This window comes from Saccostrea echinata, unplaced genomic scaffold, assembly GCF_033153115.1.
Source record: "Saccostrea echinata isolate AGI-Se365-2 ecotype Australia unplaced genomic scaffold, CSIRO_AGI_Sech_v1 ptg000046l, whole genome shotgun sequence".
In the NCBI taxonomy this organism is placed as follows: Eukaryota; Metazoa; Mollusca; class Bivalvia; order Ostreida; family Ostreidae; genus Saccostrea; species Saccostrea echinata.
The window spans coordinates 5,534,260-5,678,438 of NW_026889795.1; the positions used below are offsets into that span (position 1 = coordinate 5,534,260).

General features: G+C 34.1%; 10 protein-coding genes across 11 annotated transcripts in view; 6 read left to right on the forward strand and 4 right to left on the reverse strand.

The window, feature by feature from the left end:
* Positions 1-6,312: 6,312 nt before the first annotated feature.
* Positions 6,313-32,087, reverse strand: LOC133202191 (adenylosuccinate lyase-like). The gene is given in 14 exon segments (XM_061337967.1): positions 6,313-6,469; positions 10,820-10,996; positions 11,519-11,608; positions 11,965-12,055; positions 12,647-12,794; positions 12,946-13,015; positions 16,869-16,943; positions 16,946-16,961; positions 18,407-18,453; positions 19,462-19,633; positions 22,520-22,599; positions 23,558-23,602; positions 26,268-26,471; positions 31,918-32,087. Coding segments are annotated over 14 exon segments (1,431 nt in total). The 5' UTR covers positions 32,041-32,087; the 3' UTR covers positions 6,313-6,376.
* A 6,177-nt stretch (positions 32,088-38,264) lies between these two features.
* On the forward strand, positions 38,265-39,305 carry LOC133201968 (uncharacterized). Its single transcript, XM_061337755.1, has one exon. The coding sequence runs from the start codon at positions 38,265-38,267 to the stop codon at positions 39,303-39,305; it is 1,041 nt and encodes a 346-aa protein (XP_061193739.1).
* Positions 39,306-39,359: 54 nt separating this feature from the next.
* LOC133201969 (uncharacterized) lies at positions 39,360-39,677 on the forward strand. The gene has a single exon (XM_061337756.1). It carries the CDS (start codon positions 39,360-39,362, stop codon positions 39,675-39,677), a length of 318 nt encoding a protein of 105 aa, XP_061193740.1.
* Positions 39,678-44,331: 4,654 nt separating this feature from the next.
* Positions 44,332-71,707, forward strand: LOC133202182 (aladin-like). The gene is made up of 16 exons (XM_061337958.1): positions 44,332-44,414; positions 47,132-47,254; positions 48,314-48,438; positions 48,909-48,964; positions 49,406-49,497; positions 50,802-50,848; positions 51,312-51,470; positions 51,701-51,784; positions 53,284-53,404; positions 54,160-54,284; positions 59,371-59,431; positions 59,728-59,915; positions 60,463-60,530; positions 61,158-61,233; positions 65,143-65,227; positions 71,307-71,707. Exons 1-16 carry the CDS (start codon positions 44,412-44,414, stop codon positions 71,442-71,444), a joined length of 1,551 nt encoding a protein of 516 aa, XP_061193942.1. The 5' UTR covers positions 44,332-44,411; the 3' UTR covers positions 71,445-71,707.
* A 4,502-nt stretch (positions 71,708-76,209) lies between these two features.
* On the reverse strand, positions 76,210-80,059 carry LOC133201908 (pyridoxal phosphate phosphatase PHOSPHO2-like). Its single transcript, XM_061337700.1, has 2 exons — positions 79,956-80,059; positions 76,210-77,796 (listed from the first exon to the last, which is right to left on the reverse strand). The coding sequence occupies exon 2, from the start codon at positions 77,794-77,796 to the stop codon at positions 77,053-77,055; it is 744 nt and encodes a 247-aa protein (XP_061193684.1). The 5' UTR covers positions 79,956-80,059; the 3' UTR covers positions 76,210-77,052.
* Positions 80,060-80,084: 25 nt separating this feature from the next.
* LOC133201907 (cilia- and flagella- associated protein 210-like) lies at positions 80,085-87,441 on the forward strand. Its single transcript, XM_061337699.1, has 9 exons — positions 80,085-80,228; positions 81,473-81,726; positions 82,108-82,281; positions 83,415-83,620; positions 84,151-84,361; positions 84,847-84,932; positions 85,650-85,842; positions 86,175-86,339; positions 86,895-87,441. The coding sequence occupies exons 1-9, from the start codon at positions 80,180-80,182 to the stop codon at positions 87,249-87,251; spliced, it is 1,695 nt and encodes a 564-aa protein (XP_061193683.1). The 5' UTR covers positions 80,085-80,179; the 3' UTR covers positions 87,252-87,441.
* A 2,444-nt stretch (positions 87,442-89,885) lies between these two features.
* LOC133202190 (post-GPI attachment to proteins factor 3-like) lies at positions 89,886-99,437 on the reverse strand. Its single transcript, XM_061337966.1, has 8 exons — positions 99,376-99,437; positions 98,214-98,640; positions 97,387-97,536; positions 96,923-96,985; positions 95,968-96,029; positions 94,801-94,937; positions 94,277-94,481; positions 89,886-92,095 (listed from the first exon to the last, which is right to left on the reverse strand). The coding sequence occupies exons 2-8, from the start codon at positions 98,529-98,531 to the stop codon at positions 92,035-92,037; spliced, it is 996 nt and encodes a 331-aa protein (XP_061193950.1). The 5' UTR covers positions 98,532-98,640; positions 99,376-99,437; the 3' UTR covers positions 89,886-92,034.
* A 637-nt stretch (positions 99,438-100,074) lies between these two features.
* On the forward strand, positions 100,075-105,273 carry LOC133202187 (E3 ubiquitin-protein ligase TRIM56-like). The gene is made up of 2 exons (XM_061337963.1): positions 100,075-100,303; positions 102,562-105,273. Exon 2 carries the CDS (start codon positions 102,569-102,571, stop codon positions 103,895-103,897), a length of 1,329 nt encoding a protein of 442 aa, XP_061193947.1. The 5' UTR covers positions 100,075-100,303; positions 102,562-102,568; the 3' UTR covers positions 103,898-105,273.
* A 6,885-nt stretch (positions 105,274-112,158) lies between these two features.
* LOC133202110 (uncharacterized) lies at positions 112,159-117,448 on the forward strand. The gene is made up of 5 exons (XM_061337889.1): positions 112,159-112,234; positions 113,313-113,460; positions 116,274-116,498; positions 116,601-116,820; positions 117,200-117,448. Exons 1-5 carry the CDS (start codon positions 112,183-112,185, stop codon positions 117,431-117,433), a joined length of 879 nt encoding a protein of 292 aa, XP_061193873.1. The 5' UTR covers positions 112,159-112,182; the 3' UTR covers positions 117,434-117,448.
* Positions 117,449-128,396: 10,948 nt separating this feature from the next.
* The window catches only part of LOC133202262 (uncharacterized), a 65,352-nt gene continuing 49,569 nt past the window's right edge, over positions 128,397-144,179 (reverse strand). Inside the window, exons 2-3 of one of the 2 annotated variants that reach the window (XM_061338059.1) lie at positions 129,545-129,607; positions 128,397-128,761 (exon numbers count right to left, since the gene is read on the reverse strand). In XM_061338059.1, the coding sequence (XP_061194043.1) occupies positions 128,495-128,761; positions 129,545-129,607 (330 nt within the window). In that variant the 3' untranslated portion in view covers positions 128,397-128,494. The remainder of the gene's footprint in view (positions 128,762-129,544; positions 129,608-144,179) is intronic. The other variant, XM_061338061.1, reaches the window with a different exon arrangement.

Genomic DNA, 144,179 nt, shown 5'->3' on the forward strand with positions numbered 1-144,179 from the left:
TTATAGGCGAGGATATACGGTAATTATAGCCATAAATTTTCAAAAGTAGGTCACTTTGACCTACTTTTCAGTCAACCTACTCTGAGGACCCAAGATGCATCAACTGACAAATTTTGACGATTCTAAGCCAAATAGTACCCTAAAATATTAAATACAGCCATAAAATTTCAAAAGTAGTTCACGGTGACCTACTTTTCAGTTGTCCTACTAGAAGGACACAAGATGCATCAACTGACAAAGGTTTATGATTCTAAGCCAATAAGTACCCAAATATGCAATTAAAGCCATAAATTTTTAAAAGTAGGTCACGGTGACCTGCTTTTCAGTTGCTGTACTCCGAATACCCAAGTTGCATCAACTGACAAAGATTGATGACTCTAAGCCAATTAGTACCTAAAATATTTAATTAAAGCCATAAATTTTCAAAAGTAGGTCACAGTGACCTACTTTTCAGTTGACCTTTTTTGAGGACCAAAGATGCATCAACTTAAAAAGTTTTGTAATTATAGGCCTTAAAATGTCCAAATTATGCCTCTAAAATGCTCTGAAATCGAATGCCTGCAAAGTTCAAAAAGTTGGTCACTGTGACCTACTTTTTCATAAATATGTTTTATGGCCCCAAGATGCATCATCTTACAAGACTTAATGATTCTAATTCTCTCGGTATTCGAATTAATGACCTTATTTGTTTTGAAAAAGATTAGTCATTAAGTTCAAAAAGTAGGTCAAGGTGACCTACTTTTAGTTGACCTACTTTGAGGACCCAAGATACATTAACTGACAAAGTTTGATGATCATAGGCCTTAAATTGTTCAAAATATGCCTCTAAATCATTTTGAAAAAGAAAGGCCGCAAAATTTAAAAAGTAGGTCACCGTGACCTACTTTTTAGTCAACATGATATGAGGTCCTTAGATGCATCAACTGACAAGATTTGATGATTCTAGTCTTTATAGTAAGGAAAATATCAACATTTTAATAAAATGTAATTTTTGGTCAACTTTAAAGTGACCTTGAGACCACGCCCTTTGCCCCAGGGTAAATTCCCGTATAAATTTTAATCAACAACATATCCTCATCCTTTTGTGTAAGTTTGGTGATAATCTGCCAAGTGGATTTTTTAGCAACCAGTACTTTTGTTTCTATTTTCCTAATTATCTCCCTTTGTTTAAGGGTCACAACCCTAGTTTTAGTACAACCCTAGTTTTAGGATAAAAGAGAGCCCTTGGGCCAAGGATACCCTGTGACAAATTCGACAATAATTGGCCAAGGGGTTCTTGAGTTATGGCCCATATTCTAAAAAGTTTACACACAAATGCCCATAGCATTAGCTCTTTGAGCCTTTGGCTCAGAAGAGCTAAAAATTGGAATTCGCTTCTCTCAATGTTTCTCGCTTATTACTTGATTATTGTATATTACAAATTTTCCAGGTAGCCTAACACATGTATACTAGTATTTAGCTCTACTGGATGAAAACACGAAAAGATTATATGTTATGATGGCAAGCTGTCTGTTGTCTACCCAACCTGTCTTTTTGTTTGTCTGTTAGTTTATCATTGATTATTTGTTTGTATATATAAATAAGCAATTTTTCTAATTCTACTAATTTGAAAAAAAAATTCTGCAAAGAGCATAAAATGTAAAAATCTTTCAAATGCAAGCTCACCTAACAGTTTTTTGTTGACCTCAATTAAACTTTTTAAAAAGATAAGAACCATTAAAAGAAATATGAAATCTAAATTTAGTGTTTCCATATCATTTTCTCTCCCAGTACAATAGAGATACAGTCCCACAAGGGACTTGTAGCTTAAACTTGATGTGTTAACGCAAGGCTGATTTTATGGTGATACAAGTTGTATACAACTAGTCATGTACAACTCTTGTAATAGGTCATTTACCTGTATACTGTGAAATCACTTCTTTTCGTGGGGGTTTAATTTTCGTTGTTTCCGAGGTATGAAGAGACCCACGAATTCATGTCCACCACGAAATGTAAAATGTCATATGTACATAACTACTCAACATCTTCATCCACGAAATCAAATCCCTACGAACCCATAGTTTCTCCTCAGACCACGAACATTTGACCCCACGAAAATATGTGACTTTACAGTACATGATAAAACAAATTAATAGCCATTCTCTGTAACCACTTAAACTTTTGTGGCACGCATAGTCACAGATTTTTTTCAAATTTGGCTAGAATTTACCACCTCATAAACTACTCCAAAAATATTGTTAGATCATATGAATGTTGAGTAGTTACCATGGAAACGGTGTCTAAAGTTGATTTTTTCTGAAAAAATGCAATTTTTGGGAATGCTATTCAATGAAATGCGGCTACTTCAATTCATGTTACTCACAGAAATAAAAAGTATGACATCTGATTTTAAAAGTCATTTAAAAACATTGTTGGTATTCAGTCTATAAATATGAGAAATCTATGATTAAAATAGCAGACATTCATTTAAAAATTGAATTATCTCCCTTTGATAATTGTGAGCTCTTAGTGTGAGAGATAAAAAAATCATTGGACAAAACTGACTGGAAGTTGTTTACATTGTCAACATATATCCTGGATTTCAAGTAAAATCAAGTGTTTTTTCTGTTTATTTAATGTGCAGACAAATTTTAACCTCTTTGTTTATTTCCTGGATGCAAAAGAGTAATTTTTGTGTGGGAACAATGGGGAAATGTACAAGTCTTAGACCACATGGTACAAGAAATCACCTCTATGCACATTCATGATATTGAAGCCTAAGCCTCAAGGTCTTAGGAGTTTCAAAATGGGATAAAAAGATAAACTTAAAATATCAGAATTATATTGAATTGGTTGTAAGAAGAGGTACAGTGTCTCAGTCAGAGCACATGATATATTACAATAAATAACAGCCAGGAAAGCCAGTGTTTCTTTTTAAAAACGAATGTGGAAAAAAAAAACTGAATTATAATGTTAGAAAAGTAGGCTTTTGATTTTACCTAAATAATTAAAGTCTAGCTACATTTACATGATCGTACAAAACTGGAAGTTGAAAGTCAGATAAAAAATAGGCTTGGCAACTACAAAGTACAGGTGTATCAAGTTTATATTGAATGATGTGATGTAAGTTGATAATGTTGCTGAAGCAAGAATTTTCTTTAAGGGAAAGGTCTTTACCCAATAAAAAAAATTGTTAAGGCAAATAATAAAAATGTTTTGTTTGATTCCTATCGACCAGTCAAAATTATACTTTTTTGGGGGGGAGGGGGGGTGCATAGAAATACAAATTGTCTGAATCATATTTAAAGTTATCGGTTTATCATATCTCTAGACTAAGATACATTTAGATTGAACCTTATAGCAGTAAAATTAATATTAAATCAGTCTAGCTGTATTTTATTAACAATGAAAACATAAATAAATTTCTGACACCCCCCCCCCTTTCTACCAAAAGAAAAAATCTAAAATTAAACAAAAAATAAATCTATACCTAGGACATAGGGGTGGGAAGGGGTTAATCACTTATGAATGAATCACTTCCTTAAATATTTACAAATAACGCTTCTTAACGTTTTACAAAGCACATGGTTCCTGGAATAATTCCTGGTCATTGGTTACTTTATTATATTCATTTTTTTTAAAAAAAAAAATGAAAACTGTAGGAAGAAGGCAGTGACTGATTATTTATTTTAAACATTTTCAAGGACTAAACTTTAGAAATTATGTTTATATTACACACCATAAGGTGTACGATTCCATCAAGCTTACCAACCATTTCAAATTTAGCAACCAACATAAATTCAAGAAAGCACAAAAACAGATTATCCGAACAGGTCCAGCAGATTTTTTCAACAGATAATTATTGATTAAATTTTGAGAAATAGCAGATCTATTATGAGTAAACCAATGCATATTTGGGTTGAAATATTTATCATCAATGTCTCTAAATTTTCAAGTTTTTAAGAATAATATTGCAAAGTAAAATGGATTTAGGCTTTTTCTGTCAACTTCTCTGAAAAAAGTCACAGGAAAACATAATTTGACTGTCACTGGCAAAGTGCGGGCTGTTGAATAGAGTCACAAATGTACATTTTAGAACAAGGACTTAGTCTACAAAAACAACAAAAGTTTTTTTACATGCATGTAGCACAATTCTCTACATACAAGTCACTCAATATGGTAAGTGTATAGGCTTTCAATATTTTGACTTGGCTACATTTTTATCAATAAATGACCTTAAAAAAACATTCTCATAGCATTTTCACATTATGCATCAAGCTAAAGATGAGAATGTAATTTATTTACCATGCAGTTTCAGTAAAATAAATTGTATATAAAACAGGATACGCTTTCACAATATCCAAGTATAAATGCTTTATTAACAAGCTAATTCAGGGAATCTGTGTCCCCTGCTTAAAGAAAAAAGAAGAGCATGTACGGATCTAGAGGGGTGGTGGTCGGAGGGGGGTGGGGGGACGGGACACTTTAAGAGGAGCGACGGACCATAGGGAGTTATGATATAAAATTTCATTGCAAAAGATTAAAAACTTTTTGAGATATCACTCGGAAATGAAAGTTTTACACACAAACAGAATGTATAAATTTTTGACATTGACCTTTTGACCTCGAAATCAATAGGGGTCTTTTTTAGTTCATAGGAAGTTGTGCTTTAAAATTTCGATGCAAAAGCTTGAAGGCTTCTCGAGATATCGCACAGAAATAAAGTGTTTAAACAGAATTTATGTATTCATGACCTTGACCTTAAAATCAATGGGAGTCTTCCCTATGCCACAGGGATTTTTTATGCAAAATTTCATTGCAAAGGCTCAAAGGCTTCTCGAGACATCGGGCCGAAACAAAAGTGTTACAGACAGACAGACTGATAGACGGTCAGACAGACCCAAATCAATATCCCCTACTTTCAGTGAAAGCAGGGGACAAAAAGGCAATTTTCATGTACCATTGTGACCTTGAACTTTGACCTTCTGTCCATATTTACCAATTCATGTGATGCCACATGTAGTTATTGTCCACCAGAAATGTAATTTTGTTTCTTCATGCTGTTTAAAACAAAAGTATTAGTTAGGACACAGAAAAAAAATGTGCTTAGTTTCCTTAAATTTCCATCTAAATCGAGCTATTTTGACCTTGACCTTTGACCTTTTGTCATGAAAATTGATTTTTCTTTTTGTTTTTGCTATTGTGTACCACATAACTAAATTTGGTTTTAATCCATTTTAAAATACTCAGGTATTTATATGGAAACTGTAGGTAACTATTGCCCTTGTCTGGAATTCTTTAAAAAAAACTTAAGTTTGTAACCATGGTAACATGAAAACAAAATATGAATACCAAGTGTTTCTCTGCAGTTTATATTAGAACTATATATGGATTTTCAAACCAATGTATTTATTATTTCCCAAATGTCCATAAAAATTTTATACCAGGCTTTTCAAAAGAGCCTAAAATCTACAATTTTTTCCCAGAAAAATCCTGCCTAAAAACGGGCGATATTTTTTCTATTAGGTAAAGTTACCCAAATACTAGAAAATATCTAAAGAACTACAAAAATTATGTATTTTGGCAAAAGATGAAGTCATGTAAATATCTTGTTGTATTAAAGACTTTTAATTTGTCAAAAATGGTCATTTTTCATCAAAATTTAGCATTTTTAGGCCATGAAAAATTTATGTTGGTTGCCATGGTAACCATTGACCATAGCAACCATTTTATTATGAATTTTAGTTTCATACATCAATATAGGAATGTGTGCCAAGTTTCATAAAAATCTAAGACATAGCATGCCACACTCCCTATATAAGAGTTTAGATGCTTACAGAGAATGGCTATGAACATTCTACTCTTTTGTTATGCAAACAAGTAAAAGATTATGTACTAAGTTGAACATACATGTATTTATGTTGTTCATCTATAACCACTATAAAACAGGCATCTCATTTGTACCCTGTTCAGTTAGTATCTTGCAGCACTGTGACTTAGTATAGCAAACTGGACTCCTTGACAATGTAAAATATGCACAAAATCTTCGTTTATTTGAAAGAAGTAAGTATACCATGATATTCAAATTCAATTTTCTCATATAAACTTGCCAAAATAAATTTATTTTCAGAATATCAGTGTATTCACCAATTTTTACAATGCAGTTTCTTTTTTTCACTTTATTTCCTAATTGAGAAAAACAGGTAATACAGGGTAGAAAAATTTCTGGCACCATATTTTTGCCAATCAATAAGCATCAACAAATGTCCCACTTTTCACATCCTCTTTTGATGAAGAATTGACACGTACTCCTTGTCCCATCTTAATTTTCCCTTTGAGCTGGAGTGGTTCCCCTTGATAGCACTCTTCAGTGTCCACTTTATTTAACAGTAACAAATCAGACATTGAGTTCCACTTTTCCACCTGCCTTAAGTTTCTCTGTGTATTTCTTCAAGCTTGGGTCTACCTCCATCTCTATGAATTTAGTTACCTACAAAATAGAATTAAAATGGATTGCCTGTGCACAAATCAATATTATAAAACATTTGAACAGCATAGGGTATTGGTATTTAATATGTATACATTTGTCCCTGAGAAAATTTTCTTATCTACTAAATGTACCAAATAATTTCTCAAGATAGCTTTCATACTATTACTGTAACAAATATACTTTTACTACTTTCAATGGAGATAAGTTAACAAAATATTTGATTTTATTATACAAATATGTATACCAGAGTGACTTTTTAAACCAGAACTCAAATTTAAAGAAGTTTCAAAAACCTTTTCTAGCTACAATACCTACACAATACCAAAAACCAAACCAAAACATTTTCAATTGCCATGATTTTCTATTTAACCAACCATGAAATTGATCTGTATGCCATTTTCATGTATGCTCATGTGTAGAAATATACACGGAGTACATGTAACTCGGGTTAAAGTGACATCATAGTGAGGCTACAGAGAAGTTTATTTAAGAAATGAATTTAATTTTTGAAGATTCATGAGGACATGAACTACGATGCTTCACATCGGCATATTTCATGAAGCGAGTCAGCGCTTCATGATAAATATACCGCGTGAAGCGTTGTAGTTCATGTACCTCATGAATTTTCAAAAATTAAATTCATTTCTTATATTTACATTATTTTTCTGATGATTTGCCTCAAATGATGCCATTCAACTGTCATTTTTAAAGCAAAACAGTTTGCACTACATAGTTTTTACGTCAAGTAAGGTATTATGACGTAACAATGGAGATATTCATGCCAACTGACGGTAGTTCATGAGAAAATGGAACTGTATTCTATTTTGTAAAGAATTATAGGGGAAATTTATTGGAAATGTAAATATTAAAATATAACAACAAAGGGCAACAAGAAATTCAAACATTGAGTATATTTTTGGTGCTTTTAAACATGTAAATTGTAAATACATGTATAAGGAATGTTTATACTTTTAATGTGAGTTATTGGTGTGTAAATCACAAAAGACTTGCACGTAGGCGTATTTTTCATGAAGTTTTAGTGCACTTCTGTTCATGAAATACACCTATGTACTAGGTCTGTGTGATTTACACACCAATTACTCGCACAAAACTTGAAACTATTCCTTTATTGAATTGTGTGAAGATGAAATTTAAGCAATCAGCAATTTAGAATTACTCTCGTACAGGTACTTTCTTTTTATCTTTTTCTAAACAATCAGCTACATGGAAAAATTCAAGCCCTCTCCATGGATAAAACTTCAAAGCTTTTAATGATTCTGATGTTTTCCAAAAAACTTCACAATAAAGTAAACAATTCCTTCCCTACATGTAAAATAAGCTATACAGTAAAAACACACTTATAGTGAACACGCTTAAAATGAACTGACATTTACCCACGACTTTAAAATATAATGTAAACTTAACGGATATAATGAAAATATTTCTATAACGAACCAAAATTTCCGTCCCTGGCACTTCCTAATAAGCAATGTGTTTGAGAGGCAGATCAAGCAATTTTTTTCAGAGTGAAAAATGCATTTCATTAATAAACAGAATATTTTTGACAGATGTTTAAATTATAGTAAGATGCTTAATACTAATGTAAATCTTTCTTGAAATTTAAACTAATAAAATCTTTATTCTATCTAAAGCAGCAGCATATTCCAGAAACTACAAGATATGTAGAAAACAGTTTATCACTTAAATTTTCAATTTTAACTAGGGTATGCCCTTGTGATATTGAAATTTGTTTATGAATCCATGCAGTACAATTATATGCATTTATCATGTGACTGTCAAATAACGTGACCAAGCCAAATTCATTATAGCATAAGGTATACTATGTTATTTCAATAAATATTAAAGTTAGTGTAAACATACTTTTTTCCACAGAGTCATAATTCCGCGGAATCCCAATTTCTGTTCAATCAGCGAGTAGAAAATTAAGTGGATTTCTTGGATTGTCATTGTATGTCGTTAGTGAACTTTAAGTATGCTGTGACAAATTTCTGCATACATAGTGGAAATTAATCTTACACGGAAAAAGTATGTCTACAGTATATTATTATATGTGATAATATAATAGCTTTACAAACATAGGTAATCAGAGATTACAGAGCTCACCTCAACGAATGTTGTCTTTAAGTAAGGCAAAGTCCAACACTAAACTAATAATCTAGGAGTGTGCATCCCTAGATGCAACATTTATGCAATTTTGGTCTGATAGGGCTTGCAGTTACTTGGGAATGGACTTATCTGAAAACTTAAAATTGTCACTCATTCAGAAAATGTAAGTCAAATCCAGCATCCAAAGCAAGTTTTGAGATTATTCGTCCCTTGATGCATCATCCATGCAAGTTTGGTTCAGATAGGCCTTATAGTTACTTGGAAATGAGATCTGCTCCAAAAACTTTAATCTGGTCACTCATCCGGAAAATGTAGGTCAGATCCAGCATCCGAAGCAAGTCCAGTAGTGTGAATCCTTAGATGTATCATCCATGCAAGTTTGGTCAATATAGGGTTTATAGTTACTTGGATATGACATCTGCTTCAAAAACTTTAACCTGGTCACTCATCCGGAAAATATAGGTCAGATCCAGCATCCGAAGCAAGTCCAGTCGTGTGCATCCTTAGATGTATCATCCATGCAAGTTCAGTCAATATAGGGCTTATAATTACTTGGAAATGAGATCTGCTCCAAAAACTTTACATGTAACCTGGTACTCATCCGGAAAATGTAGGTCAGATCCAGCATCCGAAGCAAGTCCAGTAGTGTACATCCTTATATGTATCATCCATGCAAGTTTGGTCAATATAGGGTTTATAGATACTTGGAAATGACATCTGCTCCAAAAACTTTAACCTGGTCACTCATCCGGAAAATATAGGTCAGATTCAGCATCTGAAGCAAGTCCAGTAGTGTGCATCCTTAAATGTATCATCCATGCAAGTTTGGTCAATATAGGGCTTTTAGTTACTTGGAAATGAGATCTGCTCCAAAAACCTTAACCTGTTCACTCATCCGGAAAATGTAGGTCAGATCCAGCATCCGAAGCAAGTCCAGTAGTGTGAATCCTTAGATGTATCATCCATGCAAGTTTGGTCAATATAGGGCTTATAGTTACTTGGAAATGAGATCTACTCCAAAAACCTTAACCTAGTCACTCATCCGGAAAATGTAGGTCAGATCCAGCATCCGAAGCAAGTCCAGTAGTGTGCATCCTTAGATGTATCATCCATGCAAGTTTGGTCAATATAGGGTTTATAAATACTTGGAAATGACATCTGCTTCAAAAACTTTAACCTGGTCACTCATCCGGAAAATATAGGTCAGATTCAGCATCTGAAGCAAGTCCAGTAGTGTGCATCCTTAAATGTATCATCCATGCAAGTTTGGTCAATATAGGGCTTTTAGTTACATGGAAATGAGATCTGCTCCAAAAACCTTAACCTGTTCACTCATCCGGAAAATGTAGGTCAGATCCAGCATCCGAAGCAAGTCCAGTAGTGTGCATCCTTAGATGTATCATCCATGCAAGTTTGGTCAATATAGGGCTTATAGTTACTTGGAAATGAGATCTACTCCAAAAACCTTAACCTAGTCACTCATCCGGAAAATGTAGGTCAGATCCAGCATCCGAAGCAAGTTCAGTAGTGTGCATCCTTAGATGTATCATCTGTGCAAGTTTGGTCAATATAGGGCTTATAGTTACTTGGAAATGAGACCTGCTCCAAAAACTTTAACCTGCTCCAAAAACTTTAACCTGCTCCAAAAACATTAACCTGGTCATTCTTTAGCTGAAATTGCAGCATCTGAAACCTTGACTGGTACAATGAAACACACTAGAAGCATCCTCCATGCATCTCTAATATAGGCCACAGAAGTACTTGAAAAGAAAACTGCTCCAAAAACCTTAACCTGGGATGCCGACACCAACGCCGACACCGACGGTATTACATAAGCTCCCCCAACTTCGTTGAGGTGAGCTTAACATAAATTCAGTATGTTTCATGAGGGCGTATTTCTTAGTATAGTACAACATGCTTATAGCAGAGTGCCAGGGAAGAACAATTTTGATTTTTTAATAAATATATTAATTCATTATATCTAATAAGTTCATAATATGATTAAAACCCTAGGGATTGAAAATCACTTTGCTGTAAGCAGGAACTTATGATAAGCATGGCTGCTATACCCATGTTTTACTGAACATATAGATATTGGTCATGTACATGTATCTGCTGTTTAATGTAACGGAGTCATAAAACGGTGCCAATCCAAGAAAGATTGATTTGTTGTCCTGGTATAACCAGAACCAGTCTTAGATTCCCCAGCGTCTCAAAACCAACCTGAGTTGGAGCTCGTCCTGTGAAGGTTTTCGGATCCAGAAGAGAATCCAGTTCTCCATGGATTGGCTTAAAATAGTCGGATTTCCTGATGCGTTCCATGAGGTCATTGTCACCACCTTCTTGTTTTACAACACGCCCCGCCTCCTGAGACAAAACACGGATCTGTTCATGACATTCCTGAAAAGGAACAGACATTTGAAGTGTTTTATCATTCTCCTGGTTAATTTGATACTGTAACAATTAGATATAGCCCAGAGTAATGGGGTTTCTAATTGCGTAAGTTGTAACACTTTAGGACGGCTCTAGTAGTATATATTTCATGCACTAATTTTTTCTTCAATTTGCACATAGATTCTACAATGTCCTGCAATGGTACCGTACAAAATTCATAAGTAAATTTCTAATATTGGCTGATTTCAACTGTTCATAAAAATGATAGCATTCTGTAAAATGCTGTCAAACACTAAAATATAAAACATTATGCTACAGTTTCTGCAGCTATAATAAAACAAGAGGCTCATGGGCTCACCTGAGTCAATATGGCCCTGCTGTTTTTCATCAGCAGATTTTTCTATTATATCATGTATATATTCCTATGTAAAACTTTGATTGCCCAATGTGGCCCCACCCTTCCCCTTGGGGCCATGATTTAAACAAACTTGAATCTTCACCACCTCAGGTGAGCTAAAAAATGTCTACCTGTCTGTTTCCTCCTGCTTTGACCATTGCCATGATGATGTTCTCTGTAGCCATGAAAGGTAACTCCTGATTGACTCTTCTTTCAATGACCTTAAGTAATAACAGTTTGTTAGTTAACTGAGTTAACAAGGAAAATAAATACATTGCAATTAAAATAGTGCAGAAACAATTATAAAAAAAATCCTGTATTAGTGGCTCCAAATCCATCAAATAATTTATTAACACTATAGTTTTACAAATTATTTAATAAAAAATATTCTATGTATATATTATTATCCCCTCTTATAATCTGTGGAATACCATGTACTTGGTTGCATTTAACTTCAGTTATAATTCTACTTTGTTATATTCTATAGAATACAGGGTATTGTGTTATGTTTACCTCTGGAAATATTTCTATTCCCTCTGTTATTTTCTATAGAATGTTGTTTACCATGTCATTTTACCTTTGGATACACTACTATCCCCTCTGCAATATTCTGTAGCGTGCTAAGAATTATGTCCGCTGTCAAAAATGCCTCTGGCAAACTGATCCGTCTTAAAAAAAATATAAATTATTATATTTTACATGGATATTTCTTCATGACAGTGTATATGTATATGTTCATTATAAACATTAACACTGGCGTGTAACTGTATCAAATGGTGACAAATCTGATGGACTTAAACTCAAATATGAACAGTGATATTTGTTTATAAGCTGACCTTCAACTACATTGTACTTTGTTAAATAGTTACTCCCTTAACAGCTCAAATTTTCTATCCAAGGTACATTGTAAAAGTCATGGAAATGCACCATACAGAGAAACTTTAATTCCTGCCTCAGATGTTCAAACAAACTACAGAATTTTTGTAAAACATACTGCTTTGCTTTGAAATGCATCACTGAATTGCCTATACCTGTTATCACAAAAACTACAAATTATTTGTAAAACATACGGCTCTGTTTTGAAATGTACCACTGAATTGCCTATACCTGTTATCACAAAAACTACAAATTATTTGTAAAACATACGGCTCTGTTTTGAAATGTACCACTGAACTGCCTGTACCTGTTGGCACATAAACTACAAATTATTTGTAAAACATACGGCTCTGTTTTGAAATGTACCACTGAATTGCCTGTACCTGTTGGCACTATCGTCCAGTGTCCGTTCCATCCACTGCACGGATGCCGTCATCAGAGGGTCCTGTACAAGACAGATTAGGTGACGCGCTAAAGCACAACAACGCTCACTTCTCATTGGATTACGCTTGTATGGCATGGCACTAGAGCCTGTAGAATAACAAAGAGAGTGCTGCGAAAAACATATCTGACCTTTACGTCATGATCAAAGACTTATCCTTGACCTTTAACCTACTGCACACCTAGTCAATTTTATAGACCTCTTTTTATTTATTTTTTTATTTAAGGAAGAATTATTTACCAATTTGATCTTTTTCAAATGGTTCCTCTAACTCCTTGAAGTTAGCCAAGAGTCTGATGTCTGTACAAATCTACAAAAGCCATATTTTTATTTTTTGTCTCTTATTGCTGTGCCTTTCTTCATACATTACCAATTTTTATAAACTAGTTTGATTTAATCAAAAAATTCAACTTTGTAAGAATTTAAAATATGTAAAGTATACTTTGAGATTGAAGCATAATTGTTATCTTAGATTCAGTCCCAAAAGTTTCCTTTTTTTCCTCAAGGACAAGGTATGGTAATGGCCGAATCTGGCCCCTTATTTGATGTAAAAATCAGAACACATTTAAATTGTGATTGCTTGTAGTTAACAACTTAAAATGATGCTTGTTTAAAAGCCAGCATTAATTTTGATTCAAAGTTTACACAGAGGCCACAAGGGGGTGCAAATGTAGGACATTATCCCAAATTTCCTCAATTCTGGTGAAATTTCATCAAATTTAAGATACCTTTCACTAAGTCAGGAAACATAGCGCACAAGCTATGCATCTGATACTAGTGTATGAAATATATAAAGATATGGAAGATAGGCAAGCTTGTGCTCTATGTTTTCTGAAACAAAATGTGCTGTAAAATCTATGAAAATTTGCATAAAAATGAGAAAATTCAGAAATTGACATATTTTCTGACCTTCCTGTGACCTCTATGTATCCCATAACTTAGAACCAATACTCATTTTGTGTCCGGGGTGATATCAGGTTTTTATTGATAAACTGTTGCATCATTCTAAAAGACACCCCAAACCAGGGGCCAAACATAAGTAATCAGAGATTACAGAGCTCACCTCAACAAATGTTGTCTTTAAAGGCCAAGGTTTTCAACCGGTCGGTTTTCCTCAGGTAAGTTTGGTGTGGGGTGGAGCTTAATCGAAGCGGGTGAGAAGCCCTGAGGGAACGACGCTGGCTTGTGTATACCTACCTATATGCACAGGATGTTACCTGTATTACCTGTACACGTTTTCCTACGACATGGTAAAACAATGTTATTGTTTTTTGTTGTGTGGGTCAATCGAAATGTTGACCGTCAAATTTACTAAATAAGGCATGCGAAATATTTTAGTTGCGAACAGAATCTTACTTAAATTCTTTCTTTTGAAATTAAAAAATTTTTTAAAAATAATTTGACCATTTTAATTATACTGTGTGTTTGTTAATTAATATTAAATATTATAATGAATATAGGGCCAAAATCTGTCGTTGTAAGCTGGCGACACAAAGGGAAGTAATTCAAATTGCACTTCATGCATGCAAAACGAAAACAGAAAGTGGGTCATAAATAAGTCTCTCAGTAAAAATAAAACTTAGAAACGCTGTTTGGAGGCTACATTTTGTAGAAATATAATAAACGAAATAAATATTTTTGAAGATAATTCCTACGTGATTTTTCCAGGATGCATGATCTGTATAAAAATGGCCAGGGCTTCAGACTGGGGGTGGTTTCCTGATGACGAGCTATTACCCGGTGAAACGGGAATGGAATCACCTGCTTCGTACACTTTTTTTCCCTTCGGGATTCATAATTTCAAATATTATATACAAAGCAAGACGTTATAATCCGAATAATTTCTCTTCTAAAACTGATTATTATACCATAACTTCGTCACCTTGTCTGGAAGAAAAGCGACATGTCTACTAGCACAATTGTCTTATATAAAATTTCGCTTGAGCAATATTGCAATGTTGTCATACTTGTTTTAAAAAAATAATTTTATTTACTTCCATGATACTTCAAACGCGGGTCGGTATATGTTGTTAAGGTAGAATAAATGTACGTCAGTTAAACTATGTTTTGACAAATTATAGTTATCGATTGTAATCGTGAAATGAAATCCCCCCTTTATAAATTTTAATATATAAGCATATTTTTTCTTATCATTTTTTTTAATTATTTGACAGAATTATTACATTTATGGTATATTCTTATGAATTAAATAAAAAAAATGTTTTCATTGCTTCTTTATCACGTTATCATTTGCGGTAAGCATCAAAAGCCTGAATGTAAATTCGATGGTCGGTACGATCTCCAGACAAGGTACACAAGATATACACAATGGCAGAAAACTAAATGTCAATCAAATCCAAGTATCCAATCCCAGGCTTAATTTCAGATGATTGACAGGGGTTCAAAGACCAGGTAAATTTGAAGGAGGTGCTTATTTCCTCCCCCTTTAAGTAAGGCAAAGTCCCACACTAAACTAATAATCTAGTAGTGTGCATCCCTAGATGCAGCATTTATGCAATTTTGGTCCAATAGGCCTTGCAGTTACTTGGAATGGACTTATCTAAAAACTTTAAACTAGTCACTCATCCAGAAAATATAAGTCAAATCCAGCATCTGAAGCAAGTTTGAAAGTGTTCATCCCTTGATGCATCATCCATGCAAGTTTGGTTCAGATAGGCCTTATAGTTTCCTGGGAATTGACCTGCTCCAAAAAGTTTAATCTGGTCACTCATCCGGAAAATGTAGGTCAGATCCATCATCTGAAGCAAGTTCAGTAGTGTGCATCCTCATCGATGTATTATCCAGTGTGATCAATATTGGGCTTACAGTTACTTGGAAATGAGATCTGTTCCAAATACTTTAACCTGGTCACTCATCCAGAAAATGTAGGTCAGATCCAGCATCCGAAGCAATAAGAGTGCAACGATAAACCATTTGACAGTATATTGCGGTATATTTTTCCAAAGTTCAATTCACGATACGCTAAACTGATATCACGGTTCGGTTCAATAGGTCCAGAATTTTCTGAATCGTCCGTTTTGTTTCCTTATTTACAATTTCAAAATGGTTTCCGTGCAAAACATGAGTTCGACGATAACGCACTCAAACTCATCTCCTGCATTTCACAGACCTCATATTTAACAGAGTGAAGGGCTTTATCTCATTCCTAACGTAATTAAGTTATAGATGTTAGGAGAAGTGATAAACTCTTTAGATCTGAAAGTATTCTATGGTAGCACATGATATTTCATCACACGTGTATTTCGATGAAAATTCGCTGTTTTCTTGACTAGAAACTTGTTGACTAGAATGTGTTAACACGAAAAATATGACAACTGTTTTTTTACGAAAAAAAAAAGGAATAAGAGAATGAATGTCTTCCTTTCTCATTCCAATTTAAAAGGTATATTATGAGGAAAATTTCTCTTTTATAAAATAATACATTTTGCAAGTCATATCTGAACTTTGAATCCAAACTACTGTAGTTCAATTTAAATGTTTTCATTGGTTTAGAATATCATCACAACTCAGAAGATTTACCTATCAATCCAAATCAAGTTAACAAAATTGATATTTTAATTATTATCAAAAAATATAAACATTTGATATAACCATGTCAAGTTTTAAGAAATATGATGACAAACTTCTTATCCTTGTCATGTATCGTGATACGTATGTATCGTGAACTGAATACCGTGATACGTATCATATCGTGAGGTTGGTGTATCGTTGCACCCTTAAGAAGCAAGCCTGGTAGTGTGCATCCTTAGGTGTATCATCCATGCAAGTTTGGTCAATATAGGGCTTATAGTTACTTGGAAATGAGACTTGCTCCAAAAACATTAACCTGGTCATTCTTTAGCTGAAATTGCAGCATCTGAAACCTTGAATGGTACAATAAAACACACTAGAAGCATCCTCCATGCATCTCTGATTAATATAGGGCATAGAAGTACTTGAAAAGAAATCTGCTCTAAAAACTTTAACCTTGGAAGCCGCACTGATGCCGAGGGTATTACATAAGCTCCCCCAACTTTGTTGAGGTGAGCTAAAAAGGGGTCTTAGCCTATCTTGTCCTTTTTAAATAATATAATTAGCACCATAAAGGATCAGATGAAAATGACAACCCTCTGACAGTAAATATTAGCAACAGAGAGAATCACCTTGTGTATAGAGGCCCCTAGACTGGCCAGTACATTGAGACTATCGATGTCCACTTTACGGGAGTACGTCTGTCCACGCACACCATATACGTCCTACACAGATAACGAAAATAAAAGTTCGATAAAAGTTAGACATTTCTTGAGTTATTCAGCTATGTCAGATATAATAAAACATAATATTAAATAAATATATTTGTCATTTCAAGACCCATTACATCAAAAATATATATTCAAGTAAATTAAAAAATGCTGCATTTAAGCAAAAAAGAAAATTAAGAGAAATGAAGATTTAGTTCAAATTACACTAATTGTGGTTTGTCATCATTTGTATCAATCTTAAGCTTTGTGTATGTTTTCTATTCTTAACAGTGCTTTTTAAAATAGAATATTTAGAATTAGCAATTTACATTGTAACAGGATCTGTTTTTAAAAATGCAATTTATACCAAATATAACAAGTTTTTTTTAATCTCTCTGTCAGTACATATCTATTTTTATACACATAACCTATCTGAAAGATACTTACATTTTTTTTTCATTATTATTAGATAAAATTGTAAATATATTAAGGTAGTACAAAACACCCATTAAATCTATTTTAACTAATTTCTTAAAAATTACATGAGAAAAAAGAATACTATCCCTATATTGTCAATATCAATGATCTAAGAGAAATAATAGGCTGGGACATGTTTTCGTCATATTTTCTTAAAGAATTAGAGACATCCTATATAATGGTCACTTGGGAGCTTACATTTTAGAATGTGTTTAATATGCTGTCTTAATATGATATAACAGTCTGGTATTAAATGCAGTGTACCTGCTGATCCATAAATAGTAGAGGGCTGATATATGGACACATATATAAGGAGTCTCCACTCTTTATGTTCAGTAAATGTCAACATCATATTAAGAGGTCAAAGGTCAAATAATGTGATGTCATGAATCTTTCACTTTTTTGCCATTGAAATTTTTTTCTAATTGCCAAAATATCTTGAAACCATCGGTTCAATTTTCCTTATTTTGACACATTTTAATTTGTGATCCATTTCAATCAATTTGTTGATTTTTTGTAAAAATTGAATTATACATTTTCTCTTAAGAGAACATGTGTAGCATATTTACATGTGAATTTTCAATTCAGGGGCTAGGTATGTCCTAGTTTTACATCATATTTTGCTCAATTTTACCAGTATCAAATGACAATATATTTTACTGAATTTTAGTGACAAAAAGTTTGCCTTTTTAAAAAGCATCACACAAGTTTGCAATAGATTAATTGATAATTTTTAAATAAGGCACATTCTTAAGTCGAATGTCTGATTTCACAATCTTCTTACAGGGGTCTGATAGACCATATCTCAAACTATATGGGCAAAAAATTTCTTTCACATTACATATAAATAGAAATTTTGTATCCTAGAACAAAATATCAAAGTTTCAAAAAAATTGAATTTGAGGAAAATTTTGGCCTATCTATTGTGTACTACCATAAGTTCATAAGAAACAGAAATTGAACTATTTAGAAAGTCATCTTACTGTTTAAATCCTGCCATCTCTGTGACCAACTTGTCCAGCTTTTCAACCTTACAGAAATTAAACAAATACATAATGATAAAATATAAGGAAATAAATACATGTACACAACATACCTCAGAAACATGTGATTGTAAATACCGTTAAACTTCGATATCAAATACACTGATATCTCGAATACCATGGATATGTTGAAGTGATTTTGAGGGCCCAACCCTTTATTCTTTAAGTATTTTACCCTGGATATCTCAAATACTCGGATATCTGAAAGTTTTTCCACCAGTCGAATAGAGTTCAAGATGACAAGGTTTGACTGTATGTGAATGTAAATATACTGAATATATCATCCTGAGTATGTTACAGATTGAAGCAAACAGCGAAATAAATAATTCACAAGCAAAATCATTATGTACATATTTTAAGTTTTTGAATCAAAACGACTTGAACCGGGGGGGGGGGGGGGGGGGGGGGGGGGGGGATGAACTACTGATGGAACAAAGTTTGAAAGTCCAAGTATTTATATGTACATGTATTTTTAAATAGACAGCAAAAAAAGTAATACTGGTTCTGTAAGAGAAACTACTGGATTTTTTAATACTCGCAAAAGAAATGAGCACAGAGTAAGATTTTCTACCCTTTTAATAATACCCTTTAGTTGTTTCAAAATTCTTTGTTACTTACCCTGTTTTTAACAATCTTATGATAATGCCATTCAATTCAATTTTAACAGGATACTAATTAACAAAGTCAGTCACTCTGAACACAGTCTACAGAGTCAGACCACCATTTACACAAGTCATGTCATTGCTATCAAATGTGCAGTCTACTCAAGTCATAACATCAAGTCCTTCCAAATGACTTAATTTCCACAGCCTACTTAGACATTCCACATATCTACAGAAAGGTTGGTAAATCTGGCTTGATGAATTTGTGATAGACATATTATGAACTTGTGATAGACAGACTGTTGCTCACAGAGAGGTTGTCCGATTGTCATATTTAAAGCATCCTAAAAACAAGGTAAAGCTCTTTTCAATGTCAATCAAATCAGAACAAACCTTCTCTTCATCTCCTTCAAACAATGTGAGAAAGCTGGCCTGTGTTCCTGTTGTGCCCTTAACTCCCCGGAACCTGATGTTATCACGGGCATTCTCCAAATTTCCGAGGTCCATCAGCAGGTCTTGTATCCAGAGGCAGGCCCTCTTACCAACAGTAGAAAGTTGAGCTGGTCTAGAATATCACAAAAACATATGAAGTTATGGTATTTATAAGTGTCAATGTCTGGAACACAGGCTGAGTTGTCACTCACAATCTAGAAAGGTGCTTGTTTGCAATTAAGAGAAATATATTCCTAAAATTTTATATTTCCAACCCCTCCCACCCCTAAACAATATTCCCCCAAACAAGAGGCCCAGGGGCCACATCACTCACCTGAGCACTCTGGCTAGGAAAAAGCAGAAATCAGTTCAGTCTTGAAAAGTTTTGATATAAAAGTGGTTGGGGGGGGGGGGGGTTGATTTGAACTAACTTGAATCTATACTTCATAGGGATGCTTTTGAATTAATATGACAAATAATGGCTTTGCTGTTCTTAAGAAAACAATTTTTATTGATATATCATTTGTATTCCTTTGTATAACTATGATCCCCTGTTATGGCCCCTCTCTTTACCGGGGGGGGGGGGGGGGGGGGGGGGGGGGGGGGTCATGTCATGATTTGAACAAAATTTGAATCTACATGACCCGAGGATGCTTCCATTTAAATATGACTAATTATGGCTTTGCTGTTCTTCAGAAGAAGATTTTTAAAGATTTTTTCCTATGTATTCCTATGTAAAATTTTAATAGCCCATTGTGGCCCCACCCTACGCCAGGCCTAGGGGGTCATGATTTGAACAAACTTGAATCTTCACTACCTGAGGATGCTTCCATATAAATATGACCAATCATGGCTTTGTTATTCTTGAGAAGAAGATTTTTAAAGATTTTTCCTACATATTCCTATGTAAAACTTTGATTGCCCATTGTGGCCCCACCCTACCCCTGGGGGTCATGATTTGAACAAACTTGAATCTATACTACCTGAGGATGCTTCCATATGACCAATCATGGCTTTGCTGCTCTTGAGAAGAAGATTTTTAAAGATTTTTTCCTATATATCTATACTTATAAATTTTGCAAATAAACTCCGAAACGGATGCACCAGAGTTTTTACTTACTCCTCTAAGAATACACTAGATACAATATGATGTCCGTAAACTATATTTAGATTTCACTCGCATTGTAAGTATCATACATTAAATTAAAAGTCTACTTTTATTTTCTATAAACAGCCATGAAATTGCAAAAGCGTGAGTACGGTGGCGTTTCCGGTTGGCGGATCTAAGTTTCTGGCAATTTTCAATGAAACTGACAACAATCAAACGCTTATTTATTTCATATAACGTCATCGCTGAATTATTCAATCAAAACTTGATTTAAATGACATAAAAAAGAAATAAGTTGTGATAACCGATTAAAAAGGGAAATGTGCAAATTATTTTTGTCATTCACCGATCTTAATATTGATGGAAGCTTCTAGAACATCATATAGCATCGAGCCCAATGTTAAAAAGAAAAACGAGACATTATAGCTGCAGGAACATAAAAAAAGCTTATGTGTGAATGGTCATTGAAATAATGGTAAATCATTGATAACACTATAAGTTGTGAATATATTTATATATCGAAAGACTATATATTTAGTAGGTTTTCCTAATAAATTTATCGGTGAAATGTGTATATATTCCTCACTGAGAGCATTGTGGCAACGAACCCGAAGTACAATTTCTACTTCGTAATGAAATTGCTTAAAATTAATGAATAAGATATTGCTCAAGTACAATTAAAGCTGTAAAATTTTGTGCTTTAATCAATACATTTCAGTTCTTTTTTCTGAATACAGTCTTTTGTATCAAATACTCGGCCTATTCATAGAGCGTTAAAAGCTAATTTTTACACAGGTACTTGCGTCTTGGTTTATATATATGTATATACCTTATTTGTATGTAAAAAAGGTAAAGTACATTTTTTACATATCAATAAGGTACATACATATTTATAAATCAAGACCCAAGTACCTGTGAATTATTAACTCCCCCCCCCCCCCCCCCAAAAAAAAAACAAAAACAAAAACAAAACAATCAATTTATCAGTAAAATGTTCACTGCTTTTATCCTTGAAGGAAATGAAATAAGAGCATCTGAAGTACAATATCCATAACATAGTATAACAGGTTTCACAATAAACATCAATTAATGAAATTGTTATTTTTTCAAGTTTTTACAAAAGGGGGTGGGGGGTTGGAGACGCACATGCGGGATTTTGAACAAAGTATTTCTTCCTGCTATAAGCCTGTAGGCTGTCAGTAGAAACTACAATATATTTTCTGTCAGTAGTGGCATAAATTCAATTACCTGCGCTTGCGTGGGTTTTCATCTAGTTCCTATGTAAAACTTTGATCACCCATTGTGGCCCCATCCTACCTCCGGGGGTCATGATTTGAAGAAAATTGGATCTACACTACCTGAGGATGCTTCCATATAAGTTTCATATTTTCAAGCACTGTAGTTCTTGAGAAGATTTTTAAATGATGCCAATAATTTTTCACGAATTCATAATTATCTCCCCTTGGAAGAAGGCGTGGCCCTTCACTTGAACAAACTTGAATCCCCTTTACCCAAGGATACTTTGTGGCAAGTTTGGTTGAAATTGGCGCCCAGTGGTTCTTGAGAAAAAGATGAAAATTTGAAAAGTTTACGACAACGACGACGACAGACAACGGACAAATTTCTATCAGAAAAGCTCACTTGAGCCTTTGGCTCAGGTGAGCTAAAAATCATTCAGCTCTTCAATCCAGTGAATACAATGTTAAATTCACATCACAATTTGGTTTTTAGAGACAAATGTAGTTTCTGAAAATGTATTTACTGTAAATGTACTTACTGTAAACATGTATTTACTGTAAATGTATTTACTGTAAAAATGTATTTACTGTAAATGTACTTCATACTGTAAAAATGTATTTACTGTAAATGTACATCATACTGTAAAAATTTATTTACTGTAAATGTACTTACTGTAAATGTGTGTAAGACAAACAAGGCAGATTCTTTTGCTTATTGGCAAAATCTGCTAATCTCTTTATCACACCAGCAAGCTACAACAGAACTGCTAATTAGCAAGATACAATAAATAATTTAAATGTCAAAGTCTGCTGATTGCTTTATCACACAAGCATGACAAGCAAGGTACAACAGACATATTAGATTTCAATTATCTCGGCCACTTGGAAGCTTCAACAAATATCTCAGATTTCAAAGTTTTTAATTCTCCTCATCACCAAATGTCTACTCATACAAACTTCAACATGTTCAACAATCTAAAGATAATCTTATATTGTCAAACTGATCAGGGAGGCAAGTCAAAATTCTGGAAGAAGACGTCAATATTTGTCAACAGCTGGATCATACAGGCAAGCTTGTCAAAAATTACAATATGCAATCTTAAATATATTTGTGTTAAGGAAAAGAAAATAATGTGTTGAAATATTGGCACATTTTATAAGTACATATTCATAACCTTGTCAGTAATTGATCATCATGATCACTAAGCAGATGCCATTTGAAAAATGACACTAAAATGTGCATTTCATATCTTCTATTGTCCACCACTATCAGTAGTAAATACTAATTTTTATTGCTTATAGGGCTGTCACAGTTCCAAAATTTTTCAGGTCGGGTCGGTTCTGTAAATTTTCAGTTCGGTGTCGGGTTTTTCGGTTCGGTTATTTACATCTATTTTAAACCTTAATTTCATGAATTTAACTTGAAAAATCTTTATTTGTTACATTAAATTTACATTGAAAACAAGTCTTAACCATGCGAACCTCTAGACATCGGTGTGTAGAACTACTTGGCCTACTATTAGCCACAACCTGACCATTCCTGCTCGTTTTGATAATTATCTAATATGAACCAAACAACTTGGACCTCGGTTCTCAGTTATTTCGGGTACTCGTGACAGCCCTAATTGCTTACAATGTGTATGACCCCAAATTACTTTAATATACTTTATATAATGATAATGTAACTATCAAGCATTTTTCCTGTACAAACCTTTGGAAGTAGGATATCAAATCCATCTCTCATAACAATCAAATCCTACAATAGATAGAAACAGATACTAAACAAAAATCATCTTAATGTGACAGATAAAGATTAGGCTCTGGATCTCGTGCAGCAGGCAATATAATTAATCCCTGGGGATTTCCCCTGCAGTTTTTAGAAGTTTATACATGTGTAGTAGGAAAAGATCTCTCTTCACCAATTCAGTCTTACATAAAGAGTGGAAATTATCCCTCTACCCTAGCTTCTAACTAAGTTACATACAAAATCAAACTTGGTATCAAAGAAGGCCTAATAGATAAAAACAACACACCGATCTCAATTCAATTGGTTAATCATTAAAAATGTTATAAGGAGGAAAAAACCAGAAAATTAGTGGACAGAATCACAGAGTGATTACCATAGGGCATCAGAAAATTCTAGTGGGACCCTAAGAATATATTTAGATCATTGTGACAGTGTGCTTCCTCTATAACATTTTCAAATTCTAATGTTTAATTTTACCAAGATACATCTATTTTGAAACAAGAGAGTTCTAGTTTTTTTTTATCGAAAATCATCATAGCTGGCTAAAATTTCTGATTCACAACTCTTCTCACAAATCCTTGGCCTATCAGGCTATCAAAAGTTGGGAATTTTTTCTTGAGTTGTGACTGGAGTTTATTGATATCATTCAACTAATCTGTAAATGACAATATCAATGTTCAGAATAAATCTTTTATTTTTACTTTCTTTAATTCCCTCTGACCCAGTTTTTAATAAACCAGAAGTCTCTGATGAGACTGTAGCTCTACTGGTTGTATTTATAAAGGAAGATAAAAGTAGCTCTTGGACTTGAAACTTTGCAACAGCAATAAATAGAATAATGATCCTTGATTTAGTCTCTTTTGTGGCAAGATTTATTATTATATCAGACTAAAACTGTAGGAGGAGTAGCCTTTTGAAACAATTTTACAGAAATTTTGATTTAAGTAACCATGGCAACATCATTCAACAAAATCAAAAAACAATAACACCAATTATGTATCTCTGTAGTCTACTTGTATGCCACATTATACTGAAATCAGACAAAAACTGTAGGAGGAGTAGCGTTTTGAAAGTATTTCAAGAAAATTTCTATTTTTAGTAACCATGGCAACACTGTTCATTGAAATCCGAAACTGGTACAGAGAATTGTGTATCTTAGTGTAGTTTACTTGTGTGCTAAGTAATACTAAAATCAGACCAAAACTGCAGGGGTAGCATTTTTGAAGGTATTTCAAGGAAATTTCTATTTTTAGTAACCATGGCAACAATGTTCATCGAAATCAGAAATCAATAAAAAGAATTATGTATCTTAGTGTAGTCTACTTGTGTGCCAAGTTATACTGAAATCAGACCAAAACTGTAAGAGGAGTAGCATTTTGAAAGTATTTCACAGAAATTTCTATTTTTAGTAACCATGGCAACACCGTTCATCGAAATCAAAAACTGATAAACAGAATTATGTATCTTATTATAGTCTACTTGTGTGCCAAGTTATATTGAAATCAGATAAAAACTGTAGGAGGAGTAGCATTTTTAAAAAATATTTCACAGAAATTTCTATTTTTAGTAACCATGGCAACATCGTTCATCGAAATCAAAAACCGATATACAGAATTATGCATCTTAGTATAGTCTACTTGTGTGCCAAGTTTTATTGAAATCAGATCAAAACTGTAGGAGGAGTAGCATTTTGAAAGTATTTCACAGAAATTTCTATTTTTAGTAACCATGGCAACACCGTTCATCGAAATCAAAAACCGATACACAGAATTATGTATCTTAGTGTAGTCTACTTGTGTGCCAAGTTATATTGAAATCAGACCAACACTGTAGGAGGAGTAGCATTTTGAAAAATTGTTTACAGACGGACGGACAGACAGACAGACAGACGGACAGACGACGGACACCTTACTATCGCATAAGCTCTTCTGGTCTCTGACCAGTAGAGCTAAAAAAAAAAATTCCTGTAAACCATTTAATAAAAAAATGTTTGCCTAACTCCTTATTAATTAAACTTTACATACTTTTTTTACAAAGCTCTTTATTTCTGTTTAATGACACAAGCTGTGCATAGGTGGTAAGATTCAAGATCATGTGACATAAAAAATCTCAACTTAAGATTGCACGATAGGCCAAGCGTTTGTGAGGAGAGTGGCCGATAAGAAATTCTTTGCTAGCCAAGTAGTTAGTCACTCAGTAAGTCGCTAAGTGGTTAGTCACTTAGTAAATAGTCACTTAGTAATTAGTCACTTAGTAGTTAATTTAGAAATGAATTTCATTTTTGAGAATTTATGAGGACATGAACTACAGCGTTTCATGCCAGCATATTTCATGAAGCATGTATGTGCTTCATGATAGATATGCCAGCATGAAGCATTGTAATTCATGTACCTCATGAATTCTCAAAAACTAAATTCATATCTTATATCTACATTATTTGTCTGACGACATGCCAAAAATTTATACCGTTCAACAATCATATTTGAAACAAAACAGTTTGCACTTATACAGTTTTGACATCAAGTGCGGAATTAATACCTCAGGGGAGATATTCTTGCTCATCCATGGTAGTTCATGAAAAAATGAACCATCTTCCAATTTGCAAAGAATCTTACAGAAAAATATTTGGAAATCGTAATGTAAATATTCACTTATGATTGAAATATGTCCTTACAGTGTTATCTCCTACATAAGCTGACGTTGCTCCTAGATGTATAATGGACGCAGCCTTAGGACAGCAAGCTCCGAATGTGTGTACGTGGGCCATGACGTCATGTCGGAATTTCTTCTCTTCCGTGGCCGCCAGCTCAAAGTCAATGTTTGTTACGTTATTCTCCATTTCTTTTATTTGTTCTTCTGTGATATCCAACCCTAGATCCTAGAATTAAATACAGTAAAACCTGTCATAGCAGGGAATCATGACTACTAGCTGTAATGTATTCTCCCAATGAAAACACTGGACGTGAAAATTAACATTTAATTACACACATAAATAATGTCAAAAAGCTGGCAATTCATAACTTACATGTACCTTAGTTATGAAATTAAAAGAATATACTTCTCATCAGTTGCCAGATTTAATCAAAGTTAATAAACTAAAAAAAATTGACACAATAAATTCTATTATTCAGATACATCTGATCATATATCGGATGATCTTGCTTTAAGTTTGCCATTCAGATTAATAAGGCACCAATGTACACCTTAAAGCCATTTGTCAGTAGACTGCTTTTGCAAACGTCTTTACCCCAGTATACAGTTTTTAGTAATGTACTAAACGGTTTTTGTTGGTAATTTGAGCTTTTCATTAGTACTCGTGTTGGCAATACCATTGCTAATTATCTGTCATTATAAAGTAAATTTGATACCTTTAAGATATGAATAATTTTGTATTGCTATGTAATTTTTTTTGTCAGCATGTATCATACATAAGTGACAATCCGAGTATATATCGGTATTTTTGAGGTCTTTTGGGTAATCACTATGATCATGCTAAAGCATTTACATCATGTACATAGAAAAAATAAAATTAGGAACATGAGCCGGAAGCGTAATAATTTATATTATTCAACACATTTTCCAGCTTCAAAATAATATTTAATTATAATAATATTTAATTATAGATAGTTTTTTGATATGAAGTGTTTTCCCTCCGAGTTGTTCCCCTTGGTTGCCATCTTAGTCAAACTGGTGAATTTTCCTCTTCAAGCAACCAATTTTACATGTGTATAGCAGAAATAATCTTTACAATATTAAAATTCTGAATTAAAGGAAGCTTTAACAAACATAAATTTGTATGAAAAATAGTGCAGGGATCGACATTAACGGTTGTCCGATTGCCCGGGACAAGTAAATTCTCAGTTCAGGCAAGTGAAATTGTTGACGTACTTGTCCAATCGGGCAAATGAATTTATCTCATACAAATATACATATTTATTTAGTTTACCGTAATTTATAAATAAAACAATAAATTGAACACTTGATTTCCGCCACAGACCTGACTGACAATGTTTTTGCATTCGGAATTCCTTGGTAGCGTTTCTGGATTATACCACTCATTTAAAAATCGGGTTCATTATTTTCTTTTGTAGTAAATACGCTCTATGTCTAAAAAAATTTTGTTAACTTCTTACTAGGAAATTAAATTATTTATTCAAGCATAGGATATAAGTGCAGTGTAACACGATGTATCCTGATCAAGATAAGATGTATGTTTTGTAGCAACTATCTTCCTTAAGCGTTGCTTCACAGTTATCTCTGAAAGCACAATCACAAAAGATTCCTACCGAAAATAATTTTTATCAAGATGTGTTTGTGAAACACTATGCACCCGGCGGCAACAAAGTTCGAAAAAGCTATTTTTAGCATATAGGTCACAGTCAAGGTCACAAGGTCATTGACCTTGGTGTCATTTGAAAGAACTTAATGAGTGGAGTATGTATACCAAATATGAAGTCTCTCTCTCTCTCATGGTTCAAAAGTTATGGTGAAGGTTAAAGTTGACAACAGACAGACAAACAGACAAACAGACAGACAGGACAAAAACAATATGCGCCCCCGATCTATCGATCCGGGCGCATAAAAATATGAATTTTATGAAAAGGAAACGGAGGGTTATTGTTGCATGGCAGTGTGTGTAAGCAGGTTAAATTTACAAGCACAGTGGTATTCATTTATGTACAAATGCAGCATGCATCGACATTTTTCAGGTAGCTCAACTTGCCAAATTGACAGTAGTGTATTTGGTCACATTTTTTTTTCTTATCATAACGTTTACAGTAATTAATAATTTTCATTTTAAGTTCTTTCCTAAATTTGGGCAACCAAGTTTTGCATTCGGACAAGTCAAAGTTTGAGATCACTTGCCCGAAGGGCAAGTTAATCTGAAAGTTAATGTATATCCCTGTAGTGTTATCTACACCTGAATGTCCAGTATGACAATTTTAAACTGGCTGATTAATGAATGAATCTGGGCAAGCTGACCTCCAATATGGCGGCCAATGGGAAATAACTCTTGCTAAAATAGTGTCTATCGAAATCTATCTATACTTTATATTATTCAACACATTTTCCAGCTTCGAAGTTATATTAAATTATCAGGGCCGTCACTCCCCTCAAATTTGGACCGAATATCGGACCCATTCCCATGCAATGGCACAAAGTGCTAGATTTTCCCAATTTCATACTTAAAAATTTCCCAAACACGTGTTTTCTTGTACATATGACCTAATTTTCCAAACATATCCTTTATTTGATCCATTTAGCAGTCATGCATGATTAATGTTAATCTACAACAGCCCTGTCATGATTGTTTATTTCTAATTTGAATTTCCTCTGTCATGGAATAGAGATCTATAGATAGCTCATGCATATGTAGATTCGGTTGGGGAACTTATTTTCATTATTTAACAAGTGTAACCATTATGAGTTATTTCATGAAAGAAAAATAAATAAATATATTTTAAAGTGCATTATAGTTTCATTTGCATGTGTTAAATAACCAGAAAAAAGAAAAAAAATGTATGCAATTGTATATTACATGTGATTTTACGGCCAAATTGCCATTAGTATTGAAATAAATGGGTGTAAAATGTAGGCGGGAATCGATTGAGAGTTAGCGTGTGTAGTTCTTCGACAAAAATGTCGAGGATTTTTCCCAATTTAGAGGGACCTGGTCCCTGTACCAAAAAGTGCTGAGACAACCCTGAATTTATTGCAGAATTCCTACCATGATAATTTCTTAAGATTTTCTTATTAGCAATCTTTACATTACACTTGTGATTGATACATCACTCATCATATTTCAAACACTCTTGATTGCTCCATATTTGTGTGAATTCAGCTCACTAGTTTCGAAAACTTTTAATTTGTTCTCATAGACGAATTTCACATATGCAAGAGTTATCTTCTGTTGTCGGCGTCATGCTCATTTTTCTCTCTATAACCTTTGTAACTTACCTGTAAATATTTTCAACCTTTAAACGCTATCGGACAATTTTGATCTGATCCTGTACAGATGGTTTTCCTATGACAAATTTTTCCTCGGAGTTATTCCCCTTGGACGCCATCTTGTAGGTCAAAGTAGTAAATTTTCCAATTTGAGCAACCAATTTTAAAAACGCTTGCCAAAAATATATGGTAAAAAATATTTACAATATTGAAATTATGAATTAAAGGAAGCTTGAACAAATGTATATTCATAAGAAAAACAGTGTTATCTTCACCTCAGTGCCCAGTATAACAAATTGAACTTGGTTGAATAATGAAGGGATCTGGGGATGTTGACCTACAATATGGCAGCCATGGGAAATAACTCTTGTTTAAATCATCTTGATGGAAAACCATCTATTGTCATAGTCTGGGGCAACATAAAAAACATAACAAACATATTCATATAGATTTCATTTGTAAGACATTGCCCCATAAAGTTGGTAATGGTATTGAGGGAAAACAGTGTCTTACGCCAGGTGACCCCAGATTGACCCCGCAAAGGGAAATAACTTTTGTAAATGTGAAAGTCGTCTATTCTCATGCATTTCTTACCGAGATCGTTGCTAGGGAAAAAGATTCTCTTTAGTGAAATCTTAAGGTCAATATGTTCTAAAAGCGTATATGAAAAACACTTAAAATTTCTCATAAGACATTTTTATTCTATAATCATACGCAAAGACTTATGATAGCAATGCCCAAGCAAGGGGGAGATAATTTTCCAAATTTCTTCAGCCTCGTTTTGATTCCGTATCAGAAAAGAGCTTGAAAAGTACGGCTTCATAAACTACTTTCCCTCGTGTTTTCAAACGTTTTGATGACCTTTCTATGAAGTTTGAGATGCCCCCTAGAATTACCAACCCTGAATGTTTGAAGTATGGCGCAATTAGACGTTTTAAAGATAGATTGAAATATTAAAATATCTCTAATTTTCATATACGGACGAGTAATTTGTCAAAACATGCATTAATAGCTTCCTCAGGTATTCCACTACAAATGCATATCACATGCAGGCAAGTATTCAACCGTTCTTGCTCGCCACACGAATTTTCCAAGGCATACTGTAGCTAAAATCGGCTCATTCATATCCAATATGGCAGTCAACACGTGTGTAGAAAAAAATGTAAACAATTCAAATTGAATGTCTGACGTCTGTTTACTTCATCTCGAACAATGTACAATTTTAAATTCATGTTTTTAAACTGTGTCCTTAAACAACTGAAGTATTTTATCAATTAAAGCTCGTATCAAAAGCTATTTCGTGTGCGAAGGCGAAAATAGGGTGCATCTCAAAGTTAACAAGAATAAATTTCAAGATTGACTTACTTTGATGAAGAAAACAATGAAAGTCAAATAAAAACATAATCTATAATCATAATTTAACTTTTATTGATAAGTTCATTACTGGAAATGACAATACGTCATATGCATAATGACACATAATCCACTGTATATTAATAAGGAAATCAAAGGAAGACAACTCTTGCATTTTACATCTCGTGTCAATATATTCTTCTGTGTTTCAACAACGGCACAAGAATATTGTGAAATTTAAGATAAAATTCAATAACTGATACCTAGGAGTGAAACGGTTCACCGCGGTATCGATGCACCGCGGTATTTTTTCTCGGTTTGATACACGGTGCAAAATCTCCAATTTTCGGTTCGGTTCATTTTTCGGTCGGGATCGTTATTCAGTCGGGTTTGGCATAAGGTATAACACGTTACTCAGAATAAATAAGTATAGAAAACGTAAATTTTTTATGACTGATAGCTTGTAAAATAATTTTTGACAGTCAAATAATTTTAATCAATTTCTTCAAGTCAATTTGCAAATAAAATTCGTAAAATATGTGACTAGATTTAGAAAAAGAAAACATAAAACAACGTAGAATTTGTTTCCTTCTATCAAAATGTATCGTATCGAAAATAACCGAACCGAGACAAAATTATACAATACGTATCGAACCGTGAAGGAGGTGTATCGTTTCACCCCTACTGATACCTAGGTTATATTCTAAAAATATTTTGATCTTGCATTCCTGTATTATCTGCTTTTTATTGGCCAATGTACACTTTCTAATCATTTTCCTCAGAAAGATAGATAACTCTGTATGAATTCTGCATTTTTTAAACATTCATACAAGACTTAATTTTCACCCGATTTGAGAAATGATTGCTGATATGGAATCAGTGGGTCATACTTTACGCAACAAACATAAAAAACTGACAATTATTTGACTCCTTAAAAATTATTGGGCATTGCTACTTATGAATGTTGGTTAAAAGGACTAGTTACAGGTGTGTGACTATGAGAATGACTTGACAGTACAAACCTTTTCTGACTTTGCAAGGTAGGTCCATAGCCGGCGCCATGTTGTGAATTTGTTCATTTCACTAAAGTTAAAGGCCATCTCTGGACTAGCATATCGCGAGACAAGAGGAGAGCGATATTTCATAAACTCCTGTGACACAACCTTCGCTGTTTTCCCCTCCTCTCCCGCCATGATTTGTAAAATGAAAGTAGAATTCTACAAACATGGTCCTAAACAAGTGGAATCTTTATTTCCGGAAATAAAAATGTATTTTATGAAAAAAAAAAATAATAATCACCACCATAGGCGTCGGAAGCAAATTGAAAGGGGGGGGGGTAAATGAAAGAGAAAAAAATTCAAACCTGAAAAAAAAACTTGACAAGCCAAAAAAAAAAGAAAAGAAGAAAATTAAAAATTGTCCAATTCCGAAAATCCTATTTCGTGGGTGGGGGTGGGGTTGTGGTGGGGGGATAGGATCGAACATGTAAGGAAAACGTCTGGCACGTCAAATATCAAAATCGTGAAAAAAAAAAAACTGGAAAACGTCAGATATTTAGGACTATACAGTACATGGTCGCATGCCGATCCCTCCCCCCCCCCCCCCCAAAAAAAAACGCACTTATGATAGATCATGAAAATACAAATAAATAGCTAGAGGAAGTCAGGCTCAGGTCTCTCTAAGATGTTACGAACACTTACAAATGGGTGTAAATTTTAAGTGATCAAGTGGTTCAATCAAGTGGTGGACCCCCCCCCCCCCCCGTTTTTTTTTTACATAAATTATTTCTCGAATCCGCCCATGCTTCGTCAACAAAAATTACAGCGCATCACATCCTGTGTGCTTGTACCATTGAGGCAGTTAACATAGGTTTATTAATTTAAATTATAATTAAATAAGATATCGACACCATCAGTCGAAGTTTCTCACCGTTTATGACGTTTATAGTGGTTTAGCGATGACGATGAATTGACATGGGCAGTATTATCAAAGCGAAATATAGCCAAATTAAAATGTTGGGGGGGGGGGGACATAACACAACCGGGCAGAAGTTCAAGACAATAGAAAAAGTCTTTCGATGTTATTATTGAGGGGTGCAGAGCCCAAAATTTTTTATATATATATATGCTTTCTATTGCAAAATTATTGGAGAGGGGACATCCCCAACCCCCTGTTTCCTACTAGCCCGAGAAAATGATTTATTCTGATAATAATTTACATGCTATACAGCAGTGAGCAACCATATTCAGCACCTCTCAGCGTATGAGGCGCCGTTATGGTATACATGTATTTATTGCCATTAATTTAGTGATATAAGTATTCGAATAGATGATATCATCTATTTCATGCAGTAGATGCATGATATTATCTATATTTATTTCGAATAGGTAATTATATCACTTATATTCGAATAGGTGATATCAATTACTCGAATAGGTGATATCGCCTTTTCGAATTGGTGATATCACCTATTTTAATAAGTGATATCACGTATTCGAATTGGTGATATCAATTATTCGTTTTGAATTGGTGATATCACTTGTTCGAATGAGTGATATCACCTTTTTGCGTTTTGCGTTTCCCAAAACATTAAATAATCAATGATCTCTTTTTCAAGATAATATGGCTTCAACGTAAAGTAAAGAATGAAATTTTAAAAGACTTTCGAAGAACAATATTTTCTTACCATTGATTCAAAAAATGATAAAATTGATTTCATTACTTTTAAAAAAGATTATAAAAGATTCTCTGGATTTGTTGAACTTAATATGAGCCACATCCTCTTACACTACTATTTCGGCATTCATCAAATAAACCGAAGATTCGCTGTAAAATCTCCTTTTTGGCACAAATAGGGGCGGGGCACTGTTCGTATGATATATCATAAATATGTACACAAAAAAGATCCATAGAGCAACTTATTTTACATATTAAAAACTACCTATACAGAGTAAATGTATGCAGTACATGTATAATCTTGGGAGCAATTGTTATTTCACACAAAATATGAACAGGTGATGTCACATATTCTAATAGGTGATATCACCAACTGAATAGGTGATATCACTTAATGGAAGTAAACCCTCACATCAGGGACATCAGAGAATTTTTCTTGTTATTTTTACACAGAAGAGGATTTCGTGAACGTGTCGGACGATTTTATCTAAGACTTGTGAAGCGTGTACGTATGAATGCAGTAACAGCCATCGATGCTTTAACTGAACACATGGCTCAAAAGAAGGGAATTCATCTTGAAAGCATGCAGGGCCATGCAGGGTTATGATGGATGCTCCAAATAGCAGGCATCCAAGAGAGGTCGGGAAGAGATGGGTATCCATTTGCGAAGTATTTTGTCCATGCCGTTCCTATGGTGTCAGCGAGCGATGAGTAATTCTGAAAAGAGAAGTTGTTTGAAGGGCTCGTTGGCTGCGATTTAAATTAATCGTTGAAGTTCTTTTTCCGGTCAAATTAAAAGTCTCTCAATACACTTCACCAAATAGGGAATTGTGGTCTTGATCAGGCTTGTTAAAATTGTTCTTATTTTGTACGGAAAGATATTGAAAATCTCTCAGGAAGAATCAGGTTCCAGAATCCAAACTACGAGATGCTAACAGACAGTAAGTTATTTTTTGTTATATTCCTTGATCATATTATTTTTCATCTGAATTCCACTTCACCAAATCTATTTAGTCGTTGTTTTGAGATTTTACTTGATCCCGTGTTATCTCAGAGAAGGTGGTGAAAGAATCAAAATACAACGAGAATTGTCACTCGATCCCTGGTGATTCAGAGTATAGAAATATAAATATGCTGAAACACTGGAAAATGACAGATTCAAAAGAACGCTTGCTAAGATTTTTATCATATATATATATATATATATATATATATATATATATATATATATATATATATATATATATATATATATGCCATTTACTACTTACAGTTCCAGACTGGAACTTCCAGTAGCTGTTGCTCTTGAGAGCGATCATTTTCAGCGCTAGGAATATTGAAACTTGGTGTCGAAGAGTACTAACGGCAGACAGATTGTGTAGTCTTGCTATGCTACACATTCACAAATGGTATTGTTGGTCATCTTTGTGCTGAGAAAGTTTTGAAAAAATGGAGCATGTCAGGAAAAGAGAAAAAAAAAGATCTTGCTTTTCAGGAATAAGCGTACGTGTATGCAGAATGCTTCCTGTCCTAACGCATCCATGAGACCTTGAATTTAGACCCAAGAGTGGGGATAAGGTAGTATATTACATGGCGAGAGTGACTGGTCAACAGGGGATGCTTACTTCTCCTAGGCACCTGATCCCACCTCCGGAATTTCCAGGGGTCCGTGTTTTATTCCCTATTCACATATTTGTATTGTTTGTAGTTTTTTTTTTAGATCGATCACTGATCGTTATCGTCACTTTAATTTCATGTAGTCGTTCATCGAAAATTCAATATACAGTTATACGTCTTTACTCTAGGACATTTAGCAAGCAAAATGTATGCATGCATTATGACAAAAAAGCAATGAACCCTTTGCCAAACATTGAAAGTTGTGTCCCCAGGGTGGGGCTAAATTGAACATTAATTTATTGAAAACGCATACATGTATTGATATATTAATTTATTTTTTTTTCACTTTTTAGGATCTAAGAGGCAATCTTCACGTAATGTGATAAAAGAGTCCTATACTAAACTGTAAAATCCGCCGCATTGGTTTAACTTGGTCATAGTTTGTGAAACTGACCGTTAATGCTTTGGTCCATAGGACTCTTGTTTTGATAGTTATGATCAGTAGACTGTTTTAAGCAAACTTTCCATTTTCATATTTAAATTAGCTTAAACATATTTTATTGAATACCAGTAAATTCAACAAGGAGTTGTGAAACAGACAAAGCCTACATATCCGTACCCTCTCCTTGTATAACAAGTCAGGACAAAAAGTGATATAGCTGTACATGATAAATAAAGAATACTAATACATGTAATCAACAATAAAGATTCACAATCAAGCTTCACTCAGTTAAGTATAATAGGAAAAAAGAGATCTTCATGTTGAACACCTTAATTATTTACTTAGGGTCCATTTTTCATTTTGGCTGTTTGACAGTAATGATTATAAATTAAATAGGACATACATATATAGACAAATGACTTTGTTACTTAAAGGTGTAGGTAGACAATTCTTATCAATAAAAAATCGTAATATTGCATGATAGTCACGTTAATATTTTGTAGATAAACATACTTTACATAAACTGATAAATATTACATCATATCACAGGGGATTATCAACGCTTGTATACAGAGGTGTGAATGCTTAATTCGACCGAGGTAAATTTCTCATAATTGAATTTATCAACCATATACTTCTTAGTTTACTTTTTTGAGAAAGCAAAGCTGAAAAAAAACTAAATAACACGAACAACGAAACCCGAAAAAAAAATGTGTACATTATGTTAGTTTATGAGCAACATGTTTCAGTTTAGCTTTTCTTACAACAACGTTATATTTATTTATAATTGTAGCATTTTCTTTGTGAAAGCCAAAAAAGATTATAACCGCTTTCTTCTCCGATAAACTAAGGAGTCATATGACTTGCTGAGCGTTTCCTAAATCAATTACAATTATGTATTATATGTAAAATGCAGAGGAATCGTTTTCTTGCAAGAACTGGAACTTTCGTTGTCATGAAGAAGATAAAGTACGTAGTGCTAGCGTAGAAAAAATACTTTGAAATGAAAAATAAGTTATAATAAGATAATTATATATACTGTAGCTACCAGATATACCAGATTCCAAATTTCAAAAAAAAAAAAAAATCCTTAAAAGATACATTGCAGGATCCAGTAAATGTTCTGAGTTACCTCTTATTGATCTGTACTTTTTTACAAATATATTGCCAGTATCTGTTGTAAAGAAGAAATTTTTAAACGTATTGTGCTACAGTATGTTCAAGTGAAGGTGTAAGTCAAATGTAAATTAAAAAAAAATAAAAAACTCAAAAAAACAAACAAACAAAAAACAACAACAACATTAACAAGGAAAAAAACAACAAAAAACAAAACAAAACAAACAACAAAAAAAAAAAAACAAAAAAAATTCTATTAAATTCAAAATCGCAAAGTTTTTTTCCCATAGTCCTAACATCAAAATGTTTGACTTTCACCACGTTGCACAACCATTCCTCATGACAAATTAAAGGCGGATTTTTTTGACATCATTAAAAAAACTGTAGCTTTAATAAAAATGGAAATGGGAACTCGGAAATTTACATATCTTGTGATTGGTCATTTGCAAAATTACTGTTACAAATAAATAAATTCTGATTCTACACACGTGTACAAGTACTCAAGTTGATATTAAAAAGATGCCCGAGTTGTCAGACAATATCTTTATAGTCTTTGGAGACCAAGTCTTCCAATAAGTTGTTGGAATTAATTACGCATCGACATTTATTGTGCTCCTCTATTATCAGACCTGTTTTTATATTCTTATGAAGCAGAATTTATTAAAAAAAATTCCACACTAGGAGAGGAAGACCTTGTTGTGGCCTTAATTCAATTCGACATTTTGTTTTATCAATTAACAAAGGTTATTTCTATTCCTTTGTCGACTCGATATATCCCAGTAAACCAGAAGTGATCGTCACCACAGAGTCTGCCACGTCTGTTTCATATCTGGATGTTTAACAGACTATATAACATGACTAACTAACAACGAAACTAAAATATTATATGTCTATGACAAACAGGATTACTTCAACTTATCCTCGTCAACTTCCCCAAATTTAAGTAGTAATATTCAAATATCAATGCATATGGTGTTTTTTGTCTCCAAACTCATTCGGTACCAAGAGCATGTTCTGAGTACGATAATTTTTTTAATCCAAGACCGCCTACTGGCAAATAAGTTGATGTTAAAGGACGTTCAACGATCCCGTTTAAAGTCAGCATTTTGCAATTAATACAATGGTCGTCATTAATGACCTTCTTTGCAAATACTGTCAATGGGTCGTATTTTGACTGACATGTTTATTACGACACTGTTTGGCCATTGTTTTTAAACTCTTTTTCAGATACATTAATACAACAGTTTAATGGTTCTCCAGACAAATAATCCAGACATGGTAAGGTGCGATCTGTGTGAGGCTGCATTGGTACAGTTGCACTGTGATACTTGTCTTGTCAACCTATGCAAGGCCTGTGTGGGAGAACATTTTTCTAATAATTTGTCAATACCTCACAAAATTGTTGACTTCAAGGACAAAAAATCCACTCTTATTTTCCCTCTTTGTAGCCATCACGCGGAACGCCATTGTGAATCCTTTTGTAGAGATTGTATTACCCCGCTTTGTTTGGAGTGTATCATGTTTAATAACTTACACAAAGAACATCAACTCGTTTTAATTGGAGATATAGTCAGTTTGAAGAAACAAGTCATTCAAAAGGACTTCGAAGAGCTGGAAGGAAACATTCTCCCTTCCTACATTAATATTTCAACATATGTTCAAAAGAAATACGCGCAGATATCCACTGCTATAATTAACCATGCAGAAAAATGGCACGATGAAATTGAAAGGCTTGTCAATGAACTTAGAGCTGAACTTGATGAAATGAAAACGGAACACTTAGATGCTCTAAGGAAGCATTCACATGAAATCCAAAAAGAAATCAAAAATATTCAAGATGCAATACATACGTGTGAAAACTTGATCACCTCTAATGATGTCTCCCTGGCTTTAAATTACACATCAGTCAATGAGAAATACAGAAATCTCCCTTCAACAGTTAATGCTCCCTTCCCGACTTTTATACCAATGGAAATTGAAACGCACAAATTAAGAGAGTTGTTTGGATGTATAAGCAAAGTTCTCATCAATTCAGATGATGACGATGACAGTGACGATGACAGTATGACGACAACACTAAATCCAACAGAAGAAGATTCGTCTACTTCAGATAAACAACTGCTAAATGAACCCGAAACTGTCACTACCTTAGACACGGGGTATGAGAGCCTTAATAACGTGGCCTGTCTTAGTGACGAACAAATCTGGACAACCGGAAATGATAGCTCGCTAAAGCTCATCAGCGTCAGCCAAGGCTCAACACTCAAATCAGTCAAAAGTAAGTCAGGAAACACGCCAGAAGATATAGCTGTGACAAAAGATGGAGATCTGGTTTATACAGACTATAAAGATAAAACTGTAAATATTGTGACCAGTGATGAGATAGAGGAAGTGATCAGATTCCAGAATTGGAAACCTCGCAGTGTTTGCAGCGCCAGCTCTGGAGACCTTCTGGTTATCTTGGACAGTGATGATTACAAACAGTCAAAGGTTGTTGCTTATTCTGGCTCCACAAAGAAATACACCATTCAATATGATGAAACGGGTAAACCGCTGTAATCACCTGGGTGTTACACGAAGTACATAGGTGAAAACCGAAATCTGGATATCTGTATGGCAGATAGTGGAGCTGGAGCTGTAGTGGTGGTCAATCAGTTTGGAAAGCTGAGATTCAGATATACAGGGAATGCTTCTGAATTAAAGTACCAACAACTTTATCCCCGGGAAATCACCACAGACAGTCAGAGCCATATTCTTACAGCTGATATCAAGAATCAGTGTGTCCATATCATAGACTGGAATGGTCTGTGTCTCCGCTACATAGAGTGTGGACTGATTAAACCTTGGGGACTGTGTACAGATAAGAATGACAATTTATTTATTGCTGAACATGAAAATGGAGATGTGAAAAAAATCAGATATCAGCAATAAAATATATTACAAGTGTTATATGATTGAATAATTCCAAGCTTTCTGATTGACTGAGAAATCATACTAAGTTATTTTCACCTGCATTTAAGAGACCTTCCACTGGCAGATGAATATATATAACATTTTTTCCTACACTGGACGTTAAACTTTAAAATTTACAACTATACTACATGTATAATACAATCACTGCTGTTTTTAGGACAAAATGATGGTAACCGTTTAGCTACCTGGAGAGTACAATATTCCCCCAGCCTGAATTAAGTGCTCTGTGAATATACATGTATTGTACTTCGACTTCTTCGAGGGTGGCTAAATCATCATATTGACTAAAAAAAGAAGCAATAATTTTTTCATTGTATGATTCAATGATTAAATGATACCAACTCGTTAAGCAAACGATGCCACATTTACTGCATTAAATCCTAGCCAAACGCAGCGAGAGAAGCGGGGTAAAAATAAACATGACCAGTTGTATTCATATAGAAAACAATAAATGTCAAACATTTTCAAATTGATTTAAATTTACGTTCAGAAAAAAGGATCCCACTACCACCTCCGATTTTACGTGCCTGAAGAATGTTTTTTAGGAGAAATAACAACTAAATAAATTATATCAATTTGGAAGTTCTCAATCTATTTTTCTGTAGTTCAATGTAGAAAAAAGATATTCTTGTGCACACCTGGAAGGTCAAGTGCAGGTGAACATAGTGTAGTATTTTTTTTTATACATTAAATCTCAGCCAATCAGAAAGCTAGGAATTATTAAATTAGATAGTAGAATTAGTTATGAAATATTCATCTGCACCCGGCCTTCCAAGTGAACCTAATGAATATTTTTTTTCTACATTAGACTAAAAATAGATCGAGAACTATTGGTTATAAAAAGTTATTTCACCTGTACCCGACTTCAAGGTGAATATACATTTTTTTTTTACATCGCAACAAAACTAGATCACGAAATTCCAAATTAATGCATTTTCCCTAGAGGTTGAATAGCTATGCTGTCCAGATAGCTGTTGCACACCAGCTTTTCACTCATGCAACATAAGTTCGGAGCTCAAAGGAGATGGGCGAATATAGCGTGCAGAAAGCCTATAGCTTCAAAAATATAAAAATCATGTTCAGTTTGTGAATTTAATATTTAGAGTAAAGTTCTCATTATTGAAATTTATGAAATTGTGATAAACAAAACATTTCTGAGGAAAATTTATCGGAAAAATTTATTCTTTTATTAAAAAAAATAATGTGGTATTCGTGGGGTTCGAACCCTAGCAATAAAAATCCTGAGTATCATTTTCTTTCGAGACTATCACGCTAACCACTAGACTACACAAGTCCTGACGAACAGTGGCATTTAAATCATGTTTGTGATATGACCCTTGACTTAATGGACTTCAAGTATTTCTCGAAAAGATGCGAATGTTATGTCATAAAAGTATATTTTTAAGGTATAGTGGGTCATTGCTCCATATTTTGGGTAACTAAAAAATGTATAATTATTTTTATGTAAACTTTGAGAATTAACTTTCAAAAAGGTGGAGCGAAGACCCACTCATATCGAAAGATAGTGTTATAGTATGCGAAAATGACTCTTTTTGCCCGCTTTAGTGTATGTCTAACATTTCACAGGCAAATAATTTCAATCTTTGAGGGATTTTTGCAAATTGTAGAGATTTTACATAAAGTATATTTTAATGTTAGACGAAATATCAAGGAAAATTTTGATATAATTGAAATTTAATTTTTCATCTTCATGTTTGTCACACTATAGGCTTATCGCTCGTCATGTTCACCCATCTCCTTTAGCAGAGTTTAGTGTAGAAGGTTATGCTTATTCTTATAATTTGGCTAGGACTTCAACGAATGTAAGCAGTCAAAATAGATTGTATGGTTTTTAACAAGTATGAAACATTTTATTATTGAATCGTTTTACAAAATAATAATAATTATTGCACAAAACTAGATACATGTACTAATAAATTTTGGCAATAAATTGCAAGATGATATTCATCAGATTTATTTGTCTGCATGCAATTTACATAATAAACTCAGTGCACCTGTAGACAATACATGTATAGATATTTAGAGGACATGCAGTGCATTGTTTGCTGAAAGTACAAAGAAATATGTTGACTGTGTAATGCACAATTTCCAATGATTCTTTATTAGTATTAAAATCTGAAATTAATTCTATGCTGCTACAAAAGTAAACTTTAAGTACCAGTCTGGTGTTTCTAGGGGTCCCTGTTTTCACAACCGCATTTTATGGATTTATTTTTACAGCAGCATATGATATTGTTGGATTTGTTTAAACGCAACATATACATGTACATACTATCTGATTCACTTTGTACAGGATACTACAAAAATCAACATTTTTATCACACACCAATCCTGTTTCCTAACACTATTCAGTGGCGGACCAGAAGTTCCTGTGGGGGGGGGGGGGGGGGGGTTGAGGCCCTCAGAGCTGAAGGGGGAGGGCATGGGAGGGGGTGTCCCCCTCCCATAGGTGGGGGTTCGGGGGGTCTCCCCCGAGAAATTTTCTTTAAAAATGGCTCCAAATGGTGCATTTTCCAGCATTTTAAATTGAATTAGTTAGTTTTGTCCACTTTTTTCTAGTTGTTTTTTCAAGACCTACCTACCCAAATTTTCGAGAATTTGAACAAAAAATTAAAATTTGGGATTAATTTTAACTTGTAAACATGAAAAAGAAGACTTTTCTAGAAAAAAAAAACAATTAAATGCAAAATCTGATAAAATTAGAAATATCGTTATTTGACATTATAATAGTATCCAATTCTTCATTTTAAAATGCATGTCCAATGTGTCGCATGTGAAGCTCTAACTACCAAAATACAACTGCATGATGTGCAATTTCCCAACACTTAGAAAATTTGGATTCTGTGTGGAAACTTTAATTACTCTTTTCAACTACTTGACTATACTGTTCATATAATTTGCAGTATATAAACAAATAATGATATTTCATTGCTTATTCATTTGGGGAGGTGGGGGGGGGGGTTAATTATATGCACTATTTAATTCTTTTTTTTACCCACTTGCATGTACATGTACCAGCCTAATGTTTGAAAAAAAAGTCTTTGGGAAATTGTTGGAATAATTGCTTATTCATTGGGGGGGGGGGGTAATTATATGCACTCTTTAATTCTATTATTTTTTACCCCCTTACCAGCCCAATGTTTTAAGAAAAAAAAAAGTCTTGAAAAAGAATTTTAAAAAAAGTGGCCAATTCTTGTTTTCACAGGACCTCTACTTTATACATATCTGTTTTACCTTAATTCATAATACAAAGTTGTAACCGTTAGTTGGTTTTTTTTAAAACATCATTCAACAGTAATTTAAAAAAAATTGCAGATCTTTTGCTTTTTAAAATTGCATTGAAACTTCCATCTACAAAAGGAACACTTTCAATGTGCTCTTTGGTACAGGTCACAACGTAAACCACTAGTAAACCGTTATTACTCGAAGGGTCTACTTTCCCAGTAGTAAAAGCAACCTGATTATGTCATGAAAATATTGTATTAATTGATTTTTTTTTCTAAATAATAATAATAATCACAGTTTATTCACGTAGTTCAAGAAACACTGATAAAGTAACATTCAATTAAATTCTTGAAAGTATATTAAGCAATTATACCAAAACCGTAATAACTATGTGCAGTTTTGGTTGTTAGTATATGACCTTGTGTGATCTCTGTACTGTTGATCACCTGTGTATTGTGTGCACTCAAGCGGAAAGGGATTTCTCGTGGTGGCTGTATATTTCACCTCTTCGTGTATAACAATGGGCCTGGATAGAGTCTCATTTATGAAATATATTGTTAAAATGACACTTGTAAAAAAAAAAAATTTGATTGGGCGGGGGGGTTTTCCCGACCCCCCCCCCAAACCCCCCTGAATCCGCCACTGCTATTTTCCACTCCTCATCACATCGTTTAACAAAAATATCAACTTCCATAAGCTGACAAGTCCTACAATATTGCTTATAGCCTTTTTAACATCTTAAAAAAATGAAACGTCGCAGTTTCGAACATTTCTTTTAATTTCTTGCGGATTTTTTTTTTAGTGGGGGGGGGGGTTCTGATTTTTACACTGGGAAGCGGAAGATTTTTCCTTTGACTATCGTCGATAGATTTTTAATTTCCCTTTTATCACGATTATACAGTAACATCTACTTACCATCATTAGGAGTTATGATACTGAGAACACGTGATTCGTAAATTATAGAGATATATATTATCTACATATGTAGCTAACCTTATTTTAAATTTACTACTGTACTTTTCTCTACTTTACCACCAAGATTTCTATGGATAGGTTTCTGACATTTTCCCCCTCTTTAATCACTCTCTACTAGCGGCTCATAGAGGAACGAACGACAACTCTGCATACATGTCGGAGATTTGTTAGTTCCGGAAATACGATCGCACTTACCTCTATTTTTATAAAGTTTCGTAATTTATAAAGATATATACATGTATTATCTAGCTAACCTATAGCTAAAAATTTATTTTAAACTTAACTTTTCTCTACTTTACCATCAACATTTCTATAGGGAAGTTTCTGACATTCTCTTCTCCCTGAATTTAAATTTGTTAATTCCGGAAATACGATCGCACTTACCTCTATTTTTATTAATTTTGCGGGAAATGCAACTTTCCTTTTCAGAGAATGTTGTTGTTGATTTGAATGCATATTCCAGCTCTATGAATGGTAAATCCACGTAATTTTATATCTGTCTTTGTTAAGATACAAGAATGTGAAAAGGAACAACGTATGAGTGACAGGAAGTCACAATCATTATACTTATCGACATGGTCAAAATCTCATACTGAATGTTTCGAATTTCCTCTGTAATGTTAACGTTATGTACATGCTGTGATTAGAAATAAAACTAAACCTTCTTACCTAAATGGAGTATAAAATGCATCAGGTCATCATTGAGACTAGTTGTTAAAAATTATGGGGTATGAAAAATTCCTTTATAGCCACCTTGTTTCGCTTATATAAAAACCATAGACAGAATTAGGATAACCTGTCTCAGGACAATCCCTCACCAGTCTGTGGGACGATATCATTTTAACGATAGAACATTCTATCTATCATAGATACAGCTGCAAAATATATTGAGCTCACTGGTTGAAAAAAATAGAGATAAAAACAAAAGATGTCACAAGATGGAGTCTACACCCTCCTTAAAAACATCAAGGTCAACAAAGCTACTGGCCCTGACGAAATACCAGCTAAGCTTCTACATGACCACGCTGACCAATTTGCACCAATATTAACATCCATTTTCCAATCTTTTATGGACACAGGAAAGATTCCAGATGACTGGCGTCGGGCAAGCATTGTCCCAATTTTCAAGAAAGGGGACAAACATTTAGCTTCAAATTATCGACCGGTATCACTAACATCTATTCCTTGTAAACTTCTGGAACATATTATACATAGCCAAGTCATGGACCATCTAGATGAGAATTCCATCCTCTCAGACTGTCAACATGGTTTCCGTACAAAGCGTTCCTGTGAAACTCAGTTGGTGTCCACCATCAACGGACTGGCTCAGAATCCAGGAGAGAAAGGTCAAGTAGATATTATTCTGCTTGACTTTTCAAAAGCCTTTGATAAAGTCCCCCAAAAGCGGCTAGCTCATAAGCTAAACTACTATGGGGTACGAGGCACCACTCTACAGTGGATTACAGACTTCCTAACAGATAGGACACAGCAAGTGCTTCTAGAAGGCCACACTTCCAAACTGCACCAGTGGTGTCAGGAGTGCCACAAGGGACAGTCTTAGGACCTTTACTGTTCCTCCTCTATATCAACGACCTACATGAAAGGACATTGTCAGATGCTCGCCTTTTTGCAGATGACTGTCTCCTATGCAGACCAATTACAAACAAGGCTGATGCAGATACCTTACAGAAGGATCTGGATTCTCTGACTAGATGGGAGGAGGACTGGCAAATGGCATTCCACCCAGAAAAATGCACAGTTATACAAATTACCAACAAGCGGAATCCCATCACTGCTAACTACACTATACACGGGCACCTCCTAGACGTGGTTGATTCCAGAAAATACCTTGGAGTCACCATCAGTAAAGATCTACGATGGGACAACCACATCAATAACATTGCATCCAAAGCCAACAAGACACTGGGGTTTATCAGGCGGAATATGAGGGGATGCCGGACATCTGCAAGATCTGCAGCATACCAGGGACTAGTTCGACCAATCCTTGAATATGCTTGCGCAGCATGGGATCCCTGGAACTCCAAGCAAATCCATCAGCTTGAGAAAGTGCAAAGAAGAGCAGCACGATATGCCACCAAGAACTATCATGATCGCCATCCTGGCAGTGTTACCCAGATGATTCAAGATCTCCACTGGGAACCACTACAGATAAGAAGAATGAAAATCAGGCTTGTGTTGTTTTATAAAATCAAACATGCATTAGTGGCAATTCCTGCAGATCTGTACCTAACATCCAGTGACAGCAGGACCAGAGGCAACCACACTTTCCGTCTACCACACACTCGGATAGCTGCACATCGTTACTCCTTCTTTCCGAGAACAATACTAGACTGGAACCACTTACCATCTGAAGTTGCCTCAGCACCAACTTTAGAGTCCTTCAAGTCACAGCTGGACTCATACACGAGGTGCCAGCTGTCTACCATCATCTCCTAAGCACGCCAGTCGTTTTTACCTTTTTATTGTACATAGTGCCCCGATTGGGTTTTTAGCCTTGTCCGAAGTGTGGCAGTACCCGAGTATAACGCTCTACTTAGAGTTTGTCTCGTATGGAAGAAGAAAAGAACTATAAATCCAATCCGCTTTTTTCCCTGAGAATAATCTTTAATATGTAAATTTTTATTTGGATGCTGAATGTATGAATGTACCAAAAATATATAACCCCCCCCCTGCTTTTGTACTTGTAAAGCAATATAAACCCTTAAACTTAATGGAATATTTTAGGGATGCACGATTTTATTGGTATACAGGTATATCGCGATTTTTCATTGCATGATACATATCTTGATAAGGAGACTAAAATACCAGTATTTGGTACATAACTATAAATTCCGGATATTATTCATTTATTTGTTCAAACTATTGAATGAGAATTATAGGAAGTGTAAAAAAAGGTTGAAAACAGTTAAACAACGGCATCAAAATATGCTATAAATTAAATAAATAAAAAATTAAATAGTAAAGTTATGTTTTTATAGCATATTTTTAAGAAATGTGATGGAAATTCATTTGAAATGTGTGTAAAAATTTCACGGAAAAAATCGTGATATATCATGATACGAAATTTTTGCTGATACCCATCCCTAGAATATTTAATTTTTGCTACAGTTACATTTTAGATATAAAGTAAGACATGTAATCCATTCCACGTTTATTTGTTTTGCTCCCAGACTATGTTGGAGGGCAGCATTTTTACCACCTTTCCTCCCGCCCCCTCAGAAGGAGACTTAACAGTGTGTGAACAGAATGGACAGATGGTCAGTTTACCAAGCTCCTCTAAACCCTATAAAAAGGTAAGTCATTAACTGGTCAGTTTACCAAGCTCCTCTAAACCCTATAAAAAGGTAAGTCATTAACTGGTCAGTTTACCAAGCTCCTCTAAACCTTACAAAAAGTAAGTCATTAACTGGTCAGTTTACCAAGCTCCTCTAAACCTTATAAAAAGGTAAGTCATTAACTGGTCAGTTTACCAAGCTCCTCTAAACCTTATAAAAAGGTAAGTCATTAACTGGTCAGTTTACCAAGCTCCTCTAAACCTTACAAAAAGGTAAGTCCATAACTAGTCAGTTTACCAAGCTCCTCTAAACCTTACAAAAAGGTAAGTCATTAACTTGTCAGTTTACCAAGCACCTCTAAACCCTATAAAAAGGTAAGTCATTAACTGATCAGTTTACCAAGCACCTCTAAACCCTATAAAAAGGTAGGTCCTTAACTGGCCCATTTATCTAGCACTTCTAAACCCTGTAAAAAGGTATATCCTTAATTGATCAATTTAACTAGGACTTGTAAACCTTTTAAAAAGGTAAATCTTTACCTGTTAAATTATCAGATGCTGCTTAACATGATAAAATGGTAATTTCTTAACTGGTAAATATTTTACATACACTTCTAAATGGTAAAAAAAGGTAAGATCTCAATCCAAAAAGGTTGCCTGGTCAATTCACCAAGCACTTCAGGATCATATAAAAATTTAAACCATGAATGAAAAAAAGGTAAAACCAGTCATTTAACGAAGTACCTCTTGTACTTACTTAAGGCTGCTACCCCCTTTGGGGGCATAGGCTATATACAGGACTCCTTCAGCTATTCCTACCCTTGACTTTCTTTTCCAGCTCTTTCCAACTACGAGTGCCAAGACTGCTTTAAAAATATGGGTGGAAATACATGTACAGCTTTGTAAGGCTAAACAGAGTAAACTCCCATTACTATTGTGATCTTTCAGGGCACTTCAACAAATTATGAACATGATAAACACATGTAAAAACTCAATTATGTCCGTAATCAAGATTTTTATTTAATTAAGAGTTTGACTAGAATACATGATAATCTGAATGTTTGGAATCTATTTTTAGCCAGCAGGGTACCCAGATGTGAATATTTCTGGTAGTGGATCAAGCAGTTTGACCCACCGTGAGAATGCGAAATCAGCCTTCCTACCTCACAACGAGACAGTATGGAAGAGAGCCCTCCATGCCTGGTAATATTGATTTTCACGACACCAAAAACAAAAAAACAAAAACAAAAACATTCTTTTAAAATTAGTGTACTATAGTTCCAAATTATACTGAGAAATCATTTTCATTTGTGGGGGGTAATGTTTATTGGCAAGCAAAATTCTGCTGGTTTGCCAGGACGTAATTTTGAGGGTAACTATTCAATGAATTGATAAGTTGACAAAATAATCGTTTGTGGTTCTCATGTAAATTCGTCATGAGTCATGTCAGAAAATTAAGATTTTTTGTTTAATAAGGAATCTATACTAATAAATTATCAGTAAATTACAAAACCAATCACAATTTTAAAAATCTGCAGAAATGAAGTGTCAGAATTTATGCCATACTTTTAGAAATTTCTTGTAACTGAGTACATGTATCCTTTTCTTTGACAGGTATGAAATGGGGACGCCAGATGTAATTTTTTGTAACTAAGTATCCTTTTCTTTGACAGGTATGAAATGGGGACACCAGGTGTTTTTGAGGAGATAGTTAATAGCAGTCAGGAAGGTAAGTACTATAGCTACAGAGTCCATGCAACTTAATCAAACATCATAGTTGTAGAATTTCATGGATTTTTCATTATCAGGGGAAGGGGGAAGGGATGTGTTAGACATTTTATTAGACAATCCACAGGGGCTGACAACTAGATTGTTCAAGCAATTGCCGTGGGAGCATGTGCGTGGTCAAAATTCACTTACCCTACCTCAATTTTTACTTGCCCCTCCAGAAACTATGAAATGAAGATAAATGTTATGACAAAAAAGTTTCTATTTCATGTATAACAACAGAACATGATTAATTTTTCTTTAAATCTTTCGTTGTTGTCTGCTGTCCAGTGCTTCATATTCATGAAAGTAAATAAATTCATCATCAAATGATGGTTTATAACTCTGCACCCCTCTTCAGAAACTGTCAACTCCTCATTAAATGCTGTCTTTTTGTTTGTAGTCCCTGAGTGTGTAGGTGTCCTGGCCAAGAAGACCTTGACCTTTGTCCGATGGGCAAACTCTCTTCATGGATCTGTCTTCCCTCATCTCTCTGTAAGTAAAACACATTATCTCAGAACTGCAGTACTTAATAAATAGTGTAGCATTCTGCCAGTGGCTCATACACAGTCGAACTTCGGTATCTCAAACACAGATAACTCGAATACATGGATATGTTGAAGTGATTTGGAAGTCCTAAATGTTTATTCCTTAAGTTATTTTACCCTGCATATCTCGAACCCTTGGATATCTCAAAGCATTTTCTCAGTCCCATCGGGTTCGAGATAATGAGGTTATGCTGTATATGTCTTTGCAAGACAGTCTGTTTGCAAAATTTTCATTCTTGTTTACCGGTATATTTTAAAGAGTGTAGATTACATAGAGAAATAACCAGAATTAGTGAAATATTTGTCTGGCTTTTAAATACTATATACCTATCGGAGAAAATAAGGTATTGCTAAAATTTAGTGATCTACAGTATCGTCTGATACATGTGATGTTGAGATTTTACATGTCGAACTATTAATAAAATAGTTTGTATTGCAAAAGAAATCTTTTTAACTCACGTGAGCTGAAAGCTGAAGTGAGCTTTTCTAATCACATTTGTCTGTAGTCTGTCTGTCTCAAGAACCACAAAGTCAATTTTAACCAAACTTCCCACAAAGCATCCTTCGGTGAAGGGGATTCAAATTTGTTCAAATGAAGGGCCATGCCCTCATTCAAGGGGAGATGATTTAGAAATAGTGAAAATTTGTTGGCATGTTTTAAAAGTCTTCTTCTCAACCACAGTACCAGGAAAGATGAAACATATGTAGAAATATCCTCAGGTAGTGTAGATTCAAAGTTTTACATAGAAATATATAGGAAAAATCTTCAAAAATCTTCTTCTCAAGAACAGCAAAGCTATGATTGGTCATATTTATATGGAAGTATCCTCAGGTGGTGTAGATTCAAGTTTGTTCAAATCATGACCCCGGGGGGTAGGGCGGGGCAACAGTGAAAGTTCAAACTTGTAGGAAAAAAATCACAGTCAAAAAAATATGTAAGCATCCTTAGTTAGTGCAGATTCAATTTTGTTCAAAATCAAAATCAAATCATACCCCCCACCCCACCCCTTCTGCCTTTTAGGGGTAGGTGGGGACCACTTATGCAGTTATGCTTTTTAACACTAAACTGATATTTGATTTTTTTCCTACCCACATTGCTAAGATGAGCGATGTGGCCTATCTTGTTTTTTTTTCCTAACACCTAGTCATATTTATGCAAAAAGAAAATTATAAAAATGATTTGCATTAACTTAAATGAATATCAGAGTATAATGCTTTGTTACTTTAAATCTACTGTTGTTCTTATTCCAGATGTCTAATGAAGAAATCATTACCAAGTTTACAGACATATCTAACTGGTAAGGAAACATATGCATATTATCATTCTTTAAAGGAATTTCTTTGTCATTTTAGCATTTCTTTAAAGAAAAAATTTTCAGAAAGATTGAGATGTTGAAAGCTATATTAAAAGAAAAGGAATATAGGACATTTTTATGTGTTGCTGACACACAATGAGACTATGTATTAAATCTTACTTATCATTGAAAACACTATACAGTAAAAGACACTTATAACAAAGTGCATGGGACTGACAATGTTGCTTTATTATAAACTTTAACATGTATTTTGTCTTTCAGGCCCAGTAGTCCAGTACAATGTTAAATATTGTATATACACAGATCATGTATTTGTCTTTTAGCCTCAGTAGTTGAGTACAGTGTTAGATATTGTATATAAAGAACATGTATTTTAACTTTAAGGCCCAGTAGTCCAGTACAATGTTAAATATTGTATACACAGAACATGTATTTTGTCTTTCAGGCCCCGTAGTCCAGTACGTGCCTTTGCCTGGCATCCTCATACACTCAAATTTGCCTACGCCCTTGGTGATGATTCGATCAAAGTGCATTCTGGGAAAAGTGATCTGGTTCCCACTCTCAAACATAAGCTACAGAAAAATGTTGCTGCTTTGGCCTGGCAGTAAAGTTTTTAAAATCAAAATTGTCATTTAAAATGTAATATTTTAATTTTACAACTGTAGATACAGAAATTCCACTCAATTGGCTGCTCTTCAGTAAGCAACTTAAAAATTATATTTTGGCATCTACATTTGATAGAAGTGAATTTTCACAGACTTGGAAATGGTTGCATATTATATTAATTATAGCATTACATGCAGATAACTAATGTCCATAATGTGACCTTTACAGACCTCAGTCAGCCTCTGTCCTAGCTGTTGGCTGTCAGTCCTGTGTTCTTATCTGGCATGTAGAGCCCACCTCACTAGCTACCAGGTAAGATTGGTAACTAACAGATAAGGCAGGTAGAGCCCACGTCACTAGCTACCAGGTAAGATACCAGGTAAGCATAGTAGTATACATGTACATGCTTTGGATGCTGGATCTAACATATTCCAGATGAGTGATCAGGTTAAAGTTTTTAGGGCAGGTCCAATCCCAAGTGACTGTAAGTCCTTTAGTGACCATTCTTGCAAGGACGAACGTTCAATTGATGAGACACATTGCCATCACTTATAGATTAACATTTGTTGAGGTGAGCTTTGTAATTATGCCCCCGGATCGAAAGATCCCGGGGGTATATTGTTTTTGTCCTGTCTGTCTGTTTGTCTGCTTATCTGTTTGTCTGTTTGTCCGTTTGTCTGTTTGTCTGTCTGTCTGTTGTCAACTTTAACCTTGCCCATAACTTTTGATTGGTTGGAGCTATGACTTTCATATTTCACGTGTGTATTCCTTGTGACAAGACCTTTCTTTGGGTACCATCATATTTGACCTTTTGACCTTGACCTTGGAGTTTGACCCACTTTTGCAAAATTTTATGAGACTTTAACCTTGGCCATAACTTCTGAACAGTTGGTGCTTGGGGTTTCAAACTTCACTTGTGTATTCTTTGTGACAAGGCCTTCCTTTGGATACCAACAACTTTGACCTTTTGACTTTGACCTTGGACTTTGACCTACTTTTGAAAAACTTTAACCCTAGCCATAACTTTTGAACAGTTGGTGCTTAGGGTTTCAAACTTCACACGTGTATTCCTTGTGACAAGACCTTCCTCTGGATATCAACCACTTTGACCTTGACCTAGTAGTTTGACCTACTTTTGAAAAACTTTAACCTTGGCCATAACTTTCGAATGGTTGGAGCTAGGGCTTTCATACTTCACATATGTAATCCTTGTGACAAGACCTTCCTTTGAATACCAACCACTTTGACCTTTTGACCTTGACCTAGGAGTTTGACCTACTTTTGAAAAACTTTAACCTTGGCTATAACTTTTGAATGGTTGACGCTAGGGCTTTCATACTTCACATATGTAATCCTTGTGACAAGACCTTCCTTTGAATACCAACCACTTTGACCCTTTGACCTTGACCTAGGAGTTTGACCTTCTTTTGAAAAACTTTAACCTTGGCCATAACTTTTGACTGGTTGGTGCTAGGGCTTTCATACTTCACATATGTAATCCTTGTGACAAGGTCTTCCTTTGGATACCAACCACTTTGACCTTGACCTTGACGTTTGACTTTTATTTAAAAAACTTTAACCTTCGCCATAACTTTTGAACAATTGTATCTAGGTCTTTCAAATTTCACAGGTGTATTCCTCGAGACAAGATCTTTCTTTGGGTATCAACATTTTTTATCTTTTGGCCTGGATTTTGACTTGCATTTGAGAAACTTTAACCTTTGCCATAAGCTGCCATACGGGGGCATCAGTGTTTCACAAACACATCTTGTTTTTGATTGTTTTTAATAATGTGACCTTGACCTTTACAGACCATCTACAAGTTCATGTCAAGTCTTACAGCAGACTAACCACTCCCCCGTGACCTGTCTGGCGTGGGACCCCAGTGGTAGGATCCTCCTCTCAGCCTCACCGGTGGACACCTCTCTTATGGTAACAGTCATCTTGGAGACCGTTCTGAGTCCTTAACAACACTCTCTGAAAGTTAACTTGCAATATTTCTTCGAAAAAAAATAGTTGAAATTGGTTATCTCAAACACTCATATTTTGAATATCAGGGAAATAGAGAAATGAAGAAATGATTTGATTGGCAGTCCCAACAACTTATTCTTTACGTTTTTTAACCTTCAGTTGCTATCTCCAGCCCATGGATATCTCGAAATTTGATCTTGATCTTATTGGGCTAGAAATAACAAGGTTTAACTGTGACTATTATCAGTTATAGAAATTGCATTATCTGTGCAAAAAGAAAGTGATAAATTAAAATCGATCATGGAAGGTAATTTGGAAGGTAATTCTATAAAAGTTCGTAAAAAGGTGTTCCACTTGCTCAAAAATGTGTTAAAATAATAATTTAGTACTTTTGTAGTTCACATAACACAGTTCTTGGTGTACTAAAATTCCTTATACTTTTACAAATGTTTATGAATACATTGTATTTATTAGGGTAATCTCCAAAGTAACTTAGCAGATTTTTCCAGTTGGGTCATCTTTTACATGTAATTAACACAAAAAAGTCGCTCAAATCAAATAAAATGTAAAGATTTAATGTGTTTTAGTAAGTATCCCTAATTTGATGCAAAGCTATATATGTATTAGTAGTCTGTATTTCTTGAAAGATTATACATTTGTTAAAAGGTAAATACATGAGTCAAGCTGAATAAGTCGTGTTCTATTTTTTGTTGCAGGCTTGGGATGTTCCTATGGAGACTTGTGTACCACTCCGAAGACACGGGGGTGGGGGCGTGTCTCTCTTGCGATGGTCCCCTGATGGATCCAAAGTTTTTTCAGCCACACCATCCCGGTTATTCAGGTAAATATTGATAAGCTAATTGCAGGCTGTAACTTGGGCACAATTTGACATTAAAACTTCAAACTTGGAACATTAGGAGATGGTATTGAGGAGGCGTGCCCGCAAACCATGTGTTTTTTTTTTTTTTCAACATGACCTATTTATGAGGTCAACGTTTATCTTTAACATCAAAATATAGTACAGGCAATAACCTGAGATCCATTTGGCATTAGAATTTCAAGCTTTTAACATAAAAAGAAGACAATGAGGCAAGCTTACCAGCACCCACATTTTGTTCTTGACCCTTTTCTTCAAGGTCAAATAGAGAAAAAAAAAAACAACTAAACAAAAACATAAGAAACCTATGACATAATGACATCAAACTTTGAACATGGAGAGGTGGGATAAAAGAAAGGTGTATTCCAATGAATTTTTTACTTTGATCCATTTATAAAGTCAAGGTCAATCTTTTACATCAAAATATAATCCAGGCCATAATCTAAGAACCCCAGTACATTAGGTTTTCAAACTTGTCACATAAGAAGAAGATTGAGACAAAATGACCGGCACGCAAATTTTGACCTGGAACCCATTCATTCATTTTTTTTCAAATTGAAAAAATTACTAGACATAAACTTAGGAGGATTTTAATATTATAACTTCAAACTTGGAACAAGGAGAGGTGGTATAGAGAAAAAGGAGTGTTGCATTTCAACAGAAGTTTTAACCTCCGCCCATTTATAAAGTCAAGGTCAATAAAAGACTTGACATTTTGTACACAGATCGATAAATTTAAGCTGAGATGCACTGCATTTTAATTTTTTACCCCGATGATCTTATTGCAATCCTTAATGTTTGTAAAGAAGGGGAGACGTTTTTGTTTGTAAAAAAAAGAACACTAGTTTTAAGCATGTTTTAATGTACATAGTCTGGTATTTGATCAGCTGTAGTATATACATTAATTGTCAGATTGTTGTATATTTTAAATGTCATGCTACATCACATTACATAAATTAAAGAGGAAGACATAATGTCATACATTATGGTAAATGGTTCGACCGTTTTTTCTTACAGTAAAGGTTCACAGGAAGAAACCAGACCTTTCAGTTAAAACTGAAAAACGGCTTTCAGTGACTTTTCAGTGGCCATTCAGTCACTGAATGGCAGGTACATTTCAGTGACCTTTCATTTACCTTTCAGCCACAATTCAGGTACCTTTCAGTCACCATTCAGCGGACACATTTCAGTAATCTTTCAGTGACCTTTCCGTCATCTTTCCATTGCCTTTCAGTGACCTTTCCATCGTCTTTCAGTGACCTTTCTGTTGTCTTTCAGTGACCTTTCAGTCGTAATTCAACTACCTTTTCATTAGTTTATCAGTAGTTATTCCTTAAATTTTTTTTAAATGAAATTATTCACATTTTTAAAAGTGTTTTCTTATTCAATATAAAATTCAGATAAGTAGAACTGGTAATGGTTAGATGTTCAATCGTCTTTAAATTGATTACTAGAATGTTAAATTGTGATTATTATCTATAACATCTATGTCTAGTAAATTATAATTTTATAAACATTAAAGATTACAATTCAACTGTGGACTCATAAAATTCAAAATGATTTTCGAATTTCTAATTTGTTTCATGAAAATTGATCTTGAAAAAGAAAATCATTCAAATGATGAAAAATAATATTCGTATCAGAATTTAATTCACAGGAATAGAATTGTCTTATTTTTTTCTTTAAGTAAAATCTCTAAATCTGTTATGAATATTTTCAGAAGCTTATTCAATTTGATAAGTTGTCAAATGAATAAACAGACAGTCAATCTGAAAAAAAATCAAGGATATCGGTCAAAATGCTCTTAAAATAAAAAAGAAAAAAGTTTTCTTATTTTTTTCAACTATAAAATAGTTATTTATTATTTTTATATCCACCTATCACAGTGTTTAATGCGGTTAGTTTTCATGGAAATATTTGGTCATGAAAGACGAGACAGAATTAATTATTTATGCCTTTCCTGGAAGAAACTTTAATACTGTAAATTTTGTTTCTTAATTGTTAAAATCGTGTAATATTTTAGCTTCTAAAAAATATTGTTTAAAATTATTTTAAATAAACAGATTGAATTAATTATTTATGCCTCTTGTGGAAGAACCTTTATATTGTAAATTTTGTTTCTTGATTTATAAAATAGCACAATAATTTAGCATGTTTAAAGATATCATTTTTAAGAATTTACATTTTCCAAGATGAGGATCCATCTTGAATCATTTCTTTGGAGAAAAAAAAAACAGGTGCCCCTCGCTGGTAATTGTCATCATCCCGATAGGAGATGTGTAATTAATTAGTCAGCCCCAAAAATCCGCACATAGAACATACAAAATGTATATAAGATATATACACATTGCCCAGCTCCTCAATACAACAGGTGAACTGGGTGTCCCAATTCGATTTCCACAAATTTATTGATTTTAAATTATGAACCAGTCAACAAAACGCCCACGCATAATGGATAATGTCACGGACTATCAAGCGGGAGACCAAGGTTCGATCGCGGCTTTCGGCATGAAATTTTTTTCTTATATTCACTTTTTAAAATTTTTTTTTATTTGAAAATAGATTAATTTAATATCATTATAATAAGAAAACGTGAAATAAACTTTTTAAGTTAAAAAATAAGCTGATTATTCAATAAAAAGATACAACTGAAAGATAACTGAAAGGCCACTCAAATGTATCTGCCATTCAGTCGACGGAATGGTAACTGAAAGACCACGGAAAAGTCACAGGAAAGGAACTTTTCAGTGACCATTCAGTTACCATTCTGTCGACTGAATGGTGTAATTTCATCCTGTGTAAATTTAATACATGGCTTTGATTCTTGTAAATGTTAATTACAACAAAAGCTAGAATTTCTAGAAAATTTTACACTTTCATGTATATGCAAACATCCACTTTCAGTGTAGATTCAAGATTGTTCAAGCCATGGCCCCTTTAGCATGGATTGGGCCATAAAAGGTCCAAAAGTTTGCATAGATTTGATAAGATATTTGTTCAAACCATGACCCCTTCAGCATGGATTGGGCCATGAAAGGGTCCCAAAAATTACCTACATGTGTAGATTTGATAGGATTTTTGTTCAAACCATGGCCCCTTTAGCATGGATTGGGCCATAAAAGGGTTCAAAAGTTTGCATAGATTTGATTTTTTTTTTTTAATCTCAAGATTAACAAAGTTACAATTATTCAATTTACACATGATTACAAACATCCTGTGATGATCAAGATTCATGTTTGTTTAATCCATGGCATAAACATGATAAATAGACAAAAAGGGGATCAAAAGTTTTGCCTTGAAATCTTGAAGAATCATCTGTAAAAAAAAGTATCTGCTAGGCAAAATTGTCTAGATTACTAGTAAATGCATTAGTGTGTGATGTAGATTCAAGTTTGTTTAAACAGTTGGTTGAATTTATATTGAGCATCCTAATCTAGTAAAAACTTATTCCAAACATATTCTTGATTTGATTGGTGGGCCTCAAAAATGCTTCAAATTCTGAAATTATTACATGTACACAAAATAAAAAGCCAGCTAATACTTGGTAACACAAAGGTTGCTTATGTTCAGGTGTGTCTAAATGTTGAACTAAGGTAATTTTTTACAGGTTCACAGAGGAAAATACCTTTAAATATAGTAGGGACTTAAAATTTGCATGACTCAGTTGTTCTTGACAAAGGTTGTGTCATTGCCATGAGTCAAAGCCATTTTGTCAAGGTGAAGAGATTCAGAGAAGATGCTTTGTCCAAGACAAACATGTAATTCTGTCAGAGATTGCAGATTGAAGCTTTATTCAAATGCCTTTTACATGTATGTTCAGATGATATGCAATGATCATATAGTTATATGAGATATTTGGTTGCATAAAAAAGGCAATTTAAACTTTCACTCTTTGTTCTTTCCAATTATGCATGTTTTCAGTATGTCATGTTGGTGGCTATTAGTCTTAATGACAGTTCTAGTTTAGTTTTTAGCTCACCTGAGCCGAAGGCTCAAGTGAGCTTTTCTGATCACATTTTGTCTGTAGTCCGTCCGTCTGTCTGTCTGTCTGTCTGTAAACTTTTCACATTTTCGACTTCTTCTCCAGAACCACTGGGCCAATTTCAACCAAACTTGCCACAAAGTATCCTTGGGTAAAGGGGATTCAAATTTGGTCAAATGAAGGGCCACGCCTTCTTCCAAGAGGAGATAATTAAGAATTTGTGAAAAATTAATGGCATCATTAAAAAATCTTCTTCTCAAGAACCACTGTGCTTGAAAATATGAAACTTATATGGAAGCATCCTCAGGTAGTGTAGATTCAAGTTTATTCAAATCATGACCACCGGGGGTCGGGTGGGGCCACAATGGGTGATCAATGTTTTACATAGGAATATATAGAAAAAATCTTTAAAAATCTTCTTCTCAAGAACAGCAAAGCCATGATTGGTGATATTTACATGGAAGCATCCTCTGAGAGTGTACATTCAAATTTGTTCAAATCATGACCCCTGGGGGTCGGGTGGGGCCACAATGGGCGATCAAAGTTTTACATAGGAATATATAGGAAAAATCTTTAAAAATCTTCTTCTCAAGAACAACAAAACCATGATTGGTCATATTTATATGGAAGCATTCTTAGATAGTGTACATTCAAGTTTGTTCAATCATGACCCCTGGGGGTCGGGTGGGGCCACAATGAGTGATCAAAGTTTTACATAGGAATACATAGGTTAAATCTTTAAAAATCTTCTACTCAAGAACTGCAAAGCCATGATTGGTCATATTTAAGTGGGAGCATTCTCAGATAATGTAGATTCAAATTTAATCAATTCAAGCCCCCCCCCCCCCCCCCCCCCCCCCCGAACCACTTTTATATTTAAACTTTTCAACCTTTCAAGACTGAACTGATTTCTGCTTTTTCCTAGCCAAAGTGCTCAGGTGAGCGATGTGGCCCCTGGGCCTCTTGTTTTTATTTTCTTTCATAAGTCCAGTTTTAATTTCAGTTCAGAGTGATTTCCAACACTGATTAAAGCCATTTGATTTTCATTGTGTGGTGTCTTTGTTTTAGAGTTTGGGAAACAAAGAAATGGACCTGTGAAGTGTGGACGAAATGCACAAGTCGCTGTAAGGTAATCCACTGTTAAGTTGATAAACAGAAAAGATCCTTCTTACATTGGAGGATTTTAGGTTCTTGAGATCTAGAAGTCTATTCAGGGATATATTCCAGACACACAATCCAGGGGATAAATAATTATGCAATAGTTGAACCATTTTTTTAAAAATAATTTTTTTATCCAACCTACACTATAAACCATTTTTCTTTCTACCAAAAACAATCTATGACTAATAGTTGTGGAGACAATTTGATATGATATTCCTGTGAAAAAAAGTTAATTTCAAACATTTTTCAACTTTGTTTAAATAGGCTGCATGCTGGAGTCCAGATGGTAGAACCTTACTATTTGCCACTGAAAATGAGCCAGTCATATACTCCCTTACATTTTCCACCAGTGAAGATGATACGTCCACTGTGATTGGTGGATCTCAGTCAGCTGTTGTGTCTGTCAATCTGTCAGAGGTTGAAATAGCCACTGTGGATGGGAATATGGTCAAGTGTGTAGGAGTTTATACAGTTTATGAATATGAAACTTTGAAGAACCAGTTATAAAATTGCTATTGAATCATTAAAATCAAAGATTCACAATGTATATCTAAAAATATATGAATAATTTGATTGCTCTTGTCCTTGGTAAAGAAAGTTTGGGTACAGTGGGTCTGTTAATCCAGTGCAATTCCATTCCATTAGAAGTCCTTTTTCCATATTTTAGTTTAATAATTAAGACTTTCATTTTTGACAGAGGACATTAAAAAGTCCTATTAAAGATAATTTTTCAATGAACCTCAGTCTGTGCTAGGAACTGACAAATGTGCTATGTTAGAAGCGTAATTTGTTGTATCCATTAAGTGTTCAATATATTTTAAAGTCAAGGGCTATGAAAATCACCTAACAATAAATGTTAATTCATTATAAGTGTGTTTGCTATAAGCATGTTTTTCTGTACCAAGTCTTAATGTATCATAGATGACATAAAGAGGCACTTTTTAATTGCATTACATTTATTTTTAAAAACTAATTTCTCTTTGAATTTCTTTCATACAGGATTGGGGGACATGTACAAAGTATGGTGATGGATCGACATGGGGAAAGATTAGCTGTAACTCTACATGGTAAGTCAACAGCAATTAAAGGAAACGCCACCAGCAGTGTGGTAACTGACACCACTGGGTGGTGAATTTCATATCAAGGGTTTTGGACTCCCAACAATGACCAAAAAATTACCACATAAGCAGAATTTTTAGCGAAGATTTAATTTTGGCATTATAAGTGAGGGTTTTGAGGTCTCAAAAATTGATTATCGTGAACAATTTATTCCGTATCGATTGTTATAGCTATCTTTCTTGACATTATAAAATTACTTCCTGCTGTAAATAAATACAATTTTTGGGGGATAATTTGCTAAATTTTTGTCTGGCTAAAAATTCTACTTATACAGTAGTTGCTCTTGACTTGAGATTTCAACGAGTTCTCATGGTGCGCATATATAATGTACTTGGTAGTAATGGATGTAGATAAAAAAAAAATGTTTGGCTCAGAAGAAAAAAATCTTACATAGTGTCACTAAGGTAACTTTGTAGCACCATAACCTTCCTTGTAGATAACTTTTGAGGTTCCAGATCTTTGATTGCCCTGTTTGTTACCTGTTACTCTGTATTTTATAGATGACTGGGGATCGCTTTGATTGGCTGTTTGTTGTATGCTCTTGTTTGCTCTTATTCTTTTTTTGTATTTTGTAGATGACAGGGGTCAGGTTCTGCCATTTGTAGCTCTCTTCAGGACAAAGATAAACCCCATGTTGGAGATTACTCCATGGTAATTTTTTTTTGGAATCTGATAGAAAAAATATTTGAACATTTTTATACCTCACCATGAATATGTTTGTCATGTCCATCCTTTCATCTCTCTTTCCTTCTGTCCATCACTCTTTGCCTATAGCTCAGATTTAAATAGTTAGAATAATCTCGGGACAGGCCCTCACCACAGTTAGAATTCCTCCCATATATACCCGCAATGTAGCAGAAAATAGCAGAATCACTCTGAAACAATTATGGAGAAAATTAATAGAGTTGCATTGAATATATCCAACAAATTATTCAGTCAGGGGTGAGACTGAAATCCGTCATTTCTGAAAAATGATGGATAATCGTCATATTTACTAACTACGTATTTTTGTCATTTTTATCAATATGACTTACTATCGTCATATTTTCCTTTTTCAACTTAATTCCTCTATCCTGGTTACATAAAAGCAAAATTTGAATTCACCGCTGAAAGAAGAGTGTTTATACAAGTTTCATTTCATCAGGGTCACTCATTACTGCCGACCACGTGCGTTAGAACATCAACATGGAAGGTGGAAGTTATTATCTAGCGGTAAAATGTCGAATTTTGGTAGAACTAATTCACCATTTTTACATGGCTTTAACCCTATAAAAACATATAGTACACCGTCTGGAAGAATACGTACTTGTAGAGAAAAGTCTCAACAAAAAGTTAAAGCCATAAGAAAGTAGTGCGCCCCGTAAAACAAGCGAGATATTTCAGTGCGCCCAGACCCTCCATTTTGAAAAAAGACAAAATATCGTCATTTTCGTCTTCTTTCCTGTTTAATGCAAATAAATTGACAAATAACTCTTCCACTCTTATTTTTGCTTGGGAAATTTGTACTGTCAACATAACCAGTATTGTAGTCAACTGTATTTGAGAAATGAAGTTTGTTTACGATGTTTTTTGTCCTTTTTTTAAAGAGAGGTAACTCGGTATTCTAGAAACACTCTAAATTTTATGACTGTTTTTCGTCATTTTCTTAAAAATGACGAGTTTAAGTCATAATAAAAATTTTATTTTATGATTAAAAATTGTCATTTTAAAAATGACGGATTTCAGTCTCACCCCTGACTGATTATTCAGCAGTGATTTTTCTACAATTTTTAAAAGGGGCCTGTGCCTTTTCAATTGGGAAAAATTGTCGACATTTGTGTCAAATTGGGAAAAACAATAAGATTGTAATTAACCTTCATATTGACAAGTAAAATAAAATAATAAGTAAATGTAATATCATTTATTGAATTTATTTGTTACAAAATTTTTCAAGTTCAACAAAATGGACAGTTCTACATTTTAATTTTCTTTCATTTTTGTATTTTGATTGTCCTATAGATATTCTTTTTTTTAGCTCACCTGAGCTGAAAGCTCAAGTGAGCTTTTCTGATCACCCGTTGTCCGTCGTCCGTCCGTCCGTCCGTCCGTCTGTCTGTCCGTCCGTCCGTCTGTAAACTTTTCACATTTTCAACTTCTTCTCAAGAACCACTGGGCCAATTTTAACCAAACTTGGTACAAAGCATCCTTGGGTGAAGGGGAGTTTCAATTGTTAAAATAAAGGGCCAAGCCCCCTTCCAAGGGGAGATAATCAAGAAAAGACAAAAATAGGGTGGGGTCATTAAAAAATCTTCTTCTCAAGAACCACTGGGCCAGAAAAGCTGAAACTTATGTGAAAGCATCCTGGGGTAGTGTAGATTCTAAATTGTTAAAATCATGACCCCCGGGGGTAGGGCGGGGCCACAATAGGGAATCCAAGTTTTACATTGAAAAATGTAGAAAAAATCTTTAAAAATCTTCTTCTTAAGAACCACTGGGCCAGAAAAGCTGAAACTTATGTGGAAGCATCCTGGGGTAGTGTAGATTCTAAATTGTTCAAATCATGACCCCCGGGGGTAGGGCGGGGCCACAATAGGGAATCCAAGTTTTACATTGAAATATGTAGAAAAAATCTTTAAAAATCTTCTTCTCAAGAACCACTGGGCCAGAAAAGCTGAAACTTATGTGGAAGCATCCTGGGATAGTGTAGATTCTAAATTGTAAAAACCATGACCCCCAGGGGTAGGGCGGGGCCACAATAGGGAATCCAAGTTTTACATTGAAATATGTAGAAAATATCTTTAAAAATCTTCTTCTCAAGAACCACTGGGCCAGAAAAGCTGAAACTTATGTGGAAGCATCCTGGGGTAGTGTAGATTCTAAATTGTTCAAATCATGACCCCTGGGGTAGGGCGGGGCCACAATAGGTATTACAAGGGGGAAATCGGGTGAAAAACAGCAAGGCCAAAGTTACTCAGGTGAGCGTTGTGGCCCATGGGCCTCTTGTTTACCATTATGGTAGAATTATAAATTGAGGAAAAAAAATCATTCCCGATTTCTCGTTATTGCTCGCATTGGAGATGGAATAATCTTGACACTATTTACAAGCATGTATTGCTGTATCGCATATTTCTCTGCAATGCCAGTCTCTGCAGGATGAAGAAACAGTTTAATTTTCGTGAAATCAAGGACACTTGTTGTAGAACTACTAGTACTTGCAAATTACAAATAAAGCTATGCTTAACAGATTCACATGCATATTTAAATTTCTTACGATGTATTGACACAAAAGTTTGACTTCCACATGATCGATTTTCCAAGTCTTGCAAACACACAATTAAACTGTTGTTTTTCGCCATTATTTTAAGCGTCCGAATGACCAAAAACAATAGCGTTCCATTTTAGATAAGTCGTACATAAAAAATTCAATTAAACCAAAACAATACGTTTTGATTTTGGGAAAAAAGCAGTTGAAAATTGGGGGAAAATTGGTAATTTTTAAGAGGGGAAAGGGCCGATATTCGGACCTAAATTGAGTGTAGAAAAATCACTGATTCATAACAAAACTTTTTGAAATTGTGGATAGCTTTCATACAATAATTAATCCATATAATGGAAGAATTCATGACTTATTCAAACATTTTTACTTGCCTTAAAATTTACACACCATGTTGACATTCTGAACATTCTGGATTGTTCATAGTGTATGCACCGAGTTAGGGTTATCTTTACTACATTGTCATAGGACATTGTCATTTTAATGATAGAACATTCCAAGTTTCAAGAAATTGTTCAAGGTATTTTTATCAAACTTCAAATGCTGATACATACTGGGAGAGCTATTCAACTGCATCATTATTTTATACCCTGATCTTCAGTTGACTTTGACCCTAAAACATGTTGGTGAGAACTATTCAACTGTTCCAAAATATAACACATTATGACCTTGACCTTCCTTTTCTTTATTTGTGCATTAATTATGAACAGAAATAATTGTTGCTTACTTAAATAGGGAAAATGAATGCAGTTGAAGTATTTAAAAGCTTCATCTTAGTCTTATATAGTGTAAAGAATGCTTAAATTGATCATTACAAATTTTGTATTTTAACAATTGTACTTTATCCAGTTCTTAATAAAGGGGCTGTTCAAAGTACAATGAAATTAGAAATCTTCAGTGACTACAAATACATATGTTCAGTTTGGGGGTAATGGAGATTCAATATTTTATGTGGTGGATCTTAAAATTTATTTCATTCTTTGGAGACTTCACATGAGTTGTACACAGTCCGAGGGTGATTATAGCACTGTACACTTTTTGTAATGGATCAAAGTGAAGTGAAACCAGGGAGAGGTAGATGTTTCACAAGTTTATCTTTTTGTGCCACCTTCCCCCCCCCCCCCCCCCCCCCCCCCCACACACACACACACTCACAACAATTACAACAACCCTCTGATATCTCTAGAGTTTTCTCTCAGTCCCATCCAGTTTGAGATAACAAAGTTTGACAACAACAAAGTTGTCCTAGTAGGGCTGCTAAATTTTAACTGGTTTCATCATTAAAGTTAAACTTTGTATCTTTTCAGTGGATTAATACAAGGAGAACCTGGAGAATTCCCCCAACAGATATCATTCCAGCCAAATTATGACAAGGGGGCATTACTCTCCATCGTAAGTATAAACTGAATATCTATGATGTTATTGGCTAGTTAGGTCACCTGAGTCACTCAGGTGACCTATTGCTATCCGTTCTCGTCCGTCGGCGTGCGTTAACAATTGAACATTTTTAGCTTCTTCTCTAAAACCGCTTAATCAATTTCAACCAAATTTGGCATATAGCATCTATGGGTGAAGGGGAACAAAAATTGTGAATTTCATGGTCCCTGCCCCCCTGGGGCCTGAGGGGTGGGGTTAAAACCACCAAAAATAATGCAATCTTTAAAAATCTTCTTCTTTACTCCTGGACATCAAGCAGTCAAACTGTTGGCATCATTGAAATAAGCATTGAACCCTCTATCAAAATTGTGAAATTCATGGTCCCAGGGTCAGGGGTTCTGGCCCCAGGGTGGGGCTATATAGATCATATAGTGAATGTACATTATTTCTTTGAAAATCTTCTTCTCTGCTCCTGGGTATTAAATAAAGTAACTAAGTACATAGTTATGAAGAGCAGGAGTGCCTCTTCCAAAATTGTGAAATTCATGGCCCCAGGGTCAGGGGTTCTGGTGTTAGGGCGGGGCTCTATTGATTATATAGTGAAAATGCATTAATTCTTTGAAAATCTTCTTCTCTGCTCCTGGGTATTAAATAATGTAACTAAGTACATAGTTATGATGAGCAAGAGTGCCTCTTCCAAAATTGTGAAATTCATGGCCCCAGGGTCAGGGGTTCTGGTGTTAGGGCGGGGCTCTATTGATTATATAGTGAAAATGCATTAATTCTTTGAAAATCTTCTTCTCTGCTCCTGGGTATTAAATAAAGTAACTACTATATAGTTATGATGAGCAAGAGAGCCTCTTCCAAAATTGTGAATTTCATGGCCCCAGGGTCAGGGGTTCTGGTGTTAGGGCAGGGCTCTATTGATTATATAGTGAAAATGCATTAATTTTTTGAAAATCTTCTTCTCTGCTCCTGGGTATTAAATAAAGTAACTAAGTACATAGTTATGATGAGCAAGAGTGCCTCTTCCAAAATTTTGAAATTCATGGCCCCAGGGTCAGAAGTTCTGGTGTTAGGGCGGGGCTCTATTGATTATATAGTGAAAATGCATTAATTCTTTGAAAATCTTCTCCTCTGCTTCTGGGCATTAAGGTGATAAACTAAGTACATAGTTATGATGAGGAGGTGGGCCTCTTCCAGAATTGTGAAAGCCATGGCCCCAGGGTCAGGGGTTCTGGTGTTAGGGCGGGGTTCTATTGATTATATAGTGAAAATGCATTAATTCTTTGAAAATCTTCTTCTCTGCTACTGGAGATTATTTAAACAAACTAAGTGCATGGTTATGATGCATAAGGATGCCTTTTCAAAAATTGTGAATTTCATGGACCCAGGGTCAGGAGTTCTGGTGTTAGGGCGGGGCTCTATTGATTATATAGTGAAAATGCATTGATTCTTTGAAAATCTTCTTCTCTGCTACTGGAGATTATTTAAACAAAATAAGTGCTTGGTTATGATGCATAAGGATGCCTTTTCAAAAATTGTGAATTTCATGGACCCAGGGTCAGGGGTTCTGGTGTTAGGGCGGGGCTCTATTGATTATATTGTGAAAATGCTAGGAGTGAAACGGTTCACAGCGGTATCGATTCACCGCGGTATTTTTTCTCGGTTTGATACTCGGTACAAAATCTCTAATTTTCGGTTCGGTTCATATTTCGGTCGGGATCGTTATTCAGTTGGGTTTGGCGTAAGGTAAAACATGTTACTCGGTATAAATAAGTATACAAAACGTAAATTTTTGATGAAAGATAGTTTGTAAAATAATTTTTGAGTCAGATAATTTCTAGTCAATTTCTTCTAGTCAATTTGTAATTAAAAATTCATAAATTAAGTGACTAGATTTAGTAAACATAGGCATAAAACAAGGTTGAATTTGTTTCCCTCTATCAAAATGTATCGTATCGAAAATAACCGTACCGAGACAAAATTATACAATACGTATCGAACCGTGAAGGAGGTATATCATTTCACCCCTAGAAAATGCATTGATTCTTTGAAAATTTTCTTCTCTGCTACTGGAGATTATTTAAACAAACTAAGTGCATGATTATGATAGGCAAGGATGCCTCTTCCAAAATTTTTAAATATATGGCCTCAGTTTTTGGGGTTCTTGAGGAGGGGGGGGGGACTCTATTGATTATATAGTGAAAAAGCATTAATTCTATTAATCATTAATTAATCCTGTCTGCTCCTTAGTGTTGAGCTGATAAATAAATTGCTTAGCTGTGATGAAAATGGGAGCTTCGAACAGAATTTTTAAATCTTGTGGCCCTTGGGTCAGGGGTTCTGGCATAACGAGGGGGGGGGGGGGGGGTTGATAATATAGTGGAAAAGTGTTAATTCTTTGAAGTCCATAGTTATTATGATGCGGATAACTCTTCCAAATTTGTAAATTTCTTGACCCTTGGTCTTGGGTTCTGGTGTTAGGGTAAGGCTTTGTTGAATCTGTAGTGAAAATGCATTGTACCTGTGAAATTCTTCTCTGCTTCTGGGCATACCAGAAGCAAACTGAGTAATAGTTTAAATGATATAAGTAAGCTTATTTCTACCAGATTTTTGAACATTTGGACCATTTGTCTAAGCTTCCTGTGTCATGTCTCACAAAGATGGCAGATAGTTGCAAACTATTTTTTCAATGTAATAAAAAACACTGTAATTATTAGTGTTGATGTTTTATTAGGCTGCACCTTAGTTTCATTCATTAAATAAAGTGCCCCACCACAGCATGATACACCCATCAAATATTGTTAAATTATCATAAACAGTTTAGATTCAATTGTTTGAATGACATCTTAGCAAGACAAGGCAGTCTGCAATTTGTTGTAAAGATATAAAAATTCAAATAAAAAATGTACAATAAATAATTAGTTTAAATTATATTATACAATATCATATAACTTTTAATTATTATATACAATATCAAATTAGTTTTAATTACATCAAATTTATCTTGAAAGTAAGACTAGCCAACAAGAACAATTCAATACAACACAAGCAATTAATTAAGAGACTGATTCCTTTTGTCCAATTCCCAAGAGATGTAGATAACACCTGCTTGATCAGAGATGCTCTACCAGTTATCTCCTCACACTAAACTCATTAATTTCTCTCTAATTTGACATGCAATTTTCTGCTATCAAAATTTTCTTTGACCAGTGCCTGATCATTACACTCATGGGAGAGGTGGAATTTTTGTTGTTACAGATTGCTGTAAAGAACATAGTGAAAAAAAATAAGACTAGTATTTTCTTGATTTAACACTTTTTTAATAAAGATACTGCAATACTCTGACATCTTTTGGGACTGTGTAATTTAAAAGTTAAAAGACATAGTTTTTTGATTCTAAGTCTAATGGATTTCTAGTTATGATTTTTCCATATCTGGCCATAGCATCTTTATTAAAGGTCAGAGCAACCTGGTTTTAATGTGCGACACACCTTCTACCCTAGATGTATCAGCTGACAAAGTTTGATAATTCTAGGCCTAATAGTATTAAAGTTATGAGCCGGACATGAAAAAGCTAACAGACGGACAAACATGAACGCTATAACATAATACGTCCCGTCGTAAGACGGACGTATAAAAATATATAATGAGTAATTAAATTTTCACTGTAAATGTTTAAGGAAATTGTGAACACCTCTCACATCTAGAAAACATAAGTGATTTGGTACTTTCTCTGAAAAACCCAGCGGGGGGTATTTGTCCCTTTTGGACAGTTCTAGTTAAATTTAGTATTTGTTTATTGTGTGAATATTGTTTTGCTATCTGTTGATTTCTTGTTTCACAGATTTGGAGTTCTTCTGTGTTACACTATGTACCTCTATCTCTACAGATTTGGAGTTCCTCTGTGTTACGCTATGTACCTCTTTACTTTATCTCTACAGATTTGGAGTACCTCTGTGTTATGCTACGTACCAGTTTATCTCTACAGATTTGGAGTTCCTCCTTGTTAAGCTACGTACCTCTTTGCTTTATCTCTACAGATTTGGAGTACCTCTATGTTACGCTATATACCAGTTTATCTCCACAGATTTGGAGTTCCTCCGTGTTAAGCTATGTACCTCTTTACTTTATCTCTACAGATTTGGAGTTCCCCCGTGTTACGCTATGTACCTCTATCTTTACAGATTTGGAGTTCCTCTGTGTTATGCTATGTACCTTTACTTTATATCTACAGATCTGGAGTTCCTCCATGTTACGCTATGTACCTCTTTACTTTATCTCTACAGATTTGGAGTTCCTCTGTGTTACGCTACATACCAGTTTATCTCTACAGATTTGGAGTTCCTCCGTGTTAAGCCATGTACCTCTTTACTAAATATCTCTACAGATTTGGAGTTCCTCTGTGTTACGCTATGTACCTCTCTACTTTATCTCTACAGATTTGGAGTACCTCTGTGTTACGCTACGTACCAGTTTATCTCTACAGATTTGGAGTTCCTCCGTGTTAAGCTATGTACCTCTTTACTTTATCTCTACAGATTTGGAGTTCCTCTGTGTTACACTATGTACCTTTATCTCTACAGATTTGGAGTTCCTCTGTGTTACGCTATGTACCTCTTTACTTTATCTCTACATATTTAGAGTTCCTCTGTGTTACGCTATGTACCTCTTTATTTTTTCCTACAGATTTGGAGTTCCTCTGTGTTACCCTATGTACCTCTTTACTTTATCTCTACAGATTTAGAGTTCCTCTGTGTTTCGCTATGTACCTTTATCTCTACAGATTTGGAGTTCCTCTGTGTTACGCTATGTACCTCTTTACTTTATCTCTACAGATTTAGAGTTCCTCTGTGTTACGCTACGTACCTCTCTACTGTATTTCTACAGATTTGGAGTTTCTCTGTGTTACGCTACGTACCTCTTTACTTTATTTCTACAGATTTAGAGTTCCTCTGTGTTACATTATGTACCTCTTTACTTTATCTCTACGGATTTGGAGTTCCTCTGTGTTCCGCTATGTACCTTTACTTTATTTCTACAGATTTTGAGTTCCTCTGTGTTCCGCTATGTACCTCTATCTTTACAGATTTGGATTTCCCCTGTGTTAAGCTATGTACCTCTTTACTTTATCTCTACAGATTTGGAGTTCCTCCGTGTTACGCTACGTACCTCTATATCTCTACAGATTTGGAGTTCCTCTGTGTTACGCTACGTACCTCTTTACTTTATCTCTACAGATTTGGAGTTCCTTTGTGTTACGCTATGTACCTCTTTACTTTATTTCTACAGATTTGGAGTTCCTCTGTGTTGCGCTACGTACCAGTTTATCTCTACAGATTTGGAGTTCCTCCGTGTTAAGCTATGTACCTCTTTACTAAATATCTCTACAGATTTGGAGTTCCTCTGTGTTACGCTACATACCTCTCTACTTTATCTCTACAGATTTGGAGTTCCTCTGTGTTACGCTATGTACCTCTTTACTTTATCTCTACAGATTTGGAGTTCCTCTGTGTTACGCTACGTACCAGTTTATCTCTACATATTTGGAGTTCCTCCGTGTTAAGCTATGTACCTCTTTACTTTATCTCTACAGATTTGGAGTACCTCTATGTTACACTATGTACCTTTATCTCTACAGATTTGGAGTTCCTCTGTGTTACGCTACGTACCTCTTTACTTTATCTCTACATATTTAGAGTTCCTCTGTGTTACGCTATGTACCTCTTTATTTTATCTCTACAGATTTGGAGTTCCTCTGTGTTACCCTATGTACCTCTTTACTTTATTTCTACAGATTTAGAGTTCCTCTGTGTTACATTATGTACCTCTTTACTTTATCTCTACGGATTTGGAGTTCCTCTGTGTTCCGCTATGTACCTTTACTTTATTTCTACAGATTTGGAGTTCCTCTGTGTTCCGCTATGTACCTTTACTTTATCTCTACAGATTTGGAGTTCCTCTGTGTTACGCTATGTACCTCTATCTTTACAGATTTGGAGTTCCCCCGTGTTACGCTATGTACCTCTATATCTCTACAGATTTGGAGTTCCTCTGTGTTACACTATGTACCTTTACTTTATCTTTACAGATTTGGAGTTCCTCCGTGTTACGCTACGTACCTCTTTACTTTATCTCCAGTGATGAGATACAGAACATTCAATATCGTCATCCTCCCCCACCCACCCTCAACGGACACCTGCTGTCACCCATATCCAGACCCACCTGAACCGACACACGGTGATTCTACAGAATGTGACAAGGAATGTATTTAAATCATGTACGGTAATCATTAGGCAGAATATAATCGTGTCATGTATAGATGTGTCAGTAAATATGGACATGTGTAACATGGATTCTTTGAAAAAGTGGAAGTTGCAGATGTGAATGTTGTAAAGTCATGGCTATCAGATCATGCTATGTGTGTACTAAGTCAAGGTTCAGCTCATGTGTAGGCTGTTGTCTAATTAAAGCAATCTTTAATTAACACTATCAATGACTTTTTTTTTATAACATAGTCTTGTGAAGTTATGTATTTTAGAAGTGTTAATGAAAACCCATGTAAAGGGCATATGAAATGCATTGAAATAATGAAATGTTAAGATAACAAACAGTGATCATGTTCAAAAGTCCATTTAAACAATGCAGATTGTGAGCAGAACCAACACAGACCTCTGAAAACAGAGGAGGGATCAGGTGCCATAAAGGAGTAAATTTACAGTATCTCTTTATTGTGTAAAAATAGGAAAATTGTTTCTTGTGTTTGTAAATGATGGTTTGTTTGTTTATTGTTTAACATCCCTCTCAAGAATTTTTCACTCATATGGAGACGCCACCACTTGCCGGTGGAGAGCTACAAATTTTAACCTATACTCGGCACTTAGGGCCATTGAGCAGTGAGGGATCTTTTTCGTGCCAGCACCTACTGTGACACAGGACCTCGGTTAATACGGTCTAATCTGAAGGACCGGTCACCACGTCCCACAGTGGGATTCGAACCCGTGACGTAAGGATCAACTCCTTACTCTGCAACTCTAGAGCGAACGTTCTAACCACTGCGCCACGCAAATCAGTGTTACTGGTTTTTAAATTTTTTTTAGATGTATACTAATTGGTCTAATGCCATTAGACCCTTCAGCCTCAGCATGTATGGAATAAAACTTAGGGAAATCCCTGTACACCCTTGATTAGACAGGGATAATGAATTTATTTCCTATGTACCCAAATAAAATCTTTGTAAACCCAAGTCCAATCAACTGTGTTTCTAGCTATTGATAAGATTTACTACGTACTACAATGCTTTGTGACATTATGTTGTTTGTTTTTTTTTATGCCCCGCCATGAATATGGCCGGGGCATATAGTGTTTGTCATGTCCGTCTTCCGTCCTTCCATCCTTCTGTCCTTCCGTCCTTCCGTCCTTCTGTCTGTCCTTCCGTCACACTTTGCGTTTAGCTCTGTTCAAAGCTCAGTTTCAAAGAAACTATCCAAGATATTTTTATCAAACTTCATATGCTGATACAAACTGATGAGAGCTATTCAACTGCATCAACATTTTTTGACCTTGACCTTTCTTTTGACCTTGACCTCAATTTTCTTAAATTAGTGTTTAGCTCAGTTTTAAAGATATCATTCAAGATAGTGTAATCAAACTTCATATGTTGATACATACTGATGTAAGTTATTCAACTGCATCAACATTTTTTGACCTTGACCTTTCCTTTGACCTTGACCTCACTTTTCTTAAATAAGTTTTTAGCTCAGTTTTAAAGATACCATTCAAGATAGTGTTATCAAACTTCATATGCTGATACATACTGATGAGAGCTATTCAACTGCATCAACATTTTTTGACCTTGACCTTTCTTTTGACCTTGACCTCACTTTTCTTAAATTAGTGTTTAGCTCATTTTTAAAGATACCATTCAAGATAGTGTAATCAAACTTCATATGTAGATGCATACTGATGTAAGTTATTCAACTGCATCAACATTTTTTGACATTGAACTTTCTTTTGACCTTGACCTCAATTTTCTTAAATTAGTGTTTAGCTCAGTTTTAATGAAACCATTCAAGATATTTTTAACAAACTACATATGCTGATACATACTGATGAGAGCTATTCAACTGCATCAATATTTTTTACCTTGACCTTTCCTTTGACCTTGACCTCACTTTTCTTAAATAAGTTTTTAGCTCAGTTTTAAAGATACCATTCAAGATAGTGTTATCAAACTTCATATGCTGATACATACTGATGAGAGCTATTCAACTGCATCAACATTTTTTGACCTTGACCTTTCCTTTGACCTTGACCTCACTTTTCTTAAATTAGTGTCAAACTTTATATGCTGATACATACTGATGAGAGCTATTCAACTGCATCAATATTTTTTGACTTTGACCTTTCCTTTGACCTTGACCTAACTTTTCTTTAATTAGTGTTTAGCTTAGTTTTAAAACCATTCATAATATTTTTATCAAACTTCATATGCTAATACATACCGATGTAACCTTTCAACTGCATAAACAATTTTTTTCTGACCTTGACCTTTCATTTGACCTTGACCTCACTTTTCTTAAATTTGTGTCAAACTTCATATGCTGATACATACTAATGTAAGCTATTCAACTGCATCAATATTTTTTCACCTTGACCTTTCCTTTGACCATGACCTCACTTTTCTCAATTTGTGTTAAAATGTTGCATTACTAATATACCCTTGGCGGGGCATTCATGTCCTATGGACATATTTCTAGTTTTGTCATAAAGTAGGCATTATTACATCACGTTATTTACCCCTGGCTCAAGTCTGGTGTACGGAAATCTTTACACCGTGCCTATTAACCAATCAAAGCTCATGAAATAAGCTACATAGGAAAAAATACATTATCTCCAATGGTAGTATCTGCCTGTTACAGAATATCCCCCAAGGTAATAGCAGCCTAATAAATTATAAACATGGAGGTAATATCACCGTATTCCATTGTGGTTAGATACTGATGTAATAGCCCATTACAATTCCAGAAGTTATTTCAACCTAACACATTACTCAAGAGATAATACCAAGTATTTCACATACTGAGTAATAACTCTATAGGTTATATCAGTCTACTGCACTATTCTAGAGTTAGTATCAGCCTATTACTTTATATCAGCCTTCACATTATTCTAGAGTTAGTATCAGCCTATTACTTTATATCAGCTTTAACATTATTCTAGAGTTAGTATCACCCTATTACTTTATATCACCCTTAACATTATTCTAGAGATAGTATCAGCCTATTACTTTATGTCAGCCTTCACATTATTCTAGAGTTAGTATCAGCCTATTACTTTATGTCAGCCTTAACATTATTCTAGAGATAGTATCAGCCTATTACTTTATATCAGCCTTCACATTATTCTAGAGTTAGTATCAGCCTATTACTTTATATCAGCCTTCACATTATTCTAGAGTTAGTATCAGCCTATTACTTTATATCAGCCTCAACATTATTCTAGAGATAGTATCAGCCAATTACTTTATATCACCCTTAACATTATTAGTATCAGCCTATATTACTTTATATCAGCCTTAACATTATTCTAGAGTTAGTATTAGCCTATTACTTTATATCAGCCTTAACATTCTTCTAGAGTTAGTATCAGCCTATTACTTTATATCAGCTTTAACATTATTCTAGAGTTAGTATCAGCCTATTACTTTATATCAGCCTTAACATTATTCTAGAGTTAGTATCAGTGTATTTCTTTATATCAGCCTTAACATTATTCTAGAGTTAGTATCAGTCTATTACTTTATATCAACCTTGACATTATTCTAGAGTTAGTATCAGTCTATTACTTTATATCAACCTTGACATTATTCTAGAGTTAGTATCAGCCTATTACTTTATATCAGCTTTAACATTATCCTAGAGATGGTATCAGCCTATTACTTTATATCAGCCTTAACATTATTTTAGAGTTAATATCAGCCTATTACTTTATATCAGACTTAAGATAACTTAAGAGGTTTTATCAGCCTATTTCATTATTAATCCAGAAGTTATATCAGCCTATTATAACTCCTGAGGTTAAATCAGCCTACATTTATTACATTATAACTCCAGAGGCTATATTAGCCTCAACCTGTTACATTATAACTCCAGAGGCTTTATCATTGTAACTTCAGAGGTTAATTCAATTAAAATTACCTATTGTAACTCCTGAGGTTATATCAGCCTATTATAACTCCTGAGGTTATATCAGCCAATTGTAACTCCTGAGTCTATATCAGCCTATTGTAACTCCTGAGGCTATATCAGCCTATTGTAACTCCTGAGGCTATATCAGCCTATTGTAACTCCTGGGGCTAAATCAGCCTATTGTAACTCCTGAGGCTGTATCAGCCTATTGTAACTCCTGAGGCTTTATCAGCCTATTGTAACTCCTGGGGCTAAATCAGCCTATTGTAACTCCTGAGGCTCTATGAGCCTATTGTAACTCCTGAGGCTATATGAGCCTATTGTAACTCCTGAGGCTGTATGAGCCTATTGTAACTCCTGAGGCTCTATGAGCCTATTGTAACTCCTGAGGCAATATCAGCCTATTGTAACTCCTGAGGTTATATCAGCCTATTGTAACTCCTGAGGTTATATCAGTCTATTGTAACTCCTGAGGTTATATCAGCCTATTGTAACTCCTGAGGCAATATCAGCCTATTGTAACTCCTAAGGCTATATCACACTATTACATTTTAACTCCAGAGGTACTAGTAACAGTCTATTAAATCATCATTGTACAGGTATCATGCTGAAGATATACTGGATAGCTTTTTCAATTCAACATGTATTTATAAGCATCTGTAAACAACACAGTGTGATCATGAATGATGCCTATCTTACATTAAAAGTCTGAAGTTTTGACTATAATAGTTAACATGATTAATGAATCAAAGAGACAATGAATTTAAATTAATCTATTTTTAATTCAACATGTAATGAATAAAACATAATAAATCAGACTGGTCAATGTTGACTAGTATACTCCTTGTATGTATTTAATAATAAATATGAATAAACCCAAAAATAAATCCTACAACTTCAGTGTGAATAAACCCCCCAAATGGTCACACTCATCAATGTTATATACCTGTACGTAAAAAGTAAAAGTTTTCAAACCAAGGATAATATTAGGACTCAAGTAAACAGATAAGCCCAAATATACATGAATATTTATGAATGTCTATAATTGTTTCTACGTATATATATGTATATTATGAAGCATCATTAATGCAGAATGTCTCCAGGCAGAATCAGAATTGTAAAGTCAGAAGGAGAATACTTTGTTTTTAAAAATAAGCAGATTAGAAAAAATGTATGGAACATGTGGAATAAACATGATATTAACAGACTTTATATATACTTAGTAGCAATTAAGGTAGTATTATATAAATTATATGCAATGTTACTTTATTAAAATGCAGATTTGGAACAAAATGTTCAATATTCTTAATTTTGAAACTTGTAATTATGTAAATTTTTCCTTTTTTAGCCACATACAGCAGGTGACAAATGAATACATAAACAAGAAACACTCCCACAGCACCAGTTATAAAGAATAACAATAATTTATATAACAACTAATTCAACATAGTTATGTTCCAATGAAAGATAAATGTTTTCAATTACAATACATTCAACTATTGCAATATCCATCTTCATTCTATTATTGCATGAACAACACTTCCAAAAGTTACTTTAGATGGCTTTCTTGAAAAGTCGACACCTTAAAACAAACCCATCACTTGGATTCTTACCGGTAGTAATATTATAAAGCAATTGTCAGTTTAATCATCCATCCAAAGATTTCAGAAACTCCAGAATATCTAACCCCGACGTCCAGTTTACAACCTGAGCCCTAAGCTTATGTCCGTTACTGACATTTTCTTGGTCACTTTCCAACTTTTGAATTTTTTTCCACAACCTGTAACTGATCCTAGGACACACGTAGTCATTTTCCGTGAGTCTGAGGGCAGGACAGAAGTCGTTGCTCCCGTCCCCCACCAACACCACACACTTATATTGGATCCCCTCCTTTTCCCTCCTCCTGATGTGTTCTTGCAGTATATGTCCCTTGCACAGGTTGACGGTGCTCAAGTCGCACCAGTCCTGTTTGTGATAAAACTCGATTGTCAAACGACCTTCTTCGTCATATTGTGCAGGGTTGGTGTACACCTCTGAAAAAGCCTCCTTGAGACCAGATTCGTTTAAAATGTATTCAATGAACCATGAATTAGAGTCCGAAATAATGATGCTTTCGTGTTTATTTTCTGTGGCATACCCAATAAGTTCTCTCATTCCTTTTGTCAATGGGATCTCATTCATGCATTCTCTGAAGTGTTGTTCCGTTACTCCGTGCCTGTGAAGGTATTCAAATATGAGACCCATGTATTTAGTCCACCCCACACTGCTCCAGGTATCTTCGATTTCCTGCGGAATTTTTCCATTGGGTGCGAGTCTCTTGCAGTACAAGTCACTGTTCTCATCTATAACTGTGTGATCAAAGTCAAATGCAAAGAGGATCTTCTCGGTCATCTGAGAGAAAAACACCCAAAATATAATTAAAATGTGACAAGAATTACATAATTATATCATTTTAGTTTTAACTGTCATTTAATAGAGACAGCATAGTGAAAAAAATTGGAAAAGAATCCAAAAATAACCAAAATAATCTCTCTATTATTTCTGTTATCCTTCAAAGTAGCTAATTATAATATATATATATATATATATATTATATATTATATATTTTCATGGTTTGAGGAAAAATATATATATATATATATATATATATATATATATATATATATATATATATATATATATATATATATATATATATATATATATACGAGGGGTGATCAAAAAGTTCGCGAACTATCTCTATATTTACAAAACCACAATTCAGATCAGAATGAAATTTGGCACACATATAGTCATACACACGTTCTATAAATAACAGATGTTATATAATGTTTTGCTCCGTGTTTGTGACGTCACAGTGTGAAAATGACGTCAATATGTAGGTCACTTGTGACAAAAAATGCTTGACTCAGTTGTTCTCGAGCAACGAACGGTTTTAATGTTTAACGTATATCTTGGAAATTCTTTTGCAGAAGAAGATGATAATTTGTACAAGGTTTATGAAGATAAAATACTTACCAGACGTTCAATCATTAGTTGGATGGATTGTTTTAGTGAAGGCAGGGAGATGGTTAAAAATGATGTTTGTTATGTTGCCCAGCGAAAGCAAGCCGGGGAAAAGATGTGTCCTAAGCTGAGCAATTTGTTATGAAACATCGTCAAGTTACAATCAGAAAAATGGTTGAATATCTTAACAATACTATAATCATTAAATCCATAAAATATCGTTTACTTTAGACTTTAAACGTATGAGATATGATAAAAAGAATGCGCCCATACTTCATCCACATTGAATAAATGACGCTCCTGAGACAGAGAACTTGGGTTTAGATGGGTCACAATACTAATTGTGGGAAGGGATATCCTTATCCACCCATCCTAGGCCATTTCTAACAGATGGACTGTTCTTGTTATAAAAAATAACTTGCATGGTAAGAAATATAAGACTCGGAAAAATCTTTTAGCTTCTTTGAACAGACTGCTACGGAGCATGTCACGTGACTGCCTGGATCACGTGATTTGCGCATGGGCAGAACAATGGCAGATGGGCATTAAAATCGGAGAGGACTACTTTAAAAAATAATAAACACTGAAACCTCATTTTATGTCTTTTAAGGAAGTTATTCAATTAGTTCGTGAACTTTTTGATCACCCCTCGTATATATATATATATATATATATATATATATATATATATATATATATATATATATATATATATATATATATGATATTTAACATACAGTTAGTATTGTGAGATACTGTAAAAACACTTTTTCATGGGGTCAAATTTTCATGGTTTGAGGAAAAGATTTGAATTCATGGGGATTTAATTTTGTGGATGAAGAATTGTTGAGTATTTATAAATATGAATATTTACATTTTGTGGCGGACATGAATGTGTGGGTTTCTTACCCCCCTACGAAAATTAGTAATTTCACCATGTTCACAGTATACTGTATCCCAGTATTGTGAAGTTAAAAGTAACTAATTTCAGTTACTTCCAGATTTATTTTCACTGAGAACTATACATGGCAAGTTCATGATAATAATTATTTCTTATATAACAATGAATACCTATATATTTTTATCATTGTTTATTGCATTAAAATTAACCAGAAAAAGCCATTCAGCAATTTTCACAGGAAAATCTTGTAAATTTCCCTTGATATCATGAAATTCTCTTTTCCCTAAATTATTTTTCATCTAAGAAATTGCAACGTGTTGTTCTTACATAATTGCCGTGGAATAATGTATGAAATGTAAAGGTGTGTGGAATATTTAACATTCTGGAACGTTAACAGTATATATATTTTTCTTTACAGCGAAAACATATTAACAAACAAAAAAAAAGGAATTTTCAAAAAAAAAAAAAAATCATTTCTGAATCTGTTTAAAATTGAGTTTTGGTAGTTTTCAAAAATTAAAACTTGAGTATTAAAAAAAAAATACCACCGAAAACACAATTTGATAACTTTGAAATATGTCTCCTTTTCTAAAAGTAAAATGTTGAAACGAAGACAATAAAAAAATGAGAAAATAGAACTTACTTTTCGGCAAACAGTTCACTGACACCTGAGCGTATCACACTGCGAAATTAGTTGCGTAACGGGATTTTATCAAGACCTACATTTCGCCGGAAATTTTGTTTCTACTTTCAGTTTGACCGGAAACGGAAGTTTCATCCAGGTTACATGGCGTTGTTTGCTTGACAACAGTTATTGATCTCTCGTTTGTTGTCATCTTATTAAAATACAAACTGAAAAAAAAGAAAATGGCAACAGCGACAGTAATGCATGGAAGGCGAAAGGGGAAAGAAAGGGGTATGTTTTTCTTATCATTACGTTAATTGTTAATGTCAGATATTCGTCATATTTGAAAAGAAGTATGATTATGGAGATGAAAAAGGGGGGTCAATTTTGATATTTTTATCTTGTGAGTTTGAGAGCTATGTTTTCATCTTGCATTACTGTTGATATCTTAAATATTTAGTTCAAATATTCTCAAAATAATAAAATTCTCAAACTGACAGTAACATGTAACTGTATCAAACAATTACTGTGTGCATATGCTTTCAAGATAGATTTCTAACTATATAATTCAGATCGAAGTCAGAAAATATAACATTATCGATACAGCGGAAAGTTTAGCTCATACTCAATGTAGCGAGGTCATTAAATTTGCAGAGTTTCTTAGATATTCCGTTTTATATCTCCTTTGGGGGGGGGGGGGGTATTAGTTCAACGTTGTCAGCTTTAAGAATTGTAATTGTAAACAAATAAAGCATTGACCTTTAGCTGCAGATCTGTAGCTTACTGATCTGGAAAAAAAATTAGTTTGGGCAACCAGAGAGCCTACAGTGCCACTCTGGCTGAAAAAAAAGTTATGTTGTGCACTGTTTCTCGATTTATTTCTCTGCCATCTCAAAATATTATAAAACAAATAAACGGTAAAGTTACTAGGTAATTAATTCCTTATGTATTCTTTTACTGCTCCCACAATAAAACTTTCTACAAATCATGCATGAAACACGTTGTTGGACTAAATTGTTTTATCACCAAAATTGGAAGCATCATAAAATAGGCAGAATTTTCTATGGTTCCATGCAATTTCAGGTCCAGAAGGGCTATTAACAACGGTTTTGGGGGATGTTTTGTTGTGGATTTAGTACAAGAATATGTTAATTAGGAACACGATTAGAAATATTTTGAGATGGCAGCTTAAATGTATGGAGACATAAATCAAGAAACAGCACATTTTTTTGTGTCCAATAAATGTACATTTTTTTTCTACTACACTGTAGCAATCTGGTCATCCACCCAATTTTTTTTTTTCAGACCAGTGAGCTTCAGATCTGTGTAACTTTGAACTTATACTCAATTCTCCCCCCCCCCCCCCAAAAAAAAATGTTTATTACCTGTTGGCCTCTTTTATTTTAGGGTATCTTATTCTTAAATTTTATCATTCTTAAAAATTTCATCAGGCTTGATGATGGATTCATTAAGTTAAACTTCCTATGATGAATTTAAAAAAAAATCTTGTCATTTGACAACTTTAATTTTTATAGCCACTCCCGAGATGCCCTTACCCCCAGACTTCCAAATGCAGGGTACCAAGACAGGCCAACCTGGAATGATACTCCCAAATGGTACAGACCTCAGGGACGTCACTATCCTGTCCAAGAATGAGTGGAACCGAATTCAACAAGAACTTTACAAGAGACAAATCGAAGAGGAAAGAATTCGAAGAATGAGAGAAGAGAAAGAAAATCGCAAACAAATGTCAAAAGAAATGGTTCAAAACTGGGGAAACACTATAGCTGTGAGACTGTTACTTTTATTTATAAGTATCACATTATATCAATTGGCTGTCAAAGTGAATTTTAACTGAAATTGTTAACTTCTGCTGCTTTATAATTTAATTTAAATTACAACTATTATCAATTGGGAATACCTAAACCTTGGGCCATATAACTTGAATGAGCTTACAATTTGATCTCTGTCTTATTTTTCAAAAGAATTTTTAGTAGAAAAGTAAGAAGATCAAAAGTGAGCTCATCTACGGTTTATGGCCCTGGAGCCTGGACGTAATAAGTCCACAAATAATTATTAATTTTTTTTTTTATTATATAAAATATTTGAGACAAATAAAATTTGAATTCAAAACTTATGTGAAACAACACTGTAAATTTTTATGCCATAGGGAACACGTACAAGAAAACTAGAGGCTCGAAAACTTCGTGAACAGAAAGAAGAAGAGGAGAAGAGGGCAATAGATTTAGAGGAAGCCAAGTATCAGGCTGAGAAAAGGAAGGAAGCTATAGAAAAAGCCAAGACACAGCAGTATTACCAGACAGACAGAGTCAAAAACTTCCACGTAAGTCATACGGAACTGACAGATAGACAGACAGACAGACAGGGTCAAAAACTTCCATGTAAGTCATAAAGTACTGACAGATAAACAGACAGGGTCAAAAACTTCCATGTAAGTCATACGGTACTGACAGATAGACAGACAGACAGACAGGGTCAAAAACTTCCACGTAAGTCATACACTACTGACAGATAGACAGACAGACAGGGTCAAAAACTTCCACATAAGTCATGTAGTACTGACAGATAGACAGACAGTCAGACAGGGTCAAAAACTTTCACATAAGTCATACAGTACTGACAGATAGACAGACAGAGAGGGTCATAAACTTCCACGCAAGTCATATAGTACTGACAGATATACAGACAGACAGGGTCAATACCTTCCACGTAAGTCATATAGTACTGACAGATAGATAGACAGACAGACAGGGTCAAAAACTTCCATGTAAGTCATACAGTACTGACAGATAGACAGACAGACAGGGTCAAAAACTTCCACATAAGTCATACAGTGCTGACAGATAGACAGACAGACAGGGTCAAAAACTTCCACATAAGTCATACAGTACTGACAGATAGACAGACAGACAGGGTCAAAAACTTCCACGTAAGTCATACAGCACTGACATAGACAGACAGACAGACAGGATCAAAAACTTCCATGTAAGTCATAAAGTACTGACAGATAGACAGACAGACAGGGTCAAAAACTTCCTTGTAAGTCATATAGTACTGACAGATAGACAGATAGAAAGACAGACAGACAGACAGACAGGGTCGAAAAAATTACACGTAATATACATAGCACTGAAAGATCTACAGAAGTTAGGTAGAACTTCAAGATTGACAGATAGGGGTAAACCTGCATGTATTTAATTTCGAATTCCACGAGGTTTTCATCTATAAATAAGGATCAAAAGGTCTGAGAGGCATATTTCAACATGTGCTGAAATTTCCATTTCTATTCAGTTGTAACTAATTTAACTGTTATTACCTCTTCAGACCAATTTTTGGACATCACCATGTAAATAAAATATTTAAGTAAAAACTTAATTGAATCAAATGAAAGTGTAGAAGGTACATGTATTCTGAAATTTTATAAAAATTTGATTTTGTTTTTCTTGTTCCTTGTAGAGTGCCCTTATGCTGACAGAGGTACTCAAAGAAAGAGAGGCACAGATTGAATTAAAGAAACTCAAAGAGAAGGCTAGCGAGGGCAAGGATGCAGAATGGCTCCAAAAAGCCAAGAGAGAGCATGAAAACGCGATCCTGCATGATCAAGAGAGAGCCAAGGAGAGGATCAAGGCTTGCAAGGAGAACGAGAAGTTCCTAACTGCACAGTGAGTAACAGAAGCCGAATCAATAATGTTATTGTTACCAGTGTAAAATGGAGTCAAGTCTGAAATAAAAAGGAATGAATAATGAAACTCTCAGAAGACTATGCTGTAAAATCACATACATTGTATTTTCATTTGGTCAAATTTTCGTGGTTTGAAGAAAAAAGATTTGGTTGGTGGGGAAAGATGTATACTTAATATGAAAATAAACTCCTTCTCCCTGCTGTCAGCAGTAGTAGAAATTAGGGGTGCTGCACAAAAAAGTACTTTTCTTAGATCTGAGAGGTGGATCTAAAACTTTATATCTTATCTAATACGGTCCTCAGAGGTGGATCTAAAACTTTATTTCTTATCTAATACGGTCCTCAGAGGTGGATCTAAAACTATTTCTAATCTAATACGGTCCTCAGAGGTGGATCTAAAACTGTATTTCTAATCTAATACGGTCCTCAGAGGTGGATCTAAAACTGTATTTCTAATCTAATACAGTCCTCAGAGGTGGATCTAATATTTTCATTATTTATCTGATACAGGATCCAGGAGCATGTCAAACAGAGACACGAGGAAATCGAGGAGGATAAGCGGGAGGGGGAGGAACTACAGAAACTGGCCATCCAGTTCCACGCGGAGAAAGAGAGACTGGAGGAAATCAAACGTGCCGAGAAACTACAGATGATGAAGGGGAACATGGATCAAATCAAAGACAGAAAAATGATCAAACAAGTCATGGAGCAGCAGGAGGAGGTAAGGGAGTTAATCCTGGGTCTTTATGGAATTTCCTTCTACAGCATCAGGAGTAGTTGGGTAGTTGATGGGAAGTGGGTGAGACTTATCTTTAGAAAATATTGTGCTCTTTGGTTAAAATTTAAATTATCCATTTTGTAACACATACATGTATAAAAATTAAAAAGCTAGTCAGAGTGTTCAAATGAACCTGTTCACCTGCAGGTACATGTATTTTTATTTTTTTTTAATTTTTTTAATTTTAATTTTTTGCAAGTGTGACTCCTCCAAGTTAAATAGTTGGAGAAAATATTCACCAATGCTCTCAAACACAAAAAAAGAGATCTTATACACATTAACATATAGGCTATTAATTCAGACCATTCAATACTTATAAATACAAATAATGTTACAGCAGTCAACAAACCCAGAGTATTCCTGTAGAGGTATGGAGAAATTCTTGTAAAATTTAATTGTAATTATAATATTCAAATCTTTTTACAAAGGAGGAAGATGAAGAATGCAGAATTTTTGCTGCAGCCAAGAGAAAAATGATGAAGCTAAGAGCAGAAAAAGAACAACAGATTCACAAGTAAGTTCTCACAGAGTTATCCCCCTTAACAGATTCACACGTAAGTTCTCACAGAGTTACCTCTCTTAACAGATCTTAAGTACATCGACGTCGAATATTGTGACATCTAGATTCCCCTTAACAGAACTGCTGGCTCTTGAATGTCAAATAAAGAACATTTTTATTTTGTTGTGACAGATTTATTCCCCTTAACACATTTGTAAATGTCACAGACATTCATGTTATTAGATCTGTAAGAAATTAAGTCAGAATTATTTTGTATTGCTCTCAATAGATATTTCCCTTTAAATCTGATATTATATAAAGTTTCAAAGATAAGATTTTCTTTTCATAACATTGCTGTAATATTGTAAGTCAAAAACAAAATTTTTCCCTTCTCATTAAATTATCCACTTTTTAAAACAGATCTTGTTAGAAAATATATTCAAAATCAGATTTTAATGCTTGAATGAATCATCCTAACGAATGAAAAAAAAAAAATCTTTTTCTGTTAGATATGCTCATGATGCTTGCATTAATGAAGTCATCTTTCTGTAAAATGTCAAAATGCATGTATTCAGTTATTTCCAAATACCAGCAACACAATTTTTTCATAGCATAATTAAATTTTATAATCTTCAAGTGAGATTAAATTATCTATATCAGGTAACTTATCTTAACAAAGAAGTTATCAAGTAGAAAATCTAGCACAAAATGTGACCATGCACTTTTTTTCAGTGAGAAACAGAGAAATCTAGAAAAGATTCGAGAGAAGCTGGCCGCCCAGCTGAAACAGAAAGTCAGTGATGAAGACGAGAGAATCCACCGAGCTGTGGAAGAGGCTGAAGAGAAGCGAGCGAAGGAAGAAGCAGAGAAGGAAGCGAAGCTGAGGAAGGACATGGAAGAGAGTGCTAAACACAGAAATCTACAGGTCAGTACAGTGATGTTAACCTCAAAACATAAGTCATGTTAACCTCTAAACATAAGTGATGTTAATCTCCAAACCAAAGTGATGTTAACTTCAAAACAAAAAGTGATGTTAACCTTGACATTATGATGTTAAAATTTAAGCATATTTGAAGAGCATTTGTTGATGCTGAGCTTAAAAAAAATCAGTAATAATGTTGACCTATACATGGGTATTAATGTAGATGAAATTGTCCTAAAGATTATGCATATAATAAAATTTATTAGCAATTTCAATAAATGGTGATTTAATAGAGGGGAGTTATTTGGGTGCTTAATGTTTCTCTCATACTTTAGATGAGGGAGGCCGAGCAGAAGAAGAAGGAAGAGCGAAGACAGGAACTAGAAATGGTGAGGATCAGACAGGCTGCCGATGAGATCTTCCGACGCAACGAGGAGGAGAAACACATGAGAAGGAGGGAGGATGCTGTCGACCTCAAAAACTTCCACAGGGAACAAGTGGTATGTCTCAAAAAATATATCATGTCACCTCAAAAACTTCCACAGGGAACAAGTGGTATGTCTCAAAACTATATAAAGTCACCTCAAAAACTTCCACAGGGAACAAGTGGTATGTCTAAAAAATAATTATATAGTCACCTCAAAAACTTCCAAAGGGAACAAGTGATACATCTCAAAAATATGTTGTTCAGGCAAAGTTTGTCATCTCAAATACTATGGAAAAACTCTAAGACACCCAAGCTGACACTAGGATTAATGATAATTGTCTATATAAGGTCTGCAAGTCAGATCTGATGACTGACGGCACTTTCTGGTATTTGATAAAATACATTCATATTGGTAACTTTTAGAGGAACTGCAATGTATTATTAGCATTCTATCTTTTTTTATTTTTAAACATGAATGAACATTTTGGATTTTCTTGTTTTATAATTATGGTGCATAAGAGTAAAAACGTGAAATAATCAATAGTTTCAATACTTGGATTTTCTCAGAGAAGTGTAAAGACCCTGTAAATTTGTGTGTAATTCAATGTTTTACTCATTATAATTCCAGAACCAGAGAAAACAAAAAGAAGTAGAGCAGGAGCAGGAGAAATTGGCCCTAGATCAGGCCAACCAAGCCCTGCTGGCCGTGGAGGAGGAACAGTTCCAGGAGTACGCAGGGAGAGTCATAGAACACTGCGAGAAAGGGGGCCGCAATGTCTACCCACTCAGGAAGGCTGCCAAAAATGGGGCCGGAGGGGGTAAGGGTCCAGTATTCGAAGGAAAAGGCGGGATTCGACCGAGCTACATGGTTTCGGATAAGTCTGGGAAACAGATGCCCCATTATCAAAGGGATTCTACAGAAGAAACTAAAGATAGCATTTATGGACAGACAAAGTCTAAAAAGAGGCTAGGATTTGTGTGGTAGAAAAGGATAAAATAATTAAAAATATGGGTGTGTTTATGTGCTCCCAAAATTAAAGACAATGAATAAATTGAGTGAAATGTGAAGAAAATGACAAAAACATTATAAAAACTATGAAACTAATGGATCATCATTTAATTAATTGGTTCATTGAAAGTATTTGATCCTAATTAATATTCAGAATGTTTACATACTACTATAATTGAATTTATAGTTCTGAATGTTACAAAATACATACAATTTGAATATTTGAATATTTATCATAATTTATGTCTGAACTTTTACCATATTTCTTGACACTTGAAACCCTCAGAATTAAAAATTTAAGGTTCATTTTAAGCACTGGTGTCTCCTAATGTTACATTTTTGAACCAATGCACTGCTAGAGAGGACATTCTCTGTGATAATTTTTTTTATTGTTTTAATATGTGTATATAACTATACATGTTAAAGTCGTGCTGAATGTATATTAAGTCTGTTATAAAAGTCTAATATTGTATAAAATATGTTAACTATAAAGTTGCTGTAAAACTTCAGAACCTTGCTTTTTTTTTGGAACAAATGAGATTTGCCAGAATGTTAATTAGTCCAGAGTACAGTTGTTTGTATGTTCAGTGTTTAAATATGAATTAAGCTTTGAAAAAAATAAACCAGGTTTCTCTGTTATAATTAGTGTTGAATTTATCTCAAAATAAATATCAAGATAATATACAAGTAACACATTTCCTATATTTTTAATATTGATGAAATACTGGCAGGTCAACCATATGAGTTTGAAATGTTGAAACTTTAATGTCATATTTTTATTTTCAAAAATACAATGCTTCTTGTGTAGTAAGTGACTCGGTATAAACTTTGGCATTACTTTTTCAATATTACCAGTTAATACACTCTCCCTATAGTTAATAGTTTACATGTTTGATAAAGATCCCCCCCCCCCCCATTGAATACCTTGTGATCACCGAGTTATAATACTATTTACCACATGTTTAATCCTTTATACAGTGGATATGGCTCATAGGATATCGTTTTCATATCCATGGTTGTGATGTCACAATGATTTGATCTTCAAATATTATGAATTAATTTACATATATAGAAGAGTGTAAAACATGAAACAGTTATGTGTGAAACATGATAGAAAGAATCTCCAATGGTTTGTGGTTAGAGATGATTTTTATCATCTTAAATGTGTGTGTTTTATCTCTTCTCCAAGGCTCAGGGATACATGTAAATTGAAGCACATAACTCATTGGATAAAAACTCTTATTTCCTATGTAGCTTGTAACAAGAGCTTTGATTGGTTACAAAGTCAGGTGTAAATTTTCGAAAACCCGACTTGAGCCGTGGGTAAAAATCGTGACGTCACAATGCATAGTTTCTCTATGATAAAAAGTAAATAATATGATGTCACGATGCATTGTAGGATGTAGTAAATCTTATTGATAACTTGAAACACAGTTGATTGGACTTGTTTACAAGGAATTTATTTAGGGACATAGGAAATAAATTTGATAGCCAAAGGGTGTATGGAATACAACTCAGGGTAAATCCCCGTACACCCTTGATTGGACGTGGATAACTAATAATATCTAACTACAAACCATGTGAGATCCTATATATAGATACAGATCAAGGAGGATTGATCCACCACCAACATAGGAATAAGATATAACTGTGACCTGTGTCACTTCCTTTAGAAAAATCAACAATTATTCATGTTAACTTTGCCACATACATGTTATAATACTAACTGTAACAGTAAAATTCAAACATGAATTAAGAACTCACTTTTAAGAAAATCTAGGTAATAAGGCAACTTTAATGAATTCTGTGAAAGACTGCTCTGTATTCCTTATAAGAATATAAGGAATCTCAGTTACATGTATAAGGGAAAAAAATTCGAAATGTAGTAAGCTGAATGCTTGAATTTTATCTGCAGCTTCTGTTAGAAAATTGTCACTATTGGACTTTTGTGAGAAGCGCTGACTTTTACAATCGACAGCTTACTTTTACACTAGGACAGTATATGGAACCTCTTTTGCGATATAAATATTAAGCTTAACAGTTAATTAAACGATAATAATGGGTCATTTCAAAGCACATATTACGTTGTCTAGGAAGGGAACGGCAACAACCCTACCCTTAACCCCCTCCCTTCCCACATTGACCAACTATTGCTTAGTTTTCCCTCCGAAATGTTTTTCTTTTTTTCTTATTTGATTCCTTCAGAAAATGAGATTGAAAGAAGATACTAACCCTCACAAATAAATAATTCAAGCTATGCAATTCTGCCTCCCATCATCTCTTAAGCTATGCAATTCTGCCTCCCATCATCTCTTGTGTTGATTGCATACCAGTTAATCATGTAAGTGCCCCAAACAAAATACCTATCTATTATCAATTCTGTACCTCCGTACATAAGGTAGGTTTAAATGTCAAAGTAAGCCGTCGACTATGAAAGTCAGTGCTTCTCGCAAAAGTCCATTACAAGAAAATTAAATGCTTAGTGAACAGAGGGCCATTCTCTTTTGTAAATTTTATTGATATGTACTGTACTTGTTTTTCTTGACCATACAGTACACTCATCATTCCAGAAGAAAAAAAAAATTCTTCAACATAACTCTGAAGAGAATAAAATGGACAATTGAATTTATTTAATATCAGCATCACATACATGTATCTTAAAATTAAATGAATATTAATGGCAGTAATGTTATTATTAGAAGAAAAGCTACACTGATAAGGAACAGACAATGGAATACAATATAGACTGGGATACAATATTCACTGAAAATTTATTTTAATACATGTAGATACAAAGGTTCAAAAATAATCAAAATCAACAAATTCATGGAGTCATGGATTTAGAACAAAGAAATAGATCTGAACGTTGATCATTCAAAATAATCATTGATACAATTATGTATTTATCAACTGAATGTAATCCATGCTGTCTACGATAATCTTCAACAATTGTACTTAATATGAACACATTCAGTAAAAATAATTCATAAATACATGTATATACTTAACGTATTTAGGATTTTTGGTCCATAGAATCATGCACACGTGTATGTTTTCTGAAAGAATTGCCATGTGTTATAAGGATTAATGAATGAATCAATGGCATTTAAATTTAAAATAATACAAAACAAGTAAAAGCTAGGCTCTAACGGTAATTGAAACAATAAGTACAAATATATTTTCTCCTTCTGGCATATATATAAACAACTATATATTACCAAATCTAAATTCAGTTAAAAGTTACACTGTAGATCTAAACCTTATGATTATGATAACATATTTGTTTCAAGTCATATTATGTAAAAGACAAAGATACTTAGTATGCTTTCAGATTTATATTGACTTGTCCATCGGAGGCTTGAGTTATATCCTTCAAGGAAGAGCAATATTTGGGTCAAGTATATTTTTGCATTGCAATATTAAAGACTGGACATAATGGGCATACTCATTTACACTTCTAACCTATGAACACTTTTACCATTTAGGGAAAGGTGTGTGTGGGTGGGGGCGGGGGTTATGTTTGTTACAATAAGGCAAGTTTGACAGATAATGTACTTTTATTGATGGAGGGAGGGAGGGCAATTTAATTATTTTGCATTTCATTCCCTGCAACTGTGTAGGTAATATGACATGTATAATGAGAGGGTTGTAAAATTATACAACAACAGGCAATGTGACTTCAAGGTCACCCTGAGTATCAGCATTTTCACAAAACATGACCTTAGGACAGGGGTGTAAGTTCTTATGTGACAGATATTAATTTATATTAATTTATTTTTATTGAAGAAGACATATAACTTGTAAAACCATTCAAAGATATCATACATTATTTGATAAACTTAGTCTAAAATGCACGATCATTTATAATTAAAGATAAAGATTAGGCTCTGAATCTTCTGCCTGCAGGCAAGTTAATTAATAACACTTTCATAGTCATTTTCAGCAGCAGGAATCCAATAAACTTTAGCAAACAGCTCTATCAATTTATATATTTGAGACTTTTGTATCAGAGGTTTGTGCACTGTTAAATAAATACATGTATTTGAAAAACAACAATTTTGAAAAATTTTGCAGATAATGTATTCTTTTCACTGTACAATCAAATTAGCTAGATCACATTAGGGCTGAACTCTTGGCCCGGGGGAAATGAATTTCACAATTTTGGTGGAAAAGTGTGTTTCTTATATTCATGAAAACATTTTGCCTGGCTCCTAAATGGCTTGGAGTAAAAGGGAAAAAAATTCTCCAAGATATCATGTTCATGTATGTATAAACAACTAAGCTGGGGCCTTAACATTGATGTAAAAAAATCCAAAGTTTTGCAAATTTAGGGTAAATTACTCATTATACATATGCAATCAATGACTGCAGTTTGTCTGCTACACATAGTTGACCGAGAATAAAAGGGTTGTTTGAAGACTGTACTAATTCTGATAATTTTGGCCAGCCCCGGCCTCTTGAGGTGTGGGGGGTGGGGGTGGGGGGTCATGAAATTCTTAATGTTACTTCTTAGTTATTTAGTTACAGAAGATTACTGTTACTGAAAAAATGTTCAAAAGTATACAGATGCAGACTAGTATGATTATGGAAAAGATAGCATTAGGTCATCTGAGTGACCCAAAAATATAAAAATACGGCTACATATAACAAATAAAGGACTACTTTACGTATCACAAGTTAATATGAGCACTGTGTAATATTCTTGCACAACTCCCATGTAACAGTGCAGGTTACTATGTTGAACACATTTTGGACGTCTTCAAGGAATTTTCTTCATCTTCTGTTTCTCAGCCAGATATTTTCCATCGTCAATAATAAAGCTGTAAAAACAAGCACATTCAGTTATAAAATACTAGCATTATACAGATGCAGTGGACACCCATTTTTTTTGGGGGGGGGGGGTCAAAAAAGTTATAACAACCACAACCCTTATCTATAAATAGGTAAGGGATTATTTTTTGTGAACAGAGAAAAATATGAATGCTTGACGTACATGTAGATGTGTCATCATAGATCATAAATGAATTGCTGCAGCAGTAGTATAATTTTATTTCACACATATATACTGAAATGCAAAAGAAATGCAACAAGCAGTAATCTACAAATATTTGAATTTTTTATCTAATGATTTTCGAAAATGAATACACTAAGGTAAAACTTGATTTGAAAACATCAGAGATTTGATAAAAATGTTAATTCATTATCTTATAATTTTAGAAAGCAACATATGAATGTTAAAACACCCCCACCCCGGTCATTCAATTACAGCGTGCAAGAATACCATGCACAACAGTTGCAGCTTGACTTCTAACAGTTGCAGCTTGACTTCTACGATGCAAAATGTTCATCAATCTCGAGATCTGAGCGAAAGAAATATTCTTTGCCATTTTTAAATGCCTGTTTTTCAGATGATGAGGTCGAATTTTCTCTAGCCAAACGCAGTGTAGTAACCCTTGGACTTCCGGTCCGAGGACTGTCATTCATGCTAATGATATGTAAGAGCCTGTTGAGGCATGATGTGTTGCATATTTGCATCTGCAACTCTCCACCACCTTTATTTTGAGATTTTCCAGCTACAGCAATGGAAATGCATACACATGTACTTTAGTCATTTTCAGGAAGCCTTGGCATCGCTTACGGAAAAGAAAGGGGAATTTATTTTTCGGAACATTGTTGCATTACTTATGATGAACAGATACAAATCCTTAAAACCCCATATTATTGCCAAATGTTTTGTTAAACATGCAATTTTTGATTTTTGTTAAGCAGACTCAAACTTTCTTCCGGTAATGGTATGAAAATCATTCAACCGTTAAATTACCGATATTTAAGTTGAAGATGTCCTTACTTTTTAGATTCAAAATTATATCCTATATGTAATATTTCCCCCTAAAATATGATGTTGCGATTCTTTTGTGTTTCAGTATATATTGATAGTTAACTTAATACAAAATATACAGGGGCACTTTGTAATGTAATCAGATATGAAGTGAGTTTTGCAATGTACAAACATTTACTGAAAAACTTGCTACCTTGAAAATCAAAACATTCAAAATGAAAATAAAAAATCATTTTTAACTTGGCCCTTTGAAATGTGTCAGCCCTGCAGTCACATGCCTAGAGATATATGTAACAGAGACATTTATGTGCCTCTGCTGGGGATTGAACCCGGGACCTCTGGTATACCAGTCCAGTGCTCTACCAATTGAGCTAAAGGGTTAACCACTAGCCCAAGCTAGTAGGAAGCCATGTATCTTACACTACCACATTGTCCCCCTCCAGGGAATGAGATGTCCTCATCTCTTTTGGAGTGCTGACGCCTGTGGGGCGAAGTTCTGGGGGCAATCACTTACACCCGCCAGAGAACACCCGGGCCCCACGTTGGGCACCAAATGTAACAGACACTTTTATGTGCCTCTGCTGGGGATTGAACACGGGGCCTCTGGCTTCCCAGTCCAGTGCTCTACCAATTGAGCTAAAGGGTTAACCCACTAGCCCAAGCTAGTAAGAAGCCATGTATCTACCACTACCACATTTAGATGGAAATTTTGTCCTTTGCAGCCAGTCCAGTTTTTAAAATTTTGCTTTGCATGCACAGTCATGGTACTGAATGGCTATGATTTAATTTTATCCCCCAACTGAACAGGCTGTCTCTTTCTGTGATGAGCTAACAATTACTGGTAAACAACTTGAAGACATTTATTTTAATGAATGCCAAAGCCATGTAAATATAAATGTTTAGAATTTAGCTGAGAACAGTTTGCAGGTTTGTAGGCCATCCCCACATAAATGGGAGCTGAAGCCAAAGTTTGTAGAAAAAAGTGCTTTTGTGCAACTGCTAAGAAAAGTATTGTGCACCAAATGCTACTATGATTTGTCTTTAGCACATTTTCCTGTAAATACAATACTGACCTGTACCACAGAATACCCAGGGAAACTGTCCCAGCATACCACAGACTGTGGGCATCAAACGTCCAGTATTCAGTAAATACAATACTGACCTGTACCACAGAATTCCCAGGGGAACTGTCCCAGCATGCCACAGACTGTGGGCATCAAACATCCACCAAATGGGAGGGAAATCTAGAACCTCCAACATCAGGAGAACGTTCATCCCGACCATCACGATTAAACACTTCCTTGTGTGAGGAAGCTCACTCCAGTGTCTTCTACACCAATACAACCATCCTAACAAGTTCACACATCCTGCAAGAAATATTTCAAACTATCAAATTTAAAAATTGTCTGTAGAAAAAAAGTTTTTTTTAAAATATTTATTGTAGATCACTAAATTTTCGCGACACCTTATTTTTCAGAGATAATCATTTATTCTCTATTAGTGAGAAATTTTTTTATACGAATTTAGATAATTACTCTTTCTGATTTTTAAGAATACATATGTATGAAAAATGAAATTTTCGCGAGCAGATTTCTCACCTAATTACATGAAATAAAGTTCTTGCGAATTAAAAGTGATTTAGAGTAAATATATTTATGTAACTAAATATTAAGAACTTATACTTACCACAGGCTATATTAACTTTCATGTTGTAACCATAATCAAACTTGATAAAAGCCAGGTAGTAAATATGTTGTACATAGACTATGACAAGCATTAATAAAACAATGGTGATTCTACGTCGCTTTTCTGTTCCTAGAATCCTAGAATAAAAATTGCACGAGCAAAATAATGAAAATTTTAGAGAGAAGGAATGTTCTGTTGTTAAAATGACCATGTCCAATAAACTTATAATAAGTTTCACATTAAAATTCAACTTATATACAATTCAACTGAGAAAAAACTTTGAAATATCCGAGGATTCAAGATATCAAAGGTAAAATACTGAAGGAATATGTGTTTGGACTTCCAAATCACCTTGACATATCCAAGGTATTCAAGATATTGATGTTCGAGATACCAATTTGCTACATATTGCAACTATATGGCACGTATTCTGTGGCGATTGTCCCAAGCCACAGTTGGATTATTCTAACGTCCTAGCCCTGAAAGCCATAATTTCAATCTACATTTAATAAGGTAGATTTCACTTAAATTCTTCTTTTCTTTCTCAATGTTTCAAATTTTGAGATTTGAAATGACTCCCATTTTAATTATTTCTTGAACTGCTTTCTATCTGAAGAAACTTGAATCCAAATCACACAATGACATTTTGTGCCAAGATTGATTTGAACTGGCCCAGTATTCTGAAGAAGTGGTCAGAAATGTGAAAAGTTTATGGATGATGCAAAAAACCAACAATAAAGCATGAAAACAGACAGAAATAGTGACTCAGGTGACCTATAAGGTGAAATATATAAAATGCCTTTGATGTTGTAAATTGATGAAGAAAAGTCAACTAAACCATGACTGGATATTCAAAGATATTATAAAATATCAAACATGAAATCCTGCACACAAATGTGTTACCTGCAAAATAAAGATCCTAAATTGGCTAGAACTAATTAGAAGGCAATATCTTACCTGCATAATAAAGATGCTTAGATGGCTAGAACTAATTAGAACATGTAGAACTAAGAAGGCAATATCTTGCCTGCACAATTAAGATGCTTAAACGGCTAGAACTAATTAGAACAGGTAGAACTAAGAAGGCAATATCTTACCTGCACAATTAAGATGCTTAGATGGCTAGAACTAATTAGAACATGTAGAACTAAGAAGGCAATATCTTACCTGCAAAATAAAGATCCTAAGTTGGCTAGAACTAATGAGAAAGCACAGAAGTAGTCCATTTTCTGTAGAAAATAGAATGACAAAACAATGACAATACCCTTATTCAGTTCAATCATATACTGCAGACATACTATTTTCTACAGGGATTAATTTATGTTATGTATGCAATTACTGAACAAATCCAATGCATGTAATTGAATTCCTACCCGCATATTGAACAGAATTTGTGATTCTGTGGAATTAAGTCCCTGCAGAAAAAAGTGTGTTTACAGTATTAGCTTGGTAAAGAAATTTCTGAATACAGAATTGGTACAATTTAATTTTTGGTAACTATATGACTACACTAATTGTAATGCAACTGTCATCTAAAAAGTTTCCTTGACTAGGTTGATGCTCTGATGTTTGAGGCAGCATTAAATAACTAGCCTTTCATGTACCAAAAACAGCATGAAAAGTTTTGAATGTATTAAATTTAGTAATTACAAGAAAATTAAATGATTTATATAAGAATAAACACCTCTTATTTATTTACATGTAAATTCTGATACATTGATGACAGCTGGTTTAACAGACATGAACATCCATTTTACCATCCTCACAATGTCAGGGGTCCTGTGTGAACTCTTTGCTGTGGGACCCCTGACAAACTCCATTTGATATTTTACGGGCTAACTGCAGCAACGTCTTTAAGGAAAATTACAAATCTTGATTGACTTTCTTATCTTACAACCAATCACATTAAGCCTTTGGTGATAAAACAGTGCATAACATTTGGGGTGTACTCATTCCTTCAATTTGATTGGTGCTTCTCATTGAGAAAAGCAATTTAAAGCCCGAAAAAAACAAATGAAGTTTGTCAAGGGTCCCACAGCAATGAGTAGATACAGGACCCATGAAGTTCTGAGGATGCCATTTTACCAGATCTGCTGAGTAAATATGAGTTATTACTACTCACCTCTGTGAGTGGAAAATCTCTAGTGTGGAAAATAGTTGACCACATCCACGCATGAAGACCTATCTGGAGAGAACAGAAACATTACTAACAGAATTCTGAAAAAATTTCATTTTGAAAAAAAAAGTGTGAAACCTGCTTCTACCTGATTATGAATCAGTAGTTTTCAATAAAGCAGATGTGTTACTGCACCATGACAAGGCATAGAATCTGAATCCTTCTATCTTAAAATGTGTTCTCTTTGACTATGTATTTAAATTTTCTTAAAATCATTCCATTACAGCAAGTAAATGAAGACTTTTTATCTGTAACTAGATATATATGTCTGAGGTTCCTCCCCTAACAGGGGGTTGAGGGGGAACACCAGAATAACTGGGGGATTATGTCATTATAGGTGGGGAAAATGCCCGGGTCTTAGGGACAACCCTGAACTTGTAACAACTTACTTGCATTATTCAGATACTTACCAATGCCACTATATGCCAGACATAATACAGAGCTGTGGTGCTAGGCACCACCTTCCTGTAGGTAAGTATGCGGAAATGACACAGGCCATTCAGAATAGAAAAGACGACGGAGGCTGGCTCTTGTATTCCAAAAACTCGTATAAATGGCCACTAAATCAGAGAAAAAAAATATTGTACAAGAATATATGCCCACAGAGCCTATAGGTAGCAACTTTTGCCTTTGTTCTCATAAGTTTCACCTTAGGCCTACATGAATAAATTGTGTGTTTCCGGTTCCCCAACCGACCCTAAAATATATGATCTGACCCTGAAAAATTTATCCGCCGATATCTTTCCAGAAGTAAACAATTCCATCTTCACTATTAGAAATCCTAATCTCAATGACTACGGTGTTTGAAAAAATGCATATCCTATACACATTAAACAGAAATGCCATTAGTAAGCCTTCCTTTTTGGAAAAAGAAATAAACTCTTTGTTTTTCTCATTTTGTTTATTGTCAAAGTTTATTTTTAACTACTAAAATGTTAAAATAAAATAAAATGTTTTCCCCTACCCACCTACCCTATTTTTTCTCGGGTTGGAATAGGAAACACGCTATTTATTTATCTTGGCCATATCAAGAAAACTTTATTAATAATCTCAATCATGCTCAATGCAATTAAGGTAGTTACTTTTTCTGTCTTTCATTCTTTGATAAGTTTAAAAATTTTGCTCACTGAAATTCAAAAAATCTATTGAAAATCAACAAGCATAAAAAACCCAGTAAATTAATCTTTGCATATTTTCCTTTTACGTGATTAATTTCGTATGCATTAAATATTCTAACCTTTCCATAGAACTGTGGAACTGCTATGTTATCTTTTCGGAATGCCTCTACAGTTTTCCACATGCAGTGATATTGACAGTCATCTTCACAGCTCCAGTATAATTTTTCTTCAAACCAAGGCTGATTTTCTTTGAAGCGAGCAATAGATGCTGATCCTGTACAATTTTCAATCTGACAATTTTGTAGACACTTTTGATAAATATAGGATCTGTCTCCATAGGAAGCGAAAACATTGTCTATATTTCCAAGAATACACCAAAGTATCCATGGCAACATTCCTGTTGCAGTCTGGGATATATCCTTCTGAGAAATGGCCATGTTTAGTTGTATTTAATGACATTCTTCTTCAAAAATCAAACATGCTTTTGTAAAGCCATGTCCCCTCTTCCGAAATTTATATAATGACATGTAAGGAAATTTCTTTCATCTGCAAAAATAAAGACTGTAAATTTATTTAATGCTTATAATTTTTAATATAAATCTGTTACCACGATTACAGAAATCATTAATTGCACTGTTTACTGTTGTGTATGTACAGTTTGTAAATGATTTGTGGCCATCAGACAGGTTTGTTTGTCAGTTGTCAGATATCTAAGTTGAAAGAGCACAATGCCTTTTGTTTAAAAAAAATTGCACTAGTCCTATTGTTTTGGAAATGTAACCAGGGACCTATGGTCCCTGATGCAACTTACAAAACATCACGCGACATCACAGTCTGTTTGAAGAGGCGGATCAAAGTTAGAAGTGTAAGCTGTGTAAAGTTTTTGATGGTGCAACTGCGCTCGCCCCAACAGTCACACTGTAAAACTTATTATCTAACAAAATATAGAAGTAGGAGGTAGGAGAGAGGTTATAGACTTAAACGAAATTGTAAAACTGGCATGTTTTCATGGTTATTGATAAGTATTCTATACTCTTAAACATAATACTTGAATATGCATTAGACTAGTTAAAGGATCATATCATCCATTACATACCTGTAACACGTAAATACTAAGGCACAGAGTAGTTGATAAATACCAGAGGAAATTCTGGTAGTGTGCCAAACAACATGCACGCTGTCACCACTTAAAACAAATTTCTAGATAACAACATGCACACTGTCAGCACTTAAGACAAGTTACAAGTACAGTTTTATTTTCTTTGCTGTTGAAAATGTTACCTGATAAGATTAATTTAAAACATCCACATAGCCTGCACCGTCTCCTGTCGGGCAGTCGGTTTCGTGCAAAACAACTTTAGAGTTGTTTCCCTTCGAACAATCTTCTGTTTGGGAAGATAAAAAAAAATCTTAAAGAGAAAAACAGGTTCCCTTCGGGATATATCGAAGAAAACAAATTATTTACTTCCAAACATATGTGTGTTTACAATCTCCTTGTCATAAATTTTGTTCTGATACAATACATGAATAATTATTATTAGAATATGGCCAAAAACTTTTTTGTACATATGTAATATTTTGTAAGTTGTGTTTTGGATCGAAGAGGTATAGTTTTACTTTTGAAAATACAGCGTTCCATTTCTTAGTTTCTCTAAGCAGTGAGTCTGCTTAGCATGATTACAATTCATGCAGTTGAGTCTTTTGATATCCGAGTCTCTAGATTAACTATTTTATTGCTGTGTAAAATAACAATGAAACATAATTTTTATGAAATATGAGGGAAAAATTATTCGCTCAAAAAATAATCGTTTCTTAAAAGTAACAATAATGAATTAATCATGTTAACAGAGCATTAATTCCTTTCATTTTTTCCCTTTAATTTTATGGAACAACACGGGCCCCCTGTGCGGTACCCCCAAGAAAATTTAACGTCTCCCACGGCAAGGGAACGGTAAAAGAACTTAAATATATACATTTTTCATGACTCATTACAAATCTTCACTGCGCGCCAAATGATTACCAGATCCCCAATTAATCATTACACAAGAGATGGATTTTACAAAATCTAAATTCAGTCGCCGATACCGCTGAACAAAGGAATATATGTGAACATGGTGAATATGTTTGAAATCAGATGTTGGCTGTGGTTATTCTTACGGCATCACTAATGTATCGATCACCTCTTGATCGCTAGTCAGGGAAAGGGCAGGTATGTTTTTAACAATAATATATATAAATACACAATCTGAGTATAACGACATTTATTTATAACATGTATAAGCTACATTGTATGTCATGTTTTCTTCAGTGCGGATTTTTAAAATGACACTTTAATGAATTCACGTCGTGATTTGGGTCATGCGGATCCCAAGTGGAGTTGTGTTGCATACAATCGAATTATAGATATTGAATTATTCCAAAGAATAAGTAAATCAACCATGCATATGTCAACAAAGCACTTGAGGGTTCTCTTCATCTTAGCTTATTTGAGTATTTGCCTAACAGCACTGGGCCTCATCTCTCCCTCTCTCTACTACCCCTCCCCCCTTTTCAAAGATCTATCATCCCCACCCCCACGATTGTGGTAGTATATAGAAGTAGGTAAATTGTTACTTGGTGCAGTGTAGTAGATAAAAAAAAAATAAAGTACATGAGACATGTTAAGGAAATGAGATCGATAGGGCGAGTTGCTGCATTATATTATCCCTAAAGGAACACGAGTGGAGCTTACATTTAGCTTAGTTTTTGATCAGTGTAACAGTATTCTCAATACTATAATTTCAATCAAAAGTATGGGTAAGATGGGGAATTCCTTGCCGAAATACCAATACCAAAGGCATTTCCAGTTGGATCTAGGTGTGGTCGAGGGATCGATACACCCTTCCTAAATTCGCCACTGCCGTGAAGCATGGATTAAACTTGCCAAGCTTATACAGGCGCGGATCCAGGAATTTTTTTCCGGGGGGGGGGGGGGGATTCCACCCAGTCAAAAAAAATTTCCAACCCAGATTCCTTGACAAGCAAAAAAAAAAAAAAAAAAAAAAAAAAAAAAAAAAAAAAATATATATATATATATATATATATATATATATATATATATATATATATATATATATATATATATATATATATATATATAAAAATCAATCAATCAATCAATCAATCAATCAAAAAACACAAAATCGTTTCCCAAACGTGAAAAACACCTACACTGTATTTCGTGGTGGTGATGGTGGGGTCCACGTTTTCGGGGGGGGGGGGGGGTCCAAAGTCATTTTTTTTATTTGCTTCAGTATATACTTTTAATACCTCTGCAAATTCCAGGGGGTCCGGACTCCCCTCCCCCCCCCCCTCTAGATCCTCGCATGTTAGATACAAGGAATATGGATCAAATCTACCTATTTTTCATGTTAGATCAACCGATATACAGGTATTACAGGTGTATATGGATATCCTGGATCGATGCTACCTACATGTACATGTAGCTTATATAGTTTTATCCATCTTGGAGCAAACCCATATATATATATATATATATATATATATATATATATATATATATATATATATATATATATATATATATATATATATATATATGTATATTTTTGTCATTACTTTTTTTTAAAACTGAAAATAAACTTTGATACCATATATATATATATATATATATATATATATATATATATATATATATATATATATATATATATATATATATATATATATATATATATATATCTGGTATCAAAGTTTATTTTTAGTTTAAAAAAAAAAAGTAATGACAAAAATTTAAAATAATAAATCCCATCCCAGCCACCGTGTATTCTGGCTTGAAAGTTGACGGGATCAGAAACGGGGGCCGAGGGGATTTAATCTATGATAAGTACATGTAGTAGAAATATTATTGCGAGGTCTAGGTTGCTTAAATTACCAAAATAGAAAGGTAAATAATACACCATTAGTTGAGTTAAATGTCTGTGTTCATTTCAAATCGATTAATTGATATATGCTTATATTAAGTACATTCTTGAAACAGGTAAGACAAGTCCGTAGGAAGCAATTTCAGATTGGGGGGGGGGGGGGATGAAGCGTTTTCAGTTACCCAAACAAACAAACATTCCTTGACAAGCAAAAAAAGTCTTCAGAGATGATCAGAGTAAACCGGTTTTTTTTTTTGGGGGGGGGGGGCACGGGTTCCTACGGGCTTGTAAAAAAAACGAACCATATATATAGATCACGACATTTTGTATCACTTTATAGGAAGGTTTACTTATATACAATGTTTTACAATATGGCTAGTTTTGATACAAGAATAAGTTAGTCAACCACTGCATGTGATCAGCCAACACTAAGTCCCTCATGTGTAAGATAAATATAACTATATATGTATAAAAGATAATCAAAATGGAATAATGATAAAATTTAATTGCAAACGTTGTATATATAAACATGTTTTTATTTTAGGACTGAAATGGAGGACGATAAGATCGAGCGTCTTCGGGAGCGGATCCTGCAGTGCCCAATATGCATGGACGAATACAAAGACCCGCGAATACTACCCTGCCATCACACGGTGTGTTTGAATTGTCTACTCGACTATGTCAGACATTCTTCGTCATCAGGGCGTTTATTTCGATGTCCACAGTGTCGTTCTGATATCTGTGTGCCGCGTGGGGGCGTCAAAGATTTTCCTCCCAATTTCTACGTCAACTGCATTCAGGACGAACTTGGGTCGCGTCCTTATTTTGGAATCTGCGATATTTGCGAACGAGATTGGCTTATTTCGCAATACAGGTGTGTAGACTGTGACCTTGATATATGCCGATTTTGCATTCACGAGCATAGGCTTTTTAAACACGATGCTGGAAGGGATGTTACAATCATGCGCATAGAGACCGGGAATATTACGTCATATATGGCGTCAGAAAAAGGTTGTGAGAACCATTCAGGGGAAGCACTGCAGATGTTCTGTAGCACGTGCGAAGTAGCAGTCTGCGTCACATGTGTTTGTGAAACACACAAAAAACACGAAACTATGCCTTTAATAAAAAAATTAATGGCTTCGCAAAAAGCACTCCAATTTGACCTTGACGATTTGAAGACTGAGGTCAAGTTAACTCAAGATTCTCTAGTAGAGCTACGCAATCTTCGAACTAAAATACAAGAGAAATCTGATAGCACGATGACGTCAATTCGTTTACGAGCCCGGGAACTTGCAATTGAAATGGACAAAATGGCGGAACTAAAAATAGAAAAAGTCCGAGATACCACCGGCAAAGTCCTCCAAGATATTGACAGCTACATCAAAGAACTAGAGCTTCTTCACAACCAGGCAAGGAAGGGGTGTGGCTTCTTAGAGGATCTCCAGGAAGATGACGTCAGCTTGGAGTTATTTACATGTTTTACCAAATATAAGAAAGGGCTAGAGGTTGTCCGAAAATCAGCCCTAGATAAAACAATCCGAACACAGATCCCCAGTTTTGAAGCAGGAAAAGTCTGGCAGTACTTTGGGTACCACTTTTTACGGTTTGGAGACCTGAAGTTTGTCAAGGAAAAGGCAATTTTCTTGGAACAGGAAAGAGAACGACGGTTTGCCGGAACCTCCAAATGCCGGAAGTTGTACTCCGTCATTCGAATAGGACTCTATTTATTATTCTTCCTTCTAATAATATCCGGACTTTGTATTCTTACTAATAATTTGTGGACTTCCGATCACTTGTGTCTGGATAGAATTGTGGGATGGCTTTTCTTCCTACACCTTACAATTACTGGTGCTTTTGCTTTCTACAAGTCAAGATAAAGAAAAATGTTTTTGTTGTTTTTGTTATGTTTGACCAGATGTCTTTCCAAATGTCCTTGATGCTTTTGTTATATATGGTCTGTCTTGGATTTGATGGATTAGTGTGCGCACATTTTTTTAGCTCAACTGAGCTGAAAGCTCAAGTGAGCTTTTCTGATCACATTTTGTCTGTAGTCCGTCTAGCTGTCTTTGTGTCCGTCCATCTGTAAACTTTTCACATTTTCGACTTCTTCTCCAGAACCACTGGGCCAATTTCAATCAAACTTGCCTCAAAGCATCCTTGGGTGAAGGGGGTTCAAGTTTGTTCAAATGAAGGGCCACGCCTACTTCCAAGGGGAGATAATTAAGAATTGGTGAAAATTTGGTGTCATCTTTTAAAAATCTTCTTCTCAAGAACCGTTGGGCCAGAAAAGTTGAAACTTATGTGAAACCTTCATTACATAGTGTAGATTCAAGTTGTTCAAATCAAGACCCCCAGGTGTATGGTGGGGCCACAATGGGGAATCAAAGTTTTACATAGGAATATATAGTAAAAATCTTAAAAAATCTTCTTCTCAAGAACAACAAAGCCACAATTAGTCATATTGATTTTGAATCATCCTCAGGTAGTGTAGATTCAAGTTTGTTCAAATCATGACCCCCGGGGGTAGGATTGGGCCACAATGGGTGATCAAAGTTTTACATAGGAATATATAGAAAAAAATCTTTAAAATCTTTTTCTTCAGAACGATAAAGCAACGATTAGTCATATTGAATATGGAATCATCCTTAGGTAGTGTAGATTCAAATTTTTTTTTTCAAATCATGACCCCTGAGGGAAGGGTGAGGCCACAATGGGGGATCAAAGTTTTACATAGGAATATGTAGGAAAAATCTCTAAAAATCTTTTCAAGAACAGGAAAGCCATGATTAGTCATATTGATATGGAAATATCCAGATATTGTAGATTCAAGTTTGTTTAAGGCATCCTCCAGTAGTAGGGTGGGGCCATAATGGGGGATCAAAGTTTTACAAAAGAACATATATAGGTAGTATCTTTAAAAAAATTTCTTCTCAAGAACAACAAAGCCATGATGAGTCATATTGATATGGAAGCATCCTCAGGTAGTATAGACTCAAGTTTGGTGACAGGCGATCAAAGCTTCACATATGAATATATAGGAGGAAAATCTGCTGACGAAGAACAACAGGGCCATATTGACTGAGGTGAGCGTTGTGGCCCATGGGCCTCTTGTTTTATAAATATAACTGACATTGGAAATTTTCGTTTTTACAATCCAATGTCCATATCTAGTGAGGGCAAAAGTTATAATTATTTATTTGACATGTATTCTCCAACACACACATGTAAATAAAACAAAAATTAAATTTTGAAATGTTTGCTATTAATCATATCCAATGTTCAGATTGACGGTAATATGAATTTATTCTCTACTTGTAAAAGGAGATGGGCGAACAAGGCCTGCAAAATGTCTATAGCTTCAATTACATGTATATAAAAGTCATATTCAAATTTTGTGAATTTAGCATTTCTTATTATCGAAAGGTATGAAATTATGACAAACTTTTCTGCGGAAAATCTTTCAGCAAAAATCATTCTATGATTTAAACAAGTGCTATTATTCTTGTGGTTCGAACCCAAGCAATAAAAATCCTGATTATCTTTTTTTTCATTAGAGACTAACAGGCTAATCACTCTGCTACACAACTCATGACGGATAGTGACATTTAATTCATGTTTGTGATATGACCTTTAACTGAATGGACATATTTAAATGCTTCTCGAAAAGATACGAACGTTGTGTCATAATTTTTTTTGAGGCTATTTTTGTGGGTATTTGCTCCATTGTGTTATAAAAGTCCATTGTGTCATAAAAGTGTATATTTAAGGCAGAGTTGGTCTTTACTCCATGTTTTTGTTAACCGAAATTTGAATATTTTTGTTCGTACTTCGGGTATAATCTTTCACAAAAAGGAGCGAAGATCCACTCATATAGAAAAAATTGTGACAGTATAAAAAATGATCATATGTGCCTTCTTTGGTATGTGTATGCTATTTCATAGACGAATAATTTCAATCTTTGTGAAATTTTTGCAAAGTGTGGAAATTTTCCATAAAGTATACCTTAATGTTAAATGAAACATCAAAGAAAATTTAGTCATATTGAGGTTTTATTTTACTTTCTAACTTGTCGCGCAATAGGCATTTTGCTCGCCTTGTTCGCCCATCTTCTTTAGGGTAGTTTTAAATATTTATCCTCTCTTATAACGGAAAAGGTATTAACAAGGCAAAACGTTATATACAAATCGCGTTTATTATTACATTATTATACAACTATTACAATATACAATATACAATCGTTCCTGTTTTAGGACAAAACGATGATTTAGCTACCCAAGGTATACAATATTCACGGAGCTTATTCCAATAGGGTACTTATAGTTATAGACTAGATATTAATTAAAAATATAATCATAAAGAAGTAGGATCAAGTTGACAACACAGTGATCATAAAAAAAAATGTTTTGTTGTATGCATTTACCAACTTGAGTCTTCTCTTGAATATACAACATTATCAACTGAAACAAAATTTAAGATTAATAAAACTTGACATGGCTTTTATGCTGGGCAATTCCCGTATCTAAAAAGAATTTCCTGACATTTCTTTTAAAAGTAAGCCTATTTCCAGTATTTAAAACATTTTACCGTATAGCGGGATTTTTTTTTTTTTTTTTTTTTTTTTTGCTAACCTTTGCTTATTTATGGCTAACTTTTGCTTATTGTAGCGGTTTGTTAGTAGACCGCTAAAATTTTAATCGCTAAATTTGCAACTTTGCTTTTGAGAACTGCAGACAACAAAAATAACTTGTGTTGATAAACATTGTATCTGTCATTAGTTTTTACTCAAACTCTTGCGTAAATCGGTATTCAAACGTATATTACTGAAAACTCAACTGAAGATAAACACCTCTCTTTTAAAATTTCATGGAACTCTGTATCCGCAAAAAAAAAAAAAAAAAAAAAAAAAAAAAAAAAAAAAAAAAAAAAAAAAATCCGCTTAAGTCATTGACATACCTTTGAACAATCAAATCGCCAAATTTTACACCCACTAAAGAATTTACCCGCTACGGTAATTTCTCTGGGTAACATGCATATTCCAGTCTTTGACTCTGTTAAAATAAAATAATTAATTCAGATATTGTTTTTGCTTAGAAAATCTGCATTTCAGGCTGATTTAGTATGAAAACTGCTAAATTAGACGGAAGTAAAAAAAAATATTCAGTAAGATAAGAAGGGACTTCTCCGTGGTTTAATACAATATTATTATGAATCAACATGTATATTAGAATCTCAGATATGCAGAATTCTTGCGTTTAAGGTCTAATTAAAGATTTTCCTGCCCTTTTTCTTTATATAATCTTTAGAAAAAGTGGCTACAACAACAAAGAATTCTCATTAGGGTCTATAAAAGGTGTAAAGTATTTCCAATCAATGATTTTATTTCAGACAGTTATTGTAAATATGAAGAACCACCGTGTCAAAAATAACCAAATCACAAACTTTTCTTTACTTACACATTACTATAAATACACTATTGTTATTCATTTAGCTCTTACGGTATTATGGGGAAACTGATTTTTCAAACAGTTAGGGTAGGGTAGATTTGTGATTTTAGCGCTTTTCAGAATGGCTGTTTATATTATTAATATATACAGTGGTTGTTAGAAAAGTGCGCGGATACAGTGATTTAAGGTAAATTTAATGTATACTTTCAAGACTGATTTTTATTTCATTAATTTTGTTTATCTTTTATTAATAAGTATACAAAAAAATCAGAACCATTTCCTCTAAGTTTGAAAATACTAGTGAACAGTGGTCGTAGGATTGACGGAGCAACCTCTTGAAGTTTCTTGGCGTTAGATGATGTGACAACCTGATTCCAAATCTGCCAATCTTTTTCACAATTTTCAATATCTTTCAGCAAGCCCTGTTCCTTTTTTCTCTAAAATGCCTTTTGTGACTTATTGGATATTGGTGAGATCCTAAATTCCCACATTCTACGCAGTTGAGCGTTCAAATATGGAAATAATGCAAAATCCATAGGAGCAATATCTATGCAATAAGCTGGGTATCGAAGGAGTTGATCATCAAAAATGTCAATCCTTCCATCCAGAAAAAGCTGCTACCATTTGGACACTGGTTCTTAACACTTGTAGGCCATTCCCAGCAGCATCTACAACCAATGTCCATTTTAGTCTCTTTTGGGACATTTCCTTGTTTGCACAGATGATTTTTAAACAGCTCCAAGACGATCAATGACGTTGCCATTCTTTTGATTTTAACGCACTGATCATCTATATTTAGCGATAAAACAGTCATTTCTTCTCCAATTTGATCCAAAATTTCGCCAAAAGACGTTTTATAAATATTGAAGCGGCAGATGAAATATCGTAAATCTTTATGCGCAACAATGTGCAATTCATATAATATAACAAAAATGTTTATGTAATGAAAAAGTGCAAAAACGTGACTTGCTCTATGAGGCATATCTATGAGGCATATCTTAATGATAGAGCTGTACATTCTTTAATATGTTTTTTTTATCTGCAGAATTTCAATGAATTCATGCGAAAAGCGCACCCACAATACAATTTGCTTGCATATAATTTCTAGAAATAATTTTGCCTAACAATGGCAGGTAAAGTCTTGATTTTTTTTTAAAAAAAGCTGACTAAAAACGCCTTAATCCTGTTAATGTAAAAATTGAAATGCTTTCGTACAGCGAAAACTGTCAAATGTATCAAAATCGCCTTCTTCCGCCAAGGGAACCTGTTAAAGCAGCGTCATTTCATATGGTAAGTAGTACAAATCCCTGTTATTCTTAGACTTTCAGTAATTAAGGCGTGGTATTCTCGACGTTACATAATTAGCGTCTATCAAATGGTGACCTAATCTCTCATTGGTTGCTAGCTCATCAATATTCATAACATTTCACATAGACGTTTGAATTATTTTATATTATTTCATGCAAGTAGAGAAAAGAAAACGCGAAGTTTTGGAGTGTTGATCATTTCTTCCCGCGTGCTGTCTAGTTCGCAATATAAGCATGAATAATTAGTCTAAGATATTGTATTTCAAATGACATTTTCTTTTTAATTTTTAGTAGTTTTTATGCCCCCGTATCGAAGATTCGGGGGTATATAGTTTTTGTCCTGTCCGTCCGTTTGTCTGTTTGTCCGCAAAAACTTTAACATTGCCCATAACTTTCGACTGGTTGGAGCTATGGCTTTCATATTTCACATGTGTATTCCTTGTGACAAGACCTTTCTTTGGGTACCACCATATTTGACCTTTTGACCTTGGAGTTTGACCCAGTTTTGCAAAATTTTATCCAACTTTAACATTGGCCATAACTTTTGAACAATTGGTGCTAAGGCTTTTATACTTCACATGTGTAGTCCTTGTGACAAGTCCTTCCTTCGGATACCACAACTTTGACCCTTTGACCTTGACCTTGGAGTTTGACCTACTTTTGAAAAACTTTAACTTTGGCCATAACTTTTAAACGATTGGTACTTCAGCTTTCACAGTTCACATACGTAATTCTTGTGACAAGACCTTTCTTTGAATACCAACGACTTTGACCCTTTGACCTTGGAGTTTGACCTACTTTTGAAAAACTTTAACCTTGGCCATAACTTTTGAACCGTTGGTGCTAGGGCTTTCATATTTCACATATTGTGACAAGACCTTTCTTTTGGATACTTACAATTGCATTCCATTGACCTTGACCTTGGAGTTTGACCTTCTTTTGAAAAACTTAAACCTTGGTCATAACTTTTGAACGATTGGTGCTTCAGTTTTCATATTTCACCTGTATATTTCTTGTGAGAAGGCCTTTCCTAAGGCACCATTAATTTTGACCATTTGACCTTGACCTTGATGTTTGACTTACTTTTGAAAAACTTTAACCTTTTCTTTATCTATTCAATGGTTGCTGCTAGGGCTTTCATATTTCACAGGTATATTCCTCGAGACAAGACCTTACTTTGGGTACCAACATATTTAATTTGCATTTGAGAAAGTTTAACCTTTGCTGTAAATTGCCATACGGGGGCATCAGTGTTTCACAAACACATCTTGTTTTTCGGTGGCAATAAATAGTTCCTTGTATGTGAGCTGTTACACTGGAAACATAAGTGGGAGCAGTTACGCTGGAAACATAAAAGGAACCTGCATAGCAGGTGTAAACTTCGACGATCAACAGGTACTTTGCAATACGTAGGTTGCATAGAAGCCAGAACATCCCCATCCACCATGCGGAAGATATTGGAGGGGAACAAATCACCCCCACCTACCATGCTGAAGATAGGGGAGGGGAACAAGTCATTCCCATCTACCATGATGAAGATATGGGAGGGGAACAAATCATCCCCATCCCCATCCCCATCCACCATACTGAAGATAAGGCAGGTGAACAAATCCCCCACCCACCATACTGAAGATAGAGGAGGTGAACAAATCATCCCCACCCACCATACTGAAGATAAGGGAAGGGAACAAATCACCCCACCCACCATGCTGAAGTTAGGGGAGGTGAACAAATCCTCCCCACCCACCATATTGAAGATATGGGAGGTGAACAAATCATCCCCACCCACCATACTGGCGATAGGAGAGGTGATAGGTCATCCCCACCCACCATACTGAAGAAAGGTGAGGTTAAAAAATCATCCCCACCAACCATACTGAAGAAAGGGGAGTTGAAAAAATCATCCTCACCCACCATACTAAATATACGGGGCGGAAACAATTTTTTTTCAAGTTGGAACAGTGTTGTGAAAGAAAATCAATTCGAGGGGAAAAACTGCAACACCTGTTAAAACAAGCATATAAACTTTGTCATGTTCTTATTATCAACCATCGATTGACGACTAGATTAAGTATAAGTAAGTTTGATTTGTTTGTGTATTTGTATTTGTCCTGTATGGACATATGTTTTCGAGATACGTGAAATTGACGTACCAACAGCAAATTTGATACGGTGCACAATTATTTCTGCCAAGAATACACATGTCCTGCTTTTAATACCAAAGGTTTGTTTTAATGAGAGAGAGAGAGAGAGAGAGAGAGCTTTACTCTTTGAAGGTAAGAGTATAATCATGTTGTAAATGTATCTACCTTTGTGTTACTACATGTAGAATTGCACATGTTTTTAGATGTGCTTATGATATATAGTTAGGACAGGGGGTGAACTAAGGTTGGGACAATATATCGAGATATCGATAATATCGATTCAATGTGAGGATGATACGCATATCGATACGTATGAAGAAATATCGAAATATTGAACAAAAAAAATCTGACTTAGGTTTTTCTTTGTCTACTGGTCATCAGTCTTCTTGTTTGTTTTTTTTTTTTTGGGGGGGGGGGAGTTGGGGGGATAGGTGGGGTGGGAGGGTGTAATTGTAGACACGTTATTCATCATGATCATGTAGATCATGTTATTTAACATCGAGAACTTCCCCTCCTCTCCCCCAAGAAAGACTATCACAGCAACATGTGAAAAAGCTGTTTTTATTTAAGAAAAAATGAACTAAATCACAAGCTCTTTCGAGACCAAAGTTGAAACAAATATGGTGACCTTAAAATGGAATCATGACAAAAATTCAAGCTAGGCCGACGTCACACATACTTTGTCATTTTCAAAATGAACAAAATACTCTGGCCGAGACGATTGGAAATTTCTAAGTTCATTGAATAATATTGTTCGAGAAAAGAAAATAAGGAATATAAAAATTTCTCACACACTCACTCAACTTTTTCTCTCTAGTAAGGCTAGATAACTGACAGGTTTTTGTGACCTAGTTGTCGTCAAAACGATATAAAATGTACAAATGCCAATATTCCGGACGCTGCAACTCCCAAACGGTTTTTTGTGGATAAGAATTTATATTTATTTTTTAAATTTATAAATCATAATTCAATTTATAAAATTAAGGTAATCCAGTCGCTTCAATAATGTGGACGATTTGCCCAGAAACACATCAAGTGTTCGGATAAATGAGTCTAGACTCTCTCTCTCTCTCTTTTTCCACAGACGAAAGGGTATATTCATTATATTGACTATTATAAATCAAGACGATTTTTATCTAGATCACATTTCTTTTCTCACACTGATCGCTATCAGTTACATAAATGAGGTCAACCTAAAATGGTCAATAAATATCTCAGAAGTAGTGATAATCTTCTCTTTTATAGGATTCTCTCTGATAGACATATAATGGACCTCTTTCTGGTGGTCTGTGTCCTGGTTTTTTGCCCGCTAATTAAAGGTAAGAAAACAGAAACATAGTTATTCCTCTTGGGACATACACCACGAGATTACCCTCAATCTCCTGCCCCCTTTTCCCAAAATCTTATTAAATCAACATCGATGGACAATGATTCATACACAGCTTTTGTAAATTCAATTTCTAGAAACGGTTAAATTTTTTGTTTTTTTTTTTTATACAAGACACACATTTTGCATATCATCCATGAAGAAGACAAGAATTACTTTGTTGTTAATTATTATTAATTGTTGTTAATTATTATTAATTATTATTATGAGATTTTTTTTGTTTGTTTCGGGGCGGTCTCCAGAAAATACGCATAAATCTGTAAATTCCATTAAGTTTTTCGCAAAATATTACCAATTGGGGAGGGGGGGGGGGTTTGTCATGCTTGGAATCGGATATGACGTTTTGGGTATCTCTCTGAAAAATGTCGTCCTAAACAAACATACACAATATAATTCAGTGGCTGATCCAGGATTCTTGAAGGGGGGGGGGGCAACAGGCCGAATGTGGTCAAAGCCTTGGTGGGGGTCCAGGGGCGAAGCCCTTGAAAGCTCCAGGTTGAAAGTTTCCTAAAAAAAAGATTTGTGAGTTATTTTAGCTTTCTTTATATGTATATAAAAGCAATATCTGGCAACCAAAATATAAAGATTTATATTCATCTTCCTTAATTTGGGTAAAGAAAGGGAATCCCTCCCTCTAAATCCGCCAGTGGACTTATGCAAGTCATCCATTTTCTCAACATTAATCTGAATTTTTTGCTGAAGTTAAACTCCTACAACATTCTCTTATATTATGTAGAATATTAAGTTAAATAGATTAGACATGGTCTGATTACACATGCTCTGTGCAAGATAAGTAACAGTAATGGGAGTACTATCTAGACGATTGTTCTAACAAGTCACAGGGTGATCTATATTTGATCATTTAAATATTCTTAACTCAGGGGATTTTTTGTAAACAATCTTATATGCAATATTGTCATGTAGTTTGCTAAAAATATGAATGAAACATCCCTCGAAGTTTAAAATTATATGCATTTTGTCTCTGATTTTATCAAATTCTTTTGCAATAGCTGCCCAGTTTGAGAGCGGTCACCATGTTGGAACAGTAACAAGTCACTCTATCACAGAAGCTTCCGGTATATGCGCGAGCAGAACACATCATGACGTACTCTACACACATAATGACTCGGGTGGTACACATCGGATCTTTGCCATAAGGTAGAGTTTTGAAGTAAGCTTAATAATTAAGACTCGTAAAATTTGCAGGCCTTAGGTACCCGGGGAAAGGGGGCATGCACGCTTAATCTTTGCCAAAGAAAACAGGCCCGTAGCAACGGTTTCAAAAGTTGGGGACCTTTCCAACACATCTGAGAAGCAAAAAAAAAAAAAAAAAAAAAAAAAAAAAAAAAAAAAAAAAAAAAACCAGACCAAAAAGTGGGAAACCAACTTCCCCCCCCAACCAACCCCCCCCAAAAAAAAATAGTTAACTGTCCAAATCCTGGAATTTGCTTGTGCTCGACCTTGGAGCAACAAAAAGTGGGGGCGGGGGATCAGCATCTAAAGGAAAAAAATTATTGCAAAATTCTGTACTCAGAAAAAGGGGCGGCGGGACCCCTGGTCCCCCTGCGTTCTACGTGCCTGGAAAACAAAACTGCCTCCTTAAATAATGCAATATACTTTTGTGCCCCCTCAAAAACTTGATGACCTTACATTTTTGTTTGTCAAGAATATTTGAAAAGTCCCCCTTCCGAAATGAAATTACTTTGTAAGGGTCTGATTTGGACTCAATGGATGAATATTAATTATGTTCTCTTTTTTTGTCCCTCGCTTTTGCGAAAGCGAGGGGAGGACATTAAATCTCATTTGTCTGTCTGTCAGTCTGTCCTTCTTTCAGTCTGTCTGTCACAAAAAACTTTAACCTTGGTCATAACTTTTGAACGAAAAGAGATAGGGCTTTCATATTTCACATGTATATTACCTGTGACAAGATCTTTCCATTTATACAATGATTTTTGACCCTGTGACCTTGACCTTTAAGTTTGACCTACTTTTCAAAAATTTTAACATTATTTTAAATTGGTCATATATTTTGAATGAGAAAAGATAGGGCTTTCATATTACACGTGTATATAATCTGTGACAAGAGCTTTCCAAATAGACTATGAAGTTTGACCCCGTGACCTTGACTTGAAGTTTGACCTATTTTTCAAAAATATTATCTTTGCTTATAACTTTTGATTGAGAAGAGATAGGGCTTTCATACTTGACATATGCTATGACAGGATCTTTGTAAATATACTATCATTTTTTACCCTGTGACCTTGACCTTGAAGTTTCGTCCACTTTTCAAATATTTTTAACATTACTCATAAAATTGATCATAAAATTTTAAGGAGAAAAGATAGGGATTTCATATAACAAATGTACATCACCTGTGACAAGACCTTTTCAAATAAACTATGGTTTTTGACCTAGAAGTTTGACCTACTTTTCAAAAATTTTATCTTTGCTCATAACTTTTGATTGAGAAAAGATAGGGCTTTCATATTTGATGACATGCGCATTACCTGTGACAAGATGTTTCCGAGCTTGCTATGATTTTTTTACCCCTTGACCTTTTGAATGACATATGATAGGGCGGTCATATTTGACAAGTGCACTTCGTGTGTAAAAATGTTTCCGAATGTGCTATGATATTTGACCCCATGACATTGACCTTCAAGATTGATATAATTTTCAAACAAATTTATCAGTTTGCTAACTTTTGAAGGAGCGAAGATAGGGCATTCATATTTGCCACGTGCATTACCTGTGATAAGCATTTCCAAATGTACTATGATTTTTTTTAACTCAGGACCTCGACCTTCAAGTTTAACCTTATTTTCAAAAATATTGACATTGCTGATAACTTTTGATTGAGAGAGGGTACGGCATTTGTATTTGACATGTGCATGACCTGTTTCAAGACCTTTCCGATTGTATAATCTGGTTTTTGATATTTTTTCACATATGCATTGATTGTGGAAAGACCTTTCGGATTGTATAATGATATTTGACCTCATGACCTTGATGTTGAAGTTTGATGTCATTTTGAGAAGCTAAAGTCCTTGCCATAACTGTTATTAATACAATAATTTATGTCTTTTTTGCATGATGCACAGACAAGACAGGACACACAAACAAGGCAGTTACAATATGCCATAACTAATGGCATCCCATCCACTAGGACACCGAAAGCGGGGGACCATAATTCTTTGAATTTAATTGTTTTTATTTTTTGGGTTTTTTTTTATTTGAGTGACAATACAAGAACAGATGTAGACATTATTGAATTCCTTATAAGTTAAAATTCTCTAGATTAAAGAAAATATCCTAAATGTTGAGAGAAAAATCTCTGAAAGAAGGGATTTTTTCCTGAATGATATTTCAAAATCTTAAATGATTAATTTGTAACTTGACATGGCAAAAAATATTGTAGAGGACACTTTCAAAAAAAAAAAAAAAAAAAAAAAACAAAACAAAACAAAAAAACAAAAAAAAAACACACACAATTATTATGAGATGATGCTTATTTATGAAGATATATTAAGATTTATACAAATAATTGCAAAAAAAATTGGTACACAATTTATAAAACAAATAAAGAAACATTTGATTTCCTGAAAAAATTGAGAATTTTCAAATTACGGGATGCGCATTCAGAAAGCACATATCACCAAAATAAATGTGAATGAATCTGATTTTGTTTTATTTGCATGTATTAAACATTTTTACCCTATCAGTCAATCAATCAATCAGTCAAACAATTGATTAATCAATGAATGAATAAATCAATTGATTATTTAATAAATCAATTGACCATTGATTATTTAATAAATCAATTGACCAATACAACAACCACTTATTCAGTCAATCAATCAGTCAATGAAAGAATGAATGAATCATCAATCAATCAACCGATTAGTCATTAAATCAATCAATCAATCAATCAATTGATCGAACAATCAATAAACCATTTTATCTATATATAGCGCTACATCTGGACGTCGGCTCGCTACTATTTATATCAATGGAGCCCACAGTCAAGATTGGGAGGACATTGCTTGTGGACCGTGTACTGGGGGATCGGGAAACTGTATTTACATTTCTGACACTGGAGGAAATGCGGGCTATGATGCCAATACTATATATAGAATACGAGAACCAGCCAGCATACATGACCAGAGCGTGAATCTAGACGGAACTCTGGAATTCAGGTCAGTGAATGTTAATCACATTATGTAGTAAATTTAAATATTAATAGAATTAATAGACAGAGCAAAACATAGGCATAAAAGATTTCCTTGTTACATGTACAGTTGGGATCAACACGATTGTGAAACACTGTTAGTCGACCCTCGAGGAGAGGTGTACGTAGTGTCAAAGGTGGGCCCAGGGCACCACGGTAAATTTGTCCACCTGCCGTCCAGCGCGTGGAACCAGCACCACCATGTTTGGGTAAATGATGGAGTGTACCTCCCAATTACCGCCAGCAGCAATAGTCCAGTGGGAGGGGACATATCCCCCCTTGGTACCGAGGTGTGTCATCCTTACTAGAAGATTTTACAATTCTCAGATCTGAACTACTCTCACTGATTAGGCTATACTACTCACTCTAAAACAAGGATTGAAATTTCTCGAAAAAGGAAAAAAAGTTTAACAAATTGAATATCACTAGGTTAATATCTTTAGATTTCAGGATAATGTCGACCTAAAACACTTAAGAAATATTCCTTTCAAACATGTCGACTACAAAGAAGAAGAAAGTCGATATTTCGATTTTCTAAATGTCTGACATTTTACTAAATTATACTAAATATACTAAATTATACTAAATATACTAAATTATACTTACATGTAATTATACTAAATATACTGAATTATGATACTAAATTATACTAAATATACTAAATTTCAGATCCTGTTAAAAACCTATGGCCACGTGTACTATTGGTATATACCGGATGGAAACTACGAGGCACACATTCACAACCACCCCCAGACCCTCCCCTACCGTCCCGAGAGACAGGGGGAGGCTATCTGCTGGAAGGTGGACAACAGTGGGTATTACACACTCTCCGAGGGCGCCAACCAATCCCTCAATTTCTACAAGCGAATCTCAGCACCGCCCTCCGGAAGCGTTGTTGGTTAAATGTCTTCATCCACAGATCTTTTACCCTCAAATCAGTGACACGATTATTTTTGGAAATAAAAAAGATATTAATTAATGTAAACACTTGGTGTTTATTCAGTGTCTTTTGTTAAAAGTTATTTAAAGCCTGACGTTTGTGTTATTTGTGGCAAAATTATAATTCTTTCGATTTGAATAAAAACTTCAATCGAAAATAAATGTTTTCAAAAGTAAAATGATCAATGATCCTTCCCTAAGAATAGAGAATCTTATCATGTACATTCCCCCACTTTTACTTTGACCTATTGCATTTTCATGAAGACCTTATTCTCGGATATTTCCAAGGTCTTTCATTGCGAATCCTCTATGTTACAATTGGTCTACACTCATTTTATTCACAACTCAAGATGGAATCATGACAGCATTTCAACAAATTTAGGAGACCCAATATTCACCCAAATGCATTCTATTCCTGAGAACTACAGGTTTTAACAAATATTTACATGTATGTAGGACTTAAGAGGTACGATTTCCCCCCCCCCCCCAAAAAAAATATCATGCAATTGACCTAGAGTGCAATACCTATAATGTAGCTCAAGAATACATGTCATCGATACTCAATAGAAGACGATTATGTGCACTTCTTGGAAATACATGTTCAATCTTTGTCTTATGCCCTGTTCACACGGAGACTTTAATTCGAATTAAACATGTTACTGCGAAGTAAATTTGAACCGCATTCACACGGAGTATTGAATACATATTACGATAGTTTAATTCTAATTAATTTACTACGCATCAATTTGCTTTGCATTAACTCCGTGTGAGCGCTAATTTGAATTGAATTTTGACACATGCGTAATAGCAAAACTAAGCCACACGCAACATGTTGGTGATCAGATATACCAGACTGAAGCTTGCAGCCAATAACATCAGCCACTAAGCTCGTAGTGGCTGCTGTTATTGGCTGCTAGCTTCAGTCTGGTATCAGATATAAGTATTCATACTATTATTTAGTGTAAAACAAAGGGAAAATAATTATATACCACTAAAATGTGTAGAGACACTATGACATTATGTCAGATGTATGTCTGCTTTGCATAAGGTGACGTGATTTGCAAATGAACAAATGCTGTACATGTACAAATAAAATTTTATTCTAATGCAACTGTTTTGTAAAATGCATTTTGATTGGCTACTACACTAGTGTTTAATAAAACGAGCATTAACGAAATTGTGACGTAATGCAAAACTCTTCGAGACGTATTTTATGTGTAACAGGAAGAGAGAAAATGTATGGCTGAACCGGGAATCGAGCCCGGGACCCCTGCATCACTAGTCAGGTGTTCTACCGACTGAACTACCTAGGCCGATATCCACGGCCCAAACCATTACATATGTAATAAACTCAACGAAATTAAACGTAAATATCAAACATAAAGAATGGAAGTAACTATCTCCTTATTTGTTAATTAATACTGATTTAACGGTCGCATATAACAAATAAGGAGACAATTATTCCCTAAATAATGCACATTTGTTGATTTCGCATTAACTGTCACGTGAACGCAATTTGATACGCTTTAGTTTAATTCGCATTTAATTTATTTAACTTCGCATTAATTTACTGCGAATTATACAAATGCACAACTCACTAGTACAGTGTACTTCTGATATATTTCCTGGTACCTCAATCATTTTCAGAGTTTGTTTAAGAGGGCAAAACAAAATTATATCGCTACTCGCTGCGTCCTTCAACTTAACTTTTTTTATGCCCCCCGTATCGAAGATTCGGGGGTATATAGTTTTTGCCCTGTCCGTCCGTCCGTCTGTCTGTTTGTCCGGAAAAAACTTTAACCTTGCCCATAACTTTTGATTGGTTGGAGCTATGGCTTTCATATTTGACTTGTGTATTCCTTTTGACAAGACCTTTCTTTTGGTACCACCATATTTGACCTTTTGACCTTGACCTTGGACTTTGACCCAGTTTTGCAAAATTTTACCAAACTTTAACCTTGGCCATAACTTTTAAACAATTGGTGCTAGGGCTTTCATACTTCACCTGTGTAATCCTTGTGACAAGACCTTCCTTTGGATATCAACAACTTTGACCTTTTGACGTTGACCTAGGAGTTTGACCTATTTTTGAAAAACTTTAACCTTGGCGATAACTTTTGAACGGATTGTGCTAGGGCTTTCATATTTCACATGTGTAATTCTTTGTGACAAGACCTTTCTTTGAATACCAACAACTTTGACCCTTTGACCTTGACCTTGTAGTTTGATCTACTTTTGAAAAACTTTATCCTTGGCCATAACTTTTGAACGGTTGGTGCTGGGGCTTTCATACTTCACATATGTAATTGTTGTGACAAGACCTTTCTTTGAATACCAATAACTTTGACCCTTGACCTTGACGTTTGACCTACTTTTGGAAAACTTTAACCTTGGTTATAACTTTGAATGGTTGGTGCTAGGGCCTTCATACTTCATATATGTTGTGACAAGTCCTTACTTTGGATACCGACAACTTTGACCCCTTGACATTGGAGTTTGACCTACTTTTGGAAAATTTTAACCTTGGTCATAACTTGTGAAAGATTGGTGCTTCGGCTTTCATATTTCACCTGTGTATTTCTTGGGAGAAGGCCTTTCCTTGGGCACCATTAATTTATACCATTTGACCTTGACCTTGATGTTTGGCATACTTTTGAAAAACGTTAACCATTTCCATATCTATTCAATGGTTGCTGCTAGGGCTTTCATATTTCACAGATATATTCCTAGAAACAAGACCTTACTTTGGGTAGCAACATATTTGATTTGCATTTGAGAAAGTTTAACCTTTGCTATAAGTTGCCATACGGGGGCATCAGTATTTCACAACTACATTTTGTTTTTGTTCTTTTTCAAAGAGGACTATTTGTCTTTTGAAATTAATTTTTAACAAAGGAATGTATTACATTATAAATTGGCATTTGAAATTATATAACACATTTAAATTTGAATGTTTAATTTTATTTCGTTCAAGAGCTATTCGTTAGAGATGTAAGTATAGACATCAATGAGTGTATTGTTAAAGAATTACTTAATTTTCACCGTGCTCCGTAACCCCATTTTCACAGTCTAAAATTTTCGATAATATTGATATATATCATGATAGTTGAATTCAGATTACTTGGATTTATTGTTAAAATATGTGTACTTAAAAGGTTTTCTTGATAAAAGAATATAAAGTCGAGAAAAAAGTACCCAAGACTGAACAATAATAAGGAAAGCAAACTTTAATAAGGACAGCGACAATTCAGATTATCAAAGTATTTTAATATTGCCAGTTCAATTTTTTAGGTCCCCTATAAAAAAATTAAATGTCCTTCGTAAAAAATATCAAGATTATAGCGGTTTAACGATAATAAAGGGTAGATGTTAGGATTAGAAGAATGGTCTGACTCAAATCAATAAAGCTGTATATATTTAAGATAGTTAATTTGATTAATAACGCTAAAGCTATACTCATTTGCTAAAAAGGGAGTGTCAGATCATTAAGTCATATCTCTGAAAGATCAGATAACTATAGCTGATTAATGAACATTCTGTACGATCTATATCTCTACAGCCGAATTAATTAAGAATGACTTAACAATCACGGAAGTGTTCGTCCTTCGTGTGTCATGCATGATTCAAGCTTATATAAAAAAGAAACGCAACATCCTTTTCTCAGAAAGAAATCAGATATTGGGTATAATTTTATGCAACTTGTAAAGTTAGGACATTTTCAGCTCTGCGTATAGTCGATTATTTAATGGTTAATTCTCACCCCATTTCAGGAATCAAGTCCTGCTCCCCGATTATACAGAAACATTCCGATTTTTCACATTTCAACCGAACCGGTTTCATTATTTTTACCTCTGCATACAGTATTAAATCGTGCGTTTTCCCCAAAATACGGCTATGATTTGGGTTAACATGAGTTTGTTTCTTTTCACAATAAGTCTAGTAGCATCCGCGAAAATAAAAATTCTAGTTTCTTTTCCGTACGTTTGCTTTGACTTCCTTAAAATAGTCATATATGCTCATTGCAACTGCTTCTAGAGGAAAAGAAGATAATCATGAAAATAAAAGGTGTTGCAGGTGCATAGATGCACTTTACCATGCCTCCACTACACGTAATACCTACATGTACCTCTCAATGGTTCAACTGGTGAAGTCCGCGGACCGGAAGACCATGCAACGGTTACTACGCTGTGCTAGAATCGAAAAATTGAATACAATATCTGAGAATTAAAAGACACTTAACTAAGGCTGACAGAATTTTTCTTTTGTTCAAAACAATTGCAAGAGACTGATGAACTCAATGTATTGCGGTATCCAAGTTACAGCTGATGTGAATTCCGGACATATTTACTATTGAATTGGTCACTGTGGGACGTTGAGACCTTTCTTTCGGATGAGACCGTAAAAATCGAGGTTCCGTGTTGCAGTAGGTGTTGGCACGAAAAAATCCCTCACTGCTCAATGGCCCTAAGAGCCGAGTATAGGTCAAAATTTGCAGCTCTCCCCCGGCAAGTGGTGGCGTCTACATATGAGTGAAAAATTCTCAAGAGGGACGTTAAACAACAAACAAATACTATTAAATGGGGGGGGGGGTTTACATGTATTAACGATCACCCGTTATTTTGTAAAGTAACATGATAACGTTTAACTTTTCAATCAAATGTCCAGTGATATTTAATCAAGTTATTGTATATTTTTATAATCTAAATTGAATTGTAAATATATAGAGAATAATACATACCCTTCTCCATATCACATCCTGTATGAGACCGAGACACCAATTCAGCCAGAGGGCCGAAGGCCCTAGAGATGATATTGGTATCATCGTATTGTATTTGTTTTCGAGAATTTAAAGAAAAGAAAATGTCAAATGAACTTTCTTAACACCCTTTACATGTAACCTTTAGCTATATCAGTAATGAAAGGACCAGCTTTTGGAATACTTGAAATATAACACTATTATTAACAAACTGTGCATAATGTTTTTTTTTCCCTTTAGATATATTAGTAATTTCTTTATGATATCGATCGCCTGTTTCTGATTATGTTCATTGTCATTATGTAATAAGTACATATGTCATTAACGGGATAACATCCACAATTCATGAGAGTTTGAGTTTTGGACAATTCAACTTTCCAACTTTTAAATTGTCTGATTGATTTGTATATGTCTTTTAAGTGTAAGTTTTTACATAAATTGAATCATTACACCACTGGAAACTTTGAAGACTTGTAAAAATCACAACTTGCTTTAATATCAGTTACAAAATTACAACTTACTTTTTAGGTCACCTGAGTCACTCAGGTGACCTATTGCTATCCGTTTTCGTCCGTCGTCGTGCGTTAACATTTGAACATTTTCATTTCTTCTCTTGTGTACCAATTTCATGGCCCCAGGATCAGAGATTCTGGTGAAGGGGGGTCTATGAATTTTACAGTTAAAAAGCATAATTTCCTTGAAAATATTCGTTTCTGCTCCTGGTTATAAAGCAAAGAAACTAAGTGGCAATCAGAACTAGAACTAGCAAGAGTTGTGAGTTTCATAGCCCTTGGGTAAGATGTTCTGGTGTAAGGATGGGGCTCTATTATTATAGTGAAAATGCATTAATTTTATTAAATAATCCTGTCTGCTCCTTGGAAATGATCAGATACACAAAGTGCATAGCTGTGATGAGCAAGGGTGCTTCTTACAAAATTTTAAAAACTTGTGGTCCCAGGGTCAGGGGTTCTGGTGTATCTCGGGAGAGGGGGTCTATTGATTATATGGTGGAAATGTGTTAATTCTTTGAAAATCTTCAACTTATTGCATAGTTATGGTGATGATGTGAATTTCATGACCCTGGGTTTTGGTGATAGGGTAGGGGTGTGTTGAATCAAAAATGAAAATGCATTATTTCTTTGAAATCCTTCTCTGCTCCTGGGCATATCGGAGGCAAATAGTATAAAAGGAAGAGTATTTTTACCATATTTTTGAACCTCTGGACCATTTGGTTAAGTGTTTTGGTCTAGGCCAGGGCTCTAACAATTTGTATTCTACTGAAAGAAGTTATTTCCCTTTCACTTATATAGTGAAAATGCTAATAATTTGAAAATCATCAACTTAGTGCATAGTTATGATGATGAGGGTACCTCTTCCAAATTTTTGAATTTCATGGCCTGGGTCCTGGGTTCTGGTATTAGGGTAGGGCTGTGTTGATTCTGTAGTGAAAATGCATTATGTTTGAAAATCATCTCTGCTCCTAGGCATATCGGAGGCAAACAGTTTAAAAGTTTTAATAGGCAAGGGGTTTTTTTTACCATATTTTTGAACCTCTGGACAATATAATCAAGTGTTCTGGTCCTGGCCAGGGCTCTATTAATTTGTATTCTACAGAGAGGAGTTATTTCCCTTTGCCATTCACTTTTGATAATTAATCACTGTAAATAATGTATTTGAACGGTTAATAGAATAAAGAATTGACCATATTACATGTCAGGTATGTTAAAGTTAAACGTAATTTAGTCCATTAAAGACAGCTTTTACGAAAACATTTGCTGGATTTTTCTAAAATTAAAGCATTATCTTGTTCCTTTTTTTCAATGACTTGGCGGATATACAATTTACAAGCCAGTAGATAGAGAAGTGGTGTTTTTGAATTTTTTTTCAAATAAAACTACATTTCACACTTTGGAAAAAAATGACAAATTACTTTTTTAGCAAACATATACTTTATTCTACCGCTGTGCATATCAAATATTTTCATATCTTACAATTCTTTTTATTCACGTTATATCATATATTGCATTACACAATATAAGCTTTAAAAGGTTGTCCTGTGCTGCATACTATCGACATTATTGTACTGTAATACATTATTATACAGTTGGAACCTTAGGTTTCACCTACTATATGCTGATTTCAGGTGCTTCGATAACTTTATATATTGTCAGGTAATCGTGGTAATGGATATACAGTAAAATATACATGTATTCATTAGAACACAGATATTTTGAACTCATGCTTACAACGAATAAATATAATTATCTTTTTATCCCGTATAATGAATAAGTTTTCGGACACAATGAGTTACAGGTATAATGACCCCCCCCCCCCCCCCCCGTATCATGCTTTACGTACTGTAATACCCTAATAAATTGATTCAATAAATAAATATTCACTGGAAATTCAGTTGAAATCCTTTTTATTATTAAGGGTCAAAATTGAACTTTAAATTCATTTATTCTTTCATCACGATTGTTAATATCGATATCAACAAATGATACTTCCTTTTACTTATAAGAAGAAAATTACATGCACCTGATATCACACAAGTGTTTATCACATTCCGGCCGCGGGATACCTGTCAATCAAATGTTAGGGTACACAGCTCAGCGCCATTTTGGATTTTCTACAATATATAATGTAAGTGAGTTCCCCCCTTACACTAATATGATAACTATCATTAAATTTATCATTATTATTGGGAGTTATACATGTCCTGCACTATTTGTGGTTGTGTTTTCTGCTTATGTGTATCAGCCAATGCTGCAGAGAAGGTTGCTTGCTCGTGAGACAGGATTTCACTCGTGCTTCGCACTCGTGAAAATAAAAAAAATCCTGTCCCACTCGTGATATATATTTAATATCCAACTACAAAACATTGAATATCCTCTATATATTAAAGAATCCTGTTATACAATAATAATGTGTAATTATATCAATTTGCTACTGTTATACAATATGCAGTAATACGGTTTGGTAATACAACTTTATATTGTAATAAAAAGTTCTAAACTGTCATTCAATACTCTATTGGAATGCAATTTTGTTGTTAAACAAATAACATGTATAGTTAGCTTCAATATAATGTGACAATAGCCTACAAGATAATATAATAAAGCATTGCTTTAAAATATAGTATAGCGAAATACAACATTGCATCTCTCTATATTTGAGTTACAGACAATCTCATAATATAATATATGTATGCAAGACAAATCATATTGTAATAGCATATTGTAATATGTGCAGTGCAATAAAAATATTTTGCTGTATGGCATTATTACAGTATTACATGTAATTAAAATAAAACATATAATAAAATATCTGGTAAAACGTATTGTTAAAAAAATAACAATAAAAAAAAAATCAAAATCAAAAAGTACAAATAAAAAAGAATATCATGTCAGTTATCGATCTTTGTAGTCGCCCGCGTGGCGCAGTGGTTAGAGCTTCTGCTCTAGAGTCGCGAAGTAAGGAGTTGATCCTTACGTCGCGGGTTCGAATCCCACTGTGGGACGTGGAGACCGGTCCTTCGGATGAGACCTATAAACCGTGGACCCGTGTCGCAGTAGGTGCTGGCACGAAAAAGTCCCCTCACTGCTCAATGGCCGTAAGTGCCGAGTATAGGACAAAATTTGCAGCTCTCCATCGGCAAGTGGTGGCGTCTCCATATGAGTGAAAAATTCTCGAGAGGGACGTTAAACAAAATACAATCAATCAATCAATCGATCTTTCTAGCTTTAATTAAATGAGGGTTCCCGATTTTTTCTTAGTTTATAAATTAACCTCTCTTCAGTTCTTTATGACACACTTTCAAATAAAAGTGTTCTTTTAAAAGTTTACATTTCTTATCAGCAAACCAATTTATAAAACAAGGAAAACTCCATTTCTATTGCTATACAAAAATATAAAAAATAAAATGTAACTTATTAGACATTTGCTATCGTGAAAGACTGTATTAAATTTCCTCACATCTTTTAAACCAAAACATTAATCCACATATTACAATAAAAAAAATCATTGATGCTGACTAAATGTCAGTATTTTTTTTTTATTTTATAGGTGTATAAAATATCCATGAAATAATGTAAAAAAAAAAAAGATATATAAAAAAAGATTTAAATTTTTTATTTGCTAATTAATCCACTTACTTAGAAATAAGTAAAAAGGACATGAAATAAAAAAAAAAATGTGGAACTCAGATTCAAATTTGTGGGACGAATATAAAATACATGTACATTCTTTTTAACATTTCAATATCAGTTAAGGTTGTAAGTTTGTTTGCAAAGGGATACTCATGAAATTCACGAAATTTTTTAACTCACAAAATGATTCAGAAATATATTATAACTTAATCAAATTTCATAAGGTGTTAAATTTTGTAGGAATAACTATTTTAAAATTATATGTAATTATTTAACTACTAAATATATGTATTCTTCTGCGCGGAGAATAATTTTGCAAATTTTTTTCTGACTGCAAAATTCAAAAGTTTAACCTGAAGTTTCACACTCACAGAAATATTTTATTGCTTTTTATCACACGTTAACCCCTTTATCCAGTTTAAATCAGCTGTTGAATAAAATATACCACAATTTGTACTCTAACCCCTCGTAAACTTGGAAAACTGGAAGACCTGATTAGAATTCCTTTTAATTTAAATCAATAAACTTATAAGTTTAAAGATACACATTTAATTCCAATTTCTTTCGCCTAGTTGTACTTAGTGATGCTATAAAGTAGATAATGACAGAGAACAAGAAGGATATAAATTAAACATTTAATAAAAATATTCTGCTTTTTGTATTTGCATAAAATGACATTTTTCCATCTCAATGGGATTTCTTCTCTTGAGCCAATGGGCTTCGGAAAAGGAAACATACATGTACATCATATACTAAGATATGCCACAGAATTTTGTAGTCTTGTTTTCCTAAGATGCTTTTTTAATTTAAAAAATCAAACAAAAGTGCTTCAAGTAAAAAAAAATCTAAATTAAATTCTATATCTCTTTTTAAAATGCAAAAGCACATTTCTTTTTAAGATATGTAAATAAAGCAGATCATGCATATTCATATAAAATAGTTTAGACTTTAACAAAATGTCATGCAATTACATAGATCTAGAGTGCGATACCTAGTTCTAAAATGCATGTTTTCAATATTCATCAGGGTAGATATACAAGACAATAAGCATTCAAAAATATTTTTTTCTAATTATTATATAAGCTGTATAGTGCTTTGATAAAAAACACATTTTGGCATGTGACAAACTCATTTCTCAAATATGAACTAAATCCGTAAGAATTGTGTTAATTCATTTTTTAAGATATTGCAGTAAGAAGTGACAAATCGAACTTAATTTTCAACATCACAATTTACTTTGAAATGTTGTGATTTTTTTTTAATATAAAAATATATGCATTACCTTAAAAAATCTAGATTTATATAATAATCATCTATATATTTTTTGTAAAATATTAGTCTTGCACATTCTATGTCTATAACTATTGTGAAACATTTGGAATACAAAGTAGTTATACTACCAAAAAAATGCATATATTTTACAAAATACTAAAAGAACAAGGTACGGTTTCAATACAAATCTTGCCCTGTGTTTTTCTTAAAAATAAAAGTGATGTAAAAAATTAAAACTCATGCTTTTTGAATTATTGAAATTCCATGCAGAAAGATCATACAATTCTTTTTTCTCACATGACCTTCCAAATGCTAATTGTGACGTCATAAACTTGTGCATTTTCCCGTATTTTCTTAAAAAGTTGCAGAAGACATCAATTTTTAATGGAATTTTCTTTCAGATAATATTGTCCACAGGCATCGCCCACAAAGATTTTGAGATATGTGATTTTTCAAAGAATTTTACACAACATATCTAAAAATTAACGTGGGCGACGGCTGTGGACACTATTTTCTTAAGGAAAATAACCCTTGAAATGGGTCATTTTGAGGCTTTTTCTGTTTAAAATAGAGAAATGCATCAAATTAATGACGTCATATATCAAGAATGGTACTCCATCATGCTATATTCTTTCCTGATTTATTACAGTCATATACTCAACTAATATTTAAGCCAGTTTCAAAACTTTTTGAAAACATTAAATTTTTAGGGCACAATAACGCTAAAACCATACCTTCTTCTTTACTCATTTTGATATGACGCGGTTGATGTCGCATTTTTAAACTGAACTCAATAAAAACACCAATGAATTTTGGAAGCTTTGTGACGTCATATCCTCCCGCCATACTTCACTTTCCTTTAGAGGGTGGTTTCTTAGACTTCGCGCGACAAAGAAACCTGGAGGCATGTGAAGTTTGACATAATTTCTTTGATTTCTGGTGAGTGGCCGTCTGTCGGACTTTAAGAATGGCCGTGCGGCAGATTACACACCTTAACGGAAGACAGCGCTGCGAAAGCGCCACCTGGATAGTCTTGATAAAACACTTCCTGCAGACGATCTTGTGGCCGCACGGGAAGGTTTGCATAGTAGCCTTTGCAGTGAGACAGACAACACACTGAAATATAATGAATAAAACGTATTGGAGTATAAGTAGAGCTTATCTCATGGAAAAAAAAAATCATTGTTTATTTTTAAATTATTGTCTTTTATGTAAATGAGCAAAAGGTTTAGACCTTTGTCTAGCATTAATGTAGCAGATAGTTTAATCCTTTGTAAAAATCTTTGATTGTTAATAGTTTTAAAACATTCAAGTGAATGCTGTTAAAGGCATACTATTCATTTACTTTAAACGTTTTTGTCCATTCTATTTCAGCTTATTCAGCATTAGGCTTACTATTATAAATAATTGCTACATACATTGTAAATTGTACTAGTTAGTTGCCATTTTTTTTCTCCAGTTCGAACTTGTTTTCAATTGTCGATAGACATGAGGCTTGTCGAGTGTCTATTTACAATTATTAGGTTTTGGAATGATAATTTGGAGAAAACCGGTGTCTATTAATAACAACCTCAATTCATGAAACCCTTTTCTCCCTTTATAAACACTAATCAAACATTTCAAACTGTATATTGTTACTGCAAGAATGACTCATAAACCAATAATACATAGCACAACGTGACGTCATAATGTACGTAGCAAGTAATTACCATTATGATATCATGACAGCCAATCAAGTGCTCACTAGGGGTTCTCTAACATGACAGAGAACAAATATCAGTGTGCGGGAGTGGAGAAACATATACCGATTATGGGAAAAGGCTAATTCAAAACTGTTTAGAAAATACACAGAAATGACCCCGAGCGAAATTGAGGTTATTTCCGGTTTGATATACCGACCTCTTCTTCTTCGGCTTGTATGCCATCTATTTCACTGTCGTCCAGCTTCGCTAACAGCTTGTCCTAAAAGAAAAAAATGTCCAGTAAAGCAGGTTTTCAACAAAGGCAATTCTTTCTCCACATCCTTCAATAAATAGTCGATCAGACAATGATCTTGAGATCAACAAATACATATATAAACTAATTGTTTTTCTTCTTTAATGGCTTGATCAGCTATTTACAAATTGCAGAATGGTCATATTGCTCAGTACAATCTAATTAGATCTTTGATCCACTAGATCGCTACTTTGTGCACATAACTACTTGGAGCGGATCAAAGATCTAATTTTAGTTAGATTGTTGCTCTGGATGTAGATAACTCTTGCCAAAATAAATAAATTTTATAATAGATCTAATACAAATCGATCACTCTCTTCAGGGGAAATCAGTTTACCTGTAAATGTACTCTTCTTTATTACAACATCTAGATAAAGTCCATGATACGTTAAAGAATGAAAACAAAGAGGAACTGTTTTCAGTGGTATTTGAGAAACAATTGTTATCAATAAAATAAAACTCACCCAAGTTCTATATTACTTCAACAAGTTTTATATATAGAGGATATTCAATGTTTTGTAGATGAATATGGAATTTATTTCACGAGTGGGACAGGATTTTTTGATATTTTCACGAGTGCGAAGCACGAGTGAAAATATCAAAAAATCCTGTCTCACGAGTGAAATAAATTCCATATTCATCTACAAAACATTGAATTTTCTGTTTATTACATTTTCTTTGATTTTCCCTTTGCCTCTGTCTTTTCATAACACAGTGTCATAGGCCTGACGTCATAGTTGAGCGGTTGAGACGTCATAGCTTAGAAGTTGTGTGTCAGATTGAAAACAGAATGAATTACAAAGCATGGATTTTAGCAACATATTTAGAAAGAAATTTGCAGTTTTAGCTTTATCAAGATGCTTAGTTACTATCTCTATCTTATGACAGGCCAGAAATTATTTTTTACTTACTTTGATATCCTTTCACACTGTGAGAGAATATCATTTTTGGTATCCTTTCACACTGTGAGAGAATATCACTTTTATTCAATGAATAAATCACAGTATTTCACTGTTGAAAATGTAATAAATATACATACATGTATGTGTTATAATGTTTGGATATGAACAAAGTTGTAAATTTATTTACAAAGACAAAATTTCTAAAAACTTATGGTAATACATATATACATGGTATACATAACGTTGTTAGTTCATATATTGTTCATACCTTACACATATTTTACACACCATTTTCTGTAATACAGAATCGGTGAATAAATGCACAAATATGTATATTGTACATGTACATTTACCACTGATACACTGTATCAATTTATCCTGTATCCGTTTATCATAAATGTTGTTTTCCTTATTGCAAAGATAAGCTTTTAAATGTTCGTATATCAACTCATTGTCCCCGCCATTGACGAAGCATCTGTGCGAAAGTGTATTCCTTAATATTAACATGTTTATGCTTCCAATCATTTTCTCCTCAGATTCTTTACAAAGAGGAATGCATTTCATTTCCTCAAGAACTGGTATGCATGAATATCTCCATGAAGTCAAAAATATAATTTGTTTTTTTTTTCCTTTCACAAATTATGGTTAAAAGACATAATTTGATAATTTGAAGTCAAAATTTAATTTTTGAAAATTCATGAGACAAAAAGGCATCGTTCACGCAAATTTTTCAAGAGGCGCTACATGTAACATGCTTGACGAAATATGCCAAATGGAATTAGTTTGAATTCTTAAATAATTTTAATGCATAAAATGTCGTCCTTAGTTGAGAATGGGAAGAGGAAAATTACCTTCACTTCGAGTCGGCTGTACTTATTGACTCCACGCATTACATGTAAAAACATTGATTTGATTTTAACATATTTTATTGTAATAAGTATATATATATATATATAAATGGGATTGGGCACAAGTTCTTAAAACTTAATTCACCCTCTCCCTAAATGAAATGTCTACGAAATTGAAATTAAAGCATTATAGTTTAAACATTAAAAAATCAGTAGAGCATAGTATAACACAAAAATTATATTAACTTTTAAAAATGCACATTACAAAATTAATATACATGTAATGACACTTGCTAAGAGGTTTGTAGTGTATACAACGATCTACTCTTCCATTACAACCCACAAACGTCTTCTAGATGCCCTTTGGCAAAGGAAATAATTCAGCTCCCGCTCAGACATGTTAATATATCCCTTTATGAAATTATCGCCCGGAATGCTAGTAAAGCAAGAAATTAAAACTCAACAGAAAGAAAAGTAATGGCGTGTCTGGTCAAATATAAACAATATTCCATGTTACACAGCAGCTATAAATTCATGTTATTTGATGATAATATTCCGTCTGGACACTTAGATGCAATGTTCTCAATGGTTTACCGACTGCAAGTGTATATAACGTGTTACCCATATTTAAAGCTAAATGGCGACGAGAGAGCATTTTCAAATTGTTAATTATGGATATGCTTTGCAATGAGTGACGTTTTATTAGTGTCTTAACACTTTTTTCATTTAACGTAGACGTGTATCTTGTTATGGGGTATAACGTAGACCTTGAATGTGCATATGTATCTTTTTATGAGGTCGTTTGTTCAATTTAATTATGTTGATCCAACAATTGATCAACCCAATAATCTTAACCTTTGAGTAAAGAAGTAACAACATAATGAAATTTAATTCCACTAAAGGTTTATAAAGTAATGGCAAAATGACAACAACAAAAAATGTGGCATAGATACTTAGACGGACAGCAATATAGACAGCCAGGGAAGCAGGGCAAAAATACCTTGTCGCAAGCCATTTCCTGAAAATGCTGATCACAAAAGAGAAATGCAATCCCAGTGAGAGACTTTTAAGGTGAATTAGAATGTAAATGTATTATTTTTTTAAAACAACCTGGAAAATATTCTCTTAAGGACTAATGACCCTCTGCTCCAAATTTCACGACTAATTTTTAAACTTCCCAGCATTGATTTTGATCAAGAGCTATAGCATCAAAATCAAATAAAAATTAGTATGAGGTATGGAGCGCTGCTTATTTTTTCAGAAATGATTTTTATTTCAGATCATAATATGAAGAAATTTTAACACAGAGATTAGGAAGAGTAATAATTTATTATCACAACATAAAATTAGAAATATGCGGTGTATATGAAAATAATATTTAGTGTCATACCTACTAAATTCATATTAGAAATCATAATGAAGCGCTGCTTCCTAAGTCAGAATATCACAATGTTATATGTGGTTGTAAGAAAACAATACATATGTTAGCAAGAGTTATCTTTCTTATAAATATTTTTTCATTGGAAAAAAATGTAATACTAATAAAAATTCTACATTTGGCGCTTGATACATTAAACCATTTTTAAAATGATCGTTAAAAAGATAGAACTTATTCAATTTTTAAGGGTTTTAAATCTGGATTTGAATGTTTTTTTGTCAAACATAATAAAACAATTTGAAAAGTACAGTCAAAGGAAATATAAGACAATGTTTCCATCGTATTCTAAGTTTGATCGAATTGACTGCTCCCAGGTCTTGATAATTAAACTCTGATAAAGTAAACTATGAGTAATACTAGGATATTTTACTTGGAAAGTTATCTCTCTTATCAGAGGGTCGGTCCCCATTAAAGTACTGAAGACAAGAGTTGATGTTTGACAGACGGGTCCTAGCACTGTATCGCAGCCGCCGGACGCAGGCGTCAGGAGAATCGAACTTATCGGAGAGGAATACAGGCGTCAGTAAAAATGTATCGCAGCCGGTTAAAGAGCTCAGTACAACTGTATGGCATCTGGATAAAGGGGTTAGTAGAAGTGTATTGCAGCCAAATAAGGCGTCAGGTGATTGTATCGCAGCCTGATAGAGGGGTCAGTTGGACTGTATTGCAGCCGGATACAGGGGTCAGGAGTACATGTATATATTTTATCGCAGTCGGATACAGGGGTCAGGAGTAATTATCGCAGCCGGACACAGGGGCAGGAGTACTGTATCGCAGTTGGATACAGGGGTCAGAAGTATTGTATCTCAGCCGGATACAGGGGTCAGGTGTACTTTATCGAAGCCGGATACTGTGAATGCTAACATTTTAACGGGATTCAATTCTAAGCCGATTGCGTTCTCTTTGTTGCATAAATCTATTATCACTGCCAAATACAATCCAGAGATAAAAAAGAACGAGGGCGCTTTTGATTGGCATTCGGCAGGAATCTTGGCGCACTTGAAAAGTGAAAATTTCATTGATATGTCACATGAAATTTTGGCATTCTTTTCATGTATCGGGTTCCTGTGAAATAGGAAAAGGAAATATTTTCCCGATATTGTATTTTGATTTGCTAAAAGAGAACTTGAAAATTGGCTAGATGAGTCATTTGGTACAAAATGTTACATTTTAAAACACGTTTTGTGTGCATTTTAATTCAAAGAAACTAACACACATTTGTAAAAAATGGAGAGAAGACCCAGAGACAATAAAAATGAACTTTTCCCAAAAAAATTCCAATGTGTAAATGCGGTGCTTCATTGTCGCTTTAAAAACCATAAAGTGTCTGTAGCGGTGATAGCTCAGTAGTATATATGCGTTTCCCGTCCAGTGCAATGAAAAAGAGATATTTTTGGTTCGATCCTCGCATGGAGCGTTAATATTTTTTTAGTACAAACAATCAATTCTTTTGTCAGTTTAATTTTATGTACTTATTTATTTCCAAATAGATAAATTCTGGTTCTGTTGCACCGAAAGCGAAAGCAATTCTTCCAACCTACTGACACTTTAATATATACATGTACTTGTAATTGAATTTAACTATACCCTATATGTGTTTATTATTTATTGAAGCGTTACTAATGCCCTGTTCACACGGAGAGTTTAATTCGCAGTAAATTAATGCGAATTAAAATAATGCGAATTAAATTGCGTTCACACGACAGCTAATGCGAAGTAAACTAATGCGAATTCAAATTTCTTTTCTACAGTAAGGCTATTCAGTAAGGGTATTATGACGTCATTTTCAAATCACGTCACCTTATGCAGAGCAGATCCATATTTGACATAATATCATAGTGTCTTTACACATTTCAGTGATTAACGTAATTTTCCCTTTGTTTTCACTAAAAATATAGCATAAGTATCTATGTCTGACCACCGACATGTGGCATGTGACTTAATTTTGCCATTACGCATGCGTCAAAATTTAATTCGAATTAGCTTCGCTTAGCGTTCACACGGAGCTAATGCGAAGTAATTTAATGCGCAGTAAATTAATTCGAATTAAACTAATTCACATTTAATTCCCCGTGTGAACGCGGTTCAAATTCAATTCGCAGTTACTTACGTTTAATTCGAATTAAACTCTCCGTGTGAACAGGGCATTAGTTTTACATGTAGTAATTATTAAGATGAGGGGAGTGATATATTAATTATGACAAAGTATTTCAAACTAAATGTAACATTTTTCCTTGTGCGTAACTTTGTAAAGTATGTCCAGCTGTGGTCAACCGACCAAATCGTAGACATTTAAACTATAAATGTTTCGTACGCCTTATTCCTGCAGATCACACGCCAAACACGTCCATCTTCTTTCATTTCAATTCAACATCTGGACCCATCTCTGCTACACACACTGGATCTCATCTCAACTCAACGTTTAGTCTCTTTTCAAAAAAAAAAAAAAAAAAAAAGTACTGATCTAATTTAAACTCAGCTCAATGTCTCATTTCAACTCAGCACTTGGTCCTATTTCAACCCAACCTTTTGTCCCACTTCAACTCAATCTCTCCATCTCGACAATGGGCCCAAAACCCAATCTGACTTGGCTTAAAATAAGTCTTCTTGAGGTAATTTTCAGTAACTTTTTATATCATTATTTCATACAAGGAATAAAACACTTCAATCTTATTGTTTCATTGTTAGTCCATAGATTCATTTCATGATTTGAAAATGTTTCAGGAATAGCGCAAGAAAGCCATGCGTTTAAATTATTGGCAAACATCATGCGCTTGAATGCATTGTTACATTTAGAACACAGCCATAATACACGGTCCAGTGCCTTAATCCATGTTTTTCCCTACCGATTAATTTTTTTAAGTACCACAGGCCTTGAAATCAAGTAAAAAATTGCCCATTTTCCAGTGAAGTAGGGGTAATTTAGATCCTTTTTCATGTGTGCAACTTAACGTAATAGCTTTTACTCAGTTCCTTATCCTATTTTACCATTGATCCATCATCTCCTACCATACAGTGATGAATAACTTCCAGTGTGCGAGTTTATTTAATATTTAGTTAAATTATAACGCAATGCCGCCATTCATCAGTATTTGACTAATTCATCCACGTCAAGTTCTTATCGAGTTTCGAGGTTTATCTAATAAAATTGGCTGGACATATAGTAAAGTCAAATTGCAACAACACTACACTTCCACTGACATCAGATGGTCTTAGAATTAAATAGAACACACAATTCAAAACATTATAATAAAACATTCTTTGCAAAACTTATTTGATTCTTGATATCTATGTGCACGATTTATCAATTAAGGAGTACTTTTGTGCCATGAATCGTCCGTATTTACTTCTCTTGTTAAAGAGACACTGTGACGGACAAACGGGAAAATTGACAAAAGTAGAATTTTTGCACGACACATGCAAATTTTATTCAATTCTTGAATATATTAGGTTTAAGAAAATTACAGGTTTCAGAACCTAAAAAACTACTTTTATGGAGAAAAATGTAAGTAAAAATAATGTTAGTTTGACCCAACACGAAAATATTGCTTCACTTCTTCCTCTTCAATGTATGCATGCGCAAAATAGTTGAAGAAGTTACCATGGTGTCAATTCCATAGATATAAATGTCGGATGACCGAGGATTTTGATATAACCTTCAAAAAAGATGATCAGAACTTATTCCTCACTTTTGATTGCTCTAATTCAATGTTGTTTACAAGTTTCACGCTAAAAATAAAAGACACATGACCTTGACATTGACGATAACAAACACGCCATAGATACCACTTTTCCTTTTCCGGCACTTATATTTTGCAGTCTTTTGCTTTGATCGTGCAGTTGAGACCTCAAAACTTCGCCTTATTCATATTTCTAATAAATCTTAAGCTTAATGATACAATTATCTTAAAATAAACACATGCTATTGACTCACTTTGTAACTCTAAGATTAACTGCCTCTTGAATTTCGAGTTTGAACTCATTCAAGAGAATATCGAGACACAGCCAGCTTTATGGCAAATTGTTATTTTTCTGTAGAAATAACGCTGTAATGGATATACATTAATTAAAGAGAAACACTTGACTATTATGAAGTCATAAGTTCAAACCAACGCAATATCTCCTGGATATAGTTATATTCCCTCGAGGTTTCACCAATAGAGGAGTACATGTAATAATAGAATATAAGACTGCTCCTGGAAGTTCACCATTTTACTGTATGACTAGTCAGTTATACAAAATATTCGTCATTAAAAATCGTATTTATCTCAAATGTTTGATGAATAAATAAATAATTTTTTTTTCTACAATGCTTTTCCTCAAATCTTTGTCTAAACATTGACAAAGGAAACATAATAAGTCAAAATCCTAGTTTTCTGTTAAGAAATGTGTTTTATAAATCGATTTACAAAAAATATGAGAATAGCAAAGTTTTGATGAACTCGACTGCACTGTAGAGAAAATAAAGTGAAAAATAAGTGTCCGAAAACCAAAGTGTGTATCTACCGCATTATTGTTATCGTCCATGTCAAGGACTTTTATTTAGAGAGTAAAACTCGAAAACAACATTATATTTGGGCTTGCAAAGGCAAGGAATATGTTCTGATTAATATCTTTTTCGAAGATTGGGACTAACTCTCATATTAAAAAAATACTTGGCAAAGGAACGGTTGAACCTATTTTTTTTTCAATTTAGGTCTGTCGTGGCCGGGGCTTGAGCCCGCGACCTTTCGATGACGGAGCGAGCGCTATACCGACGTAGCTACTCCTAACATACGTGTACCTGAAAATGCCAGAAACGTTTTTCATTCAGTGAATGTTGTCAAGTTATTTACTTTTTCCATCATCTCCTTACTCCGGTTTTGGTCACAATTATTGGAAGAGATAGCTTCTAATTCAATTGGGGCCAACTATGCATGGAAAAGAGCAAACACAGCCAAAATGTCGGAGAGAAATCTTCATCAATAGTTTTGTATTGATTTCCTAGGAACAAACTTGCTATGATTAACTCTATGCACTCTGTAAATTATGCTTATGAAAGGAAGATATCCCACTATCTATTAGCCAAAAAAATGGTAAAGAATGAAATTTATCGGACGCGTGAACGATCTTATATCATAATTCTTAAGATGTGGGTATGATTACGTTCCCTTATCTATTGCCTACAGGGCCCATCTCCTGATTTCACTGTATCGTGGATGATTGAAATAGATTGGTCTATGTGACTCATAGCAGTGGCCAATGTTTTTATAGATTCAACAGTTATTTAGTTGAACGTTTCTAGCTGTAAAGTGATTTGAATTTGACATGAAAGAAAATATATAATAAGAAAAAAAAACCCTCTACAGATAGTCAAATAATATTTATCAAAACCATTATCCTTGAATTCTTTAAGAAAATTACCAAAAATTAAGTCAAAAAATTTAACATTCATTAAGTAATTTTTCTCTGTTTAGAATAAAAACGACATTGACCTTGATAGACGCGCGCAATCTTACAAGGTCATTCCATCTATTCATGGAGTCTTTGTTTTACCAAGATGTTAATGAAATGCATGTTGTCATCCAGTGTGTGAGGAATTTTTTGCAAGAGTTTTTTTATACTCACGCTATGACAAACATAAAACAGAATTAATACGTCATTTATTTATACAAAAATAGATGTATGTAAAATTATGAAAAATATAACTTTAATAATAAGTAAAAGTCATTTCATGAAATTCAAACAGGTCTTATTTTTGAAATATTTAGGTTTTGTTTCTCTACAATACAAAAAGCTTTGTACCCCTTTCCTTTCCGTTACATTTAGGAACACTCTACATGTATATAATGTATTGTCATTTGAAATTGGCCCACCTTTGCTAAATTATATATATAGTCATGTTCCTGGTTTTATCGTGATGCATAGTAAAGCAATTCAAACGAGCAATGTTAAGTTTTTCTTTTCATTAACAATTCAAAACTAGGACTTCCTTAGGATCAACTGGAAATCATGGTTCCATCATTTTTTTTGTTATATGAACCTGTAACTATGTGACGTAGTATTATGTATAATTTAGATTAACCTTGTAACTTGGAGAGGACTTATATATATATAGGCTATGCCTGCTGCCCTATCCATTTATGTTTCAGTACATAATAAAATATGTTCAAATCAAATGATTCCATCCTTGTCTTCTCACGCCCCCCTTACTTTTTCACTACGCCGACTAAACAATACTAGATCAAAAGAGGTAAGATAAATGGACTTCTTCAATCTGTGTCTGAATCATCCTGTAATTGCTGACGTTGTGCATGAGATTAAAAATACCTAGCTTAATAATCAAACAAACACAACAAGCTTCCAGCTGATTAACTTCTTAATTCGGAATTCCGTCTGTTGACCGTTTCAACTTTTCGTGTAAGTATCTGATTACTCTTTCCTTTCCACTTATGTTTATTCGACATTTCACACCAGACAAATTTCTACGAGCAATCAACCTCGAGGTCCACGATCTCTGAAGATTGATCAACACTGAAACCCAATTCCAGCAAATACATAAAAACGTAAAGCCAATTTGGATTTTGGGAGTTTTGAAATTACCGAAGACGACTCGGGAAATTTGTTGTAAGACAATTATTTCTTACCAAAGCAAGGAAGAGATGGATTGACTTCTTTCTTAAAATCTTATTATTGGGTACTTTTTAGAACGTCTATATTTTCACAGTTCTAAAGAAATGTTTCTGTCATGCATACAATATCATATTATATCCTTTGAGAACCATTCTTTAAGAATGCTTACGATATTTGCAACAGAACGTACATGTACAACTTAAAAGTAGCAATGAATTAGTCAAATATTTAAATGAGAATCCATTTTAATAAACAGAATAAATCATTCAAATGTCAGAAACTTCAGAATAAAGTAACAATTATATATTTTTTGTTCAATCAAAGTGATATAGAAACCAGACAGTACGAAATTTTAATATTTCAGTTAGCTTTGTTCCATATTATCCACGTATGGATTTCATTTTTGAATGAATATGACGAAATATGTTAAAAATAGAGCTGTTTTAAAAGTATTGACTTTCCTGTGTTATGGCTACTATGAACAACTTCAACATCAAGAAATCATTTAATCATATAAATTGAGAGAACAGGGCCATTTAAAAACTTATATTTCTAGAATCTGATTAAATCCCTTGAGTTAAAAACAATTTCATGCAGAAGAAAAATGTCATCATCATGTACATTTTTGATAAAAACATGTTTAATTTAAAAATACTTTAAAGGTTAATTAATTTTAAATTCAAACGAAAATACATCACTATGATATTCTTTCAATGGGCAATGAAACTTTTGAATATGAATCTGAATTTTATTACCACTCCCGCATCACATATTATTTGATTCTATTGACAAATACTTCGGTCTAGATAATTTTGATGAATCTTTTGACTGAATGCTTGAAAAGACCATATTTATACTTTAAAGAGGAATGTCTAAATGTTAAAATGTTATTTATTCTGCATATGATGTATCTGATTGCAAGATTAAGAAGAGGAAATCTAATGTAATTTCTCAATCAAAAATATAAAACTTTAATGGTGCTGTCAGAAGTTCGTTCTAAAATCGGATAAACATTTATCAGGTTAAACATTGAAAAATGCCAAACTAAACGTGTCTTTTGTCGAGCTTCAAGGATGTGAAATTGAAAACGTAATTAAAATAGAAATGCTTTCTTAAATGTTTGTCAAAACAGGGATAGTCAAAAATTAAGAAGAATTGCATTCACATAGACTTGTATATGCAAGTAAAATAGTTGACTGTAAAACTTAAAATACAAAGGGAAAGGGCATACTTTTGTATGCTTCAAATGAAGCAGTAGAAGTACAAGTTAAATTCATCTAAATCTTTATTGAAGTCAAAATCCTTTTTTATAGTTTCAATTTCACAATACATTTTACAAACTTTTCACTTCTCGAGTGACATGTGAAAGATGCATACTTTTGAGAATAATTTTCGGCAAATAATTGCATTTATCAACATTAGCGAATTCCCTTGAATTATTTTTATTCTTATATGAGTTTTAGAAGAAAACTTAGTGTTGTTCCCTATGGGAATTTCAAACTCTATACCATCTCCTATATCTCAAGTATATATATATGAAATATCCTCAGGCTTAAAACACTCATAGAAAATTGAAGTATGACTTTGGAAAAGCAATAGACACCTACATTTTGTAAACTACGTGTTTTTTTTTTCCATGAAAATCTCAGATTCCTCATCTTAATGCTTGTGTTAGGATTTGAGAGTTATTGATTAGTACTTAATTAACAAGCCCCAGATGGGTTTCATTGTTATAAAAGAAAATTTCAATAAAGCAGAGCTTCAACACAGCTGCCGTAATGTGTCATTATCATGATGCATTCCTCCTTCCCAATATCTTATATTACGTAACAAATCCCTTGTATTTCAGATCACAGAAGAGAAATTAATACATTTTTTGGGGGAAAAAAGAAAGCATAAAATGTTTTGCAATTAACAAGCCTGAAGAAAATAAACAGATGCAATTTAATCTCCATTGTTTTTTTTCTTCGTTTTCGTAGAGCAATATCGTGATGAATTGACAAGATATTTCAAAGATCCGAGCATGGATAACATAATTTCCCCTCTGCAACAAATCAGGGATAATAGTATGTTGTGTGTTTCAGTACAGTGCTTATGTATATGAATCATTCTAAACGAGAATATAAAGAACTATATAACTAGAAACTTTGCAAATGTGAGCAAAGCAATTACATGTACATATGTCACCCCGAAAGTACACAAACACTACAATTTTGAAGTTGAAAGCATGGTTACAGTAGCAACTTCGCAACTTCTATTTTAAAGTTTTGAAAAAATTCAAATTTTCCAAAATTTATCCTTTGTGTTTCAAAAGCAAAGGAAGTTCATTTTGGAAATTTTAAATCTCCCAAAATTGGGGGAGACATTAACACAATATTATGCAGTCTGAAATACTTTTGAAGGAAAATAAATAAAATTAAAAGAAAACCCCTACAAAGTTTGTCAAACCGATCTCATTTTTTTGTTTTTGTCGCAGAAACTAGTTTGACGCGTTGCAAAGAGTTATCCTTTAAAGTTTCATAGAGACTGGCTGACAGTTACTGAAGAAAAAGAGATTAAAAGTTTTCATATTCCTTATGTTCCATAGCAATGATCCTCATTTTCAAAATTTGAGTGTCCAAGAAATCTGCAAGAAAGTCCGCGGAGAAAAATTTTTAGAGAGAACAATCACTACACGTCGTCCCGACTTTATTCGGGTGACATAAATAACATAAGAATTCATGTGTTATCATTTGTAAATTTTATTTGAAAAAAGAAATTTTTTGAAAATTGTAAAAACGGAAGTAATTTAACACGAAAGAATTCAAGGCAAAGAAAACTTTTCACTCAAGGCTCTTCAATTAATTTCATTTCTCCTCCAAATCTCTTCATAGAGATTCAGCATTACATATGGATTGATAACAAAACAATACACTATTTTTGATATTCATGAAGTTGAACAGAAACTGCTCTATTTGTAAGCAAGTTTAAGCAACTACATGTACATTTTACTTGTTTATAATTTCCTTGCATCCTCTTTTGTATGGCATGTTTGTGTTTTATTTAAACAACTGAAAATGCAATTTTCATTCAAAAACAAAAGTTTTGTAGCATATGAAGGATAACACCTATTTTATCTTCAACGTTAAAACGTTAAATACCCGTGAACACCTTTTGGTCAGAGGAGTTTCTGGAAGAGGTGATGTAGAATCCCAATTATTACACAGGTTTGATGACTGATTAATTATAACAAAAACAATTTAAATCGCCTCTTTTACGATATACTTTATAAAGGTAATAAATTACACAGTTGATTTGTCTGAAGCGTGAAGGGTTGATGAAAAAGTATAAAAAGTATAGCAACTCATTCCCAAATTCAGCAGTGGTATCGCAATTACAGTTATAACTAGATGGTTAATGTGACACAAAGAGAAGCTCTAGCGATCTTTGTACAGTGCTTTTACCGTAAATCAGAGGCACAGAGACTATCGTAAATCTACTTTTTGTTTCAAATAATAGATGGTGTTTTATTGAACTTTATCAATGAAGAGCACAAGTTTACTTAGCAATGTGTATCAACAGAAGACTCTGAATCAGCACTGTTCACGAAAGGCAATTATCACATCATGTGTGATAAAAATAAGGAGAGTGAATTGTTTTGCCTATTTTCTCACATTATCACTGCAGTTTATCTCTTAATTGTCGCTTTTACATTGATGTTGTATTAACTAAACAGAGCAAGTTGATGACACTTCAGTTAAAGCAAACTGTTTTGTTATATGATGGGCTGTAGGAATGTGAAATATAGCTCTGTTGTTATTCCTTAATCAATTAAAGAAACAAAGTAAAAAAAAAAAGAAAAAAGGAAGAAAAAACAAAGCGTTAAGGTGCTACCCTTAAGGCAGTCCGTTCCTTAAGTTCTGAAAAATTGAAAATGCTCACAAAAATGTCACTACAAATTATTTATCTTAGGGGTTGATAAGCCCCTTATTTTTCCAAGTACAAATTATTTGCCGCTGTAGTTCTAAATTACGGTCAGACGACACGTTTCTCAATAATATATAATTTTTTCCAAGAATTTGCCACCAAATATTGCTACTTTCATGTTTCCTGACAAAAAATTAAGGTACCTTACCAGACATTTGTGCGAGAAGCAAGATGATGTTTTTTACTATATAATCCTACTGGAAATCACTAGTATCGCCAATATCACTTTTGGTGTCTTTATTTACTTTTGAAAACATTTTGAAAAAACAGTTAAAAAATCACAAGATAACGATAATTTTGAAGAATTTGTTGTATATTACAAAGAGATACTCGTGAAACATGTTCTTATTTGAAATATAGTAAAACACACGGATTAAATTTTTATATATAGAAAATACATATGGCTATTCAACAGTAGTACCACCTCAAGATTCTAACATAGAGCTAAGATTTGAGGAAAGAATTTCTTTTACGCGAAGAATATACGCTGTATATTTAGCTGAAGGTTTTATATTACCAAACTGAGAGAGGAAGTCAATAATTTTTAAAAGAATATATGTTGACTATCAGAGTAGAATGTTGTTTACAAGAAGGGTTATTTATTGAAATAATGTTCGCAGTGAAGACAATATTTTACTGTAAAAAAAGATTATATTAATGTAATTTTTTTTTTACAGTTTGGGTAGTTTTAAGTTTTGCTTTTTATTTAATTGTTACAAGTCTCCGTCAAACCACTGAGCTCGACCACAAGTCTCTTTTCATGATTTTTATGG

Coding starts and splice junctions, on each gene's coding strand:
- LOC133201908 (XM_061337700.1), bottom strand. CDS start 77,796: ATGACCGAGAAGATCCTCTTTGCATTTGACTTTGATCACACAGTTATA.
- LOC133201907 (XM_061337699.1), top strand. CDS start 80,180: ATGGCAACAGCGACAGTAATGCATGGAAGGCGAAAGGGGAAAGAAAGG. Junction 80,229..81,472: donor GCGAAAGGGGAAAGAAAGGG/GTATGTTTTTCT, acceptor TAATTTTTATAG/CCACTCCCGAGATGCCCTTA. Junction 81,727..82,107: donor ACTGGGGAAACACTATAGCT/GTGAGACTGTTA, acceptor TTTATGCCATAG/GGAACACGTACAAGAAAACT.
- LOC133202187 (XM_061337963.1), top strand. CDS start 102,569: ATGGAGGACGATAAGATCGAGCGTCTTCGGGAGCGGATCCTGCAGTGC.
- LOC133202110 (XM_061337889.1), top strand. CDS start 112,183: ATGGACCTCTTTCTGGTGGTCTGTGTCCTGGTTTTTTGCCCGCTAATT. Junction 112,235..113,312: donor TTTTTGCCCGCTAATTAAAG/GTAAGAAAACAG, acceptor CTTTTGCAATAG/CTGCCCAGTTTGAGAGCGGT. Junction 113,461..116,273: donor CATCGGATCTTTGCCATAAG/GTAGAGTTTTGA, acceptor ATCTATATATAG/CGCTACATCTGGACGTCGGC.
- LOC133201969 (XM_061337756.1), top strand. CDS start 39,360: ATGGCAGATAGTGGAGCTGGAGCTGTAGTGGTGGTCAATCAGTTTGGA.
- LOC133202190 (XM_061337966.1), bottom strand. CDS start 98,531: ATGGCCATTTCTCAGAAGGATATATCCCAGACTGCAACAGGAATGTTG. Junction 94,938..95,967: donor TTAGGATCTTTATTTTGCAG/GTAAGATATTGC, acceptor TTTTTATTCTAG/GATTCTAGGAACAGAAAAGC. Junction 92,096..94,276: donor CTGGGAATTCTGTGGTACAG/GTCAGTATTGTA, acceptor TTGTTTTTACAG/CTTTATTATTGACGATGGAA.
- LOC133201968 (XM_061337755.1), top strand. CDS start 38,265: ATGTTTAATAACTTACACAAAGAACATCAACTCGTTTTAATTGGAGAT.
- LOC133202182 (XM_061337958.1), top strand. Junction 51,785..53,283: donor CCCACCTCACTAGCTACCAG/GTAAGATTGGTA, acceptor TGACCTTTACAG/ACCATCTACAAGTTCATGTC. Junction 61,234..65,142: donor ATGTTGGAGATTACTCCATG/GTAATTTTTTTT, acceptor GTATCTTTTCAG/TGGATTAATACAAGGAGAAC.